This window comes from Magnolia sinica, chromosome 16 (genome assembly GCF_029962835.1).
Source record: "Magnolia sinica isolate HGM2019 chromosome 16, MsV1, whole genome shotgun sequence".
NCBI classification, from domain to species: domain Eukaryota; kingdom Viridiplantae; phylum Streptophyta; class Magnoliopsida; order Magnoliales; family Magnoliaceae; genus Magnolia; species Magnolia sinica.
Genome location: NC_080588.1, coordinates 15,589,888 through 15,734,066, shown reverse-complemented (window position 1 = coordinate 15,734,066; position 144,179 = coordinate 15,589,888). Strand labels below are relative to the sequence as shown.

Here is a 144,179-nt window from a genome sequence, read left to right as displayed (position 1 = left end):
TGCACGAAACGATCTGTCAGAATCTGAGTCACAGAAGGTGACACGATTTATAGATGGGTTGCGACCGACAATTCAGGACCGAGTTCATATGTACCCAGTCGGGACTGGATGAAGCAGTTCAATTGGTGGGCAGGGTAGAAACACAACTTGCAAGAACTCCTACTCGTCCATATCCTTCAACTCGACCCCCCATGAAGGGTCGCACAGGATCCAGTGCTGCCACGAGAAAAAGACCCAGTATCTCAACTTCTTATAACCGCAAACCGTGATACGAGGAGCGGCTCATCCAGACCTCAACGTGTAGCACCCACAACATCGGGTCCGAGTAGGATTCCAAATCCTTATGCTTGGCCAAGGTCGAACAATTGTTACCGCTATGGCCAACCAGGCCACTTATCAAACACTTGTCTTCAACGTCCCGCGGCACACTTGACTATAAACGAAGGGGGCACTGAAGATGAGGCCGTAGAAGAAGACCATCGCTTTGATGAACATGAACAAATTACTGAAGAAATAGCAGGTGGCGATGAAATGACGGGCGAAGATCGTGGTAAATTTCTAGTTATGAGGCGATTACTATATGTCCCACGAAAAGAATTACATCCATAACGATACAATATATTTCGTACTCGCTGCACTGTTAACGGAAAGGTCTGTGATGTGATCATAAACAATGGTAGTAGCGAGAATATCGTCTCGAGAGTGATGGTGGACAAGTTGCGGCTACCAACGATGAAACATCCTTCCTCGTACTCTCTCGGCTGGATAAAAAAGGTGAATGAGACCAAGGTAACTGAACAATGCACTATCTTGTTTTCAATTGACAAAAATTATAAGGATCAAATACTTTGTGACGTGGTCGATATGGAAGCTTGTCATATGTTACTCGTCGACCCTGGCAGTCGGACCGTGATGCGACGCATAGGGGACGAGATAATGTTTACATATACGTCAAGGATAGTCGAAAAATAATCATTGCCCCTATGGCACCAGAGAACTACCCTGAAGCCTCTAAAGTGGAGAGGAGTTCCCTCTTGACCATTCGGGATTTTATGGAGGAATCCAAGGAAACCGACGAGGTATACGCTGTCATGGTGAAGGGCGAGGAAGAGGAATCTTCAAACATCCCTCCAAGTTTAAGACTGTTGCTAAACGAATTCAAAGAAGTCTGGCCTGAGGATTTACCTGATGGATTGCCCCCCATAAGGGACATCCAACATCACATAGACCTCATCCCTAGGGCTAACCTGCCCAACCGCCCTCATTATCGGATGAGTCCGAAGGAGTGTGAGATACTTCAGGGGCAAGTAGAGGAATTGATTCGTAAAGGTCTCTTGAAAGAGAGCATGAGCCCATGTGCCGTACCAGCATTATTAACGTCAAAAAAGATGGAAGCTAGCGCATGTGTGTCGACAGTCGGGCAATCAACAAAATTACCATCAAATATCAGTTCCCAAACTACGGTTGGACGACATGCTCAATATGTTAGAAGGGGCTAAGGTATTCTCTAAACTAGATCTAAGGAGTGGGTACCATCAGATTCGTATTCAACCCGGTGATGAGTGGAAAACGGCATTCAAGACCAAGGAAGGGTTGTATGAGTGGTTGGTCATGCCCTTCGGCCTATCGAACGCACCAAGTACTTTTATGCGTTTGATGAATCAAGTTCTAAAACCGTTCACTGGCCGATTTGTGGTAGTATATTTTGATGACATATTGATATATAGCCAGGATGAGGCGGAGCACAGGAAACATCTCAGGCAGGTGCTGCAGGTCCTACAAATTAACAAGTTGTACCTCAACTTGAAGAAGTGTAGTTTTTTAACTGACAGCTTGTTATTTCTAGGATTTGTTGTGACGTTCACAAGCATTCGTGTGGACGATGAAAAGGTGCGAGCTATTAGGGAATGGCCGATCCCGACAAATATTCATGAGGTGAGGAGTTTTCACGGGTTGGCGACTTTCTATCGTGGATTTGTGTGAGATTTTAGCACCATAGTCGCGCTTATAACAGATTGCATGAAAAAAGGACCGTTCCAGTGGACCGATAAAGCTGACAAGAGCTTTCATTAGATCAAGCATCGTTTGTCTACAACACCGGTTTTAGTGCTTCATAATTTTGACAAATTGTTTGAGGTTGAGTATGACGCTTCGTACGTCAGAATTGGAAGAGTATTATCACAGGAAGACAGGCCAGTAGCCTTCTACAGCGAAAAGCTCAGCGAAGCTTGAAAGAAGTGGTCGACTTATGAGCTTGAGTTGTACGCAGTTGTTCAGGCGCTGCGACATTGGCGGCATTATCTGATTCAAAGAGAGTTTGTTTTGTACACTCACCATCCAACATTAAAGTTTATTAATAGTCAGACTAACGTGAATCGTGTGCATGGTAGATGGGTTGCATTTTTACAGGAATTCACGTTCGTTCTGAAGCACAAGTCAGGGCAGCAGAACAAGGTGGCTGATGCACTTAGCCGTCGTGCATCACTACTTGTTACGATGAGCAACGAGGTGGTCGGCTTCGACTGTCTCAAAGAGCTATATGCCGAGGATGATGACTTCAAAGATTCTTGGATGAAGTGCCAAGAAGGTCACCCCAGTGACCTTCATATACAGGCAATTTTCTCTTTAAAGGGAATCGATTGTGCATCCCCCAAAGTTCTCTAAGGGAGCAGATTATTCAGGAGCTACATGGAGGTGGCCTCGGTGGACACCTGGGGTGAGACAAGACGCGAGCTCTTGTGGAAGAGCGGTATTACTGGCCGCAATTAGTACGCGATGTGGGAAAAGCCGTACAACGTTGCCATGTTTGTCAGACCTCCAAGGGGCAATCTCAGGATACGGGCCTCTACACCCCGTTACCTGTACCTAACGGTCCTTGGGAGGATTTATCAATGGACTTCGTGCTTGGTCTCCCACGAACACAATGCGGCATGGATTCGGTATTCGTGGTAGTAGATCGTTTCTCCAAGATGGCGCACTTTATCCCATGCAAGAAGACCCTCGATGCAACACACGTGGCGAATTTATTTTTCAGGGAGGTCGTACGGCTACACGAGGTCCCCAAGACCATTACTTCCAATCGTGACACGAAGTTCATTAGCCACTTTTAGTGGACTTTATAAAATCGATTCGATATATGACTTCAATTCAGCAGTGCTTACCACCCACAGACTGATGGGCAGACCGAAGTTGTGAATCGCACGTTGGGAAACCTCCTTCGCTGTATTTCAGGAGAAAAACCGAAGCAGTGGGATTTGGCCTAGTCTCAAGCAGAGTTTGCATTCAACAACATGGTGAACCGCTCGACAGGGAAATCACCGTTCCAGATTATCTACGGACGAGTGCCTCGCCACACACTTGACTTGGTCGCTCTGCCCAAGCACCCAGGCACGAGCATTGCAGCAGAACATATGGCAGACAAGATCATGGACATCCATGCAGAAGTGCAGACCAAGCTACATGCCTCGAACGAGAAGTACAAGGAACAAGCGGACAAGCATCGGCGACAAAAAGTGTTTGAGGTGGGCGACCGTGTTATGGTCCATCTGCGTAAAGAGAGATTTCCAACCAGGACGTACAACAAGTTAAAAAATAAGAAGATTAGACCGGTACCAATCATCCGAAAGATCAATGACAACGCTTATGTTGTTGATCTTCCAGATGACATGGCAATCTCACAAACTTTCAATGTCACGGACCTAACCGAGTATCATGAACCAGAGCATGACGAGAACTCGAGGACGAGTTCTTTTGAAGTGGAGGAGACTGATGTAGAGCGGGTCGCGGAAAGTTACATGGCCAAGATGGATCAAAAAAGGCCCGGTCGACGACAGAAGTGATCCAGACCATCGAACCTTAAATCGAGCGTATCTTGCAATCCGGAATGAGTTATCTGACGTAAAATATATGATTTTGGGGTAGAACGAGCTATTGAAGCCAACCAACCCTGCTATGCTGGGTTGCGTAGCTCGGAATTGAGAAAAACCCCTGGATCAACGGTCGTTTTCCTGTTTTAATTTCGTTTCTACTATAAATAATAAGTTTTAGTTTGATTATAACTCTTCATCCGTCGGGCTTTAGGAGTTGCGCCCAACGTGAAAAGAGCTTAGAATAATTAGGAGAACAGTTTGGTGAAGCCAAATAGGACACTTACTATTTTTTGCCAAAAACCTTGCGCACTAGTAGACATCACGACCGTCTATAAATAGTAAGTTTACTATTTATAGTAAGTCACGGATTCTAGGAGTTTGAGTTGTAGTTTGATTCTAATTTCTTTCCCATTGCTTGGTACCCCTATTTAAAGGGTTGTGAACTTGTTTTTATTCATCAATTAATCAATTTCGAATTTCTTAGAATTTATTTCTATTTTTTGCTTTCTTTCCTCGTGGATTCGAGAAGTCTCTGTGAGGAGTCCAGAGAAGCTCAGTGGATTCGGAGTAGTTATCCTCATCACGTTCATCCCTGCGTCACATCTTCAATCCCTTGACATTGTATTGGTAATGATACTAAATCAAGTACATGATGTGGACTTTTCTATTCATGGTCTGAGGTAGGGATTTTTTTTCTTCGTGGTACAATTAATTGAGTTGTGGGAAAACTCTGGCTTGAGTGAAGCCAAGTCTCGTTGAGATAGGTTGTTGCCCGCGATCCTCCTGAAGAGGTTCCTATTGACTATCTTATTTGAAGATGATATAACACTGAAGAATTGAAGCTTGGTATCCAACTGCCTCAGAGTGGCAGAAGCCTTTGATAAGCTTCAAAACATAGAAGTTAGTCTTCGGTGCCTTGTGAAGTGTTACAAACTATGTGAAGAATTTGCTGGTGATATATGTAGTGTCTATGGTCTTTTTACATGAAGTGGGCCATTTTTGACAACGAAAAAACACAACTGCTCCCCTAGGGGGCTGTTTGGCAACCTTGTATTTGGGTGTATTTGATACTTGATACTTGGATTTAAGGGTATTTGGAATCGCGAGGTTTTGGTGCTATTTGAGATAATTGACTCCCCAACTGGGTAAGGAAAGCAACGGTTGGTCTATGGGGTACAAAAGGGGATTACCACGCCCCTTGGTTTCTCTCAACGGCTTGCAACAGTTTATTTGTATTTTCTTTTTCTTTTTCTTTCTCTTTTTTAATGGTGGTGGTGCTGCTGCTGCTGCTGGTGCTGGTGGCAGCGGCATTGCCTAAATTTGGAATCAGGACCGGAGTGGCCCAAGGCTCAACCCCAACTTGGAATCAGGACCGGAGTGGCCTAAGGCCCAACCCCAACTTGTACATGCAGTGTGTTGTATATGTTGTGGGGCCCACTTTTTGTGTTGTATGTGACCATGGGGCCCACTGTGGTTTGGATTTCCGTGAGGCCATGACCGTGGGGCTCACCATGATGTGTGTTGTATGTGACCTTCAAGCCCACTGTGATGTATGTGACCATGGGGCTCTCTGTGATGTAGTTCTGTCAGGCCGACACTGTGGGGCCCATTGTGATTTGTGTTGTATATCTAGGCTGTGAAGGTGGGGCCCACAGATGTAGGAGTTCTGACGGTTGGCCTGAATCTTTCCAATAATTTTAAGACTGTTTGGATGTACTATGAAATTGAATTGTAAGAAACCTTAGTATGCAAATCAATAGGTCAGGCTCTATTAAATTGCAGTTGCATTACTTTGAAGATGGATTTTTGTCTGCATAGTGCCCAGATGACATCCTTACAGTTCATCCATTTCCTCTTTTGAATGAACAGACTTTTGGCATTCAGTTTGTGCATCCCACAGCACCCATGCTTTGGAGTTCTTTCTTCCACACCTTAATATCATACCATATCTCACGTTCAAAAAAATATATATAATAAATAAATAAATAAAATGCCCTGAAAATGTTTACCATTTGCACTAGAATTCAGATAGTTATGAAAAATCTATTATTTTTGGCCATTTCAATCCTTCTAAAAACATGGTTCAATGAATAACTTGAAATGACTTTAATTTCATGCCCGTCTTATAAATCTTTTTAAGACAGTATTTTCACAGCCGGCTTAGATATGGTGGGTGGGGCCCATCATATAGAGCCATGGGCCATACGAATTTTAATGCCCAAGATCAAATAATAGCTATTCTTTGGCTGGAAATTGATGATTTTAAAATAATAATAATAATAATTACACCCTCCCAACCCATGACATCAGTGTTGAAACGTACTGTCTACCATTGAGCCATGGGTTGGCATCCAAAAGGAAACTGGTGATTTTAAGACAACTTGGGTGTGACTTATGGCCCATCAGTTCACTAGTCTGGATCATTTAACAATGGGCCCCACCTCCACAAACAGAATATCACCAACACCGATAACCACTCCAAGCCTCTTTGCTAATTGGATCATGTTTCTGGTCGGTTACTAGTGCTTTAACTGGAACATGTTTCTGCTAGGTCACTAGTGCTTCATGGATGACCTAGCACCGCTGGATAAAAACCAGCTATATGCCTACCTCCATAATTCGTTTTGAGTATCTCAACGGATCTGAGAGAGACTATACATCACTAGCAACTTTACTCATACCTCTTTCTAATTGGTTTAGAAAGGAACATTCAAAAATAGGGTACAACAATCCTATCCATGTGACTTTTGCATGCAAGGACATAAAATATGTCCTGCACTTAATGGACAGTTCAGACTTCAGATTGATTGATCGACTTCCAAGCAAACCGATGCAATTAGGAAACTTTTTAACTCAAGTGTTCCGAGAACACTGAAGCATTTCTCATATTATCCAGTGCTCACAGAGTAGCATTAGTTATGGTGCTCCTAGTTGCAACAGGGCAGTTACAGAGTCCAATTGACCTATCCGAACCGTAGATTAGCTCCAGCACATATTTTTCGGGTTACCATTTAAAAATCAAATCAATTCAAGTGGCCCCATCCGTCTATAAGATGGCCTTTTGGTGTCCATCCGTTTTCCATGCCATGGATGGGACGGTTTCTGAAAAAAGTGATTCTTTAGAACCATAAATCGGCCTGCCAAAGAGAAGGCACACATTGTTGATTGGAATTTTTTTAATTATCTTCATCATCCAACTGATATTCCATTTTTGATCAGATGGCTAGAATCATCCGATCTGGTGCAATTTTCACAGTGGACCACGAAAAGTGTGCTTTAAAAGATAGACAGTCCAGATCACTCAACTGGACTGTCGAGGAGCTTTCGATAATTTCTCATCAACATATAATCATGAAAACCAGGGATTCTCGGACCAGTTTTAATGAACAACGTTTCTTTGTTTCAAGAGTATCAGTGGTGACACATCAATAACTGTAAAATCCTCATCAATGCCTTTCGTTAGGGTGCGGCTCACATCCCAAGAACATGTGACGATTGACGTAGAGCTTTTTTTCACAACTCGCTTATGAGCCGCACCTTACTAAGCCGTCCTGTACAACTCGCTTATGAGCCACGCACGTTACTAAGCCCTCCTTAACCTCCGAGAATACTCCCCTGCTATGCGGATGACTTTTCACGGTTCGAAAGTGCCCCTCCTCTTTGCACACGTAACTTCGAAAGCTGTAGGCCACGTGTCTTTGAAAAATTTTGTGATTCTTCTTTTCTACTCCTGATTTTTCACCCTAGTAGAAAAACCTCATTTTCTGATTACTTCTCCCCCCCTTTGTGACTGTCCACTCTAACAATAAAATCCTCATTTTATTGCTTTTTTCTCTCCCCTTTTGTGATTGTCCACCCTATCAGTAAAACTCTCATTTTCAGTATACTTTTATTTGATCGAGAATACACTCGCTACGTATATCATTTTCGACTTTTGTCAACCCAAGACTGGACAAAAATAATCCTCTTATCAAAGAAGCTTCGAATAGCAGGTATATTTAAGATCCCTGCTTTCATTTCGTGGACCCCACCATATTTTATATGATATATCTGCACGGTCCATAATCAACTTAAAAAAAAAAAAAACATTGTATGATATGGCATGCCCCGATAAATGAGCAAATTCAATACTCAAATGGCCCACATTGAGGGTTTTTGAAACAAAGAACGAAGACCGATGTGAAACTGAATGAAGACCGAGTGAAATAGACCGATGACCCACTAAGTTAATAGATTGAGGACCCACTGAGTTAAATTGACCGCGAACTAAGTTTTAATGACGGTGAACTGAGTTAAATCTACAGTGAAGTGAATGGAATTGATCGTTCACTGAGTTAAAATGACCGCGAACTGAGTTAAATCTACTACGAAGTGAATGGAATTGACCGAAGAGTAAGTGAAATTTGACTCACAACTGCAAGAAACTGACATCTTGACCGAGAACTATGTGAAATTGACCGATAACTGCTTGTCACTTACTTATCGGTCAACTTAACTTAGCTCGCGGTCATTTTAACTCAGTTCGCGGTCAATTTCTCTAACTTAAGCTAGTTTGCGGTCAATTTCACGATGTTCGCGATCAATTTCGCGATGTCTGTGGTCAATTTAACTCAGTTCTTGGTCAATTTCACAATGTTCGCGGTCAATTTAACTCAGTTCAAAATGTTAATTTGAAGTGGTGATCGGTCAATTTCACTTAGTCCCCGATCAATTTCACTTAGTCCGCAGTCAAACACAATCAGTTCGTGGTCAATTTAACTCAATAGCCAGTGAATTTTAGTCACTTCGTGGTCAAATTCAATCAGTTCATGGTCAATTTAACTTAGTTCATGGTCAATTTCAGTTAATTCAAGGTCAATTGAAGTGATTTCGCGGTGAATTTCAGTCAGTTCATGGTCAACTTCACTCACTTCGCGGTCAATTTCATGACGTTCTCGAGCCAAAATGCAACATCTAACTCAGAAAATTGACCAATAACTGAGTGAAATTGGCCGCAAACTAGTTGAATTTCATCTATGAGCCGGCCACTTTGACTTGGAATTCGTTAAAATGACCGATAATTGCTTGAAATTGACATCTTTTTTACCAAGAACTTACGAAAATTTACCAACAACTTCATGAAATTGACTAGTAAATGAGTGAAACAGGCCGAAACTTATTGAAATTCACTTATAAGTTGGGCACTTTCACTTAGAATTCACTAAAAATGACCGCCGACTTGGCAAACTAACACTATACTTTATAATTTTTCACCACAACAAATCAACTTTCACATTATGCTTCATTAAATATTGAATGTTATTATTGATATAATTTCTAATTCATCCTTGCAGATGACAAACCATCACGTAAGGGACTTGATGCTACAGTCTCAAACCTGTCACGTAGATGTTCATTGACATGGTGGTTTGATATCGTGAAGAGTGGTTTGAAGAAAAATGACAGTAGATTAAATATATTTAGGCAGTCCTCATTCTTTTCTTTTTTTTTTACTGCACATTACATCATTTAGGTTTATAGGAGCTTTGTTTCACTTACTTATTGAGAGATATAGAGGTAATCTTGTATTCGAGATACAGGGGAACCATTTAAAATTTTCGGAGATAGACTTCACCCTAATAACAGGGCTGAAGACTGGTAACCTCTCCATACCCAATATTCGTCATTCCAAGAAGTCAATAAGAGAGAAATATTTCAAGGAATATCCTATCCTAAATAAACACGTACAAGAGGTGTTCAATAAGATAGTTGATAGCAATAAGCACGAAGATGTCTTGAAGGTAGCCCTAATATTATGCATAGAGTGGTTTGTTAGGGGAACCGACACAAATATTATGTGTTATACAGAGTATATCGACCTTGTGGACTCGTTGGAAGACTTTAATATTTACCCTTGGGGTAGTTTGGCCTTTTAAACGATGACTGAAGGGATCGAGAGTGCCTTGATGGTATCACATGGGTATCACATGAGTTTCACTACAATGTCAACGACTGCATATTTCCCCTACAAGTAAGGATTCTTTCCTTATCTATTTTAATTTATAGTTTATACGAAACTATATTTGTTTAAGACTATCTTGCTATTTCATTATAACAGATATAGGCCCTTGAGAGAGTATCAGCTCTCCAAGAATGTATCATTTCATATGTTTCCTCCCAAATTACAAGATTCATACAATATCGAGAATGGAAGGGTTGGAGGTATAAGAAAATTCATCAAATACTTGAGAGTGAAGATGTAAATCAATTTTTTTGAAGCTAAGTGGTCACTTATCGAAATATATATGTTTCTGTACATGAATATGATGGATGTTCTCTTTCAAACTGAGATAATTCTTACCTTGGAACCCACCATTGAAGAGCTGAAGACGGATGCCGTTCGTTTGGTCCGTGATAGATCTCACGTAAGATGTCATAAAAGTCTTCTTTTATGTTAAGATTTTATATTTACTTTGACATGTTATATATTTGATATATACATTGCTTCATTTTGTAGGACATTAAATATGATCATGATAATGAAGATATCGAAGAGGGAGAGGGACAAGGAGAGGGAGAGGCCGAGGGAGAGGATGAGGGAGAGGGAGAGGGAGAGAAAGGGGGAGGGGAAGAGAGTGGTGATGAGGGAGAGGGAGAGGGAGCGGGATTGCAATTGACAGGAGAGTTGAGGGAGGATAGGGAGGAGCTGAAGGCAGAGAGGCTTTTGTTGGAGAGATAGGGAAGAGTTAAATCAAAAGAAAAAACATATCGATGAGAGAGAATGTGTACTAAAAGAGAGAGAATAATCGATGGAGAGGGAGAGAGAACTAGCACTCAATGAGAGGGAACTAGTGCTAAAAGAGAAAGAAGCCTTGAGGTTAGAGAAGGAAGAGTTGAATGAGATGACGGTTTTGAAGATGGAGAGGGAAACGTTATTGAGGGAGAAGGAAGAAATGAGGATCAAGAATGAGTTATTGAAGAAGGAGAAGGAAGAGTTAAAGGAGGGTAAGGTGGAGTTGAAGAAGTAGATGGATGCGTTTCTTAGGAGAATGAGTTAGAGAAGGAAAAGAAAGAGTTTGAGAAGGAGGACGAGGAATTGGAAGATAGGGAATAGGGGAATGAAGAGGTGGAGGTTCAACACTCGAATGTGTTAGACGTTAATGTATGTGAGAAATCATTATTATCCATCCAGTCTATAAGAGGAGAACTAAGAGGGTAATGAAGCCGTTTGTCTATAAGCGTTCTCCATTCACATCCATCTCTACCATTTAAATAACTCCAAGCAACACCGCTGACTCTGAGAAACCGAATGAATTTTGTACTTCTCCAATACCCTTCTAGGCCAAGATTGATCCATTTAGGGTTATATCGAAGGAGGAACTACATGAATTGGATAGTTGGGCTAACGCAAACAAAGATGCGGCGGATTTTATTTGGTTAAGGACCATATGGGAGAAAGATGCATGGGTTAATAGTATGGTAAGTAATTCACATACATACATCCATGTGTATTCAACTCTTATATTAGACTAAAGCTTAATCCGCCATCTTTATTGATTAGGCTATTGACAAGTATGTTAATTTCTTGGAGAGAAGGCATACTTCATTTCTAAATTTATATACTCAGGACTGCAAGTTCTTCCTCACATTTTTTCTGGTAACCATATGAATTGGATTATGCTTAGTATGTTATTTGTTTATATGATATATGTTCTAATTTGGTATTTTGTCTATAATAGCCATGTCTTGACCTAGACATTGAGAATGTATTAGGACATTTGCAGCAACGAAGAGCGTACAACATTACAAGTAGAGAAACTCACTGTGAACGGCATTGCTAAACCTCGAGAAGGGCACAAGCCCATGTGGTAGTATGAACAGATAATGATATCGTTACAAGTTATCAACGCTGGGTGTACCCATTTTTATAATTTCTCTAATGATATCTTATCTTATCAAACATGGACAGGCATACGTACCAATCAACTATGCCAACAGTCATTGGTACCTCATGGTCATCCACCCTCAAGACCAAGAGATCATTATTCTCGACAGTTTATATTTGAGGGCAGTCATTTGATACAGGGAACATATCGAGCTGATGAAGGAGGGTTTACCTATAATATTCCATGTCGTAGGAGATATGTCTGCGTTGGATGGGAAGACTTGGAGGGTCAGAGAAGATACTTATATACCAAAGTAGATGAACGGATATGAGTGTGACATATTTGTCATGAAATATATTGATGTTTTGTGTAGCGATCAAATTTTGTCAGGGACAAACTTGCAGAAATTCACTCCCATCTTTAGGAACTCAATAGCCTATGATTACCTATGTAAGGCCCGTATCCTAGACCATACCGTTTCGTAGACTCCCACGATCCTCCCTGTCAAATTCTGACAACCCGCGATCTGTAATCAGCATTTACGCGCGACCCTAAGTCGCATTCCATAGATCTGAGTCGACTCGACCCGAGACTTATACTAGTGCGGCTGCGCCGTTGCCGCGGTTCCAATGCCGCGTCTTGCGCACCGATGCAATACCCAGGCCAGGAGTTGTGGGCCCGTGTTTATTTTGAGAAAAATACCGCACGTTATGAACCCCAAGAGAATCTCTACCATCTATCACATCAATCAATCAATCACTAGTCAAGTACACAACCCATCACTCCACCCATCATACCCATCCCTCTCTTACACAAGCCATCCTCAAAGTTAACTCTTCCTGACAACAACCCATCTCTTCCTTACAATAACTCATCCCTCTCTCCTTACATCTCATCTCTCTCTCATTTTCTCCACCATTTTCCAAGCAACCAAGAGAGTGACCGTCCGTCCAAGCTCTTCCAAGAGAGAGCTAAGTGTGGCCCACTTCCTACCCCCTCATCTCTCATCCCAACCCTTTAATCTTCATCATCCCCCATCTAAGTTGAAACCAAGGAGCTAAGGAAGCCATAGAACTACGAAGATTAGCAATCGGTGGGTGTTTTGTAGGATTAGATGGTAATTTTAGTGATGGACCAAGTGGGGCCTTCCTATTGATGGTATGGATCCTACTTTGGACCCTAGGTGTGGCCGATGGCCTACCATAATTCATATGTTCATCCCATGATGGGGCCATTCTCCATGGACCCCATCATGATGTTTATTTTTCTAGTGTGAAAAGGTCATCTAGACGTTACATCTTTGGTGGAAAAGGGATCTCCACCGTTGATTTTGATTGTTGGGCCCACATGTAATGGGACCCACTTGATGTATGTTTTGTAATGCATGGAAGGGAGGGCTCATAGTGGCGGAGCCCTCCATCTCTCTCTCTCTCTCTCTCTCTCTCTCTCTCTCTCTCTCTCTCCCCTTTTCCCTGTCGTGGACCCCACTGGATGTATGGGTTTTATCTCCACCATCCATATGGTGGGGTCACCCTAGCCATGGGCCCAAGGACCGACCAACGGACAGGCTGCTGTCCAACAGGCCTGGACTGTGGGCCTAGACGCTGACAACCTCTATATATGTGTGTGTGTGTGTGTGTGTATTTGGTGGCCCCACCTCTGTAGAAGAGGATTGGTTGGTGTACGCTTACACCAGCTATATAGCTGCTGTATTGACGTCAGCAAGTTTGTGGACCTGATAATGAGGTATGTTTTATATCCCAACCCTCCATCTATATGGACGTCAACAAGTCTGTGGACCTGATCATGAGGTATGTGTTATATCCCAACCGTCCATCTGATGGGGCGTGGACCCCACCCACATGTGACCCACCGTGATATATGTATTTTATTCGGGGACCACAATGATGTATTTGTTATATCTGCACTGTTCATCCATTTGCTGGATGGTGGGACCCCCTCTGCACGTGTGGACCTCCACCGTCCAGTTGGGACGTGGACGCCCCACCTTTGATGTATGTGTTTCTCCACACCGTCCATTCCTGGATGTTCCATGTGGAGCCAACCGTGATGTATGGGTCTTATCCACACCGTCCAACGCTCTGGACGGTGGAACCCACAATAATGTATGTGCTATATATTCACTTTGTCCGCCCATTTTCTGGACATGGGCCCACCCTACACATGCTGCACATGTGGAGGGTGGGGCCCACCTAAGGTATGTGTGGTATATCTGCACCGTCCAGATGGGCAGGACGATGCGACCCACCATGATGTATGTGTTTTATCAGCGTTGTCTAGCCGGTGGACCCCACAATGATGTATGCGTTGTATATCCAACTGGTGGGGCACATTTTGTATTGCAGCAGGCTCACCTTGATGTATGTATTGTAAGCTCCCTGTCCATTTATTTTTCTGGACTATATGGGCTGCCTCATCAGGCCCACTATGATGTATGTGATGCACTCACTGCCCATGGGCCCTTGTGTGAGGCCTAATATGATGTATTTGTGGCCCTTGTGTGAGGCCCAACACGATATATATGAGGCCCAGTGTGATGTATGTGAGGCCCAGATGGTGAGGGCCATTGTGATGTATTTGAGGCCCAGATGGTGAGGCCCATTATGATGTATATGAGGCCCATGAGTGAGGCCCAATGTGATGTATATGAGGCCCATGAGTGAGGCCCAATGTGATGTATATGAAACCCATGAGTGAGGCCCAATATGATGCATATGAGGCCCTTATATGAGGCCCAATGTGATGTATGTGAGGCCTTTGTGTGAGGCCCAATGTGATGTATATGAGGCCCATTGTGATGTGTGATTCCACCATGATGTATGTAATGATGTTTATGATGCTCATTCATCTTCCTAGTTGGTTCTAAATGGACTATGCCTTAAGAGCAATGATGGTTTAATGTCCATATTTTTAAAAGTAATGATGGTTAAATGTCTACATTGTAACCCTCCTAAGGCCTATTGTTAGGCCCATTCTCATCTCCCCTTAATGGGCTAACCCAAACCATTGGGCCCCCATAATTGTTATGCCCATTCTTGATATGAGTAGGCCGTCTAGGCCCATCCTTGATATGAGGAGAGTACATCATCATTGTAGAGCATGCTTAGTATAGCTGCATGATTCATGCCCATACGCATCATATGTATGCTTGACATAAGGAGTGATTGATCATAGCATATGCCATTAGGCGAATTATTATTATGGGACTCCTGGATAGGCGGAGTTACCCCGCATGAGCGCGTGGTACGCGCGGGATTGCTACATGACTAGATAGCGTGATTCATGTATCAGGTATTTATGTGACATGATTATTATATGCCCTGGCGATATCAGGGTCGTAGCCTCCACAGGCATATCGTGGATGGCTAGATGGGACACCGAAAATCTTTTTCTACATGAGGTACTATAGATGTCCCTAGGTGAAATTTCGTAAACCCTCTTGGTACCAGAGGATGCTCCAACGTTTAGACTGAGTAGATACATGAGCGTCGAGTGCCGAATACCAGTAGGTTGCGTCTCCCACTATGTCGTGGTCTGTTGTAATAGGGGTATGGCCTTACTCGCCTGAAGGAGAAGGCAATGACTAGGCCGAATCTGACCCAGCTTGAGGAATGAGTCCACTATCGGCGAGTCGGGCCAATATCGGCAAGCGGATAATGAGGTCTCTTCCACTTACCTATTTATGCGCTTGATGGGGCAGCAAGCTAGCGTGGAGTATACTAGACCCTGGTGATGATCCCAAAGATGTACGATACAGATATGTGAACTTACTGAGCAGGAGTTGCGTACTCAGTATTTGATTGATTCATTCATTCATTCACTATCCACTCGGGCTGGTGGTGCGCAACTAATTTGTTATGTGTACCTACGCAATGGTCAGGATTTCGATTGGGGTGCGCAACCAACCTGAGATCAGGAGTTTACCATATTGAGCCTGACTATCCAAATTTAGGTATGAGACTAGTTTGGATAGAAGTCCTTTGTGATGAACCGCACAACTTGTGATACCACGTGCTATCATTCTAACTCACACTTCAACGTTGCCATCTCCTTTGCATTGCATACTGCATCTCATCCTCTGCATATGACATTAGTTTACTATGTTTCTGCATTGCTGGCTTAGATACGGCTAACAGTATTCATGGACTTATCAGGATTTGCATATTGCATTGCTTCCTCAGTATATAACATTGCCTTAGTATGTCTTTGCATTGCATAGTCTGGATAAGTCTGATGGTATTTATGGACCTACTAGTATTTTCATTTACTGTGATATTTATATGCTAGGCACATGCATTGCACACATGTACACCACCCTCTAAGCTTCTTGTAAGCTTATGCACGACCGTTGCGTGCAGGTGTCGTTAGGTTGCAGTGGCATTGAGGTAGGAGCGTGGAGGCTGAGTTTTGTGGAGATTTTATTATATTTCCTTTCAGAATTAGAATCAACGATTTATATTAGTGGATATGTGATGATGATGTTACTCTTGTGATTTGGGTACACTTGTGGTTATGCTCCTTTACAAAAAAAATTTACATTGAAAATCCTCCTTATAGGATCCCGGATCAGAAATTTGGCGTATGGGCGCTGAGAGCCGAGAATGGAGTACTACAGAGGCTGTCGGCGCCAGATTCGACGATCAAAAATTTTGTGAGCCCGGTTTCCGAGTTTGGGGCGTGATAGCCTGAGTGTCCACAAAAGACGATATATTTGTCTTAGGCATAAGAGGAATGGGGAAATTTTGTGAAATGTTGTAATTTGTTGTAAATGATGTTTTATAAAACATTCAGGGTGAAATGATGTAATTTGTTATAAATGATGTCTTATATATTTTATCGTAAATTTGTAGTAAATGATGTCTTGTTAATACTGATTTCATTATGAATGGCGATTTGTTTGTGTATTAGTTAATTTCATCTACTTCGCGGTAATTCCGTTCACTTCGCGGTCAATTCCATTCATTTCATGGTCAATTCCATTCACTTCACGGTCAATTCCATTTACTTCATTTACTTCGCAGTCAAATTCCATTCACTTCGTGGTCAAGTCCATGCATTTCGCGGTCAATTCCATTCACTTCGCGGTGAATTCCATTCACTTTGCGGTCAATTCCATTCATTTCGTTGTCAATTCCATTCATTTCGCGGTCAATTTCCTTCACTTCGCGGTCAATTCCGTTCACTTCATTCACTTTACGATCAATTCCCTTCACTTCGCGGTGAATTCCATTCATTTCGTGGTGAATTCCCTTCATTTCGCGGTCAATTTCATTCATTTCGTGTTCAATTCCATTCACGAAGCAGTCAAATCCATTCATTTCACGGTCAATTCCCTTCACTTCATTCATTCCGCGATCAATTCCAATCACTTCGTGGTGAATTTTCTTAACTTCGCGGTCAATTCCCTTCACTTCATTCATTTCGTAGTCAATTCCAATCACTTCACAGTGAGTTCCCTTCACTTCGCGGTCAATTCCATTCATTTCGCGGTCAATTCCATTCACTTCGCAGTCAATTCCATTCACTTTATTCACTTCGTAGTAAATTCTATTCACTTCGCGGTGAATTCCATTCACTTCACGATCAATTTCCTTTACTTCGCAGTCAATTTCCTTTACTTCGTGGTGAATTTTCTTCACTTCACGGTGATTTTCCTTCACTTCATGGTCAATTCTATTCACTTCACAATCAATTCCATTCATTTCGCGGTAAATTTCATTCACTTTGCTGTGAATTCCCTTCACTTCGCAGTGAATTCCATTCACTTCGTGATGAAATCCATTCAATTCATCTACTTCGCAGTGAATTTCCTTCACTTCACGGTGAATTTCCTTTACCTCGTGGTGAAATCTAATCAATTTATCTACTTCGCGATGAATTTCCTTCACTTCGCGGTGAAATCCATTCAATTCATCTACTTCGTGATGAATTTCCTTTACTTCGCGGTGAATTCCATTCAATTCATCTACTTCACGGTGAATTCCATTCACTTCGAGGAATCATTTGAACAAGCTTACAAATAGTCAATCGTACGAATGATATAAATCAACTTAGAAAATCAACCGGGCTACACCATTGAAAACAACCTCAATCAATGAGGAAATTTGATAAACTGAAAATGCCCCTAATCATATTAAGGATTTGGATCACTACGAGCCAACCACATGAATGGATTGGATGAATTGAAATGATCCATGCATATTAAAAGTTTAGGACAATGAAAATTGGCCATATCATATGAATGTTTAGATCACCCAACACACTACCATATTAACGATTTGTATCATCAAATAGAAGCCCATCACATGAATAGTTTGAATTATTGAAAATTAGAACAGATATGCCAAGATTTAGCCGTTTCGTGAATGTTGAGTCTGCCTTAAAGGAGAGTTCAAGACGAAGGACTCAACAAAGGATGAATTGAAATGATCAAGCTTAAACTTGTCAATCATAGCCTCATCATCCCACAACAAATCTAGTAAGTATATGACCCCATATAATCCGAACATACCCTATAAAATTAACTAAAAACATTTCTGGTAGAAGTTTGTAAATGATAGATTTAGAGTATAAAAAGAAGAAGGAATCACAAAACTAAAAATTTTCAAGGGCTCCTCGATGACATTGAACACTACTCGACGTTATCGAGGGTTAGTTATCGATAACATCCAAGCATTTTTTATATCAGTTTCTTCGATACATTGAAGGATATTTGACATACTCGAAAAGGTGATAAAACTGTCTAGTGACCATGTGTTCGTGTAAAAGGAATTCTCGATGGTATCTAATGTCCCTCGATGAATCGAATGGCTCATCGATGTCATAGAAGTATACTCGATTACATGGACTGTGAATTTCTTCTAAACGAAAGCGAAAATTTTCAAGGGCTCTTCGATGACATCGAACACTACTCGATGTTATCGACGGTAAGTTATTGATAACATCGAAGCCTATTCAATATAATCGTAACTTAACCAGTTTTGTCCAACAACTTCTTCAAGGAAATTCACTGAATTTCACGATCAATCGAAGCCTATTCAATATCACTTTCTTTGATACGTCGAAGAATCTTCGATATACTCGAAAAGGTGACAAAACTGTCCAGCGACCTTGTGTTCATTTAAAAGGAATTCTCGATGGTATCGATTGTCCCTCGATGAATCGAAGGGCACATCGACGTCATCGAAGTATACTCGATTACATGGACCTTGAATTTCTTCTAAATGAAAGCAAAAATTTTCAAGGTGTCCACGATGACATCGATCACTACTCGATGTTATTGAGGGTAAGTTATCGATAACATCGAAGCCTATTCGATATAATCATAACTTGACCAGTTTTGTCCAGCAACTTCTTCAAGGAAATTCACTGAATTTCACGATCAATTGAAGCCTATTCGATATCACTTTCTTCGATTCATCAAAGAATATTCGATATACTCGAAAAGGTGACAAAACTGTCCAGCAACCTTGTGTTCATTTAAAAGGAAATCTCGATGGTATCGAGTGTCCCTCGATGAATCGAAGGGCACATCGATGTCATCGAAGTGTACTCGATTGAAAAACAATTAAAATTTATTTTACCGACCCCTGGACTCCCTTCGATATTATCGAACATACTTCGATACTATCGAAGAGTCGCGTCTATATATAACACAGGCGCAAACACTTCACTTCATTCACTCCACTTCCTTCTTTCTCTACGACTCGTTGACTCCCAGAGGCTAGTGGACGTGCATTTGAGCCATTTTCCTAATCATTTAAGGTTGGTAAATCAGTTTTTGTTGTTCAATCAAAACCCTACCTTTTGAAATTTCCTTGTCTATCTTTTTTTGGTGTCCTTGTCTCCAATCCCTAGATTTTCCTTTTATTTCTTTAAGAATATCATCTAAGTTTTCCTCTAAATGGGAAAAGACAAGAGTAAATCTGTTCATCAGGGAGAATCTTCCAATCCCAAGGCAAAACAGTCCAAAACAATTGCTAGAAGAAAACCAACTCAACCACCAACCCAAAAGACTCTCCATCATGAAGAAACGATCTGGCCTCCGAAGTTCAAATCCCTATTATGCCACCACCTCCTGAGGCTTTATATAAAAAGTTTAAAGCAAGGAAGATGGTGTATGAAAGACAAATTGATAGGTCCTGTCTAGCTCCATATGGGATTGAACTAGTGCTTGAGGCCATTCAGTGGTCACGTATGCTTAGCTTTGGTGGAGTGACACAAAATGAACAAATATATAGGTTTTTAGCCTACTGTCATTCACCAGTATCTGACCCCCCAACCATAGATGTCACCATTGGGCAAACCACTACTCACATCACTCCTGCCATTATCAGTCAATACATTGGAATTCCCACAAAATCCCAAGGCTTTGCAGAGTATGACTTCAACTCACTTGAAGTTCGTTCAAAAATTACTAAACATCTCTGCTATGGGAAAGACATTCCTTGGCATGAGGGTAATTCCTTACGTGGCACCCACATGTCTCCACAATTCCGCATTCTTCACGAAATTTTTGTTACAAACGTCTATCCTCAGGGCACCAACAAGTCTGATCTTACCCCATTCATGTTGGAAATTCTTTATGCTGTCAGTCAAGGAGTGGAACTATGTTTGCCTACTCTCATGTTGCATCAGTTGGCCGTAGCAATCCAAGGGACTAGAGATACCTACATTCCATTCCCTTATCTTATCTGTCTTTTGTCCCGACATGTGGGATTGTTTCCCACCACCGACCGTCCTCGATAGCCTCACAAATTTACCAAATTAAATATCAAAAGAATGGCTCCGCTGGACACACCAGCTTCCTCTTCCGCACGTCATCATGATGATACTATGAGTAAAACTGAAGCTGAAGGAGCTGAGATTGAAGCAATGGACATCGAGGCAGGAGAGACTGTAGATGAGAGGCAACAACCTATTGACGCTCTATTCTCGCCAATCCCACATACCCGTCATCATGCTTGCCACCAAGAGCGTCGCGCCTCGATTATACATCAACTTCGGTAGCAAGATGAATGGTTGTCGCAGATTAAGCAGATATAGGAGTGACCCAAAGAGGACTCGAGCGAGTGGAGAAAGCGTTGCAGGACCTGATATTGACTATCACATGCAGACGAGATGACACCGTGCCACACAGAGCCGGTCGTTCAGCCCAACCTAATTCCTAGATAGAGAGATAGGGACACTAGCTTGTGTATTAGTTATCTTTTTGGATAAGCAAGCAAATATGATCAACTTAACTCCTATTCACATCAGATTAAAGTGTTCCTTTGTTGAAAATTGTTGTTAAAGAAGTTTTTTGGGATATTGTATGCCCTTAAAGGGCTTCTTCTTCTTTTGTTGGATGATGATTATATTACCTAAACTTGGGGTAGTCATTTTGGTTAGACTTTGGTGAATGAATAATGATATCTAATCACCCTTCTTTCTGCTAATGATGGTACCTTGTCTGTCATATATGTTGATAACTCTAAACATTCATATGATGCGGCCAATTTTCATTGTCCCGAACTTTTAATATGCATGGATCATTTCAATTCATCCAATCCATTCATGTAATTGGCTCGTAGTGATCCAAATCCATATTATGATTCGGGCCATTTTCAGTTTATCAAATTTCCTCACTGTAGAACTCTTCATATGATTTAAGTTGTTTTTAGTGCTATGAAGTGAATGAAATTGACCGCGAAGTGAATGAAGTTCACCGTGAACTAGATGAATTGAATGGAATTCATCGCGAAGTGAAGGAAATTCATCGCGAAGTGAAGGAAATTGACGCAAAGTGAAGGAAATTGACACAAAGTGAAGGAAATTGACCGTGAAGTGAAGGAAATTCACCATGAAGTGAATGGAATTGACCATGAAGTGAAGGAAATTCACCGTGAAGTGAAGGAAATTGACCGCGAAGTAAAGGAAATTGACCGCGAAGTGAATGAAGTGAATGGAATTGACTGCAAAATGAATGGAATTCACCGCGAAGTGAAGGTAATTCACTGCAAAGTGAATGGAATTGACCGCGAAATGAATAGAATTCACCACGAAGTGAATAAAGTGAATGGAATTGACCGCGAAGTAAAGGAAATTCACTGCGAAGTAAAGAAAATTGACCACGAAGTGAATGAAATTCACCACGAAGTGAATGGAATTGACCGTGAAATGAATGGAATTCACCACGAAGTGAAGGGAATTCACCGCGAAGTGAATGGAATTGACCGCGAAATGAATGGAATTCACCGCGAAGTGAATAAAGTGAATGGAATTAACCGAGAAGTGAAGGAAATTCACCGCGAAGTGAAGGAAATTAACCGCGAAGTTAAGGAAATTCACCGTGAAGTAGATGAATTGAATGGATGTCACTGCGAAGTGAAGGAAATTCACTGTGAAGTAGATGAGGTGAACATAATTGACCACGCACAATAAAGGCGGTGTTTTATTGTGTGCAAAAGGAGGGAGCGCCCCCTCCCTCGAATGGAAGGGAGTTGTGATGGACATAGACTCGGGGCCTACTATTTGAATGATAGACTCTGCTATGTTTGCATGTATTAGCTTGGATGTAGTATTCTCTTTTGTAAGCAACTTGCACTTTTCATGTTTCTTTTCAACTTATGTATTGAATGTCTTATTGAATGAAATTGGTGCTAGTGAAGAACTTGAACTTGTGACATAAATCAGGTTATGTCGAGAAGGATATCAGAGAAGAATTTAAAATTTATTAGAACTAATTTCAATGCAATCCTACTCACACCACCTAAATCTAATTTTCAAAACTCGGATTACGAGCCTAATAATAACAGGTTCCTGAAACCCTCTAGGACATGGATTTTCAGAAAGTATCTTGTCAATCATTACTATTTATTCAAAGGCGGTGTTGTGTTGTGTGCAGAAGGAGGGAGCGCCCCCTCCCTCATCGGACTCGATGTCACAGCAGGGAGTTGTCGTAGATATGGACTCCCTCACTTCATATGTCTACATGTATTAGTTAGCATCCTCATGCATTTTCCATATTTCTTTGCAACTTATGTACTGAATGTCTTGTCGAATGAAATTCGCCTTATGGAAAAACTTTTTGGGTTACCTAAAATGCATGAGTCTTATATTTTGATGATGATGAATCGAGCTATGCCGAGAAAGATAGTTGAACTTGTGTCATGTTTGGAATGTATTTAACAGAATGTGGGTGCACAATATGGAGTGAAAATCACCGAGCTCATTGCCTGGATTGGTACCATTGCAGATCGGTCATGTCCTAGGACTTCCTCCAGCTGAAAAACCTTATCCAAATAGTTGATGGGTTTTTACTGTTGAATCTGGACCATTGGCTAGAACATCCATTTTCAGGACAATTCCATTCACTCCCTTGTTGAGATCTGTTTTGGCATAGCTTATCATTTTGTGGAGGATAAGCTATGCCAAAACATATTGATAAAGAACATGCAAAGTGACTGAATTGACCGCGAAGTGAATGGAATTCACCGCGAAGTGAAGGGAATTCATCGCGAGGTGAATGGAATTGAATGAAATTGACTGCAAAATGCATGGAATTGACCACAAAGTGAAGAGAATTGACCGCGAAGTGAATGGAATTGACCGCGAAGTGAATGGAATTGACCCCAAAATGCATGGAATTGACCATGAAGTGAATCGAATTGACCGCGAAGTGAAGGGAATTTACCGCGAAATGAATGGAATTCACCGCAAAGTGAATGAAGTGAATGGAATTGATTGTGAAATGAATGGAATTCACCGCGAAGTGAAGGGAATTCACCGCGAAGTGAATGGAATTGACTGCGAAATGAATGGAATTCACCATGAAGTGAAGGGAATTGACCGCGAAATGAATGGAATTAACCGCGAAGTGAAGGGAATTCACCATGAAGTGAATGTCTTATTGATTGAAAGTGGGCTTAGTGAAGAACTTGAACTTGTGACATAAGCGGGTTACGCCGAGAAGGATATCGGATAAGAATTTCAAATTTATTAGAACTGATTTCAATGCAATCCTACTCACACCACCCAAATCTATTTTTCAAAAATCGAATTATAAGCCTAATAGTAGTAGGTTCCTGAAATCCCTCTAGGACATGGATTTTCAGAAAGTATCTCGCCAATCATTACTAGAACTGATTTCAATGCAATCCTACTCACACCACCCAAATCTATTTTTCAAAAATCGAATTATAAGCCTAATAGTAGTAGGTTCCTGAAATCCCTCTAGGACATGGATTTTCAGAAAGTATCTCGCCAATCATTACTATTTATTCAAAGTCCAAATCATATTGGTAAAAAATTTGTAATTTCAAAGAAAGCAACAAATGTATTCAATTTATAACATTTACAGTCATATTACAAAAACTGCATTACAAATTACATTATTCCGGAGATATTGGAAATTTACAACTCCGGCGATTATGCCTTGTTTGTTTACAACGTTCGCACTTTACTGTTTTTCGTTCCTCTCTATGGGAAAGGATCCATGCCTTCTTCGGTCTTCCAGCTGACCTTCTCTATTGCGAGGGCTTGATACTCGCACAATACTCTTTGAATCCAGTAGAAATTTTCTATTGGCTCTTGTCCCGTACTGGGTACACGGAATCTTCATACGTGATTTGGTAATTCCTCGTCGTGTACAACGGGGAGCAGTACGAATAATGAGGAAGATTATAATTTATACAGGCTAAAAGAACATGAAACCAAGGGAATCCCTTTACTTCAAACTCGCGACATGTATAGGAAAGCGCACTAAGCTTGACAGTATCATTGTAGTCTCCCACAACATAGTATTCATCCTGAGAAATTGCATGAGTATGAATATCTCATGCTTTCAGTATGAGATCCTTTAATTGTTTCTCGGCACACAGTGTCAACTATCCAATAAATGATGATGTTGATTCTCTTCTCTTATAGCACATCTCTTAAATTTTAATTCTAACCGTCTCTATCGGCATAGTCACGAGATATTCTCGTGTTTCTTTGAATAGAGCATTAACACACTCAGGTATGTTTGTAGTGATCGAATTGAATCTTTTTCCTGTAAAGTGTGAAGATGCCCACTTTTCATACCCTATTTCTCTCAGTCATGCATACACCGGGGGGTTAGCAAGTTCGATATTGTGCATTAACTTTTCAAACTCAGCCCTTCTACAAGTCTTTACAGCTTGCCAGTAGTAGATTTCTAACGACTTGTCTTTGAACATGTCCACCAAATTTCAGTATATATTGTAGGTGTAGTAGCCATGGATTGCTACTTGGAAGACCTGGGGAATTTCTTTCATTAAACCTTATGCCAGTCTAATATGATCACAAGACCAGGTAGATCCCCTAACGAACAGTTGAGGTAGGTAAGGAACCAGTTCCTGAAAAGGCCAAGCTATATGTCCTAGAGGGGAGGGATGAATAGGACTATGTCAAATAAAACTTTTAACAGTGGAAAATAAGAAATAAAATAAATCAATTCACAATTCTTAAAATGAAAAGTAGCATCATATAATCAAGTATTGAGAGATTGAAACAAATGCAGTTCTAAGAACAACCTTACACCATAAAAACTAAGGGTTTATGACAGGACAACCTTATTTCTAGAACGTTTTTTGTATCAAAAACTCAAACTAAAGATGAATAAATAAACAGCAAAGAATTAAAAATTTGTAAGAATTTAAATCTAAATTATTACAACATTCCCCATTGTGCTTGAAATATAAAAATTACAACATTCACATCCACACATACATTTCAAAACTTGAATGATAAAAGATAGGAAATTAAGCAAACATTCAAATCACAATACACAAGGAGTTATAGTGGTTCGCCTGTGTGTTCACCAACTGTTAAACAACAGCCACACAGAATGCTACTCCACTCCTAATATCCTCACACAGGGGATATTAGTGTTCACTATCAAAATAGGTTTCACAGGTTCACCTAAAACCTTCACAAGTGTGTCTTTTTAACTTGAGCTTACATAATCCAAAAACCCACACTTTCTGAGTTTTCTGGCTCTTCTCAGATAACCAAACACAATGAGATTTTTCTAGCTTAATCTCAAAAGAAACCAAAAACAGAATGTAAATTACAATAATGTAAAATACCTGGATTTCTCCTTTGTAGCAGCTCGGAAGAACCAAGTCGGAGTAGAGGTTCGAATGTCAAAGTTCAATGTCCAATACTCACTTTATAATGGTTCTAGGTTCTAATAGATTTTAAATTAAACCAAAATGGGCTAGCTTTAATTGATTTTGATTCCAGAAAAAGGAAAATAACACTTCCTCTTTTCAGATCAGATTGGAATACAAGAAACAAAATCAATTTAAAAAGCTAAAGAAAGAGAATATTAAATATGCACACTTAGCTTAAAATGGAGCACAGAATTATCTCTCAGAAGGCCGGATTAAAATTGCTTGACTAGTGATAAATATTTTGAGATTCATGCTCTATTTATAGGTAAGCAAATCACATCTTCGACTGGTCCATAAGTTGCTACGACTGGTCTTAGAACCAACGGATATTTGAAAATTTGAGCGCGATAAGATAAGGCAGTTTCACAACTGGTTATAAGTAGTCTACGATTGGTCAAAGGACACCTTCGACTGGTCTTAGGTTGCTCACGACTAGTCGAAGCCAAGCAAAATACATCGCTGTAGTTTGAGTCATAGGTTCATGACTGGTTGAAGGAATAGTCGACATTATTCATACGACTGGTCGAACAGACCCCAGGACTAGTCGAAGCTTAACAAAAAATTCTAAATTTTTACAACAAACTTACGACTGGTCCAGGAAATTCTTAGACAGGTCAAACTAGTGCTAGGACTAGTTGAGCAAGGTCCAGGACTAGTCTTAGAACAAACCAGATTTCCAAATACAAAAAATTTGCATTATGTATCCGAAATGACCTACTCTAAAGGTCAACCTAAGGTCAAACATACCTTAATAGTAAAGTAAGGACATTGAACCCTTAAGATATGTAACCTTTAAAGAAAGTAAGACTTGAAATCTTGATGTAGCTTGTCCTTAAAAGCTTCAATTATGCAATCTTGAATCTTGACTTGTAACTTGTAAATTCAGTTGAACATTCTCGAGTCTTGACTTGTAAATATGTTTTGTCTTTCGAAGTCGATCTTGCAAGACAATGACGTGGCTTGACATATCTTGAGTTGAGCATTGTGCTTAACTAATGTAGTCAACATCCATACACTGAGACTCGCTTCATCCATACATGCTTCATCTATACTGTGTCTCGAACATTTACATTTATGCAATTTCACAAAGTACAAGCAGTGTTTTTGGCACCACAAATTTGACAACATAAAGGGGCTTTCAACCATAGCACTTAGAGTTCCAACTGTTGTTGTTATCTGATTCTCCGATGCCAAAAGCAACGGAAAATATATGATTGTCACCATCCAAGGCCGTAGCAATGAACAGAACACCCTTGTACTTACCTTTTACGTCCCGTCAATGGCCAAGACCCTTCATAGAGATGTTTGAAAACTTCTAACACACTGTTCGAGTGCAACAAAATATCTCTCGAACGACATCGTCTGTGGATTCACAAGCAGGGCAGTCACTGTCCCCGAGTTCGCCCACCTCAACTCATGCAAGTACATCAGGAGTTCTTTGTAGGAGTCTTCATAAGACCCCATTACGTGATTGATTACAATCTCTTTACCACGCCGTGCCTTCTTATAGCTAATAAGAATATTGTACTTCTCTTGCATTGTGAATATAATGTCCTTCGGCCTTAATCTCAGGCGTTGCTCAATGCGATTGACAACTAGTTCACTGGCTAGCTTACTGCTTGCTTGCCGATGATCACTCTTCATCCATGACATTCCACATGTATATATGGACATGTAAGTCTTAATCTTGAATATCCTCGCATCATTCACCCTAGATGTGTGTACCCTCCATTCACACTTATCTTCCATACATGCCACGGTGAATTTCTTGGATGTGGAATATAGGACCCTGTATTGAAAGTTGTTGTGAATTGCAAATTGGCTCAAAACATACTTACACAGGCTCTTGTCCTTAAAGTTTGGCCAACGACTATATCAGTCAAGTCATCAAGTGGACATGAATACAATGACAGGTCTGCATTGGTGAAACCAACATCCTTAAAAGGCACAATGGCATGACCAATGATGAAGTCCAATGTTCGAGAATACTCAGGCAATGAAACGTTGCTTCCACTTACATTTCTGGTGTTGGATGTTGAGGGCAAATCTACTATTGTACATGAAGGTAATACCGTATATTCACTTCTGAGCTTGAAGTCAACTGACGCGCTCACTTGACTTGTCATGAAGTTTGATGTATGAGCCGGCTCGAGTACCGGAGTATTGCTTAGAGGAACCTGTGAAGGTGATGCCATATATTCATATTTCAAGCCATGTTCCTCACCCAAACTTTCAACTGCTGGGGCATCATGTTCGAAACCACTGTAAGCCACTGGGTCTTCAAGTTTGCCTCATTAACGTACTGCATTGTCTCGATGAATAAAGGGATGTAGTGATCCAGATGCTTCAACTGTGCTGCCAAAAACATTCTCACATCTTCGTCGTCTTCAATTACAATCGGAAGGACTGATTCGTTTGAGTAAGGTTACAATGCTTTCAACTTAGTATCATAATCCTCAGGTGTTCTCTTCGCAATCCTATACATTTTAAATAGAAGCTCATCATATAGAGTCTCGATGCTCACAGCAGTAATTTTCGAGTTTCCACCCTTGTACGCGTATCAATTGTTTTCGCTTACTAACTCTCCATCATATGAGCATAGGATGATTATCGAAGCCATTTTCTTAAAACAAATACAATGATATAACTCGTTTAGTATTCACATGTATAAGGTGGATTTGACCAAGTAGTAGGAAATCCACCATTGTACTAGGTCAAATATGACCAACTTACCAGTCAAATTTTTGAAGTTCTCAATTGCAAGGATGTATTCCACTCAGTTCACGATGATTTTCACTCACTTCGCGTTCATTTTCTCTCACTTCTAGGGCAGGTTCCCCACTTCGCGATGAATTTCACTCACTTCTCAGTCTTGAAGTAATTGAAATTGACCGCGAAGTGAGTAAAATTGAGCACAAACTGATTGAAAATGACCGCGAAGTGAGTGTAATTGACCTCGAAGTGAGTGAAATTGACCGCGAAGTGATTGAACTTGAGCGCCAACTGATTGAAAATGACCGCGAAGTGAGTGAACTTGAGTGCAAACTAATTAAAATTGATCGCAAAGTGAGTGAAATTGATCGCGAATTGAGTGAAATGACCGATAAGTCGGTCATATTTGAGTGAAAATGATAGATAAATGTGTGAATTTTACTAAGAAGTACATGAAATTAACCGAGAAATTCATTACATTTACCGCGAAACATCATCAAATTGACCGTTCACTTCTTGAAGTTGACGATAAAATGCGTGAAATTGACCGAGTGGTGCATGAAATTGACTGATAAATTCAGTAAATTGACTAGGAACTTTGTGAAATTTACCACGAAAATTCGTCAAATTGACCGCGAACTTCTTGAATTTCATTGGATAACCGCGTGAAATTGACTTAGAAGTGTATGAAATTAACCGCGAACTTCTAAGTAAATTCTTCAGATTTTAAACATCCTTACCTCCCACAGCCGCCGTATTAGTGAAATCCGTTTTCGAGAAGAAGAATAAGAGTGTGTTGATGTGAAACACGTTCTTCAGAGAAAAGCCTTTAAGATTTCACGTTTATCAATGCATCCACGTCCTCTCAGAAAAAAAATGCAAGCAGCCTTGAGTAGAATATAACATGGAAGATGTAATGTGATAGTAGGATGGAGATTCTATGGAGATTTAATGAAGAAAATGGGTGAAAAGAAGGAATAGGGATGATAGAGATGAGTTGGGACGTGTATTTGGGTGTAAGGGAGAGAATGGAGTGAAATTGATAAAGAAGAGGCATTTTGGACCTGTGAAAAGTCATCCGTACAGCAGGGGAGTATTCTTGGAAGTTAATTATGGGAGGACTTAGTAAGGTGCGTGGCTCATAAGTGATTCGTACAGTAGGAAAAATCTCATTGACATATTTCCCCACTAAAATTTTCAAGATTGGGTCGCTGTGCAGTATATTATAGTTTAGAATACCTTCAGGTACCTCAACTTTTATCAACCGGTGAGATGCTCTACCCAAATCGATAGAGAACCAAAAAGAGCCCTCTTGTAATTCAAGACATAGTTCTCAAACTCGATTACTATACTCGAAACTCAACCGAGTCAACTCGACTTACACCCTGATCCATAGCTCAAGTAGTAGACTGAGTGAAGATACCCTTGTTTCAACAATAAAGTCTAGGCATCGATTCCCTGGTGGGGGTGGCCAACAGTGGAGTGTGTACTGACAGTGAAATGTGTACTAACAAGCTAACTCAAAAAAGACAAACTCAACTTGACAAGATTTCAAGCTAAGTCACACGGACTCCGCTTCCAGGCGAGACTCAATTCTTACTCGCGTTCGTGTGTGTGTCAGGTACGAGTGTGTAAAATAAAAATAATAAATAATAAAATAATAAAATAATAAAAACACTCATCGAGTCAACTGACTGACCCAACCCTGAAAATTCAAGCTTGACCTGACCTGTAGACCCTACTTGTAGACCTTACTTGAAAAGTCAATGTTTGAGTTGACCCATTTTGCATATGGGTTAGGTTCACATTGTGTTTTGTTAATCTGGAAGTAAACAAGCTGGGTTTATGATTGTAGGCCGGAGCAGTTGTGATGAATATGGTCCACCCTTTGCCTCCTCATAAATGTTAATTACATGTATTATAAATATATATAATATGTTTACAAACCCTAAACTTTATTATGATAGTTGTGATTTAGTTACAGTAAGGGCCTGTTTGATTTTTCAAACCGTGTGTAAATACCCTGCGCAAATGAATTACCCTTTCACCCGTCTGAAAATTTATCCGAATTTCTGCATGGGAAACCGGCTCAAAAGAGCTAGTTTAATTTTTTTTGGACCCAACAGTGAGGTACATGATATATCCATTCCGTCCATCTATTTTACCACAATATTTTGAAGCATGAGACAAAAAATGACACAGATCCAACACTCAAGTGACCCACACCAAAAGAAACATTGGCCCCAAGAGATTTTTAACGGTAAGTATTCAATTCCCTTTTTTGTATGGTGCGGTCCACTTGAGTTTTGGATATGCCTCATTTTTTAGCTCATGCTATAAATTCAGCTGGCATAATGGATGAACGGTGTGGATAAGCGAAATGCATCACAATGGGACCCACATATATTTTGCACTCTCCTCGGTTTCAGTGTCCAAAAAGTAGGTAGTCAAATCAAGTACCGGTGAAAATGTTGTAAATGCATAAAGAAATAATTATTACCCCTTTGCAGGGTATTTACCAATGTACTTAGAAAATCAAGCAAGCCCTAAGGGGTTTGATTTTGTACTTAAACTAAAAGTTCTAAATATGTAATTGATATTTACATATTTTATTTTTACAAAATGACAAATTTTAGGTTATTTTTTATTATTTTAATTACATGAGTCAAGTAGATTACTTTTAGGCTGACTTCTTTATAGATGGGTTTGATTAGGGTTGAGATTTCATCCAGTTTAATAAATAGGATTGGCTTAGGTTGGAACCATCCTCGTTGTGACAAGAACCTAACCAAACACAACTAGCCTTTCGTCAATTAGATACTACTCAACATCACTTGATGATGTTGGACAAAGTCCAGAACAATCACATATACGGCTAGGATCAAACGAAATCTTTCTGGAAAGTTCGATCAACTAACACATATTATACCTTCCAGTGGTCATAACTTTGTGATCAGTTATCTGTTACATACATACAATATGTTGTTGAAAAGTTATTAACAAACTCTATATGCTGGCTAATGTCAAAGGCTATTAGCCCCTAAATGATTTTTTAAAATAAGGCTATTTTAGGGATTAGTTTTGAGTTTGAAATTAAATTTTATTATTTTTAGTAAGATATAAATTTTGTTATTGTTAGGGTATTTTAGGGTTTATAGAGTCATGAAGTAGCTTAAAGTCGTTGTTGAGTCATGGGAAAGAGTGTAAGCCATTTTAAAAGTATTTTACTATTTTAGGAAAGTTCATTATTTTGAAAAATTACAAATTTTAGATTTAGGGCTTATACAAGTCATACGAAAGGTATTTTATACATATTTTATACAAGCTTTTCATCAATAATATCAAGTTTATCTCTCATTTTTAGATATTTCTCTTTCATTATGGATTCAAGGGCTATTCTTGAAAAGAAAACGTTGATATCTCCTATTTATCTACATTTATCTACAAAATTTAAAAGTATTTTACTATTTTAGGAAAGTTCATTATTTTGAAAAAATACAAATTTTAGATTTAGGGCTTATACAAGTCATACGAAAGGCATTTTATACATATTTTATACAAGCTTTCCATCAATAATATAAAGTTTATCTCTCATTTTTAGATATTTCTCTTTCATTATGGATTCAAGGGCTATTCTCGAAAAGAAAACGGTGGCATCTCCTATTTATCTACACAGTTGTTATGTTATTTGGTATCAAAGCCACGAGGTTACTTGGCATCGAAGCAAGGTCTTCTTTTGGCTGATGGCTTTTACTAGTGGATGGAGCCGTAACAATCCTTTAGGCAGTGCTCCAAGAAATACTCGCTTGACCGAGATGAAGTTTGAATCCTTTCATTGGGAATTCCAACATTCAATGCTGAAAATGCAAGCGAGGATAGATAATTGAGACCATGGACCACAAACATATTCATGGCAACAAACAACTCACGACTGTCAAAGGTGCTTGAGTTCAGCTAGTTTGTTGTCAGATGCTTTTTGCCCAATTAGATGTTAAAGACAAATAGTGGACTTACGCAAAATAAAGAGTGCCTCTTGAGGACGAAGAAAAAGAGTAAACCTATACAGACGAAGTACTTCTTAATAAACCCACTTTCAAATTACTTAATGGATCCATGGGAAGATGATCTGATTGATGTATAAATGAATTGGAAATTTTTTCAATCAAATTAGAAAATCTGTTAATGAGTGGCCCAATGAAACAATCGATGGATCAGCAGATATGAATGAATTGATGGTTGAAAAAACGTTGTCCTACTACCTTTTCCAAAACAACTAAAGTGCATGGATTGAACGCTGGTAGTGACAGCAGCAACTACGTGGTTAGTCAACATTAATTGAGAGCGATCAATCACAAAGGACACGAAGTATTGCAAAGAATGGAAGGTGGGATTTTGTTGTCTGAAGTTTAATCATAAGTATAAAATTCCAATCCAGCAGGCCTTCGCCATTAATTGTTACTAGAGCCAAAGAAGACACTAAAAAGGCAGATTATTATGATGTGCTATAATCATTTTAAACTCAAGTACGAGTTTAATTTTCAAATGGAGGAGTGTGATGTAAGACAAAGTCAAGGACAATCACATGGATAGCTAAGATTGAAAGAAATTGGCTTAGAAAGTTCAATCCAAAGGTCTAGCATGCATTATAACTTCCAATAGCCATAACTTTACAATTGGTTGTCTGTTTTGCACTATAATATTGTCATTTGAAAGTTATCAATGATCTCTGCATGTTGTCCAATGCCAAAGGCTATTGGCCCCTGATTGATTTTCCAAAATAAGGTCAATTTAAGAGTTTTTAAGTTTGAATTAAAATTTTACTATTTTTTTAACTTTTGATTTTTTTCTATTTTAGGATATTTTAGAGTTTGAAGGGTCCTAGAGTAGCTTGAAGTCCTTGTTTGACTCATGAAAAAAGGTTTGAGTTAGTTGAGAAATAGTTTTTTATTTTTAATAAATTTACTCTTTGGAGAAAGTTACAAATTTGGAGTTCAGGCTTATAAAGGTTCAAGAAAGGGCTTTGTAAATATACTTTACATAGACCTTTCATCAATAATATCAATTTTATCTTTTGATTTTAGAGATTTCAGTCTCCTAATGGATTCAAGGGTTATTCTTGAAAAAAAAAAAAAAAGGTGATCCCTTCTCTTTATCTGCACAACTGCTACATGAAGATGTTTGAATGGCTCTACTGATAATAAATGAATGCATGGAAGGAGTTTCAAACATGCACATGAATGGAAGCATCATTACCAACTCACCATGCACCTCATCTAGTAATTCACTGTTTTTTTAATACTAATCCATATTTCAAATATCAATTATTAATTTAAACACTTAATTATCAAATATTGAGTCAACTCGAGCCAGATCTTTGAGTCAACCCAACTCTTGGATATCAAGCCAAGTTTTTACATTTTTGAACTATGATTTGATTAGAAAAAGCAGGACATAGAACCTACCCTAGGACCTACCCTAGGAAGTTTCCATTTTTCTGCTGCTCCAAGTGTACACAGATGAAAGGGCTTTGTTTGAGTCATGAGAAAAGGTTCGAGTCAGTTGAGAAGTTTTTTATTTTTATTAAATTTACTGCTTAGAGAAAGCTACAAATTTGGAGTTCATGCTTATAAAAGTCATCTGAAAGGGCTTTGTAAACATACTTTACATAGACTTTTTTTTTTTATCAATAATATCAATTTCATCTCTTGATTTTAGAGATTTCACTCTCCTTGTAGATTCAAGGGTCATTCTTGGGGGAAAAAAAAAAAGAAGAAGAAGAAGAAGAAGAGCCTGCGTTGATTTCATTGGCTGCCAAGGTATTCCATAATGGCAACAGTAGCCATAACAACTTCCACAGTTACTTTTACGATATGGGTCGTAACAGCTGTTACGGTCTCTTTTTTTATGGAAGAAAAAACCCGAAAAATCTATATCTGCCCTGTAATATTGAAAAAATAATAATCCAAAAAACCTATATTTGCCCCATAACTAACCATTACAAGGCTGCTACAGCCTTTACAGGGGGCGTGATGGGCCATTAATGGCGGTTAAAGGTTATTTTTTCCATAATGGTTGTTACGAGTGTTACAGATGTACCGGTTGCCACCGTTACCTTTATGGCCCCGTAACAGCCTTTACAGCACACCATGTTGGCCACCAATCTGGCAGTTAGAATCATCCAATGATAAGATATATTGATTGATGGGCTGTCCACCTGATGGATGATCTCACAACTTCTAAAGAAGTGAAATGAAAATTGAACACAATCTTACATAAAAACACAATGCTTGGAAGATATCCCTCACTTATTTTTGTAGGAAGAGATCATCTTTGCAATCTTGTGCAATAGCTTCGACGCATTTTTATCATCCCTCGCCGAGAACGGCATGGTCCACTCCTGAAAATTGTTGAGGCTTCCGGTGAAATCTGTGAAAAGGCCATCTACTCCAATGGTGTTTATCCAATAGTCATATTCTTTATATGGGTCCTGACAGAAATTCCAGTGCAAGAACTTGTATTCATTCCTGTATGTGTATGGGTGCACCTGAATCAATAGACATGGGAGAATAATAAGAACTCTGTTTAAACTCTTAGATATAAGCACCATGGATTTTGAAAGAACAGAACTATAAACAAAAACAAATAACTCAATGTGAGAATGACAGATAGGAAGCCAAGTCCAAAGGCATTGGACATGTGATTTGATGCATGAGTGTATGGAGGCTTTTCAAAGAGAGGAGTTACAAGCACTGAAACAAATATCACCGAGATTTTGAAAATCTCGCGATAATATCGCAAAAAATAGTAAATCATTTACAGGAATTTGTTATATAAATATATGTTTATTTTAAATTTATTTAACAATTTATAAAGCATATCTAAAAGAGAAATGCTCCACTGCTCTCAGAGCACTACTATAAGTTATAGTGCTCCTAGTTGCACTGGAACACTTGGACTATATAATACATTGATCTAGACTGTTCGCTAGGTCCAACGCACATTTAATGGGCATCCATGCAAGCATCATACCAATTTGACGAATGTTAACCATTCAATCAGTGCTCTTTAATCTACGGGGTCGTTTGGCACCGTGGATTTGAGGGGGTTTGAGGGGATTTGAGGGGGTTTCAAATCCCCTGGTTGTTTGGCAGCATAAAGTAACTGGGGGTTTCAAATCCAGGGGGTTTCAAATCCCCTCTTTGAGGGGATTTGAAATCCACGGTGAGAGCATGGATTACACCTAAAACCATTTCAATAGTTGCAGGTGTAACATGTGTCACTATACTATCATTCTATTGGGCACATGGCCCACTAATGATGATCAGCACCGTCCAAACATTGTCCATGTAAATCAGCACCGTCCAAACATTGTCCACGTAAATCAACAATTAAAAATCGTTGGTTAGTCACTCAGACATGACCTTGTGCTTGTGGCCCATCCGAGACTTGAAATTTCATCATTTTTGGGCAAAGCATATATTTCAGCGGGCTTATCATAACCATTGTCTCAAAAATTACATATCTCACTAATTAGAGATATTAAAGTTGATTTAGTAATTAAATTCAAACCCCTATAAATATATCATGCATAGCAACTTTTGGATTAAAGTTGATTCACACTCCAGAGTGCCAAACACACTGGGAGGATTTCAAATCCTGGGGGTTCCGAATCCAGGGGTTCCAAATCCACGCTCCCAAACAGGCCCTAAGATTATTTACACAAAAATAGGATTAATCAACAGTTTTATCCATCCGTTTGTTAGAGAGCATCATGGATTGCTTTCCATTGTAAAGAATCACTTTTGTTTGGCAATCGTAGCCATCCTATCTATGTCTTAGAAGGATGGGCCAAATCAAGGATGGACTGAATCATTTGATCAGTGTCTTTTTTGCATGAGCCTTAGAAATGTGTTTGGATTTAATAGACAGTGCAGATCAATTGATTAAACCGTCTAACTGAACAGAAGCAACTAGGAGCACTATAACTTACAGTGCTCTGAGACCACCGGAGCATTTCTATATTTAAAAATATATCTATTTTTGGATAGATTATCCTGATAATATCCTGATAAAAATCTCAAAATCGGAAAATCTCCTGAGAAATTTCCAGGCTGAGAAATTGCCAAGAATGAGTTTTTTCAAGATATGAATAGTATCCTCAGCCCTTTTTGAGTTCATAGAAGTGAGCCCACATTAGGTAATCCAGATTGTTGATATCATGGGCCACACTTTTAGAACATAAGGCTGGCAATGGGTACCCAGAACTGCGTTATCCAGCAGACCTGATCCGCATTGAAACACATCCGGGTCTATTTTGAGACCCAGTTTTAGGAATTGGGTGGGGTTGGGTCTACAATATCAGACCTGTTTAAAAATCGGTCAGGTTGGGTCTGTACCATATCAGTGTGGTATTTTTAATTCTATGTATTATTTATGTTGTTGACTATAGAGAGTTTTGCTAATCAGTCGATCATGTACATGGGACCACATCTAAACACTGTTTATACACCAAATTGGCACATGTACAAATTCAATACATCCCTCAGATGGGTCCTACCATGCACATTCATTTAACCAAAAATCGAAGCTGTCCACTGATCAGGTCGTTGCTTCATGGTCTGGTATATCCAAGGTATTTCAATAATGCTAATGGAGGCTGTAACGGCCGTTGCAGCCCTACAGCGGTAAATAAATAAATAAAGGAAGGAAGAAAATATATCGGCCCTGTATCAGACCGTTACACCCCCGTAGCAGTCCCATATCACTCATGAAGGACCATTTTTATATTTTTTTTTTATTTTTCAGAAACGGATGTTACAACCCTCTATCGCATAATGGCTCCCACTGTTACAATTACCAGTGTTCGAAGTATCAGTATCGCTACAAGTTTCGTTGGCCAGGGATACGGAAACAATATTGATATCGCCGATAATATTGCTGATAACCGGAAATTCGGGGAAACATGGGAAAAACAGTGAAATTTTCAGAGAAACTTCAGGAGATGTTAAAATGTACATATTTGCATATTTAGAAATAAAAAAATTGCAAAAATAATGCATACATAACAAGTTTCCATTTAATGGGGCTTTAAAAGCATGTGTTGTTGTAAGAAATCAGTCCAACCATCCCATCTGACCTATTTAACTATCCAACCTTCCATCCAAACATCCATCGATATTGCAAAATATCAACAACACATGATATTTCACCAAGAAATCATCAACGATTGGAAAGGAAACGAAAGATTGTGGTCTCTAAATCGCACATGTTGCGATATCAATAATATCCAGATATTATCAATGACAAATTGAACACTACATACAACCATGTGGCCATGAAAAAAATTTTGAAATAAATTTTTTTCTAATAAACAAAATTTTGATGATATCAATACATTGGCAATATTATTGAAATATGGTTGATACACTTATGATACAAGCATTACCTAGAATTTACATAGTCCAAAATATTGGCGATATTGATGCATTGGCAATACAAGCGACACTTACAATTTACATAGTTGAAAATATTGGCGACTACATTAGCGATATTGATACGTTGGCGATACTTAGAAATTCATTGCTAATACTTGGAATTTCTGATACTACCAGCGTTATCGGTATCGCTAAGCTGGAGATAAAGATAATATCGGAGATAATTCGAACATTGATAGTTACATAGCGACTGTTATGCAACTGTTTTTGAACACCATGACTATATTTTTCTCCCTCTCATTCAATACTCTTTATGTGTGTGGATTTTGAGGAACTAGATGCGGCACTTATTATGTCTTTGTAGGATATAGACGCCCTCTTTTTTTCATAATTCACTACCTTCTTCTTTTTTTGTTTTTGTAGAATGTCATATTTTGAAAAGTGGGTACGTGAATGGGAATCCACCCCGTCCCAATTGTGGGCCTGATTGTGGATGGGGTATAGGCCTGAAATTTACAGTGATCAGAAGATCTTAAGCATTCACCATATGGTTTTACTTCTTAAATTTGGACTGCTGGCTTTTTTCTCATCTTTTTTGTTTTTTTTGTTCCATTCCATCATCCATTTGACGGCCACCAATCGGATATCTAAGATCATTCGATTTGTTTGATTATAGACGGTAGGCCATCAAAGTAGGACGCTAGGACCCATTGTGTGGTCCATTCCAATCCTCTATGCCTAATGCCACGTACGAGGTCGGTGGAGACCTCTTTGTCATATCATTTGCCTGCTTTCCATTTGTGATGGGGACATCACGCGCACACGTGCACGCACGCTGCCCCTTACGCACGTACGCTAGAAGGAGGACCCCACCGTTGTTCTGGATCGATGACGACGTCTAGGGAGGGCCTCCTAGTTAGGAGACGAAGTTTTGATTTAAAAAAGTGGGCCCGACAGCCAAGAAAAGCCCACCATAAGATCTCATGATCGTAGCCCACAAGTCGGATTGATATCATACTTTAGGTCTTGCTTATTGATATGATTTAGAACATCATGAACGATTTAGATTTCTTTGTTTGGTTTTTATTTTAGTTTACTTCATCGCCAAGTAATAGGTTGCGCACATGGTGCGAGTTTTGGGGTATAGGGTTTTCCTATAAATAGACACCCTTTGTAGCTCCTTTAATTTGATTGAAGATTAATAAAAATTTTGCGTTTTCCTACTCTCTGAGTTGTGAAGCCTAATTGGGTGTGAAGCCCTCCCTTCATCGAAGGGTTAACTACTGTGGTGCGAAGCCACATCTATCACGATTCGCCCCATCCATCGCCATCTCTACTACACATCTTCTACCATCCATTCTTCTCATCTCACTCCATCATCTACACTTCGAATCAATCATCTATTGCAGTAATTCTCCTCCCCACAGCAGAATTTCAGAATCTGGCCCTACAGGAGGGTTGAAACTTCGGCGAAGCACCACGCACAAACCGTACATTGGATCGAGCTAAGATTTGGGGGTTTTGGAGTCCATCCCTGGCCGACCAAGGCCAAGGTGGCCTTTTTCTAAATAGTGGGCCCCACAAATGTGTGGCCGAGATCACACGCACGTGCATCTGGGCCATTATTGTTGTCCACGAGTGCGGTACTTCTCTGGTTCGTCTCTCTCCTCTCTTTAACTCCGCTTTCACCCAAAATCCCTAAACCTAACCCTAAATTACTCAAATCTCCAATTTTATGCCTCTTTTCTTACCCTAGGGTTCCCCGAATTGAAATTTCTGAATCCCTTGGATTATGGACTAATTACCATGCACGTGTGGATGATTATTTCTTATATTTGAGTATCGTTTGGTTCATAATTTTTATTGATCCAGCCCTATCATGTGTAGGCCTGGACCCGCATAGATTCCCCTTAATTGAATGTTTGGACTTTCATGTGGGATATTGAATTTGTGTAATTGTTTCTGAACTAACATGATCTTAAGCCTGAAATCTCGCATAGCATATTTAATTTCCATGTCCTGCATCAAATTTGGTATCAAAGCCTAGGGTTCTTGTAGGGGAATTCATTACATGTTTAGGGTTTGGTTGTTTATGTCCATTACGCATCAATTATCATCATATATGGTTGTTTAGGGGTCCATAAACCCTGACATAAGCTGCTGAAATTTTCTGTTATCCCCTTATTTGAATTATTTTAGAAATTAACTTGGTTTTCTATTTCTAGGTTTAGAAACTTTCCTTTTCCATTTTTTAGAAACTTTCTTAATCTGTTTTTAGAAACTAATTTCCTTTCCTGTTTCTTTTTTATAAACTAGTTTACTTTCCTTTTTCTTTTTTAGAAACTAACTTACTTTTTATTTTTAGAAACTTTCCTTTTTCTTTTTCTTTAGAAACTAGGTTGTTTTTTTTAGAAACTTTTCTAATTTGTTTTGTTTAGAAGCTTTCCTAATTTGTTTCTTTAGAAACTTTCCTAATTTGTTTTTAGAAACTTTCTTTTTTCGTTTTTAGAAACTAAGTTGTTTCTTTTTTTAAAAAAATCTTATATTTTTGACAACTATATTGCTGAATTTTGGCTTGCACCGTACACTAAACATGGAGCAACTGCTAAAGTCATTAAACAAACCGTCCCAGTAGATCGAGACTTTGGGTAAGCGCTAGGAACAACATATAGACCAACGCTTTGATCAATTTGAAGTGCGCATTACCCAACTAAAGGCTTCCGCCGGGACAAACCTCACCATTGGGATGGATGTCCAATCTCAAGAAGGTGGCCAGGAGGATAGACCAATGAATGGAGTTGGCCAAGGAATCAGTTATGGGCATGCACCCGTGCACCCACCCCATGAGGGACATCAAAACCACTATTTTGAGGGGTACAACATGTGTGGACTTGTGGCTAGAGAGATTGCACCAGAGGCCAGTGTAGAGTTACCCACTGAGGCCATTCCGGTAATGGATGAGTTACGTGATGTTTTTCCTGATGATCTACCAGATGAGTCTCCTCCTAGGAGGGATATAGAGCACACCAGAACATGAGACACCGTAATACCTACAGCCGAATTTGCGTTTAATAGTTCTTTCGATAGGTCCACAGGTCTCGGTCCTTATTAAGTCGTTACTAGTTATAAACCTAGGAAATCTATTGATCTTGTCCCTATGTCACTGTTCCATATGCCGTCAGAGCCTGCGGAGTCTTTTACACATTACATTCATTCATGGCATCAAGAAATCAGGCAGAAGATCACTACTAGTAATGAACATTATAAATTTTATGTAGACCAGCATAAATGTTTCAAAGAATTCAATATTGAGGACTCTGTGATAGTCCGCATCAGGCCCAAGCAGTATCCTCTAGGGGCCGTTCGTAAGTTACATGCACGTAGCGCTGGACCCTTCAAAATTATAAAACGAAACGGTCTCAATGTGTATGAGGTAGATCTTCTATCTTCTATGAGAATTAGTTCCACATTCAATGTGGAGGATCTAGTTACTTTTCAGGGGACCACTGATACTTTGTCTGACCCTTCGCCCACCCATCCTGATTCTCCAGATTTATCCCTTGATCCATTGCCCCCTCCCGACCCATCTTCCCAGCCCCTACGTCCCGTACCTACCCCTCCCAACCCATCTTCCCAGTCTCTACGTCCCATACATATTTGTCCCGACTCATTTTCTCAGCCTCTACCTCTCATATCTACTCTTCCTGACCTTTCTTCCCAACCTATGCCTCCCATACCTAACCTTCACATACCCAGAGAGGAAATAGAGGATATTCTGAACCATCAGATAGTTTTAACATCAGACGGCAGGTTTCAGAAGTACCTGGTTAAATGAAAGTCACGTCCAGCTTCAGACGGCACATGGCTTACTGAGGAGGAGCTTCAGAGACTTGGTCCTGACATCCCAGAGTGGTTCAGGAGTTTTATTTCGCCAATGGCAAAATCTTCGCAGCAGGGGAGAATTGATGGGGACATCATGCGCACACGCGCACACATGCCGCCCCTTACGCATGTACGCCAGAAGGAAGACACCACCGTCAATCTGGATCGATGACGACATCCAGGGAGGGCCTCCTAGTTAGGAGACGATGTTTTGATTCAAAAGAGTGGGCCCGACAGTCAAAAAAAGCCCACCATGAGATCTTATGATCGTGGCCCACTAGTCGGATTAATCTCATACTTTAAGTCTTGCTTATTGATATGATTTAGAACATCATGAACGCTTTAGATTTCTTTATTTGATTTTTATTTTAATTTACTTCATCGCCAAGTAATAGGTTGCGCACATGGTGCGAGTTTTAGGGTATAGGGTTTTCCTATAAATAGGCACCCCTTGTAGCTCTTTTGATTTGATTGAAGATTAATAAAAATTCTACGTTTTCCTACTCTCTGAGTTGTGAAGCCTAATTGGGTGCGAAGCCCTCTCTTCATCGAAGGGTTAACTACCGTGGTGCGAAGCCACATCTATCCTGATTCGCTCCATCCATCGCCATCTCTACTACCCATCTTCTACCATCCATTCTTCTCATCTCACTCCATCTACACTTCAAATCAATCATCTAGCAATTCTCCTCCCCACAGCAGAATTTCAGAATCTAGCCCTACAAGAGGGCTGAAACTTCGGTGGAGCACCACGCACAAACCGTACATCGGATCGAGCAGAGAGTTGGAGGTTTTAGAGTCCATCCCTGGCCGACCAGGGCCAAGGTGGCCTTTTGGCCTTTTTCTGAATAGTGGGCCCCACACACGTGCGGCCGAGATCACACGCACGTGCATCTGGGCCATTATTGTTGTCCACGCATGCGGTACTTCTCTGGTTCGTATCTCTCCTCTCTTTAACTCCGCTTTCACCCAAAATCCCTAAACCTAACTCTAAATTACTCAAATCTCTAATTTTATGCCTCTTTTCTTACCCTAGGGTTCCCCGAATTGAAATTTCTGAATCCCTTGGATTATGGACTAATTACTATGCACGTGTGGATGATTATTTCTTATATTTGAGTATCGTTTGGTTCATAATTTTTATTGATCCAGCCCTATCATGTGTAGGCCTGGACCCGCATAGATTCCCCTTAATTGAATGTTTGGACTTTCATGTGGGATATAGAATTTGTGTAATTGTTTCTGAACTAACTTGATCTTAATCCTGAAATCTCGCATATCATATTTAATTTCCATGTCCTGCATCAAATTTGGTATCAAAGCCTAGGGTTCTTGTAGGGGAATTCATTACATGTTTAGGGTTTGGTTGCTTATGTCCATTACGCATCAATTCTCATCATATATGATTGTTTAGAGGTCCATAAACCCTGACATAAGTTGCTGAAATTTTCTGTCATCCCCTTATTTGAATTATTTTAGAAATTAACTTAGTTTTCTATTTCTAGGTTTAAAAACTTTCCTTTTCTGTTTTTTAGAAACTTTCTTAATCTGTTTTTAGAAACTAATTTCCTTTCCTTTTTCTTTTTTAGAAACTAGTTTACTTTCCTTTTTCTTTTTTAGAAACTAACTTACTTTTTATTTTTAAAAACTTTCCTTTTTCTTTTTCTTTAGAAACTAGGTTGTTTTTTTTTAGAAACTTTTCTAATTTGTTTTTTTTTTTAGAAGCTTTCCTAATTTGTTTCTTTAGAAACTTTCCTAATTTGTTTTTAAAAACTTTCCTTTTTCGTTTTTAGAAACTAGGTTGTTTCTTTTTTTTAAAAAAAAAAAATCTTATATTTTTGACAACTATATTGCTGAATTTTGGCTTGCACCCTGCACTAAACATGGAGCAACTACTAGAGTCATTAAACAAACTGTCCCAGTAGATCGAGACTTTGGGTAAGCGCTGGGAACAACATATATACCAACGCTTTAATCAATTTGAAATGCGCATTACCCAACTAAAGGCCTCCGCCGGGACAAACCCCACCATTGGGATGGATGTCCAATCTCAAGCAAGTGGCCAGGAGGATAGACCAATGAATGGAGTTGGCCAAGGAATCAGTTATGGGCGTGCACCCGTGCACCCACCCCATGAGGGACATCAAGACCACTATTTTGAGGGGTACAACATGTGCGGTCTTATGGCTGGAGAGAATGCACCAGAGGCCAGTGTAGAGTTACCCACTAAGGCCATTCTGGTAGTAGATGAGTTACGTGATGTTTTTCCTGATGATCTACCGGATGAGTCTCCTCCTAGGAGGGGATATAGAGCACACCAGAACATGAGACACCGTAATACCTATAGCCGAGTTTGCGTTTAATAGTTCTTTCGATAGGTCCACAGGTCTCAATCCATATTAAGTCGTTACTGGTTATAAACCTGGGAAATCTATTGATCTTGTCCCTATGTCACTGTTCCATAGGCTGTCAGAGCCTGCAGAGTCTTTTGCGCATCACATTCACTCATGGCATCAAGAAATCAGGCAGAAGATCACTACTAGTAATGAACATTATAAATTTTCTGCAGACCAGCATAAATGTTTCAAAGAATTCAATATTGAGGACTCTATGATAGTTCGCATCAAGCCAAAGCAGTATCCTCCGGAGGCCGTTCGTAAGTTACACGCACGTAGCGCTGGACCCTTCAAAATTATAAAACGAAACGATCTCAATGTGTATGAGGTAAATCTTCCACCTTCTATGAGAATTAGTTCCGCATTCAATGTGGAGGATCTAGTTACTTTTCATGGGACCACTGATACTTTGTCCGACCCTTCGCCCACTCATCCTGATTCCCCAGATTTATCCCTTGATCCATGGCCCCCTCCCAACCCATCTTCACAGCCCCTACGTCCCGTACCTACCCCTCCCGACCCATCTTCCTAGCCTCTACGTCCCATACCTATCCATCCCGACTCATTTTTTCAGCCTCTACCTCCCATATCTACTCTTCCTAACCTTTCTTCACAGCCTCTGCCTCCCATGCCTAACCTTCACACACCCAGAGAGGAAATAGAGGATATCTTGGACCATCAGATAGTTTCAACGTCGGACAGCGGGTTTCAGAAGTACCTGGTTAAATGGAAGTCACGCCCAGCTTCAGACGGCACGTGGCTTACTGAGGAGCTTCAGAGACTTAGTCCTGACATCCTAAAGCAGTTCAGGAGTTTTATTTCGCCAATGGCGAAATCTTCGCAGCCGGGGAGAATTGATGGGGACATCATGTGCACACGCGCACGCGCGTCCCTCCTTACGCACATACGCCAGGAGGACCCCACCGTCGATCTAGATTGATGACGACGTCCAGGGAGAGCCTCCTAGTTAGGAGACGAAGTTTTGATTCAAAAGAGTGGGCCCGACAGTCAAGAAAAGCCCACCATGAGATCTCATGATCGTGGCCCACTAGTCGGATTGATCTCATACTTTAGGTCTTACTTATTGATATGATTTAGAACATCATGAATGCTTTAGATTTCTTTGTTTGGTTTTTATTTTAGTTTACTTCATCGCCAAGTAATAGGTTGCGCACATGGTGTGAGTTTTGGGGTATAGGGTTTTCCTATAAATAGGCACCCTTTTTAGCTCTTTTAATTTGATTGAAGATTAACAAAAATTCTACGTTGTCCTACTCTCTGAGTTGTGAAGCCTAATTGGGTGCGAAGCCCTCCCTTCATCGAAGGGTTAACTACCGTGGTGCGAAGCCACATCTATCCCGATACGCTCCATCCATCGCCATCTCTACTACCTATCTTCTACCATCCATTCTTCTTATCTTACTCCATCATCTACACTTCGAATCAATCATCTATTGCAGCAATTCTCCTTCCCACAACAGAATTTCAGAATCTGGCCCTACAGGAGGGCTAAAACTTCGGCGGAGCACCACGCACAAACTGTCATCTGATCGAGCTGAGATTTGGGGATTTTGGAGTCCATCCCTGGCCGACCAGGGCCAAGGTGGCCTTTTTCTGAATAGTGGGCCCCATACACGTGCAGTCGAGATCACACGCACGTGCATCTGGGACATTATTATTGTCCACGCGTGCGGTACTTCTCTGGTTCGTCTCTCTCCTCTCTTTAACTCCGCTTTCACCCAAAATCCCTAAACCTAACCATAAATTACTCAAATCTCCAATTTTATGCCTCTTTTCTTACCTTAGGGTTCCCCGAATTGGAATTTCTGAATCCCTTGGATTATGGACTAATTACTATACACGTGTAGATGATTATTTCTTATATTTGAGTATCGTTTGGTTCATAATTTTTATTGATCCAACCCTATCATGTGTAGGCCTGGACCCGCATAGATTTCCCTTAATTGAATGTTTGGACTTTCATGTGGGATTTGGAATTTGTGTAATTGTTTCTGAACTAACGTGATCTTAAGCCTGAAATCTCGCATATCATATTTAATTTCCATGTCCTGCATCAATTTGCCACTAAACACCACAGAAACACCCCAATGAATGGCTCCGGGTATTGGTGGGACACCCAATAGAGATCGATCACAATTTTTATGAATAATGGTGTTACCACCCTTAACTCTCTCATTCTTTTAAGGCTGTCAATGGTTAAGATCGTTAAAATTATGATTTTCAACATTTTGTGTTGTCCAAAACCCAAACCTAAACTAGACCCGGCCTACACCCGAGTCCCAGCAAGAAACCCTACTAGCTCTGGATCTAGAATCTCAAATAGAGTACCTGGATCTAGTGGGACCTGACCCCACAGGACCCAGGGCCGAAACTGGGTGGGAATGGGCACACTTTGACCTGAACTGAACCTAACCTGTTGACAGCCCTATTAGAACATGCCCCAAAATCTGAGGGACATTGGCCAATGACCTGAGCTAGAGAACCATATTATGCCTCATAAAAAGATTGGAACTAGGATTCTTGATGTATATTTATTTCCAATGAGCATCAGCTTCTTTATATGAACTGTTATATGTTAATGGTCCAGCGGCCCCTTGGGCTTTTTGGGCTTTCAATATGGATGTTTGGATTCTGTTTTAGGCCCATAGTTAAATCCCTCTTTAAGTCACTTAAGAAAGAGGAGTATTGTTGCAATCTCCAGCAATTTCCACCTCCTCTCTCTTCTCTCTTTCTTCTTCTTATTTTCATCTCTATTTTCTCTTCAATTCGTTTTTATGAATCTAAATGGTATTAAAGCACATTTGGGTGTGATTCGGACTCCAAATCTTCTCCATTCAACTCTCTAAACTCTACATCAAGTATTGGGAACCCCCAAAACCCTAGTGTGTTGATTACACCTCAAGACAATAGGTATTTCTCATTTTTTTTCATTTTCTACATTCTTCATCAACTAAATGGAACCACTCACAAAGGGAGCGTAGGAGCCCGGTTTGAAAGGTGAAGGCTTGCTGATTTTTCCATAAAGATGACGTTAAAGTGGTTTTTCTCCATTATTGTTTGTTGCAAGGTTTTTTATACTCCATGCTATCCATGACATAGTTTTAACATGCAAGCTAATGGTTGCATGAGTACTAGATAATGGAGGGTTGGAAACTCATATTTGTTATTGCCGTGGAGTGTAGTTGTGTGTAAATCTGATCATAGATCAGTGTTTTTCTGTATAAGTTGGAGAAAATTATTTCCAAGGTGGTTGCGGACCCAAAAAGTGTGCTAATTGATCTCTCATCACTGGGAAGAATTCCTAGTTCTTTGTTTGATGCCTCAATAACATCCATAAAACTAAACGGAAAAATTACTTACTCTGGGCTAAGTCCATTGAGGTATTTCTTTTAGCCTGAGAGAATGATCAATTCCTCACAGGACACAAGCCAGAGGAACTTAGTTGTGGAATAACATGGAACCTGAAGTTAGTTCCAACTTGTTCTTAAATACCTCGAAAAATGTGTGGATACCGTGGAAAAGATGTACTCTTCTTAACAGAACATATCTCTCAAGTGAATTAGTAATATGAGGAGATTTTCTCTTTCCAGAAGAGAGATAAATCTATTGGTTGCCAAATTGACCGGTATGTAGGAAGAACTCTCCCATCTATCATCCCATTACTTCAAATGTAACTCGTATGAAGAAGCAGATGGAAGACATGAAAGCTCTGAATCTCTTGTCCATCCTTCTAAAAGAATATCAGTCTACTAACGATCAAATTTTGAGTGGTACATCAATCCCTTCAGTTGCAGAGGCCTACGCAAAACTTCAAAGAGTCTTTATTGGAAATGAATTTGACAATGCTCGTGATACTAATTCTGATAAGTTTGTATTGGCTACTTCCTCTGGATACACTAGTATATGTGGAAGTTGTGGTGGATGGACCGGTTGTGGTGTTTTTTTTTTTTTTGGTAGAGGTGGTAGGATGCCCGGGGGAGGTAGAGGTGGCCACGGTGATTGAGGAGATCATGTATGTACTCATTGTGGCCTAATGTATCACTCTGTGAACTTTTTTTGGGATATCCATGGGAGGCCTCCAAAGGCCAATCAAGATTTTGTAGTTGATGATGTTTTTGTTGATGGTAGACCCACTACTTTTACTTCACCGAATGTTGGTGGTCATCAAATTAATGTCACATTATCACGAAAACAATATGCGCGGTAACTTCCTCTTCTACAACCACTTTAGCCCATTCAAGTAAATCGCGTCTCTTGTCATATCATCCCTCTGCCCGAATAATCGATTATGCGGTATCTGATCACATTTCTGGTACTTATAATCCGTTTTCCTCCATTGATCATGTTTTGTCTAATATATCTGTTATGCTAGCTGATGATACCTCATCCAACGTTGTTGGACTTGGTACTGCTTAGCCAAATGCGTATGTGTCCTTATCATTTGTCTTGTATGCTCCCAAATTTCCTTTTAATCTTTTATTTGTAAGTAAACTAATAAAATCTCTAAATTGTTTTGTTAGCTTCTTTCCTTCTCATTGTATTTTTCAGGACCTCGACACGAGCAAGATGATTGATGGAAGTCGTAAAAGAAATAGTCTGCACTATTTGGAGAGAGAATCAGTAGGTGTTGCCGTTCTTCTTAAGGGTCTTGCAATTTAATGGTATCATGTTTGGGCTTCCCTCTCTCCAGAAGCTACTGACTCCCATTCCATTTCTTCCAAATGTTTTAAGTTTGCAATGAGAATGTGCGAAATGAGTAAACATCATCGAGTCCATTTTCCTTCTAGTGTTGAAGATAGGAGTTGTTATGGGAAAAATCAAACTAACCAGCCATATAAGACACGTGGCGAAGAACCAGCAGAGCAACCTACCCCAGCCACCGATGTGTTTACCACCGAAGAAGCCGAGCTGGGCTCCGATAAAGGACCCGCCTGCCGAGTTGAGAACCTGTCAAGCTCGGAGCTCGGCAATAAGGCTCAACTGACCTGATCATCTTGACAAAGCTATCGTACCAATCTCGACCTCAATTACTGACCCCAACCTCGGAACAGAAATGTCCGGAGAAAATCTCGTGTCTTACGAAGATAGGATTGACCCAACAGATCTTAATCTAAAAATCACGACAATCAAGGCAAAATCAGAGATATTCCTGAAAGCAAATTCTTACCCCCAATACGGGCCCTTCAGCGTATCTGACAGATCCACTACGATACGTGGATTGCCTAGAGTACCTATAAATATACCCTCCATATTGGGTAAAAGGAACGCACAAAAATCCTGGCTCTAACCACATCTACTCTAAGTATTTTACTTAGGCATCGGAGGGTCCCCGGCCACAACTGGAGCCCCCATTGTTGATTGTTCTTTAATGGTGCAGGTACTCGAGAGCCTACGAGTAGAGCCGTGGGTTCAACCAAAGTTGAGCTATAACAGGAGTGATGCCCCTTTTAGATTAGTTCATTGTAAGTGTGGGGATCAGCTCAAGTTCTCGATTTGTTTGGTTTTAAGTATTATGTTGTTTTTTTATTGATGGTTATTCTGGAATGACTTGATTATATCTTATGAAATGGGGGTCAGAAGTCTTTCCTATATTTTAGAACTTTCATAGTAACATAAGAACATAGTTTAGTATAAATTTGTGTTTAGATCAGATAATGCTTTAGAATTCATGTCTTATGATTTTCGATCTTATTTGGTCAGGATATTATTCATCGAACCTCTTGTACTCATACACCCTAACAAAATGGGGTGGTAAAGCGCATGAATAGGCATCGGATTGAACTTACTTGTGCTTACTGTTGGAAATGAATGTTCTAGTCTTTTTGGGATGATGCAGTCTTTATCGCATGTCACTTGATAAATAGAATGTCATTTTCTGTGTTAGATAGAAAAACAACTTTCTCCTTGTTATTTCCTGACTGACCAATATTTATTGTGCCTCCCAAAGTATTTGGTTGTACCTACTTTGTTTACCTATGTGTCCAATCATGATAAACTAGCATCACGTTCCATTAAATGCATTTTTTAGGTTACACACTAAAAAAGGTTATCAATGTTATTATCCTCTACTTGAAAAACATTTTGTGACAACTAAAGTCACCTTCTTTGAGAATGTTCCTTTCTATGATAGATTTGAACGTGTAGCAAAAGTCAATTCCATGGAAGTTCCTCTACCAAATGTGTTTCAATTAGAGTTTGTTAGTGAATCACTACCTCTGAAGGGATTTCACGTAGACATTTTATAGGAAAATGAGAAAAGACCAAGTAGTACAGACTGCTTCCCCTCCTTCTCCACCATCAACTACTGCACTAGTTAAGGTTATGGATTCTTCTGTCTACTAAAGTTGTCAATTATCTACCCATTGCTATTTGTAGAGGTAAATGTTCCTGTGTTTAATATCATATTTCCAACTTTGTTACCTTTAACCACTTATCCACCAATATTAGAAGTTTGCTCTTGTTTATCTACTATTTCTATTCCTAAGACAGTTCATAGTGCATTGTTGGATGAAAGTTGAAAAAGGGCTATAGATGAGGAGATGAGCGTCGTATTTGCAATGGTACATGGGAGTTAACTAATCTTCCATCTGGTAAGACTCCAATTAAATGCAGATGGGTTTACAAAGTTAAGTTCCAGCAAGATGGATTAACCAATCGTTACAAGGCCAGGTTGGTAGCCAAGGGCTACACTCAAATTTATGGAGTTGATTATCTGGATACCTTTTCCCCGTGGCCAAGCTCAATTTGATACGGGTTATCTCTGTAGCTGCCGATCCTGACTGGTTTCTGTTTCAGGTAGACTTAAAGAATGCTTTTTACATGGAGAATTACAAAAAGTCTATATAAGGAGCAACCTCCTACGCATGTTGCTCAGGGGGAGTCCTCTAAGGTGTGCAAATTAAATACGACCATCTATGGGCTAAAATAGTCACCAAGAGCCTCGTTTGAAAATTTCAGTAGTGTGATGATATCATATGGAATGAAGTGTGAAGTAGATCATTCAGTTCTTTTAGCGGCATACTTCATCTGGTTATATTGTGCTTGTGCTATATGTGGATGACATAGTAGTTACAAGTGATGACTTGGATGGAATTGAGAAACTGAAGTCATATCTTTCACTCGCATTTTCAAATTAAAGATCTTGGTTTCCTTTGGCATTTTGTGGGCATCGAAGCAGCGAGATCTAAAGTCGTGATAAATTTGTGCCAAAGGAAATGTGTTTGTGTTATGTTAAAAGAGACAAATATGCTAGATGTCAAACCAGAAGATACACCAATGGACCTTTACCCCAAGCTTGAGCCTGACGAAGGAGAGTTGTTAACAAAACCAGCTATGTACAAAAGACTCGTTAGCAAATTTATCTAACCATCACCAAGCTTGATATTACCTTCTCTATTAGTGTGGTATGCAAGCTCTTAGAGCTATACATTTAGGTGCAGTTATGAGGATTATTAGATACATGGTGTACTCCTAGGAAAGGTATCCACTATAGATCTCATGGACATCTCAAAGTAGTTGGTTATTCAAATGCGGATTATGCAGGTTCAAAACATGATAGGCGGTCAAGTACAGGCTATTGCACTTTTCTTGGTGGCAATGTAGCTACCTGGAAGAGCAAGAAGTAGAATGTTGTTGCGTGGTCCAATGCTGAAGTGGAATATAGATCCATGGCGCACGCAACTTGTGAACTTGTTTGGTTGAAATCATTTTTAGAAGAATTGGGATTTGCAGTTCATCTTTAAGTAATAGGTGCGCACATGGCGCGAATTTTGGGGCATAGGGTTTTCTTATAAATAGGCACCCCTTGTAGGTTTTTTTCTCATTGAAGATTAATAAAAAAAAATTCGTTTTTCTGCTCCTCTAAATTTCTGGGTTGTGGAGATTCAATTGGGTGTGAAACCCTCCCTTCCTCGAAGGACTGACTACCGTGGTGCAAAGCCACACCTATCCCAATTCGCCCCCACCTTCTACCATTCATATTTCTCTTCTCCTACAATCATCTACGCTTTAAATCCGTCCTCTATTGTAGCCATTTTTCTCTCTACAGCAGATTTTCAGAATCTGGCCCTGCAGGAGGGCTGAAACTTCGGCGGAGCAACACGCACAAACCGTGCATCGGATTAGGCTGAAATTTGGAGGTTTTGTGGCCCACCCCTGGCCGACCAGGGCCAAGTTAGCCATTTTCTGATTTGTGGACCTCACACACGTGCGGGACACCTCCAACGCACGTACGGCTGGGCCTTCGGCGCTGTCCACACGTGTGACACTTCTTTGGTTCGTTTCTCTCCTCTCTTTCACCCCTTTTTCACCCCAAATTTCTAACCCTAACCCTAAATTACTCAAATCCCCAATTTTATGCCCTTTCTTCAACCTTAGGGTTCCTCGAATTGAAATCTGTGAACCCCTTGGATTGGGGAATTATTTCTGTGCATGTGGATGAATTGACCCACATTTAATTATTGTTTGGTCTATAATTTTGATTGATCCAACCCTATCTTGTGTAGGCTTGGGCCTGCATAGATTCCCCTTGATTGAATGCTTGAACTTTTGTGTGGGATATGGAATTTTGTGTAATTGTTTTTGAACTAACGTGATCTAAAGCCTGAATATCTTGCACATCATATTTGAATTTCATGTCCTGCATCAGTTAAATGTAAATGGTCCAGCGTTTGTGCCCCTTGGGCTTTCAATATGGATGTTTGGATTGGGTTTTAGGCCCACAGGTATATCCCTCTTTAAGTCACTTAAGAGGGGTGCTTTTGTAATTTCCAACACATTAGTGAAACCGTAATAAAATTAAGTTGTGGGGATGTGTGGAGGATTCTCTCTTTGAGCTATTCGACCTCCTCTCTCTATGTGTGGAGGATTCTCTCTTTGAGCTATTCGACCTCCTCTCTCTCTCTCTCTCTCTCTCTCTCTCTCTCTCTCTCTCTCCTTTTCTTCTCTATTTCCTCCTTTTCTATTTGTTATATGAATCTATATGAACCACTTCCAAATCACAATAACTAAACTTTGAATTTATCAAAGAAAGAAAACACAGGATGAAACAAGAAACAACCAAAAGATAAGGGAAAGATTATGAGAAATCATCCATCCTGATATAAGGAACACTCCTCCCTTTGAAGGGTCGGATGGGCAAGCCCGATCAACAAAAGGCAATATCCAACAATATCCACATGATCTGAGATTGGGTGGACCTTATCAAAGCCGAAGATGGACGGTCATTTTCTAGCAACTGCCAAGACACTAGAAGAGCAAGATGGAATAATTCCACCCCTCTAATCTATAATTAGGATGGCCCACCAGATATGATAGGTGGATTTGATCATATGATTGGAGCCTCTTAGATAAGCGTGGATCTTCTCCACTTTTCTCTCAATTTGTATGTTTTCTTCATTTCTTTCCAAGGGAATTCCTTTTTTCAATTTGTATCAGAGAGGATTGAAGGACTTGGTTAGGATGGGGATAAGATCTTATCCCTATCTCCACTAATCAACCACTCCCTATTTAAAGTCAAGAGGATAAGAAGGAGAGAATATGAAGAGTGGTTGCCCAAAGTATGCCCCACGGATCCAAGTCCAACATCTCTCACTCAATCACATTGAGGGTCAAAATGTTAATTATCCATATAGCTCATCCCATAATAACCAAATCTGATGAACAAAGATCAAAAGTATCAAAGGCGTGGGACTAGTTGGAACATTATTATCTACTTAAAAGTGTTTTGAGTATTGAGTGACCGCCTAACTTATGCTCAATAACCCAAGCTTTGTTTTGCCTATCAGTTCGCATAACCATCTGGATGGAGGTGACTCCCGATATATAATATTCGGCCGACATACGCAGTTATCCAACTTACCAAGTCTATCCAAAAAAAGCATGTTTTCACAAACATCACTTTAAACCCTTTTTATGTATTATCATAATACATATACTTTTAGAAAGAATATTGCTTACACATAACAAAAAAACTCAACATTGACGATGGCCTGCCATCGGTTGTGTCGCCAACAACCGTTAGATGGAGACAGATAAAAGAAAATAGGAAAGAGGGAAGGGATGTCGATTCTACAATAGCTAGAGTCTAGTGGTGGCCACGACTATTGTTGTTGCCGCTGCAACCAATGGTGGTTACGACTATTGTAGTGGCTACAACCACCGCTGTTGTTGTAGTCGATTGCGGTGGTCATCACCATTTTCATGGATGTAGCTGCCAAGCTAGCTACTGCCTGTTTTAAGGAGTGGTGGTGGTAGCGAGTAGCAACTATAGCTGCCACCATTGATCTCAATGGATTGGGGGTGCACGTTTATAGTGTGAGTTGTGAGTGTCCCTCCACCCTTGCCCAGTATGTTCTCGTGCGAAGTTCCACCACGCACATACAGGGAAGTGTTAAAGGCCTTCAATATACATTGATACGCCATCCTCTGATGGCTCAAGCTTTTAGAGAAAGTAGTTGTTTGAAAATTATCAATACTTTGTTTCAAAATAAAAACATTAAATAAACAAATTAAGATGTAAGTAGGTCACTTACCTCCATGCAGTAGTTGGTGTCCATCCTAATAGATTAGAGATACATTTTATATGACTTTGATACCATTTCAAAGGCCAAGATGGTGAGGCCTGATGAACAAAAGGCAAGATCCAACTGTATCTACATGCAGAGTTGTACACGAACTGAGTTAGCTAGGTCAACTCGCTCGACTTGACTCGGCTAGAAACTGCGTTCGAGCCGAGTCCAAGCTAGACCGAGCTCAACTCGACTCGACTCGGGACTCGACTCGGTTTGAATTGATTCGACTCGAATCGGGTTCACATAATATAAATATTTTGTAAATGTTTATATATTTAAATAATTTATATATTATATTATATATATTATATATTATATTTATTAAAAATCCTAAAACCTAAACTCGAACTCTACTCGAGCTGCTGACTGAGCCAAGCCGAGTTAGCCAGTTAGGCTTGAGGACCGAGTCGAGCTGAGTTCGAGCTGGGGTAGCCTATTGACTAAGTTGAGCTGAGCTAGGCCAAGCTCGACTCAGTTTGGCTCATGTACAGATCTATCTACATGATCTAAGATTGGTGGACCTTATCAAAGCCGAAGATGGATGACCTTCTTCCAATGGTTTGCTAAGACATTATAGGAGCAAGATGGAACTATTCCACCCCTTTAAGCCATAGTTAGGATGGCCCATTGGATCTGATAGGTGGCTCCAATCATATGATTAGAGCCTTATGGATAAGTGTGGTTCACCATCTCTTTTCTTCTCTACTTTTCTGTCAATTCATATGTTTTCTTCATTTCACTTTGAGGGAACTCCTCTCTTTAGAATCAAAGAGGAGTTGGTTAGGATTGGGATAAGATCTTATCCCCATCTCATGTAATCCATCTCTCCTTGTTAGAATTCAAAAGGATAGGAAACAAAGAATACACATTCAAAGTTAAGCAAGAGGAAATCGAGTGGGATCCGCTGACTAGTGCTTGCCTACAAGTGGGACCCAAGGGCCCAAGTCCAACACTTTTTATTTATTCATAGCTACAACCAGCAAAAGTTTAATATCCTAAAGCCCAAATACTAACCCTTCCACTTGTTTTTTGAGAACTTAACACCTTAAAATTTGCTTTATTGAGCATAGCGCAATGTGCCCCTTTCAAACTGAGCAAAGACTTGCAAATAAGGAGAGATGGCATACAATCTCTCTTGGCCTTAACACCCATGACATCCCTAAACAAATGACCCTATCAACCCAGACATTACCTAAGCAATCCAATAAAGGTTGAAAAACCTTCACTAGACTACTCTCGAGAAATAGCAATGAATAAACAAATGTTCCACCAACTCCATCTTGAAGATGAAATTGAGAAAGTTGTGAAACAATATTCCTACTTTTCAGATGATTTATGGTTAGCAACTCATCCTTCCCAACAAACAACAATCACATGAGGTGGACCCTGATATCGCAAACCAACCCCCTCCGGAGTGGTCGCAATCATCTACTTGGGACCTCCAAAAGCTATAAAAAATCCTTAAGTTCTTCGATGCAGGACATAAAAATTAAATATGATATGCGAGATTTCAAGCTTAAGATCACATTAGTTCAGAAACAATTACACAAATTCCATATGAAAGTCCAAACATTCAATTAAGGGGAATCTATGCGGGTCCAGGCCTACACATGATAGGGCTGGATCAATAAAAATTATGAATCAAACAATACTCAAAGATAAGAAATAATCATCCACACATGCATAGTAATCAGTCTCTAATCCAAGGGATTCAGAAATTCCAATTCGGGGAATCCTAGGGTAAGAAAAGGGGCATAAAATTAGAAATTTGAGTAATTTAGGGTTAGGTTTAAGGATTTTGGGTGAAAGCGGAGTGAAAGAGAGGACAGAGATGAACCAGAGAAGTACTGCACGGGTGGACAACAACCATGCCCAGACGCACATGCGTGTGATCCCAACCGCACATATGTAGGGCCCACTATTCAGAAAAAGGCTACCTTAGCCCTGGTCGGCCAGGGATGGACTCCAAAACTCTCAAATCTCAGCTCGATCCGATGTACGGTTTGTGCATGGTGCTCCGCCGAAGTTTCAGCCCTCCTGTAGGGCCAGATTCTGAAATTCTACTGTAGGGAGGAGAATTGCCGCAATAAATGATTGATTCGAAGTGTAGATGATGGGGTGAGATGAGAAGAAGGGATGGTAGAAGATGGGTAGTAGAGATGGCAATGGATGGGGGTGAATCGGGATAAATGTGGTTTCGCACCACGGTAGTTAACCCTTCGATGAAGGGGGGGCTTCGCACCCAATTAGGCTTCACAACTCAGAGAGTAGGAAAACGCACAATGTTTATTAATCTTCAATGAATCAAAAGAACTACAAGGGGTGCCTATTTATAGGGAAAACCCTATACCCAAAAACTCGCGCCATGTGCACAACCTATTACTTAGTGATGAAGTAAACTAAAATAAAAACCAATCAAAGAAATCTAAAGCGTTCACGATGTTCTAAATAACATAAATAAGCAAAACCTAAAATATGAAACCAATCCGACTAGTGGGCCACAATCATGAGATCCCATGATGGGCTTTTCTTGGCTATCAGGCCCACTCTCTTGAACCAAAACTCCGTCTTCTAACTAGGAGGCCCTCCCTAGACGTCTTCATCGATCCAGATCGACGGTGGGGCCCTCCTTCTAGTGTACATGTGTAGGGGGCAGCGTGAGTACGCGTATGCATGTGATGTCCCCATCAATTCTCCCCGACTGCGAAAATTTCGTCACTGGCGAAATAAAACTCCTGAACCGCTCCAGGATGTCAGGATCAAGTCTCTGAAGCTCCTTCTCAGTGAGCCACGTACTGTCTGAAGCTGGGCGTGACTTCCATTTAACCAGGTACTTCTGAAACCCGCCGTCCGACGTTGAAACTATCTGATGGTTCAGGATATCCTCTATTTCCTTTTTGGGTCTGTGAAGGTTAGGTATGGGAGGTAGATGGTGGGAAAATGGGTCGGGAAGGATAGGCATGGGAGGTAAAGGGTAAGAAGATAGGTAAGGACGGATAGGTATGGGAGGTAGAGGCTGGAAAAATGAGTCGGGACGGGTAGGTATGGGAGGTAGAGGCTGGAAAAATGGGTCGGGACGGGGCCATGATTCAAGGGATAAATATGGGGGAAACAGGATGGGTGGGCGAAGGGCCAGACAAAGTATCAGTGGTCCCCTGAAAAGTAACTAAATCCTCCACATCGGATGTAAAACTAATTCCCACAGAAGGTGGAAGATCTACCTCATACACATTGAGACCGTTTCGTTTTATAATTTTGAAGGGTCTAACGCTACTCGCGTGTAACTTACGAACGACCCTCAGAGGGTACCGCTCGGGGCTGATGCGGACCATCACGGAGTCCCCAATATTGAATCCTTTGAAACATTTATGCTGGTTTGCAGAAAATGTGCAATGTTTATTACTAGTCATGATCTTCTGCCTGATTTCTTGATGTCATGAATGAATGTGATGCGCAAAAAACTTTGCAGCCTCTGACAGCCTATGGGATAGTGACATAGGGACAAGATCAATAGGCTTCCTAGGTTTATAACCAGTAACGACTTCACGAGGACTTGGACCTGTGGACCTATCGACGGAACTATTCAACGTAAACTCGGCTGTAGGTATTACGGTGTCCCATGTTCTGGTGTGCTCTATATCCCTCCTAAGGGGAGACTCATCCGGTAGCATCACGAAACTCATCCACTACCGGAATGACCTTAGTAGGTAACTCTACACTAGCTTCTGGTGCACTCTCTCCAACCACAAGGACGCACATGTTGTACCCCTCAAAATGGTGGTCTTGATATCCCTCATGGGGTGGGTGCACGGGTGCACGCCCATAACTGATTCCTTGGCCAACTCCATTCATTGGTCTATCCTCCTAGCCACCTGCCTGAGATTGGACATCCACCCTAATGGTGAGGTTTGTCCCAGCGGAGGTCCCAAGTTGGGCAATGCGCAGATCAAGTTGTTCAAAGCATTGGTCCATATCCAAACGCTTAATCAAAGAGTCCAACTTCTGGGACAGCTTGTTTAGTGACTCTTGCAATTGTTCCATATTTAGTGCAGGGTGCCAACCAAAATTCAGCAATATAGTTGTCGAAATGTAAGAAAGTTAAGAAACAACCTAGTTTCTAAAAATGAAAAAGTAACGTTTTTAAAACAAGTTAGGAAAGTTTTTTTTTTTTAAAAAAAAAAAAACAAATTAGGAAAGTTTCTAAAAAAAAAATTAGGAAAGTTTCTAAAAAAACAAATTAGGAAAGTTTCTAAAAAAAAAATTAGGAAAGTTTCTAAAAAAGCAAATTAGGAAAGTTTCTAAAGAAAAGCAACCTGGTTTCTAAAAACGAAAAAGGAAAGTTTCTAAAAACAAATTAGGAAAGTTTCTAAAAAAATAAAAAAATAAAAAAACAACAAATTAGAAAAGTTAAAAAAAAAAAAAAAAAACAACCTAGTTTCTAAAAAAAGGAAAAAGGAAAGTTTTTAAAAATACAAAGTAAGTTAGTTTTTGAAAAAGAAAAAGGAAAGTAAACTAGTTTCTAAAAAAGAAAAAGGAAAGGAAATAAGTTTCTAAAAACAGATTAAGAAAGCTTCTAAAAACAGAAAAGGAAAGTTTCTAAACATAAAAATAGAAAGCTAAGTTAATTTCTAAAATAATTCAAATAAGGGGATAACAGAAAATTTCAGCAGCTTATATCAAGGTTTATGGACCTCTAAACAGCCATATATGATGGGAATTGATGCGTAATGGACATAAACAACTAAACCCTAAACATGTAATGCATTCCCCTATAAGAACCCTAAGCTTTGATACCAAATTTGATGCAGGACATGAAAATTAAATATGATATGCGAGATTTTAGTCTTAAGATCACATTAGTTCAGAAACAATTACACAAATTCCATATGAAAGTCCAAACATTCAATTAAGAGGAATCTATGTGGGTCCAGGCCTACACATGACAGGGCTGGATCAATAAAAATTATGAACCTAACAATACTCAAAGATAAGAAATAATCATCCACACATGCATAGTAATCAGTCTCTAATCCAAGGGATTCAAAAATTCCAATTCAGGGAACCCTAGGGTAAGAAAAGGGGCTTAAAATTAGAGATTTGAGTAATTTAGATTAGGTTTAGGGATTTTGGGTGAAAGCGGAGTGAAAGAGAGGAGAGAGACGATCCAGAGAAGTACCGCACTTGTGGACAACAACAATGGCCCGGACGCACGTGCGTGTGATCCCGGCCGCACATGTGTGGGGCCCATTATTCAGAAAAAATCCACCTTAGCCCCTGGTCGGCCAGGGATGAACTCCAAAACCCCCAAATCTCAGCTCGATCCGATGTAAGGTTTGTGCATGGTGCTCCGCCGAAGTTTCAGCCCTCCTCTAGGGCCAGATTCTGAAATTCTGTTGTGGGAGGAGAATTGCTACAATAGATGATTGATTCGAAGTGTAGATGATGGGGTGAGATGAGAAGAAGGGATGGTAGAAGATGGGTAGTAGAGATGGCGATAGATGGGGGCGAATCGGGATAAATGTGGCTTCGCACCACGGTAGTTAACCCTTCAATGAAGGGAGGGCTTCGCACCCAATTAGGCTTCACAACTCAGAGAGTAGGAAAACACAGAATTTTTATTAATCTTCAATGAATTAAAAGAACTACAAGGGGTGCCTATTTATAGGGAAAACCCTATACCCTAAAACTCGTGCCATGTGTGCAACCTATTACTTGGCGATGAAGTAAACTAAAATAAAAACCAATCAAAGAAATCTAAAGCGTTCACGATGTTCTAAATAACATAAATAAGCAAAACCTAAAATATGAAATTAATCCGACTAGTGGGCCACGATCATGAGATCCCATGATGGGTTTTTCTTGGCTATCGAGCCCACTCTCTTGAATCAAAACTCCGTCTTCCAACTAGGAGGCCCTCTCTGGATGTCGTCATCAATCCAGATCAACGGTGGGGCCCTCCTTCTGGGGTACGTGCGTAGGGGGGGCGACGTGAGTGCGCGTGATGTCCCCATCATTCTTCTTGGTTAAGATTTGAATCTCATCAAGCACACCTGGTTCCCAATAATGGAGGATGCCTGGGAAACCACTGCTCCTTTCTGAGGCCACCCTGAAAATCCTCCGAATCACCTAGCACATTGCTCTTTCTTCCCACACATACTCCAAAATCAAACTCACGGCTAGATTTTTGGAGTTTATCGTGTAAAACACTTTTGACACTTGGAAACCATGCCATGTGGTTTGTGAGACCCGACCCGAGTTTCTGCATGTGTATGTGTGTATGTGAGTATGCATTTCATTTCTTGTGGTCCTGCGGTCCTACCGGTCGAATCCCGGCGACCAGCGACCCTCGGATTGTATTTGCGGTCATTCTTAAGTTCGGTCACGTAGACCGGACTCGGATTGACCCGAGACCTATGCCACATCGTCGTTGCGGTTCCAACGACGTGTCTTGTGCGTCCATCCGATATACAAATCAAAAGTTATGAACATTACATTGCATGGCCCTTCATCATGTGGCCCACTTTAGTGGAATGCATGTGGACCACCTCTCTTGGCACAAGTCCCTATGCACACTACGCACTACACAAATTCTATGGAAAACACCACCCACCTCAACACACACTACACAAGCCTAACCTAAAGCCGAAGCATTGTAATCTCCTCCCCTAGGCAATGATAGCCTTTCTTACAAACTCATCATGACCTCTCTCTCTCTCTCTCTCTCTCTCTCTCTCTCTCTCTCTCTCTCATTTCCCTCCATTTGCTAGCAACCCTTCCCTCTCCAACGTCCATTTCTCCCTCTTTTCTCCAGCCCTCTAATCCCCAACATACTTCCAATCCCACCATTAAAAATAGATCTCCACCATTAAAACCTCTCCATAGGCCCAAGAGCTTCATGCTGTAGAAGTTTGGGAGTTGGATTGCAAGTGGGTGACTATTATCTTACTGATTTAATTTCTACCTTTTAATCTTCTTATTTTTTCTTGTGTGGATCATATGAGACCCACCAATCCATGGTGGGGATCCCATTTGACCCCATAGATGTGGCCCTTTGGCCCATCCTACATGCATGTCATGATCCATGATGGGGCCATTCTCCATGAACCCCATCATGATGTATCTTATGATCTACTCCATTTCAAGGTCATCTAGACCTTAAATACCATGTTGGGATGACATCCCAACCATCCATTTTAGTTATGGATCATGCATGCATTGGTTTATTGTTGCATGTACAATCTACATAGTTGTATGGATGAAATTGAATCAGTGTTTTAAATAGCGGTAGCGTGATGCGTAGCGCTCAGCCCTCTATAGCGTGTAGCGTAAATACGTAGCGTGTAGCGTAAGCTACACGATATTTCTATTTTTTAATTTAAAAATAGGACAAATATAATAAATAGTGAAAAAAAAGGAAAAAAACATAAAAATGCCTAAAAGATGATTCATTTTATCAATTATAAGCATGTTCAAAAAAGTTATTAGTTATCATTTATCAAAAGTCAATCCACATATATAAGCCAAATCAAATAATTATCACATCAACAACTTCCTAAGCAAACCACTTTAATTAATAATGTCTAATTGAAACCACAAGTTACAATTATGAAAAGAAATAAAAATCCCATAGGTTAAAAGTATCAAGTACAATACAAGTGTCACATTCCTCAACATTAGAAACAAAGAAAATGTGAAAAAAAAAAAAAAAAAAAAACTAAAATAGTAAAAAAAAATACATTGTAGCTTACGTTACGAACGCTACGTGCTACGTAGCTGTAGCGTACGCTACAACCCCTGTAGCGTGCGCTACAGGGGATTTACGCTATTTGGGACGCTATGGCCACGCTACGCTACGGGCGCTATTTGAAACATTGGAATGAATCTTGGGAGGGCCCATTAGTGGCGGGGCCCTACCCCCATGGCTGATCCTTTATTTTTCTGATGTTAGCATTCTGATCATGCATGTGTGGCCCACCTTGTGGACCAACAAAATCCAGACCATCCATGGAGGTTGGATGTCCATGGTGGTCCATCCTTAGATATGTGGCCCCAAATCCACCTAAATGGGGCACATGCAAGGGGTTTTTTATGGTGGGGAAGGTCTGGATATTTGTGGGGTCCACTGGGGTGGTCCACAATATGATTTTTGGGGGTTAAATCCCTTCTTAAATGATGTCTATATTTAATTTCTTTCAAGTACATGTTGCTGTCCAAATCTGTTTGAACAGATTTTAGGTCAACTTGAGGCCAAGATTTAGGGCTTTTGGTGGGGAATTTTATACCAAGTGAAATATGATTTTTGAAGATGTATATCCCACCTAAAAGCATGCCAAATTCCAGCCCCAATTGACCTCATTTGGGTCCCCAAAAGGGTGGGCCAATATGTGTACTTGCTGAGTTTTCTGCTGTAATTCCAGCAAGGTTGCAATTTGAAAATGTAAAATGATAAAATAGTTTCTGATCAGGTGGGCCACTTTGGTGGATCCCACCTTGTACTACACATATGAGGGAAGGTTTAAATTCAATTTTCCTAATTTTTGGACATCCAGGGCCCACCCCATTAGGTGCTCAATCATGGTCTATCCAGAATTCTGCACTTAGCAGAATTTTTAGACAGATTGTATTCCTAAATTCAATTAAAATACTTCTGATCGTCCAAAAATCATGAAATTTTGTAGAGGTGTGGCCCACCCATGGAAGGACCACCTTGCAAATTTTCAGGGCCAACGGGCCCCTGTACCATCCGTGGTGCGGCCTGAAGTGGCCCACCAAGCTGCGACGCCCAGGTTGGGGCGTCCAGCCTTGGCTGTCCGTCCAGGCCACCTTGATGTGTTTTGTGTCCCACCGTTCATCCAAGTGGGGTCCATGGGGGGCATGATCATGTCCCCCCTTAGTGGCATCCGTTTTGGGTCCCATTTGGATGAGTTTTGGACCAATTACCCAAGCCCATAGGACTGTCTACCCTTAGGACGTCCAGGCCTATTGGACCACTACTGGACTTTAGTCCAGCAGCATAGTCCACCTATTTTGTGAGTTTAATTCAGTCCCTTCATCTAGTGGGACCCATAGAGACATGTGGGCCACCAGGGTACTCATACTTACCCCTTTATGATTTCGTTGGGCCCCAACAGGCCCAGATTGTGGGTGGGCTGAAATTTCAACAAAAGGCCCAAACTGGCCGCCCCTAATGGTTTGTTTTGGGGCAGCATGACCCACCAGATTAAGGGTGAATTATGCACATTAGATTGCCCCTTTTTGAGGTATCTTTGGGCTTCATGTATGTATGCTTGGAGGCCCACTTCCATTGGGTTTTATTTTTGGAATTGTACTCATAGTTTGATTGGCCTTGGTAGGCCCATTCACCTTGGATCTTCTAAGTTAGGCCCCTTCACCATTGGGCCTGTATTTCACCACCTATTGTGATGGGTTGTGGGCCATAAGTGTAAGTAGTCGGGCCCTTGGTTGCCCACCAAAATGACCTTGTATACGGGCCAAGTTGTGAGGCCCAACTCACTTGGATCAAGTTATGATATTGCACACATGGTTGGATTACCGGGCTGCCCATTAGGCCCACCACAATATGTGGGTTTATGGTCTTCATGGTTGGGCCCAAACCTTGGCTATGGGCCCACCATATTGCTTATGAGTTGGGCTTTGTATGTTTGCCCACTAGGCCCATGATTGGTTTAGGCCTTGGGCTTTGATTTGTATTTGGCTAGAGATGGGCTACCTCTTGGGAACCAGTCAAGGTTGGATGTCCTCCTGGGTGATCCTAAGGTAGGCCCATGAGTTTCTCTATGGATGGTTAAAGGCCTACCATAGACCCTAGGCCATTTATTTGAGGCTCAATATGAATGTATGTAGAGCCTACCTTAACATATGTTTAGTCCAGGCCGTCCAAGCCTTGGATCGCCCGATCTTGGAGGCACTCTTTGCCTTGGGTTGCTACTGGACTCCCAGTCCAATAGCAGGCCCACTTGATCTTTTCATGATGTATACACACCCTCCATCTGGTGAGCCCCTCCCCACCCCCCGTGAATATTGTTGGCCTTCATGAGATTGTTTCCACATAGTTGATTAATTTTTGGACTTTAGTAGGTCTAGGAAGTCAAACGGGCCAAAAGTCTATCAAAGGGACTTCAATGTACATTTTTATGGTTAAAACTTTATTTGGCTATGGGGCCCACCATATTGAGAACTTGTGTATGTGTTCCATGCTTATGTTTTCTTATAGTCTTTGGGCTTAATCAGTGCATTCTTTTGGGTCACCTTTAGTGATCACATGAGGACCCCATCTTAGATCAGATTTTTAGGGCATCCCGTGGGCCTAGAGTGGGTTGGGATGTCCCAGCTTGGCCCAGAAATATATTGGGCCAACTTCCACCATTTTGATAGACTTGTGGGCTGAAATAAGGATGGTATTGGGCCCTTAGTTGCCCGCTTAAATTGTTGGTTATTGGGCTGATGTAGTGGGGCCCATTTCATCCAACTTAAACTTGTTTTTGGGCCGAACATTGTGTATGCGGGCTGTCCACCAAGTCCAACTTAATGCATGGATTTTATGGCCCTTAAAAAAAATTGAGCCTTGGGCCTTAATTTCCCTCTTGGGGCCCATGTTGTTAAAGGTGGTATTATATCCTTTTCTTATGGCCTATTATGAGGGATATATGTATGTGGTTACCTGTGTCTTTATCTTGAATGTAGGCCTTGGGCCTAGTATCCATATAGTTCGTGGTTGAGATGCCTCTTGGGGAATGGTGGTTAAATGTCCCCATTATGGACCCATCTAGGCCCAGTTATATCTAAATGTGATTGGATGCTCATCTCAGACTCTTGCTAGACTCACTTTTGTATTACTTAGACACGTAGAGTATATGCTTAGTCTCGTGGGCTACCCCAGGTATGTGGGCCCCCACTAAAGGTTGGATTCCTTATGGATATTGTGTAAATACCTAGTCTTGGTCCCTTCTTGGATAGGAGTGCACTACTTTGTATATCGCCGCATAGTGCATCTAAATCCATCTTCATGGCCCATGTGCATCATTGTATGCTTGGATGACACTGTGTGTGTGTGGTTATGCTTGTGACATGGGGCATTGCATGATACCTTTCCGAGGAACGTGGTATCCCCTCTTAAGCACGTTGGATGCTTGGAATTTATGCATGGTTGATTGTGTGATTCATGCATCTGGCATTGCATAACATATGGACATTATTGCCCTTGCTTAATCAGGGTTGTAGCCTCCACAGATACATCGTGGATGGCCATGATTAGACAACGGAAACGTTACCTGAGCATATAGGGTGCATAGTATGCCCATGGGTGAAATTCTCAAAACTTCTATGGTACTAAGGATCTGCCCCAACGCCGTGACCGAGTGGAAACTATGAGCGCACGAGGGCCTTATACCGTTGGGCCGCGACTCCCACTATCGTGTAGTCGGTTGGATAGAGGTGTGGCCTTACCCGCCTGAGAGAAAGAGGGCAATTGCTAGGCTGAGTCTGACTAGTTCGTAAATGGGTCCGCTACCATCGAGCCTTGTTGGTGATTGGCTGTCCACAGGCGGGTAGTGAGGTCTTTTACGGTCGTTTGGTTGTGCGGGTCTGTAAAGCGGCAGTCATCCAGCAGTGTACTGGACCCCGGTGATTTCCTTATGATGAAAATGTACTTGATATGTGGATTGGATATGAGCACTGGCATTACTTCGCGTTGCATTTGCATCGGCTGTATAAGCCTCATATTGCATCGCCTTGACATGGCGCCCAGTACTTATTGCATTACAGTACTCATTGCATTGATATGGCTTCCTTCATTATTGTACTGCCTTGGTATAGCTTCTTACGTTCATGACAGCCTTGGTAAGGCTAGTGGTATTGGTATTGATCATGACTCCCTTCTGCATTCTCTATCTTCTTCTGAGCACCATTGTCACACACTTTCACCACCCTCTAAGCTTCCTATAAGCTTATGCACGATTGATGCGTGTAGGAGCTCCTAGGTTGGCATCGTCGCAACGGAACTTGGATAGGAGTTGAGCCGAGGACCCAGTGTTGGAGATCTTTCCTTCTTTCTTCTGTTACCTTATGTATTTCCTTTCAGCCTTGTACTTGAAAGGTTCAAATTCATAGTGGATTTTGCAATGTGTGCCTTTGTTATTTCTGAGATGTACTTGTTGTGATGTTAGGTATACTCGTATTGGAAATGGTTATATGTTTATAGAAATCCTCCTTGCAGGATCCCAGGATCGGAACCTGCCTCGGGAGCCGAGAAGGGGTTACTACGGAGGCTGTTGCGGTCAAAACCAGCTATCGAATTCCTTGTGAGTCCAGTTACCGAGTCTGGGGCGTGACATGGTTCATCTCTACTTCTCTTTTCCTTGCTTTTACTAGTTTGTAAGCAGTCCTGCACAAATCGACTTATGCTTTCTCCACTTCCTTTTTTGTCATTGTTAAATAGTTTTGAAGGTTTCACCTTTCTAATTCTCTTCCACTCCTATACTTGACCACTTTTTGGTTATCTTTTTCTTTTTGTTTTGAAGAAAGAAGAAGAAAAAAATAGCCACAGCAACCAGCTTTTGCTTTTAGCAATAGAATAGAGTTTTTGGTCAATAAAAATCAGTGATTCTATTGTCGTTTTTGTTGTATAGAATCATATCTAGGTAAAAATGGCGCATGTCTATGTGGTTGCGGCCATGCATGTGAGTGAATGTGCGTTTGTAATGTATTATGATATTCAACACCAAGAAGGCATATATAGGAAAGTGCTTGTATGAAGACGTACCTGCAAATCATAAGCATGCGCCCTAGCAACCAGATCCGTTGGTGTTGTCAAATTATTGCTATTTGGTGGCACTATTGTATCTTTCCACGGTCCAATGCCAACCACATATTTCTTTATATACTTGAGATAACTGTCTGAAGTAATTTCCCAATATGACTGCACATCATGGTGATTCAATTAGACCAAATAAACTATGTACTGGAGTACATGAGTGTTCATCACCATTATCTAAACGATGATGACTCATCCATCATATGCGTGGCATACATTTCTAGCAATCCAGGCCATCCAAGTCAGGGGTACCATTGGGGATGATCCAGGCCTCACAACTGCATTGATCTGACAATCTCAACCTTCTGATTTTGCCTGGTAAGACCCAGAATCATTTTAGTATCAACTGTTCATGTGATTGCTGCCAATTTGACAATTGGGACAAGTAATCAGTGTAAATTTCGGGCTATGGTCCAAACAAAACAGGCCACATGATCTGGAAGGTCTGGATTGACGTGCATGTTACTTTGTGCATGGTGGATGCATCACTGCCATTAAAAAGTGATGGTGAATGCAATCCACAGTCTTGTCTATAAATTACCGATAATTGAAACATAAGAGAAAACATGAATAGAACATATTCTTGTCCCAACAATTGCTGAACTTTATCATAATTTTGTCTACAAAGAATATGGAGACAAGTACAAAACACTTGTACTCTCAAATGTGAATATTCTTTTATTGCCATATGGCATGTACACAATATTCTCTTATTGTATACAAAGTAATATGGGGCAAGTACACTATCTTCTTTAAGAGAAACTTCCAATGTTTTGGAGTTTTTGGAGGCATTTTGGGAAGTTCGATTTAACTCCATGGTTCTCATTTTTTGGAAGTACCATCTCCTAGGAAATATTCATGGTTCTTGTTGATGGACCATGATGATCTCATGTGTGGTTTCTTATTATTATTTGGTTGAGATGTGTTAGAATATGTTTAGGCTGATGCGGAGGGGTATTACGTTTGCTTTTATTATGAAAGCCCTAATAATAAATAGAGAGGCATGTTATTCTAGCCTCGCTCTCTCTCTCTCTCTCTGAACCACATATTAGTGCATATGTTATCTTTTCCAAAACAACAAAAGAAGCATGGGAAATTTTGAAAGAAATGTATTCGAGTAAGAAGAATCTATATGAGTTGCTACAGAATATTTTTGTGTTCAGCAAGGAGATAAGAGTGTAGGTGAATATTTTCGGCGTTGTGGGGTATGTGAGAAGAACTAAATGTATATCAACCCCTGTCGATTGATTGTGAGGCCATGAGACGGCAGATGAAGGAATTTCATGTTGTCAAATTCCTTTTGATCTTCCATTCTTCCTCCTAAAGAGTTCAGTTGTATGTGTTTCACAAATCAATTTGATCTTATTCATGAACTGAAGGCCATCGAGTGTATCTTTCTTGGATACTCACATATCCAATAAGGATACAAATGCTATAATCTAGTCTTCTCGTAAATATTGTGTATCAGCCGATATCACATTCTTTGAGCATACTCCTTATTTCTCTGAACATGGGAAGTCCTTACAATTTGGAGAGATTTTTGCAACTCTTCCCATCGTGCATGACAAGGAACTTTCGGTGGGTGAGATACCTGTATAATGTTTAGTTTTTCCTTTGCAAGTATACCCCAAACGTTCTAGTGTGGGAATGAAGCTCATACAACCGTGCCTCCCACCAATCCTCAAGCTTCATTAGAAGATCATCATCTGCTGGAATCTTCATATTTATTGTCTAATGAAGGCGATTTACTCATCACTCTTCGCAAGGGTATACATTCTTGCATACAACACCCTATTTCTCAATTTGTTTCCTTTTCTAGTTTATCTCATTCCTTGTAAAAAATTGTTTCATCCTCGTTGTCTATGTCTATTCCTCATTCTTTCCAGGAAGCTCTTAGTCATGATAGATGGAGATGAATTATGAAAGAAGAGATGATTGCACTCTATCAGAATCAGATTTGAACTCTAGTTGAATTACCTACAGGAAAATGTGCAATTGGATGTTGATGTGTGTCTACAGTGAAGTACAACCTTGATGGTTTAATTGATCGGTTAAAAGCTCGATTAGTTGTTAAAAGGTACTCTTAGACCCTAAGAGTCAATTATTCAGGGACATTTTCTCCTGTAGCAAAGCTTAACACGATGTGTTAAGGTTAAGATGGCTTCGTCGCGTGATTGTTCGGGCGAGGTATAAAGTCGAAACCTATTGGAGTTCCCCGCCATCACCTCGCCTAGAGCCTGGCTGCATAGGTAGAGGCTTAAGTAGTATCATAGACGGGAGCAAAGGCATACCTAGGGGCTTCAAAGGCATAGGCATCTGAGGTAGGACTATGGTCAACGACACTACTAACTATACCATGTCTCTCAGCAAGGAGGATCCTCTCTTAGAAGAGAGGTGGCCAGAACCACACGTGCAAGTTTCCCTGCATGTGGCTCGTCCATGCTTTCGGAGGCACTGCAGTGGACCCGGAAGGAAAAGCAGCAGCTTTCACACCCATAACATACAAGGCAGAGTCAAAAGAACATTAATTTCTTCATGCTCGTTCCAAGTTCTAAGTACCATTTGTACAAATAAGAATCCCCTTCCTTGCATGAATTCTTCTTCATATAGATAGATATAGGATCTATGGGGCAAGTTATTGTTTCCATTGTCGCAGGTTTAGATTGCCCTTTTACCAGCTTGATGTGAAGAATGAGTTTCTTCATAGAGATCTTACTGAATAAACCTACATGGAGCAACCACCCGGCTTTGTTGCTTAGGGGGATTTAAACAAAGCAAGCATCTTAAGAAGCCAATATGGCTTAAAACAATCGTCAAGAGCTTGGTTTAACAATTTAGTAAAGTGGAACTTGAGTATGGGATGAGATACAGTTAGGCTGACCACTCTTATCCTTGTAAGGCGAAGTGCTGCACGTGTCATTGTGTTGGTCACGTATATGGATGATATCATTGTCAGTGACAGTGACAGTACAGGTATTGACAAGTTGAAAAGATTTTTACAGCAACACTTCCATAAAAAGGACTTGGGCCATCTTCGATACTTTTTGGGTATTAAGGGAGCAAATTCTAAAGTGAGCATAAATTTGTCACAACAAAAATATGTGATGGATTTATTAGCCGAAACATATCTTTTGGGATCCAACCAGTGAAAACTCCTATGGATCCAAATCAAAAGCTTAACATGGATCAAGGGGAATTGATTAATGATCCAAGAAGATAGCATCGACTTGTTGGAAAGCTAATCTACTTAATAATCACTCGCCCTAATATCACTTTTCCTGTGTGGTTAATCAATTTATGCAGGCTCCCCGTGTTCCTCATGTGGAAGTCGTGCTTTGTATACTCAGGTACAGAAAGGAAGCTCCTTGTCATGGTATTCTCTATACGCACAATTACCATCTTTTCAAGTAGAAGGGTATTCATACGAAGACTAGGTTGGTTCTCTATCTGACAGGCGATCTACTACAAGTTATTGCACCTCGTAGGAGGTAACCTGGTTACATGGAGAAATAAGAAGCAAAGTGTGGTGGCACATTAAGTGCTAAAGTAGAATACATGACAATGGCTCATGCTATATATGTACTTGTTTGGATTAAGACTTTGATGTGTAAGCTAGGGTGAATGATTGATATTCCCATGAGGTTATCTTATAATAATCAAGCTACCTCTCATGTAGCCAACAATCCCATTAATCACGAGAGAACCAAATACTTGAAGTTGATTGTCACTTCATCAGAGAGAGTCTTCGAGTAAGGAAATTTGCATGTTGTTCATCAAGTCTCGAGATTATTGGCGGATGTGTTTACAAAGGCCATATAGTCAACTATCCCATTAATCACTAGAGAACCAAATACATCGAAGTTGATTGTCACTTCATCAAAGGCAGTCTTCGAGTAAGGAAATTTACATGTTGTTCATCAAGTCTCAAATTAATTGGCGGATGTGTTTACAAAGGCTCTTGGTCACACTCATTTGGATCATCTCTTCGTCAAGATGTGTATTCATGATATATATGTTCCAGCTTAAGGGGGTGTGTTGATGAACCGTGTTGATCTCATGGGGTAGACCGTTATGATCTCAAGTGTGGTTCTCATTATTATTGGGCTGAGATGTGTTGGAATAGACTTTAGGCCCATGAGCTTTGCTTATGTAATAACTTAAGTATTGAGAGGTATTTTTGTACTTTTGCTTTTATTATGAAAGCCCTAATAATAAAATAGAGACGCTAGGGGCATGAGATGTTATTCTAGCCCTTCTCTCTCTTCTCTTGCTTTTGGTCATATTTTCTTTCTTTCTCCCTCTCAATCCTACTCAAGAACAATTCTCATTAACTCCATGCATAAAAACTGAACATAGAGGTGAGTCCTACATCACACGACACATAGGGTATCTCATTGTTTCTCCTTTCTCCCTCTTAGGCTCTTCTTTCCCTTCCTTGACAAAAGGGTTCCTATGACCCTTTGCCTTAACAAGAGTGTCATCCAAGGCTCCTAGCACTACGGGCAAATGCATCTAGTACATTTTAAGGCTCTTAACCACTTTAGTCTGTGCCTAATCCCATACTTAAATGGTGTGCAGACTGCAAATCATTGCCCCCATTCATCCAGGAAGGCCATGTTTGGAAACCTTGAATTACATAGCAGAAAAGGAAAAGGGTTTTCCTTTGATGTAACATATGCGTTGTTTGGATAGCAAAAGCAAAGGGTGAATTCCACCAAGAAATCACTATACTTTTCCATAATTTGGATTTTTGCCACAAGAAAGTAGGTGAGTATTGTGAGAGGAATACGAGATTTCCACTGGTTACCCGAACAAGAACTCCAAATTAGAATCCATGTTTCAATAGCTCTCAAGTAAATCATCATTCAATAATTAGTATTTTTTTTTTTCCTTTCTTGTGCCTTGGATTCCAAGTATCCAAACATGCCCTAAGGAGATTGCAAGAGCCATTTTGGTGCAATGATTGGGGCATATCCCTCTTCCACAAGCCATCTCTTATTTGGTAACAACCCTAAACTATAACAGAATGCAAATAATCACACACTCTTGGGCTCAAGCCTAGGTCATTCAAGGGTGCAACAAGGCATCCTCGAGTCCTTAAACATTGTTGTGTTCTTATTTGATTTCCATCATTGGACTTGACCGACAAGAGCATCAATTCTGACATTCCCATTCTTAAGTAACCTATACTCTTGTTTGGGTTCAAATCAAACTATGCCAAAATGCAAATCACACATTCTTATTCTCTCACTTGGATTCGACTCCATGACAACCATCAAGTGTTTGTCATAGTGCAAACATGTGCTTCCTTAACATGTGATATTCATGCACCCTCATCTATGGGGTTAATCAAAGAACTATAAGTGTTCTGGTTTCAGTTCAGTCCATAGTTTGTGATGCAGGACTTATGCATGAACTACGTAACATGTGAGATCAGATAGCCAAATTAAGATATTTACCAAAAAACACAAACGTCACTATATTCATTACAAATATCATGAAAATCAAAAGAAAATCATGCGTAATCCTGACCTAAGCTACGAACATCATAACATTAGATCATTAAATAAAACGAAACAAGGATCTAATGGATGTAAGGACATCCAATTAGCATAGGGTATAGTCTATTTAAAATAGGAAACCTAATACATCCTAGGGTGAAAATTAGGGTTTGAGTAATTTGGGGAAAGTTAGGGATTTTAGGTTTAGGGTTAGGGTTTCGGGAATGGAGGAATGGGGTTTTGATATAATGACGGTGGAAAGCCAAAAGGGGCAGGTGGGATTCACACGTGTGGCTGTACGGTCACACGTGTGGCATAGGAGGATTAGTTTAGGTCGGTTAGGGTTTGCATTGTAGATGGGTATAGAAAAGTTGGGTTTGGAAGAAGATGAAGATTTAAGATGGGAGAATTAAGAATCAGAAGAAAATACATGGATGAAGAAAAAAAGAGAAGATAGTGTGGAGATAAATGGAGACCTTGCACCTCCATTGATGAAGATTAGCCTCGCACCAATCTTTCTTCCTAATCGCATAGAAGTATCTTCAAATTGCATAAAGATGGGAAAAGAAAGCAAGGGCTTTTCTCTTTTATTTTTAAATCACGAAATTCAATGAGGGAGAGGTCACACGCCCTCCTCTTTTTATAGATCCAAGAAGTTTCAAAAATTACAAAAATCTCCCTATCTTGTGAGCTTTAACGAAAATATCCTTAGTCTAAATAAAATCAACTAAAACACCCATAATGTGTCCAAATATAAAATAATCAAAAACTAAATCCTAAAATATGATAAAGTCTAAAACTAATGTGGACGATCAACGATCAATGGCCCGATCATGTAATCCATGCGATCCAATGGCCCGATTGTCACGTCCCTCCAATCCAACAGTCTGGATCATTCCATAAAGCAGCCCATGTGCATCTTCCTAATGTGGGGTCTTCCAGATGCTCGCACATGCACATGGGGTCTTCAGCACGATCACGGGTACTAGCCTAGCCACAGGGAAAGTGGTGCGGCCCGCCTCCTCCTCTGATATGTACGTAAGGGTGTACGTGACGTGATTTCCTCATCACTTTGTAGGTTGTAACATAGAGTTAATGTACACTCAAACCCCGAGCATCTTTGTGCTCTTGTTTCTACCCCAGGCATGACTAAGGAAGAGTTAGTAGTACACTCAAACCTTAAGCATCTATGTGTTGTTGTTTCCACCCCAAGCATGACTAAGAGTGTTAACCCTGACGATCTCACCCTTGAGAACTCCTGTGTATCTCTTTTGAGTCCTACATCTTGACTTTGCTGCTAGAATGGAAAGTGAGCACTCTACACTCGAGCATCCCTTTGTGTAGTCCAACCAAAGTGCACCCAAACATCTTGTTAGTCCCTCCCATGACACTAGAAGAGTGTTGGCCTAACTCTCTCACCTTCACCCCTTAACAGTGCAACTGTTCACAGGGATGCATTTCAATGTGGTCTGGTTACACAACAATTCAATCAGATAGTCTTCTGATCAACTGCAAACTCTCTCATGCATGAGCATGAAGACTTCACCTGCTGATACGGACATCACACCACCACTCCGTCCATATTAGAGATGTAGGTGTCGACAAGCTACATCGGCACTTTCACTTTGGCTAGGTGATTGATGGTGATCACCAATGGTTATCGGCGAGTATTAAAAAAGCATGGAGGGCATGGATCATATTTGGAGACCATCCCACTATTGATCATGGTCTACATGATCATTCATCCATTGGATGTCCCATCATGGGGCCATCCGATGGTTGGAGTATGTTGGACCATTTTGTTAGTTAGTTCTTTTATGTTATTTGATGATTTAGACATTTCACTTAGTGACTGGATAGTAGACATCTATTTGTTACATTTTTTTTCTTTTGGGATGGTAGATTAAACTTTTTTACCTTTTAGGACATAATGGGTATTTTGCTTTTGTTACTAAAGGGGGCAAAATTGTCATTTCAACAATTTTTTGGAATAATATAAAGCAAGCGGAGTGAGGACATCCAACCCTAATGTGAGTTTGTAAAAAATCTTGAGGAGGCTTTGTGGGAGTTCCTTTCTTATTCCTTCATTTTTGTGAAGGCTAGATCTTTTGATAAAAATCTTGATGTGAAGACAGTATACCCTTCGCCCCTAAGATCCTTCCTCTTCCACTTCATGCTTGATGAATTGTGGGTGGTAGGTCTCTTTGAATCTTCAATCCTAAGGTAAGATCTTTTCATTGTTTTCACTTACATTTGATTTTACTTGATCATACGAGCCACCTAAACCCATCTTCCATTATTAACAAACCCAACCCATGCGTGGACCACACGATCAACCCACACATGTGAGCTTACAGCCACCCATGTGACTGCCACACGCACGTGTGGGGCCCACTTGATCTGATTTTGAGTCAATTGTGTTCCTTTGTCCACAATAGGCAACTCGGTTTCGGCCGTTTGCATTTAATATTCCTAGATCTCAAGATTTTTGCATTGGAACTACCTTGATCCGCCCGGGAAACATTAAATTTTCACATATTGAACCCGGATTACTCCTATGCTATTCGGAAGATCATTATCTTCCTTGGCACAATTTTCTGAGTGTTTTGTTTGGTCAAAGGGCTGATAACTGTGATTTGGCCTCGAATCATACCCGTCATCTCTTGGGCTTCATGTTGTTTGCATGTGCATCACACTTTAGTTTGATGATTTTATTTATTGCTTTGATTTTAAGTTAAATCTTGGTCACATAGCTGGTTTTGCATCATCCCACATCACCTGCTGACATGGTATGCCAAAATGGTTACATAACAGTAACGGTTGTAACCATTACGCATTACAGGGCCGAAATGGCCATGATGCCCATTACAAGGCAAAAATGGCCTATAATGGTCCCATAATGGTTCAAAACAGTTTTTTTTTTTTCAAAAAAAAAAAAAGAAAAAAAAGAAGACTTTAGCAGCCATTACAGCCCGTAACGTAACAGTAACGGCGGTGGCCATTACAGCCACCATTACCGTTATGGCATACCTTGCCTGCTGAACTTTCTCCCTGGCCTGGACCTACTAGTGGATCACCTGATCAGCCAACAGTTACCCAATTGTCGGCCATTACAAACTGGATCACACATGATCCCCAATACGCTGTACACATGCTGTACACCTCACATAGGATACACTTTGGCTTTCCTTTTTCTTTCATTTGATCAGCTACTTTGGTTTTCCATTTAATCAAGGGTTTCTCCATGAGATGTGCTTAACAGCTTGTGGTATGTCATTCAGCCATTATAAACTGGATCACAGATGATCCCCAATACACTGTACACATGCTGTACACCTCCTCACATAGGATACACTTTGGCATTCCTTTTTCTTTCATTTGATCAGCTACTATGGTTTTCCATTTAATCAAGGGTTTCTCCATGAGATGTGCTTAACAGCTGGTGGTATGTCATTGATGGGAATATAAAGTCCCCACAAATTAATGAAATTCCTCGGAGGAAATTTGTGTACATCCGAGTGTCATTTCTTTTATTGCAATTCCATGGGAGGCATTAGGCCTCACTAATAAAATGCCCCATGCCACAACTCTAGTGGGCTCTCAAATCATGACCAAACCCATCATGGGCTTTAAATTTAAACCAAGCCTGTCCAAACATGGGGCAGGGTTTAAAGTTAACTAAGCCAGTCCAAACATGGGTTGAGCCTGAAAAGGGCAATGGGCTACCCATCCCATCAATGGCCTTATATAATATACAAAGAATCCATTCCATATTAGGCACATTCAAATTTAAATAAAAACATAAGAATGTCAGCTACATAGGCTCAAAACAGTAAAAAATTCCTTTCTATTTAATACTGTCTATTTGGCATGGATGAATAACCAATCAGAAATCAAAACATGTAAGAAGAGATACCTGATTTGTGTCTTGAGTTGGTACAGTCACATCATCAATTAAGAAGATTTGGGGCGAATTTGTAAGGTTTGACATATATATAAGTGAACTCGGAGCAAAGGACTGAAGAAAGACAGGTTGTTGTAGCCAACGCTTTGACATGTACTCGCCCTTATATCCATATTTCCTAAGTGTTTCTACAAACTTGTCTTCGAACTTCTTTCCATCACTCCATTTGACCTGTAAAAGTAACATGTTAAATATCAAGCTTGAAGAGGAGATATAATGGTAAGTAATTAACAACTACACTAAAGATACCAAGCTGGGTGGAAGAAATGGAGATGTTGCCCATACAATTTAAGCTCGGTGGAAGAAATAGAGGCCTCAGGAGTTTTATGAGATCGCCATGTACCACTCAAACTGAAAGGGAAATTTTATAGGATAAATATAAGACCAGCCATGCTTTGAGGACAGAATGTTAGGCAGTTAAGGAACAATATGTTCATAGGACAAGTTTAGCTGAAATGAGGATGTTGAGATGGATGAGTGGAAAGACAAGGATAGAATCGTGGAACTAGAAATGAATGCATTAGGGAACTTGGGGGTAGCATCAATAGGTAATAAGATGAGGGAAAGTAGGCTGGTTTGGTCATGTGCAACGAAGACCAAGAACCGCACCAGTTAGGAGTGGGTACAGGTTGAAGGCTCTAAAAGGGCAAGGGGAAGGTCCAAAAGGACATGGATTGAGGTAGTCAAAAAAGACTCGACGATCTATAGCCAAACTAAAGGTCTGGTCCTTGATCGAGTGGAATGGTGGAACAAGGCATAGATGACGACGACAACAATGATGATGACTAAAGATATCAAAATTTATACAAGTTAAATTGCACAAATGATGATAATACAAGTCACAATCCAATGGGCATCTAATTTTGTTGTCATGATCAACCATCTTTTCATTTACAGCTAAAAGCTGCATCAGATCAAAATCTTTCAAACTATAAATAGGATAGTTGATCAATCCAATTTATCCATGGTAGAAGTAGCAGACTTGAAAGATGATCACGTATCTCATAACATTTTAAAGCCTTGCATAAGAGCACCGAAAATGGAAGCATCCATTCTAAATTTTGATGAATTCTAATTGCCCACAAGTTCCCACAGGCACATGGCAGATGCGTACAAGATACTTGGCACTCATTTGTTGGGACCGCACAATGTGTGGGCCACAGTCCAAAAGTTAAGCTGATCATCTAACTACTTGGTTGGAATAGGGAAATGGGATGGGGTCATTCTTTCCCTCGAATGAAGGGTTTATGATTGTCCAACCATCCTTCGGGCCATGGCTGATATATGGCGAGGCCCTCTTGTTAGAGATTTCTAAAAGACCACGGAAGCATAAACTTTTAAAAATTCCATATTCTAATTTAATTAAGGATTCCCATCTTGATGTAATAAATTCCAAAAGCACAAAATCTTACTTCTAGAATTTATCTAAAATAATCTATGTGATTGAACTTTATGAACCAATGCTGAAACTCCAAAGGTCTCTCCCAAATCTATCCCAAACGAGAGAAGGGGCAAGATGCTCTTGCATACAGCCCCACAAATGGAGCCAGGGGTGTGCACATAAGAGAGTTGTCCACAGGGTCCACCATCCACCCACACATGTGAAAGGGTGAAGAAAGAGAAGTGATACTCTCTCTCTCTCTCTCTCTCTCTCTCTCTCTCTCTCTCTCTCTCTCTCTCACACACACACACACACACATCCACATGGTATTGATTGTGAAAAAAGAACCTTGAAGTAGGAGCTCATGCTAGATATATAGTGCAACCCAGTTATCGAATTGATTAGATATGGACACCGAATCGAAAAGAAGTGTACAAGAATTACACTCACAAGAATATTTGAGTAGAGAAAGCATTGTAAGAAAATAACTCTCCTCTGGTAGACTCTAAATGATTCTCTAATGAGAATCCCCCAACTAAGAAATTGATTTCAAATCAATTATAGTGGACTTCAAACCAATCTAATCGACCTAAGATAGTAAAAGCCAAACAATAGTAAAAGCAAATATAGAAAATCCTAATTACATTTCTAAATCAGCACCATATCTTCAATTATATCAATCACATCCACTTCATATCTTCAATCACATCTTTAAATCAACCCCCATATCTCCCAAAAATTATAACTTGCAATCCTTGATTTAAGCCCTTAAATTTATAAATAAAGTCCAAAAATCAGAACATGTTGGGCCCTACAATAGGTTGTAGGCCTACGTCATTGCCAAGCCCTATAGTGGGCCTAAGTGGGCCTGCATCAATATATGTAAGATGCAAGGATTAAACCAAATTAAAAAATTGGGTTCAAAGTGTGTTATTTGCTCAAGCAAGAAGAAGGATGTACTCATCCAGTTGTCAATTCTTGCCAGCAAGAATTGATCTATGTGTAAGAAGGGAATCAAGGTTTGAGAGGAGACACCTGTATGGTGCTCCTCTTCCCTATAGACTTTAGTATGCCCTACCACATCTAAAGTCTGTAATCCTAACTGTCCATGTACCCGAATTAACCAAACCCCTCCACTTCTTGTGGACACCATCTTGGCCAGATATCCCATGCAGGTCCAAGAGACGGATCGAAAGATCTTAACCATCAGATGTACACCATCTTGGGACCGTTACGGGGCCATTACGGTCTATTACAAGGCCGTTACGAGTCCGTTGCAGGGCCTTTACTGCCTGTTTTTTTTTCTGTAACAACCGTTTCAACCCTACCATTACAAAATCTGATCGTATTCCTAGTCATATACAATACTCCACAAGTGTACATATATTTGTGTACACTGCACGTGTACACTAAGTTGTTGTCTATACCATAGGTGTACACTAGTCTGTGTACACCAACAAAGTTGTAAGGTCCAGGCCTGATAATATGATCTCCCAAAGGATACATTGATCTCCATGATGGTGGGCTCCTTGGTACACCAGCATACTAACACTCCCATTGAGCAAAATCATTGCCAACATAAGGTCCGTTTTTGATGTTTTTTCGAAACTTCTTGCTTCCAAACTCCTTCTCACTCCTTCTATGCTAATTTCGACCAACCTTGGCTGGATATTTGAGGAAAAAACACATTATATTGGCGGATTTTGTTGAATCAAAGCTTGGTGGGCCATTTTTCATAAATTTATCAAAAATAGGTATTTATACTTTTTTAATATGTTTTGCTGTTTTAATTATCTCATATGATGTGTTAATCATAGTAGAACATGTTAATATCCATTTTACAGATTTGGGGTGCCATTTAATATTTTTTTAATATTTTTTCTATTTACGCATGAATTTTGCCCCTTTTTTTAAAATTCAAAAAATCAATTTTTAATGATTGTTTTGCTGTTTTAATCACTCCATATGATGTGTTAATCATAGTAGAACATGTTAATGTGCATTTTACAGATTTGGGGACCCATTTTATATTTTTAAATATTTTTCTATTTACGCATGAATTTTGCCCCTTTTTTTAAAATTCAAAAAATCAATTTTTAATGATTGTTTTGCTGTTTTAATCACTCCATATGATGTGTTAATCATAGTAGAACATGTTAATGTGCATTTTACAGATTTGGGGTCCCATTTTATATTTTTTAAATATTTTTTCTATTTACGCATGAATTTTGCCCCTTTTTTAAAAATTCGAAAAATCAATTTTTAATGATTGTTTTGCTGTTTTAATCACTCCATATGATGTGTTAATCATAGTAGACCCTGTTAATGTGCATTTTAAAGATTTGGGGTCGCATTTTATATTTTTTAAATATTTTTTTCTATTTACGCATGAATTATGACGCTTTTTTTAAAAATTCGAAAAATCAATTTTTTATGATTGTATTGCTGTTTTAATCACTCCATATGATGTGTTAATCGTAGTAGAACATGTTAATGTACATTTTACAGATTTGGGGACCCATTTTATATTTTTAAATATTTTTTTCTATTTACGCATGAATTTTGCCCCTTTTTTTAAAATTCGGAAAAATCAATTTTTAATAGTTGTATTGCTGTTTTAATCATGCCATATGATGTGTTAATCATAGTAGAACATGTTAATGTGCATTTTACATATTTGGTGTGTCATTTTATAATTTTTTTCTATTTTCGAATTAGTGACTTTATGATTTTATTTGCTTATATTGGACAGGGTTTTGCCTTGGAGCTTCTTAGGGTTTAGTTAGAATATAAAATCATCTTTATTAACATAGGTCATACACGATACACTCATACTCAAATCTAATTATCTAGTGTCTACCTAAGCCTAAAGAAATGTCTGGATCTGGCCAACAACAAGTAAGTGATGATATTGGATGGCAACATTGTGAGAGGGTTGGTGGTACTAGGCACCAAATGATTTGTTAGTATTGTGATAGACTAGTGACTGGTGGAATTAGCCGTCTCAAACAACATTTGGCACATCGAAAGGGTCAAGTTGCGCCATGTAGTAGAGTACCGAAAGAGATAATGCTTTTAATGCAAGCTAGTCTGGATGAGTCGAAGGGTAAACATGCTGCTATACAAAAGAAGAAAGATGATATTTTGGATGCAGCTCGACAGGAAGTGTTTGGTCCTGAATATACGGGCATTCGTGATGAAGATATTATTGATTCTGATGAAGATTCAGATCGAGAATTTACTATAGCTAGGAGATAGAGCTTGCATCTAGCTCGTGAAGAGGAAGAACGTCGCCGCATGTTTGGCACGCATGGGTCAGTGTGTGATACAGGGGGGGCAGTGGGAGTGGGAGTGCAACTGGAAGTGCAACTGCTTCTGCAGGTGCGGGTGGGGGGTAGGTTTGGTGGGTTATGACGTATGTTTGGGAGCCGACGACAGACATCTTCACATGATGCCCCTATACGTTTGGATGAAGAAGTAAATGAGCCTAGGAGACCCTATATTGATCCAATCCTATTTAGGAAAGAATCAACTAAACAAAAGAAGATAAAACAAATGTGGAGTAGAACTTCCGTTGAGAAATTAGGTAGAGCAGCAGCAAAGTTATTTATACATGCCAACATACCTCCTAACGCAGCCAATTCTCCATATTGGCAGGTGGTAATTGATGCAGCAGCAGAAGCAGGTGAAGGAATAAAAGCTCCCACGGCTAAGGAGATTAGGGGGAAATGGACAGATGCAGAGTATGCGGATGTGAAAGCATACGTGGCTACCTTTAAACCTGTATGGCAAGCCAGAGGATGCACAATCATGTGTGATGGTTGGACTGGCCCAACCAGACGCAGCATGATCAACTTCATGGTATACTGCCACTTAGGAACTATATACCACAAGTCAATTGATGCCTCAGAGGCAACAAAAAATGCTACTTATATTAATGGACTAATGGATAAAGTTGTGGACGAGATTGGAGAGGAGAATATAGTGCAGATTGTGACAGATAATGAAGCAACATATAAGCTTGCAGGACATATGTTGATGGATAAGAGAAAACATCTTTTTTGGTCACCATGTGCTGCCCATTGTATTGATCTTATATTGGAAGATATTGGGAAGAAGAAGAATGTTAAGGAAATGGTCAAAAGGGCAAGGGAAGTGACGACGTTTATTTACAACCATAATCAAGTAGTTGCAATAATGAGAAAGTTCACGAAAGGACGAGAGTTGTTGAGGCCTGTGGTGACTAGATTCGCAACAAACTTTATAGCATTAGAGAGTTTATTCCAGCATAGGGAAGAGTTGAGTGAGATGTTCGCTTCCCGAGAATGGCTCAACACAAAACATGGGAAGAAGACATTAGGGACACTGGTCGAAGTTGCGAACACCATACGGGACAACAAATATTGGAAAAAGGTCAAGGCGATCCTAAAGGTGATGGAGCCACTAATGAGGGTACTCCGTCTTGTTGAATCCGATGAAGCACCTACCATGGGCTTCCTATATGATGCCATGGATAAGGTAAAGCTTGCAATTCAACGTGATTGTAGAAGTTGGCAGACTTATTGGAAGATGATCGACAAGAGATGGACAAAACAACTCCATCACGATCTTCATGCAGCAGGTTACTACCTAAATCCTAGGTATAGATATGCCCAATCATTTGTTGCGGATGATGAAGTTCGTGTCGGGCTAAAAAATGTGATAAAGAGATTAGAGCCTGACTTAGATCTGCAAATAAAGGCATTAAATGAATTAGATACATTTGGAAATCGCCTTGGTAGCTTTGGAGATGCTCTTGCACAGACATGCAATATCTAGATTGCAACCGGCCGTATTGTGGATTAATTTAGGAGAGAGTACGTAGGCTCTCCAAAAATTGCAGTAGAAATTTTTGAGCCAGACAACATCTTCCTCTAATTGCGAAAGGAATTGGAGTTGTTTTGCGCTCATTCATTCAAAGAATAGGAATAGATTGCAGACTAGAACATTAGATAGACTTGTCTTCATGCACTACAATATAAAACTAAGAATGCGACGACATCATAGGAGCATTACAGCTACTGATGACGGAGACTACTGTCCAATAAACTTGGATAATATTTATGATGAGGATGACCCACTTCTACCTTGGTTGGAAACAAGGGAAAAACAAATTGAAGAGGATAGTGAAGAATTGGAAATTGATGACCCGGAAATACGCAGAGCGCAACAAGAGAGTCGTGCGGATGTGTTGGACCCAGTAAGAGGGGCGGCGTTTATGCCACGTACGAATACGGCTCAAGATCAACAAAAGAGTACGAGCGGTGGTAGCGTGACTGTGTCGGATGAAGACGATGACCCCCCCCGGTGCCGCACTTCGTGTTGCTCGGTGCCTATACTGCCGTCTACGAGATCATGATGTCGATGAAACATCGACGAGGTGGTACACACGGTCGGACTTATGAGTGTACCGAGTCACGATACAGCCAGCAGAAGGTGGGTACATCTAGTGGTGCACCGGGTCCGGGAGGTCCGGAACATCAGCAGGCTCATGGTCTTGGTTATTATAATGGATATTCTTATAGTCAATTGGATTATGATGGTTATAGTAAGCCTGGTCCATCACATTCATGGTAGAGTAGCCCTCCCGATCAATATTCATATGATTATAGATATCCAGATCCAAATCCAAGTTACTCATCACAGCAGACGCACTCTCAATCTCAAGATTCTCAACAGCCTGAGTATGGGCACCAGGATGGCTATTCGACGGGCACTGGTGGATATCCTTACTCCGGGTCAGAGTCGTTGCCTAGTCAGGATCAGTCATCCTCTAGTTTCGTTGATCTAGTATTTCCTTCTGGCACTGGATATTATGGATATGTAGCACCTACACCTATTGGACAGCCTCAGCCTGATGGTGACGATGACGATGATGTGGAGGTCGAGCAACCACAAAAAAGCAGATTTTCATTTTGGTGGTGACTTGTGAGTATATATTTGTATTAAGGTAAGTATTTGCAGCAGACAGCTCACAACAGATTATTGCAAGAAGCCATGCACACACTTGACACTGCCGAACTTGTATTTAAAATAGCTCCCCTGACAACCAATCAAGTAATCCTTAATCAAGTTGCAGGGGAGTATATCAGACACTACTAATTATTTTTTTTAATATTCTTAACTTGAGGATGGATGACAGGTCATAGACATGAATTACACTATCACAGTCACGTGCATGGTGCACCACACTGCACAGGACCACAGGTATGTTCGAGAAATTCCTCAAAAATAATTGCAAACACCTAAATGTAAGATATTTTCATATTACATTCATTCTAACATATCTATCATTGATAGTAGATAGTTAGAAAATTAAATATATGAATTTTGTAGTCAAATGGTTCATAAATTCATCAGACAATCCGATACAACTTCTCACCAAAGAGTGGACCGTTACACCACCATAAACATGTTCCAAATTATAAATGAATGCATATTTGGAATGCTTAGAATATTCGGATTTAATCCATATTTTTCATATTTTTTTGGCAAAAAAAAAATTTTGCGCCGTTACGCCCCCGTATCACCGTTACGCCCCCGTATCCGTATCGGTTTTGGAGGACACCATTACGCCAACCGATACCGATACGGGATACCTTGTATACCATAGGTGTACACTAGTCTGTGTACACCAACAAAGTTGTAAGGTCCAGGCCTGATAATATGATCTCCCAAAGGATACATTGATCTCCATGATGGTGGGCTCCTTGGTACACCAGCATACTAACACTCCCATTGAGCAAAATCATTGCCAACAGGCTACAGCTTGATAGTGGTGAACTTTGACTGATGTCGGCTTGTACTGATAACATAATTGGAGCAAAATATCGCCTACAGCTTAATCAACAATTAGTCGGCAAACTCATCTTACTTGTATTGATATTGCCTATGCAATTAGCATGTGAACCGGTCACTTAGATGCCATTTATCACATCCTCCTCAAAGGCTTATCTGGTCAGGGGATTCTCTATTCTAACCATCATCATCTTCATGTCAAGGCCCATACAAATGCAGACTAGGCCGGCTCTCTTCATGATAACTGCTCCACTTCTGGTTATTGCACTAGTAGGTGGGAGTCTAGTCACACGGAAAAGCAAAAAAAAAAAAAAAAAAAAACAACAATTGTTGTAGATCACTCTAGTGTTGAAGCTAAATACAAGGCTATGGCTCATGGTGTATGTAAACTTCTTTGGTTGAAGACCTTGTTAATTGAGTTGGGACTTCCTGTTTCTTCATCTATGATGCTTCATTGCAATAACCTCGTCACAATTCACATACTCCGCTAATCGAGTTTATCATGAACACACCAAGCATATCAAGGCACGCAACATATTTGCACATCATATTAGAAGTCTGATGATCAACTTGCTTCTTTTTTTAGTCAAGGGGACCGGTCATTATCATCTGTTGAGCATGTGTGCCAAGCTAAGCATGATTGATATCCATGCTCCAATAGCTTGAGGAGTATAAAGATGTGTGTGCTCGAGCAATTGTAATCCTGTGCAGTACCATATGTTTTGTTCCTCATAATATAAGTAATGTTAGTCATTTTCTACCGGTTTCAGTGTACGACTTTCCATAGGATTGAAACCAACATGACTCTTTTTTTTTTAAACCAACATGACTCTTTTTGACTCAATTGGAATCATTCCAACTTGGTGAGACATGCATGTCTTGGAGGGTGGCTCACTACATTCTCCATCTTTAAACAAGTCAACTTGGTTTTGATCGATATCTGAAACCGTTCTCCAGATAAGTGGTCCAGATCCTGTAAACATCAGCTACATGTCCCCATCTGAACTCTTGAGCCAAAATTCATGGACAATTAAGCATTCATCTTTCAAGAAGATACCAAATTCCTATTATTAAATGAATTGAAGCATTAGATGTCCTTCTTAACTACTTATTACAAATAATGTAAGAAAGTAACTCACATGCTGGTTGATAAAAACTGGATTTTTAAGCTCCGGATAGATCCCAACAACTCTAGGGGCATTTAGTGCAATTGAAATGTACTCTTCAAAGGTAATAATTGAGAACTGCCCTGCAAGACAGTGGAATAGGAGTAAGATAAATTACTTCTCCAATCACTCCAAATGAAACAAATATGCAAGAAATATAATTAGGGTCTACACAGACGATGGCTAGGGATACTAGGCAAAAGGAACTAAGATGACTTCGCAATCTGAAGTATAAAAACAAATTACCATGAAATGAATGTGGGAAGCTGCACAATTTGATATTTAGAAAGGACAAACTACATCATCTTGGTTGTCTTAGGATCACAATTTTTAAGCTAAGGCATACCAAGCATCCCACTATGGCATCCTAGTTTCACAGCTGCCATGTCCTTACATATTACATAATGTCAATCATCTTTATATAGCATAGTTAAAGGCACTAGGCACAATCAAGCATGGTGTAATAGAGGAATAAGAGTAAGATAAACTACTTGTCCAATCCCTGCAAATGAAAGAGATGAAAGAAATAAAATTAGGGTTTACATAGACAAAATCCAGGGCTTCCTGACAAAAGGAACTAAGATGAAATGGCAATCTAGTATAAGAAACAAAGTGCCCATGCGATGACTGTAGGAACCCACAAGATTTAATATTGAGAGAGCACTTCTAACTACATCATCTTACTCCTCTTAGGATCACAATTTTTTAAGTCAAGGCATATCAAGTACCGCACTCTTGCATCCTAGTTTCACAAATTCTATGTACTCAAATCATTACATAATGTGTATCATCTTTATGCAGTGTAATTACACGCGCTAGGTATAATAGAGCACAAAGGCCCCTGAACAACCGAGGCAGTGGGTAACGCTCGGAAACTCTTAGCAGAATTTCTTTAGAATTCTTTTTTAAAATATTATACACAAATATATGTTGTTTTCCTAATTTCTTTTATAAATTTTTGAAAATAATCATCATCATCTAAGCCTTATCCCAACTATTAATGGTCAGCTATAGGAATCATTTCCACCATTCCACTCTAAAATATTTTAGTACTATGAAATGCATTTAAATGAGCTTAAAGATGGTTACATATAGGCACCGATACCTAAAACTTGCATCCACTCAACCACAGTTTCATATATCGAATGAATCATGCAAGACCATATGAAACATAATAAATTGATTGCTCAAATTAATCAAATCATAATTCGTAACCTAGAAAGACCCTATGAAAGCTAATATTGATACCATGGGGAGCATAGCCTTAAGATTATGAGTATTTTACCAAGGGAGAGTAGATCTTCCAAAGGCCCAAGATAAAGCCATACCCCACTATAAAAGCCTGCTCAACAGATCAGCAAAGATCTCCCAGTCTTGATAGCCAACAACTCCACCCTGCCATGAGAATGAAAATACAATTGAACGATGCTTATAGCATGACCCCCTATTCTGGAAGGCCCTAGGTTGCTGAAAGAACTTCCAACAACCTTGTGGAGGAGCCATCTAACTAATGGGACTAGAGGACGACATCCAGACCTCACCAAGCACCATTGTCCACTCATGCATGAGATCAGATTCAGAATTCAAGTTTTTCCAGAGTAAATCCTCCAATCGATACAACTTCATTTTGGCCACGATTTGTGAGAGGCTTGAGGTGGGGTCTTCAAAGATCCTATCATTTCTATTTCTCAAAATCTCTCACATAATGACAAGCGAGACCACCCTCGAAGAATATCCCTTCGGGCTTTAGTTAGAATGAAACTAAACCGACCTTCCACATGGTTGGCAATAAAGTTCAACAGGACCCAAAATATCAAAATGTCTAAAAAAGAAAGACCAACCTGTGTATGCTGCGTTGCAATGGGAAAAAGAAAAAAGACAGCCAACCAATCTACTTCTTTCCAAGAGATTATTGCGGGGGGGGGGGGGGGGGTTTTTAAAAGAGGTCATTCAAGAGACCAAGGAGATTAGCAATCTCATAGACCCATAAAGTTTTGCTGAAACAAAGCACCCACACTATCTTTCCCTCCACAAACTCATACGAGTCTTTGACAAGAATGTTGTGAGCCAACATTATACTCTAAGGAAACCAGGAGCAAGTGGGAGCCAGAAATCTTCCCAAAAATGAATTCTCCCTACAGCAATTGAATGAAAAGACACACTTTGGAGACGATGCCCACATCAATCTCCTTAAACAAGGCACTCATTAAGGAGGTTGAGTAGCTGGGCCAAAATAGCAATCGCATAGTACCATAAATTTTGGCTGAAACAAAGTGCCTGCACTATCTTCCTTCCGCGAACTCATAAGAGCTTTGACGAGTGTTACGAGATGAAAATATTGCAAAGGAAAACCATGAGCAAGGGAGACTTTGTCACACTAGATATCTTCCCAAAATTGAATTTTTCCCTACAGTCCCACACCCCACTTTAAATCAAGAACACATGCTGAGAGTTTGCCCCATGCCTTCATAATAATTGTCAGTCTGATGGCTTTTCAAATAAAAGATTCACAGCCCCTCACTGTCAATCCCAGGGAACATCTCCCCCAACAACCATGTTTAGATGTGATCACCTTCCTCCAAAAAGCCACTTGTTCTTTGCAAATCACTACCACCACTTAGCCAAGAGCTCCTGTATTTAGAGCTGTTAACGGGTAACTGAACAGCTGGACCCACGGGTACCCAATGGACCCATCGCGACTACAATGGATCTCCGTCCCATCTTTTGGACCCTTTAAGAATTCAGGTTGGCTGTGGGTCTCACCTTTTGGACCTGATTAAAAATCGGGTCTGCCTGGGTTCGGGACAGGTCTATCACATGAACCCGATTAAAGTTAGATCAGGTCGGGTTTAGTCAAGTCCGAGTCAAGGCGGTTGGGTTTTATAGTACAATTATATGTGTTTCATATAAATTGATGATTTTAGCAATAAAATGAGGTTTCCTAAGCCACACATGTGCTTAAGACCCATATACACACATGTGTTGAGTGGCACATGTATGCACGATCCAATCCATCCATTTGGTGGGCCCAACCATGTAAATACTCTTGTTTTTCCCAAACCCAATTTGAAACCTAGATCAAAAGATCCGATGGGTACTCGACGAGTACCCGATCCCAAAAAATCAGGGTCCAAGTATTCGAGTAGTAGACCCAAACCCGAAGAAACCTAAACCCAGGAAGACTTGAATCCGGTTAACTCGCCATCGGTACTATCGGACCCGACGTAAACCTGGCCTATTGACGGCCCAACCTGAATTCTTTAAACAAATCTACCACCAAGAGAGCCTCCTTTTGATTTTTAGACTTCTTCCGAAATCACAAGATGGTATTTATGACCCTCACTTCGACTGTCCCATAAGAAGTCTTTTTGAATTTTCTCAAGCTTTTAGCCACTTTCAATGGGATTTAGAAGGGATAGATGGTTCCTGGGAGATTGGAAAGAAAGGACTCAATGAGATTAATGCGATCTCTCAACAAGAGGTTAGATCTCTTCCATCGAGCTGACTTCACGAAACTATTAGTCACCAAATCACCCATTGCTAGTGATCAAGAGTCTACACCAAAGGGAAGGGCCAAGATAGGTCACTAAAAACGAGGACAATCTACATCCCAAAATATTAGCAAGCTATTTACTTACTCTTGATATTGGGGGCATGTGTACATGAGCCTTTGGCTCTCTGGTAGTAGTTTTTAACTATTGCAAGTATTCTTGTAATTTCACATTTTTTAAGTGAAAGCCCTAGTATAATAAAACAAGTGGTAGAGCATGTGGGACTGCTCTCTCTCTCTCTCTCTCTCTCTCTCTCTCTCTCTCTCTCTCTCTCTCACGTTTTTCTCCTTCTTTTCTACTCTTTTTCTTTCTTCTTTTTCTACAAAATCAACATGGTATCAGAGCTACGTTGATTTATTTTTCTACTCTCTCACGTTTTTCTCCTTCTTTTCTACTCTTGTCTTTCTTCTTTTTCTACAAAATCAACATGGTATCAGAGCTATGTTGATTTATTTTTCTTCTTGATCTCTCACTTCTTCATCCTACTTTTTATTTTTCATTCTCTCTGGTAGGAAACCCTAACATACTTGGTTCTGACCTAACCCAATTTCTTCCAGTTGTTGTACCCCCACATGATGGGTGGTGAAATCGTGTTTAACGAACGTGTGTAAGGCCTACTTTTGCATTCTACTCACATGATGGGACAATGGGCCATCTTTCATCAGTTTTGAAGTATGGAATCTGATTTGAAGGCTGAAAATTCAGAAGTTTCATGAAGCCCTCATTTATTGTGTTGATCAAGACAAGTTGAAGCTTGGAAGTGGGTATTGATTTAGTAGGTCAGTTTGTTGAAGAATTTTTGTTCAAGAAAAATTATTTATTATTATTCAGATGGACTCCAAAAATGATCCCAAGAGCAGTATTTTATCCTCATCGAATTTGGTGCCTCTCCAAATAACATCAACGAAATTGAATGGCACGAATTATCTACAATGGGCTACATCTGTAGAATTTTTTCTGACTGGAAAGAGAAAAGTTAAATATTTAACATCGCCTAAACCTAATATCACTATGACAAACTATGATGATTGGGTGGCAGAGTATGCCTAAATTAGGGCATTGTTGTGGAATAGCATGGAACCACATATTAGTGACAATGTAATTTTCCTCAAGGCCGCCAAAAATGTTTGAAACAGCTTGAAGGAGATGTATTCAGGTGAGAAAAACTTAATCCGTATTTATGAATTTCTACATAATATATTCGCATTCCAGTAGGAAGATGGAAGTGTGGGAGAATATTATTCATCCCTACGTCGCATGTGGGAAGAGGTTTTTTTTTTTATTTACACACACCCACACACTCACAACACAGTGGGATTTCACCACAACAGCAAGGTATTCCATATCGGTTACGGTAGCCATAACGGTCACCACCATTACCAATATGGGAGCGTAATAACCATTACATCCCCCATAACGGTTGAAAATTTTCTTTTGCCCGAAAAATTCTAAAAAATCCAGAATAATGTAAATATTCCAAATATGTATTCATTTTTTGTTTTGGATATGTTTTTGGTAGTGTAAAGGTCCACTATTTGGTGAGAGTGTCGTATCGAAATGTCTAGTGAATTTGTGAACAAGATTATATGTCTCCAATGTTTACACATGACAATCAAGCATTAGAACTAGAAATCATTAAAAAAAAAAAAAAAATGCATAAATACTACGTTTTCAATTTTTTGAAAAAAAAAAAAGGCCCTCGGAACTTCTATTCACTCAAATCACTTCAATTTACGATTTTAATCTAAAAAACTATAGTAAGAGAGGTTGAAAACTATTATAAAATGATCTTAATAGAGTTTTTGGAATGAGAAAAGTGAAAATATATATATATATATTGAAAAAATTGATTTAAATAGAAACAAAAAAGTGGTTATTTTTTGACCATTACAGAGGTAATAGTCGTTATGCCCCATAACAGCCTTTACGGCTACTGTAACTAGCGGCCAATATGGTCCCAAAAAGCCAATTGTCCCGTTTAACCCCCATATCACGTAATGGTCATGGTTGGTACCTATACATATCGGCCTATACGGGTGTATCATAACAGATACGAAACACCTTGCACAACAGGTACTCGAACCCATGACCTCGTGTTAAAACTCTTGTAAGTCTACCACTGAGGCATGTGAGAAGAGTTGAATGTATACAAAACATTGTCAACAGATTTTGAAGTTATGCTTAGGCAAAGGGAGGAATTCTATATTGTCAAATTCCTCTCTAGCCTTCGACCTAAGTTCGAGCCTGTGAAGCCCCATATTCTCAGAGGTAATGAAATTCAGTGATAGAAGCATTCGTCAAAGTTCAGAGGACAACTGGCATGTCTACTCAGAATTCCACCTCATCACATCACTCGGCGTTTATCTTTAAATCGAGCAAAGGTGATGGGGAAATTAGAGGTGGTTGAGGTCGAGGCGGTAGTTTTGGAGGTGGTCGTGGTCGTGGTCATGGTCACGGTTGCGGTAATCATCACTGCACTCATTGTGGTCTCAACAATCATAATGTTGATTCATGCTGGGATTTACATGGGAAGCCCACCTAGGCTAATTAAGTCAACTCACTGGATGATAGTTCAGAAGGTTATGTATCTAAGCCTGCCAATCCTACTGAGCCAAGTACTTCAGGTGACACAATCACTATGTCCAAGGAAGAATATGCCAAGCTTCTAAAAAATCATTCCACTCATGCCTCTTCCTCCACTACTACCATTGCTCGATTAGGTACATCTTGTTATATATTTTCTGACAGTACTCCATGGATTATTGATTCTGGTGCTTCCGATCATATGACCGGTAAGTGTAATTTGTTGTCAAAGTTAGTCCAGTCTTCATCTATTTCATCTCTCTTCGCTTGCTAAAGGTACTTCAACCAATATATCTGGTGAAGGCACTATGTGCCCTACATCAGATCTCTCATTGTCTTCGATTTTGTATATTCCCAAGTTCCCGTTGAGCCTATTATCTATAAGTAAATTAACCAAATCCATAAATTGCTTAGTCAAATTTTTTCCTTCTTATTGTGAGTTTCAAGATCTAAAGACAGGGGAAGATGATTAGTTGAGGGCATGAATATAATTGACTCTACTATCTCAAGGAACGACCGGAGCTAGAGTCGCATTGCAAACTAACATCTATCTTCATCAATGGCATTCCAAGCTTGGGCACCTCATCTTTATCTAATTTGAAGAGTCATGTCCCGTCTTTGTCCTATGTGTCTAAGTTAGAATGTGAAGATTGTGAGTTAAGCAAGCATCATAAAGTGTCTTTTCTATCCCGTGAAAATAAAGTTAGTAATAAACTGTTTTATTTGATACATTCAGATGTTTGGGGACCCATTCATATTTCTAGTTTATCTGATTTTAAATATTTTATCATCTTTATAGACGATTGCTCTATAATGACATGGTTATATTTCATGAAAGATCATTCTAGGGGGTTTACGTGTTTTAAAGAATTTCATGTACAAATCCAAACTCAATTTGATACTAAAGTGTGTATTCTACTATTCTAAGATCATATAATGCAAAGGAGTACACATTAAATCTTTTTCACTCCTATCTCTTATCTCAAGGCATCGTTCATCAAATGTCATGTGCATACACACCGCAACAAAATGGAATTGCGGAGCATAAAAACCGTCATTTGCTTGAAGTGGCTAGGGCATTATTATTGGACATGAAGGTTCCAAAGAGGTTTTGGGTGATGTTATTTTAGTTGCATATTATCTTATAAATCGGATGCCCTTGTCAATATTAGGAGGTAAAACTCCTTTTTCTGTCACTTGACGAGGTTTGGGTGAGCAGTTGGGTTTGCTCCCTTCGGGTGTGGGTTTGACTCCCCTCCTCGGCATTACCTAATACATGTGGTTGCGGGTGATTGGGGGAGGGGGGGGGACACCTTGTGTCTCATATTGTGAATCTATATCGTGATAACCTAGTTGTGTCACATATTGGCAATAATCCAGTTTATCATGAGAGGACCAAGCATATTGAAGTGGACTGTCACTTCATCAGAGAAAGGGTCGCAAACAAGGAAATATCAACTCCATTTATTAAATATGAAGATCAAGTTGTCAGCATGTTCACAAAGGCTTTAAGTCGAGTTTATCTAGACAGATTTTTTGACAAGTTGGGCATTTATGATATATCTATCTATCTATACACACACACACACACACACACACACACAAAGGCTTTAAGTCGAGTTTATCTAGACAGTTTTTTTTGACAAGTTGAGCATTTATGATATATATATATATATATATAGATGCTCCAGCTTCGGGGGGGAGTGTTAGAATGATCATAAGTGTGAACACATGTGACGTTATCACCTGTGGTCATCTTGTTTGAGTTCGGTCTTTATGTGTTGGAGGCATGTGTACATGAGTCTTTGTCTCTTTGGTAGTGGTTTTTAACCATTGCGGGTATTCTTCTAATTTCACATTTTTAGTGGAAGGCCTAATATAAGTGGTGGGATGTGTGGGGCTGCCAGAGCATCCCATTCTCTCTCTCACATTTTTCTCCTTCTTTTCTGCTCTTTTATTTCTTTCTTTCTTTTTCTCCAAAATCAACTTAAGGGGGAGGACTAGAATACACTATCTTCATTATACATGCATTGTAATATATTTGAGCGTGAGAGTACACACATAATCCGTTGTCATGTTGCACCATATCCTTGGAGATGATGATCTATTTTTTTATTTTTTTTCATTTGAATTTATTTTGAACTAACAATTGTAAAAAAATGGTTCATGGATAAGATTTAGTAGAATGAGAGAAATGTGTAGAAAATATCCTCTTCCTTCTCTCTTCTTTCCCCCTCCACATATTCCACAATGTAGTCTCTTGAGTTTAACACGGTATCAGAGTGGGGTGGGGATAACTTCATTATGCCATCATCCCAATCATCATGCTGCCATCACCATCTTCATCACCGCAACATCAACATGCCATCATCTCAATGGCACCATCATCACAATTTCATGATCTCCAATGCCAACACTACAATCCAAGCATCATCTAAATGTATTCTTCATCCAAACATTGTCTAAACCATGCCATCCACTTAGGGTTCCATGTCGCGGCAGCGGCACATGTTGTAGACGATCCATCCCATGATGATTGGAAAAGTGATGATCTAATATGTCACCTGTTGTATATTAGGGGAAGTCATGATCTGAAAGTGATGTTGCAACATAAGTTGTAGATGAAACATCCCATGTTGACATAGAAAGAGATAGTCTAATAGTGATATTGTGGTGCCTGTTGTAGATTATGAGTCCCATGATGATTGGAGAAGCAATAGTCTAATAGTGATAACTAATATAGATGATCCATAATATGATGATTGTGAAAGTGATAATCTACCGGTAATGATGTACATCACATGATGATTGGAAAAACAATAATCGCTAGGGTCGTGATGTATGCTTGTGTTCATGACAATTAGGTAAGCTCAACATGTGGAATAAATATGCTCTAGCTTGAAGGGGAGTGTTGAGAATGTAGTGCATTATAACTTACAAGTTCTAAGTCATGTTTTGGTATCTTCCCGTGAAGAACCATAATGGGAGGATTCTATTCTCATTTATTGTGTTCTTACCTCTTATTCTCATTCATTGAATTGACATGATTAAGGATATGTATGAGAAAAGGTAACAAATGTGAGGACCACTAGCGGAGAGACAAGTGAGTTTCCAATTACAGTGGGTTTGCACTAGGGATCAGCATTAAGCCCATACCTTTTAACATCAGTTATGGACGAGTTAATGAGGCATTTGCAAGAAGAGATTCCACAGTGCATGTTGTTTACAAATAACATAGCTTTGATTGACAAGATGGTGGACAGCATAAAGAAAAAACAAAATTTATGGAGTGCTTTAGAATCTAAAAGATTTAAAATTAGTCGGACTAAAACAAAGCATATGGAGTGCAACTTTAGTAACAATAAGAGTAAAAACACGAACTTAGTAAAGGTTGGTGGCCAAGATTCCCAAAATGACCACTTTCGATACCTTGGGTCCATATTCATGAGTGGAAAGATTAAGAAGGAAAGCCCGTAGACTTGCAAGATGGGTGGAAGAAAAGGATATGTACCTCTGGAGTTTTATGTGATCACCATGTATCACTCAAACTAAAAGGGAAATTTTATAGGATAACTTAACTATAAGACCTGTTGTGCTTTATGGGACAGAATGTTGGGCAGTTAAGGAACAACATGTTCACAGGATGTGTAGCTGAAATGAGGATGTTGAGATGGAAGTGGCAAGATGAGGAAGGATAGAATTAGAAATGAAGGCATTTGAGGGAACTTAGGAGTTAGGAGTAGCACCAATATGTAATAAGATAAAAGAAAGTAGACCTAGATGATTTGTCATGTGCAATGGAGAGCAGGAACCGCGCCGATTAGGAGTGAGTTGGTGCAAGTTGAAGGCTTTAAAAGGGCGAGGGGAAGGCCCAAAAGGACATGGATGGAGGTAGTAAGAAAAGAATTGTTGATGTGTGGTCTAACTGAAGGCATGGCCTTTGATGGTGGAATGGCAAAAGAGGACTCATGTAGCCGACCTCAATGAATTGGTATAAAAGCTTAAATGATGGTGATTATCTCTTGCAACCACCTATTATGAATAATAATAATAATAAGCCATTGTGAAGGGATAATGGATCCTCTCATTCTCCATCATTCAATCTCTTTCATTTCATTAGAATCATCATCTAAGCCTTATCCCAACTAACTAGGATTGACTATATGAATCATTTTCCACCATTCCACTGTCAATTCAATCTCTTTCATTTCTCTCTTTTATTTTTCTAATATCATGTGTTAACAGTCTTCATTCAGTTTATTACCCACTCAAAAGTTAAAAATAGAATTTCTCATCGTTCAGGAATTTGCAAACTGATGCAAAAAACATTATTTCTTGTCTCCTCTCCTGAGGCAAGTGGCTCTAGATTTTTGCCCCCCAGAGATTTCTTCCATTTTTAGAATATTATCAGATTCCATCTAAAAATTCTCTTTACAATCTCACGTGACTCACCTAGCAATCTTGGTGTTCACTCCAAATTAATATCCACAACTTGTTGCAGAAAAGACTCCTTTCTGAACATGTTTTAGTGACAGTCCAACTGGACCATTGCCTAATTTGCATTTAGGTAGCATTGGGGCCCACTATGGACCCCATTTGGAGGATTGGATGATCCTGCATTATTCAGTTATCAAGACTATTGATCTAATGGACTCCACCCTGTATGGAACACACCCCAAAAGTCTCCTAAATCAGAAGATCCAAGCCATCCATTCTCTGGCCACCACTCATTTCCTTCCCAACCATCTATTTGCAGGTCACATATTAATGGGTTAGGATTGTTCCATTGAGGAGATAATGGCATATGGTAATCCACGGTTGGCCCATCACACAAATGATCTGGAACATCAGACCATAGACCCACATGTAGGAACTCAAGGCCCATGGAAGCTATGCATATCTTCAGACTCAAGATTATATCTTTCACATACCAGATCACCTACGCCCAGCGTTAAATGATTGGCCATGGGAATTCTTCATTTTTGTTTCAGAAACTATCTTTAAAGCATTAAAACCACATCTTAGAAAATAAAATCTCTGCCTGAGTTGCCCAAACCACTAGAAAATAAAAAGTATTTTAAAGCTAAAAGTATATTCATGTTCAAAGATCACCCTGAAAGGAAACTGACCATTGTATTGTTGATCGCGGAACTCATACCTCTGCTTCACTCGTAGTAATTTCAATTCTTCCAGTGTGAAGTCAACTGCAAGCAATCACAATAATCTTCAGTTCGTTCATTTGATTACCTTAACCTTTGTTGAAGAATCCTTCTTTCTAAAAGCATAGCATAACATGTGTTAAAGAACTTCATGTTTTATGTCGTCTAACATGTATTTGAGTAGCACAAGAACCAAATCTACTGAAATTGAGATGGGGGGCTGGTGGTGTGTTTGGGGTGTCCTTCAACGTAAGTTATCAAACATGCATACTTGCAGAGTATAAAGTTACATTAAAAAAGGGTAAATAGGTTTTTACAATTTTTATCACAATTAACTTCCAAGTTATTAGGAAAAAAAAAAACACAAAATATCATGAAAATTACACATGCATTAATCATGGCCTCTATATTATTCAAGAATAATCATAAGTCCATTAACATTGGACTGTTTTTCTTTTTTCGTTTTCTTTTTTTTCTTTTTTGAGGGATTCAATTGGATTTATTTTTGTAGATATTTCTGGACAGTGGGCCCTCTCTCTAGACTGTGGGCCTTCTCTGTAGACCATAGGCCTTCACTTATTCTCCTCTTATTTCTCTCATTATTTTCCTTTCTTTCTTTTTTCCTCTTTTACCCTTGGTTCTAAGGGTATTTTATATAGTTTGGGACATCACTTAATATAAATGAGGGGGCTAAACATCCAGCCCTAGTTAGAGGTTTTCTTCTCCCAAAGGTTTTTTTTTCTCTCTGACATGGTATCAAAGTAAAATCGCTCATAGAGGTCTTCTCCTTATCCTCCCTTCTTGATCTCCCTTTCTCCTTTCTCTCTTTTTACTTCTTTTCTTCCTTTTTCTCAGATTTTTCTCTCGGTTTGATAGTCATTGTCGGCTAATCCACAATTGAAAGTAATTAACAAGGAGGGATTTTACGGCAGTTTCTGATTTGCTATGAAAGGTTGCAAGACATTTAGTTTTGATGAGGTTTTTTGGGCGTTTTTCTTCCAGGTTTTTTATAAACTAGTTTATGGCAAGCAACTAAGATTTGTTGGATATTTTCGTTTGGACTTCCTTTTTTTTTGTTCTTTTCATCTAGATTTACAGCGATTCTTTTGTGGCCAACAATCAAGTATTTAAAATCTGTTTTTCTTTTCTAAGATTATCAATATTTGTTGATATCTGGTGAAGTTAGTTGTAAGATCCCATTCTCCTCTTTGGTTGCTTGATTTGGATCTATGATTGATGCCTTTTTTTTAATTTGTTTGGTCTTTTTTCATACTACTGCAAGACATAGTTGGTTGTAGCAGTTTTTTATATTGATTGGTGTAAAGTCTTGATATTTAGTACTCTTTTAATTGTTTGGGATTAAATATGGCTTCCTCATCAACATCTGAGACAGTTAATCCCATCAATTCCAAGATGAAGAGGTTGATTGCTCATCCCCAGAATCCTGCATTGCAAAATAAAACTCATAAACTTAAGTTCAGCAATTATCTTTAATGGCCAAAAGCTGTTGACATGTTTGTTGGAGGAAAATAAAAGTTAGTATATATAAATGGCAATATATCGGAACCTTCTATAACTAATATTTCTTATGGAGAGTGGAAATCTAATAATTTGTTAGTTATGTCTCAACTCCTGAATTCTATGGAAGTAGAGTTCAATGAAGGACTTCTTATGTTGTCTCCTACACATGAGATTTGGTTGACTACGTATGAATTATATGTTAATCATAACAATATAACTGAACTTACAATATTTATCAAGAGACTAGTCATTTGAGACAGTGGAAGAAATCAATGTTTGATTATTATGTTGGGATCTGTGGTTTGTGGCAGGAACTTTCTTTCCTGAATGATCTTCAATTTGTTTATTCTACAAATGCATATGCATATAAAACAAATGTTGAGAAGAAATAATATTTGAATTATTGGTAGGTCTTAATTCTAAGTTTGAGGCTCTTCGAGCATAAATTCTTGGTTCTCCTACTTTTTCTTCACTTAACGGTGCATATATTTTGCTTTCTTACAAGATGAGAAGTAGTGTACAACTATTAGATCAACTATGGTTGAGAAATCTGCCCTAATGATAGGATTTAGAAAATTTGATAAGGATTTAGAAATTTCAATAATGTTGATGTTGGCCGGGGTAAAGGTGCGGAGGTCGTTATGGTGGCTGAAGTTATGGTCGTGGTATAGATTGTCTGTGCACTCACTATAGTAGATATAGATATATTGTTGATTATTATTGGGTCCTTTATGGTAGACCTCAAGGCTGAGCCACTAATTCTGCAATTACTGATGGTAAGGATTCTTAGTATACAGTTGGAGACGCTATACCATTAGCAAATTCACCTGTGGTCCCATCAACTAGTGACGTGTTTCATCTCTTGAAAAGTGAGTATGATGCCTTCCTAATGGATGTCGCTCAGAATAAAGTCTCTTCATCTACATCATTGACTAAGGTAGTTAATATTTTTACAGCCTTTCACATTACTATGCGTCAAGTCTTTCGGTAATTGATTCAGAGGCTATTGATCATACAACAGGTACATCTATTTTGTTTCTTCATTTGCCCCCAGTCCTAATTTAGGTTGTGTGAAATCAGCAAACGGTACCATAAACACCTATTAGGGAAAGGGATATTATTTCTATTTCACCACCATTCTCCTTATCCTCCATTTTATTAGTTCCTAACATTACTTATAATTTATTATCCATTAGTCTAACTATAAAGGACCTAAATTGTAGTGTGACATTTTTTCATGATCATTGAGTCTTTCAGGATCAAAAAACGAAAAAGCTACTTGGCAAAGGACATGAAAAAGATGGATTTAACATTCTCATTCAAAAATTTTAAGTCAGATTACTGAGTGTCTTAGTGTCAAAAGGAAGAACTTACAAGATACTGTACTTTTTTCAAAGACAAACTCATTGCCTAGATTAAAAAGTAGATAGTTGTTGCAAAATCCAATGATGAGGTTGAACACCATACTATAGCGAATGGCGCAATTGAAATTTTGTGGTTAAAAGGTTTTGTTGTTGAATTAGGACTTCTGGTGAAGATTTATGTGTCTATCATTGAATTAGGATTTCTAGTGAAGATTTATGTGCCTATGTATTGTGATAATCAAACTGCAATTCATATATAGCCTATGTATTGTGCCAATCAAGATGTAATTCATTATAGCTTGTAATCCTATTTTTCACAAGCGGACAAAACACATTGAAGTTGATTGTCGCTTCGTTCATGAGAAGGTTACAGTTGGCATTATTTCTACTCTTTCTTCCATTTGCTGCTCAACTTATAGATATCTTCACTAAAGCTCTTACCATTAACGTTGGACGACGTATTCTCGGCAAGTTAGACATGATACATATATATGCCTCGGCTTGAGGGGGAGTGTAGATATTTCTAGACCGTGGGCTTTTTATCTCTAGACTATGGACCGTCTCTTATTCTCCTCTTATTTCTCTTATTATTTCTCTTTCTTTTATTTTTCCTCTTTTGCCCTTAGATCCATGGGTATTTTATGTAATTTAGGACATCACTTGATATAAATCAGGGGACTAGACATCCAGCGCTAGTTAGAGTTTTTTTTTTTCTCACCCAAAGGCTTTTTCTCTCTAATAGTTTCATTAAAAGCCTTCCTTATAGAAGTGACTAGCAGAGTTTCTTGCTTAAGAACAATTTTTCTAGGGTATCAACAACCTAGTAACAAGGACATGGCTTTATTTGGAAACTGTGACATGCCAGACACGTGTTCATGTCTAATTACCCTTTATTTTTTAATTCTTTTTTACATGCAACATTGGAATATTTGTAAGTTCATTACTACCATTGGTTTTTGCAAATCAGATTTTGCACATACAAGTACAACATACTATTGCAATGTAACTAGTTTATTACTTAAATATTCATTGCAGATTTGTTAATAATTGAACTTTTAAAAGCCATTGAGTCTGATAAGTGATACCCTGAATCCATGACCAAATGTGTGTAAGGGGGCTTTTATGGATGTTTTGGGTAGTATCGGCCAGCAAATACGGGCCAATACAAACCATTTCCTTGGGACAGGCCAAAATGGACCCTTGTCACATATCGTATCAAACCTATATGGATCAGAAGGCCGTATTGGTTTATAGTTGATACAATACCAACTTTAAGATCCATGGTCATGGGGTCCAGATGACTATGAACAGTGTTTTGACACAACAAGTCTAGACAACAGGATGATGAACGATTCATCTCATTGTGCCTTGAGGATAGGGGATCCCTATAAACCTTGAATTTAAACTTGTATCAACAAGGGTAATCTATTGATCCTATCCGTCCATTCTTTGGTCTTTATTTCCATACCGTGGTTGTAACCTTTCCTTAACAGTCTATTTTTGGTGAGCATTTAAAGGGTTAGGATCACCCGATTTGGATTTTTTCATCCCTCGCCATAGTGGGGCCCATTGGATCCACAATGTAGATCATAGAACATGGGCCCATTTCTACCGAGCGCATCACGATACTATTCACATCCAATCCAAATGCATCAAGAACTCTAGAGTTTAAACCATAACCCAATACCAAATAGCAATAAACCATGTCTTATTTCTTAGTAAAGACCAAACCATAACCCCATACCAAATAGCAATAAACCATGTCTTATTTCTTCGTAAAGACCAAAAGCCCTCGGATACCATCCCAAGCACGGATAGAATGCAACTTCTACCAGCCACATAAAGGAAAAGAAAACTGAAATGTTTATTTGCAATACCACTAAACCATCCAGTGATGTTCACCCCTTGGACTTCATATGTTTTTCTACGACCAACAAACTCCTTGTGGTCCGCAACATCAGTTGTATCATCAAGGATTACATCATGAAAGCATATTAATGAACCATCTTTAGAAGCAAGGATATCGGTTTCTATGAAATCAGCACCCTCTTCAATAGCTCTCTGCAATAACCAACTGAAAACTTTAGAGATCCATTTTACCTTTGAGAAAGCAGATGAAAAGCAACATACAGATAAGGGATTGATGATAAACAAACTGAAGTTTAGGGATCCCAGTAAAAAAGGGGGGAAAGATACAGAGGGGTTTGCTGATTCCACACACATGTGGACAAGTGCACCTGCAGATTTCCATCTAGTTAGAAACAATGCCCAGATATTCTGCCTCACAAATCAGACCGTTTCATTCCTCAGGTTAAACCTGCAGTTAAAAGAATTTTTCTGGCCATCCATTTTTTTGTATACTGTGGCCCACGTGATGTGTGAAACTAGCCTGACATTAAACCAGGAGATCACCCACCTGATTGAAAGCTCAGATCTCACTCACACGGTCCATATTGGTACATGTGCCTGTGTGCAGATGGGAAGGGCTCCCACATAAGTGTGGAATTAGCAAACCTCCACATACAGAATATAGTTTGCATACTTCTATGTTAGAATATGTGACACTGATCTTAGAAAAGAAAGTGTTTACAACAACATTAGTATAGCTTTATGCCAAAGAGGCACATTTTCAAAGCATATCTTCTATCATACCAAAACACAGTTAAAAACAATATAAAGCTTTATTTTCGCTAATGATCAGCCTCAAATAAAATCACCAAAATTTTAGAAGAACAACAAACTATAAGTGATAAGATACTGATTTAATATTAGGAGAAATATAACATTTGGACCATATGCTCCTAAAAAAATAGTGCAAGTAGCAGAACAGTTGGTGGTCCTGACAGCTCATTTGATGGGCCCGCCATGGACCACACCTCAAAAATCACACCAACTGGATGATTTTAACTATTTGATCGGTGAGAGGTAAACAAAATATTGGCAAAGGGTCACACTCAACTGGAAAAAAATCACCAGTCAAATGCAAGGATTGTCCTATTAGTGGGATTGCGAAGTTTGGATCACCAAAATCATTGTGCCAATTGGTGCAGTGTACCTAACCTTTGACAAATAAAGTTGGTTTTCGCTATCATGAGACTACGTTGATTTTATCTTTTGCCACATCCTGATGACTTCTCAATCCATACATATAAAGATTAAATAAACAGAACTACCCCAAACAAAAGAGAAGGATACAGCTTCTTCAGATCTTTATCAAACCAGAAGCATACTCAACTTACCATGTATGCAGCAGAAGTTTCTTCAGGAAACTCTCCATTTGAACCTCGATGTGCAATATTGAATGGGCGATGCGTTTGTAGGGGCTGTCTATTGCCGTCAATTATTTTGCTTGGAAGTGGATAGAACGGCCTTCCAACACATCCTCCTATCAGCGATGCAAAGAGAAAAGAGAACCCTGCCAAGATCAAAGAAACTTGTTGATTCTTTTATATATATATATATATATATATATATATATATATATATATATATATATATATATATATATATATATAACATACAAGACAAAAGAAAATACAGTAATTATCGAATGATAATTTCAATAAGAACTATTAAAAAAGGGATTCTAATTTTGAGTTTTTTTGTTTGAGTAGCATGTGGATATCTCATATTCCTCTCACAAAGCTCACCTAGTTGCTTGTGCCAAGAATCCAAATTATTGAAAAGTGTAATGATTGCTTGGTGGAATACACCATTTTCTATGCTATCCAAATAACACAAATCATCACATAAAAGGAAAATCCTTTTCCTTTTCTGCTGTTTGGCATGGAATCCATGATTTCCAAACATGACCTTCGGAGATTGATGATGTTTGCATGATGCCAAGTCCCACATACGACTGTTGTATGCCAGTTAATTTGACATCACAAAACAAAATTAAGAAATTATAGAGAAACCAGTTCTTTAAACAATACACCCCAACATGTTGCCACCCCTACAAGCAACATACACAATGTAAAGGCAAATAGTGGTGAGGTATATCAACTTCTCAACCAATCATGGGTTTAATCTTGGTTCCTCAAACAGTTCTCCTTCAATGCAATGAAGACAATGATTTAGCTCCATGCGTGTACCAATTGATTTTCCTCCAACTTTTAGTTGTTTCCTTCAGCAGATATGATATTTTTGCAGAGAAGTATTATTACACTTTTGTGATCAAAGTTTCAAACTACTTTAATTATCAAGAAGTACTTCAAAGGATCCAAGTCAGTCTTGCCCAATACTCTGCTCAAGTAAGTTTTCAATTCATCAAATTCCTTTGTTTACTATAACCATGCCCAATACTCTGCTAAAGTAAGTTTTCAATTCATCAAATTCCTTTGTTTACTATAACCATGCCCAATACTCTGCTCAAGTAAGTTTTCAATTCATCAAATTCCTTTGTTTACTATAACCATGCCCAATACTCTGCTCAAGTAAGTTTTCAATTCATCAAATTCCTTTTAGGATTGTTTACTATAAGTCTATAACCAGTATATCATCCACATACATAAGAGTACTAATTCTATTACTCTATCCAACGAGCAGAGAATGATCTACACTACTTCTAAACTGAATTTGAATGATGGGTTAACAGAATTTTTCGAAGTGGGGTCCTGACAACTGCTTTAGTCCTTAGCCTTCATTAGGTTACAAATCTTTCCTAGCTCCTCTTGAACTCCTTGGAGTTGCCATATAAACATCTTCAACCAGTTCATCATGAAGAAACACATTTCACACCAAGTTGATGCAAAGGCCACAAATTGTTGGCAGCAAGGGACAGAGTAACTGTAACTGAATTAAGCTTGGTAATTGGTGTGAATACTCATAATATTTCCGTTTCATACATCTAAGTAATGCTCTTCACAACAAGCCAAACTATAGTTGCACAACGTGAACTGAAGAGGCAACAGGTTCAGGGACAGCAGCAGGGAAGCGTCTGTTTCAAAATGTCAGCAAGTATAAACAACTACGAAGTGGTAGCAGGAGCATGAGTGGAAGTGCAATTTGAATCGGGAGTAGCACTTGCTTGGAAGCATTGTGCAACTATGAACCATAATTTATATATTTGCAGAGATCCATCAGTTTTTGTGCTTAACAACAAATACCCACTTGCATCACATCCTGTCAACTTTTCCCCTTCAAGTAACTTGGTGAGTTCCCATGTGTTGGCTTTTCAAGACTCATCTCTTCACATGTGGTTGATTTCTGTTGAGGTGAAGATAAGAGTAGAATATCGATAAAAGACAATGTGAAAGAAAGATGATAAGAAGGAACCAGTTACATAAGACAAACTTATTAACTGGACGTTGAGAATGACTATACAAGCATGTTTTCAGGAATTGAAATTCTTTCGTTGATCATCAAATCGTATTGTAAAACCAAGCTCACATCAATAGAATGTGGGGAACTTCCATATGGATGATGCAGCATAGATACTCAACTAATGCTTTCAACTAATGCTTTCGCAATGAGAGGTTCACCAATCATCACAAAGATACAGGGATGGAGGTGTTATTTAACCATGCAATACTATAAGGACTCAGTGCTTTTGTCGTCAACTTCATCTTATTAATCATGTCATGTGAAGCTACATTCATGTTGGTACCTCCATGACTACATCTACAATGACCTTAACATACTTGTCTCCAAAAATCACCTGTTTGTGGAAAATGTTGGTACCAACCAGTACTTGTTTCCTACCTTCTTAGTACCAATCAGGATTCAACATTCAATCGCCAAATTCCCTTTGACACCACCAACTGATAGCCATCCACATCTACAGGTCCATCATTCTCCTCATCCTCTGCCGCATCTTCATTCTTCCCACTTCCTACCCTTCATAGAACTGCAGATTCCATGTAGAACAGGATGGTGCAAAGTGGCCTCATGTCTCACATGTGAAGCATATGTTGTTTGATCTTCCCAAAATTTGTGCAACAGTTTTAACTTCTTAGTAGTCGAAGCATGGGCCAGTGATTCTGCTATTTTTTCATAATACTAACTCGACGAGTGGAGATGTGTAGTAGAGGTACATGGGGTAGAACTGCTCAGGGTCTATCATGATGGTAGGTATCCCTGCCTTGGGGGTTGTTACACAACCATTTTATTCTACTTTTGGCTATTTGTGGTTGAGGAATGCTAACATCGCATTCACCCAAAATTTGTGTTTCGCCACATCCAGTGGTTTTTACCATTTCCCAATTAAAGATTATTAATAAAAAAACAAAAAAAACAAAAGACCTAAACCCCAGGCTCTTAACCATGTTTCACCAAATCCTCTCAGTTTTTCCCTTTCCCAACAAAAACCCAAAAAAGACACCCCGATTTTTAACAGTTTCACAAAATCCCTGGGTTTTTCCTATTGCCCAACTAAAACTCCAAAGGCATGAGACACTCATCATCATCATCATTGGGGTCGGCTACATGAATCATGTTCCGCTATTCCTCTCTATCAACGTCCAGTCCAATCTATAATGTGGACCAACATGTCTTGTTCCACCATTCCACTCTATCAAGATCCATTCCAAGCTATCAACGTGGACCCTACATGACATCATCATCATCACTGGGGTTGGCTACACAAATCATGTTCCGCTATTCCTCTTTATCAACGTCCATTCCAATCTATAATGTGGACCAACATGTCTTGTTCCACCATTCCACTCTGTCGAGATCCATTCCAAGCTATCAACGTGGACCCTACATGACATCTTCATCATCATTGGGGTCGGCTACACAAATCTTGTTCCGCCATTCACTCTATCAAGGTGCATAATATGCCCTAGCATGAGTTTGGAATGTGATATTGTCAACATTCATGATGAAAGTTATGGCAAAAGTTTCACACCGGCTGCCAACCTGACGCAGCCCTCCTTTATCTAGTCTTGGGACTGGGCAATGAGAGCACAAAACTATCATGTGCACTATGTAGTAGTCTATTACATATGTTGACTAAAATCAACGAGTTGGACCCCACATGTTATAAGGTCCAAATATATGACCCTTTCTAGTACAAACAATACAAATCATCCATTTTTTAAGTAATTGCTTGAGTGTCAGCATCGTTTGATCCAGCAATTTTCAAGAGGGATGATCAATGAAAAGGCACAGCCCACATGATAGACAGTGATAGACCTTTTCCCTATATAATAAATATGGATCATACATTTCCTAAGAATTGATTGAATGGTTAGGATGATATTATCAAAGTGATTTCAGGGACAATGGACAAGCAAAGGTCAAACTCACATGATGGACAGTCCAGATCACCAGCGGACCTTTTTGGTATACTAAATATGGACCATCCATTTCCTAGCCGTTCATTGGATGGTTAGTATCACCAAATCAGTTTGATTTAGTTTTTCAGCAGAGATACGGAATCAAAGGTGGGCCCCTTGTGAAGGACAGTCCTCATCAAGATACGTTTTTTCTAGTATAGTATACCGTACATTTTTCAGACAGGGGTGGGTGGGTCCCACATCATAGACTGTTCAAATCAATGATCAGACCTCTAACTATAATCAATACAGATCGTCAATTTCTCTAGCCATTGTTCAGAGGTTAGAATCATAAAATCAGAGTGGTTTTTGAGAAAGATGAGGAACCAAAGGTGGGATGCATGATGAGCAGTCTAGATCAATGGTTAAAAAACAAGTTCCATTTGGGATGGACCATTTTTTGGCCATTGATCAACAGTTGCAATTCTCCAGTGACAGTGATTATTGACAGTCATGGTAGATCAAAGTGGGCTGACACGTGGAGATATTGTGACCATTGACCAACCAAACTACATGCTTCCCCAGGAAAAACCAGTGTGAAGCAGACAGAATTTAGACTTTCCCCAGGAATTCATATGAAAACCCAGAGTGTCAACCAATGAAAATTTAAGCTTCTAACTAAACAAATACGAAGTTACCATACAAATTTTTTTTTTTTTTTTTAAAAAAAAACAGCGAATTCATTCCCCAGCAACCAAACGGCACCTTGGGGAAATATGGTGAGCCCCATCTACTATGAGGTCTAACTGTTATCGTTTTACTTTGAATCTCTTCTGGCAACCCAACATAGCAACATGCAACATCTGGTCGTTCATTCTCCAGCACTTAACTGTCAGATTGTAAAACCTCTCATGTGTACTCTCCTAAAAAAATGACAGCCTGTTTAAGTGAGGCGAGGTCTCTAAACATGACCTCCAAATAGTCCTGAGGTAGATACCTCTCCTACTGCTCTTCATTTCCTCCCAAGTGGCCATTTAAGAGGATGCCTACGACCTCACCTTAACTTTGCCTCAATGTGGTGCCACCAATTCTGAACTGAACCTTTCAGCTTCATATTAGAAAACCATTACTTCCAATTCATCAATCATGGTGGTACCATCTTAATTAATCTTCCAACAATGGCAGCCAATCACAGACGAGGTTTTAAAAGTCATTTCTGGATGCCATATTGGCTTGACCAGAACAATACAATATGGAGCATATCAAACCACATATGCGTGAATTTCTCTTGGTGAGAATAATGCCAAAAATAGTATAAGGGGAGGGGCAGGAGTGGGGGGATGGAGGGGTAAGGAATACAAGGATGAACACTTATGTGTTTTTTTTTTTTTTACATGTATGTGAGCCAAAGCTGCTGGAAGCTGAATTTTTTAGCCTTTGACCTCTAAATTTGGTGTTAAAGCTTTCAGGAATTTGAAATTCTTTGGTTTATCATCAATTTTCACCAGGAAGGGCTTTCTTATGTATTATAACCAAATATCATAGGAATCACCAAAAATGCATATGGAATAAACATATACGTAATTACAATCATAGATATCATGACTGCAATATCGTGGACAACATGCCAAAGTAACTATACTTATAATCTCAACTTAATCTAAGACCCTGATCAGGTAAGGGCTAAAAATCGTAAACTTATCTGTTTAATAATATGCATGATTATGATTGACATATTGTCTTCATGAACATGACTATCAAATGACTTCGTCTTTGCTTCATACCATCAAAACACGCTAAAAAGTAAAAACTTGCATTTTGATCTCCAAAATAGGTCTAAATCAAGTAAAAATTGAGTTCCTAGCTTCCGCTTTATTCTTGAAAAAAAATAATAATAATATTGTTAGGAAAAAGCGAAGGATGGAATTCCAAGAGATACAACCCTACATCCTTAAGAAAAAATGTTGTTCCCTCACCAAGTCTTGAAAACATGCAAAGGGAAAAAAACACCACAACTGTAATGAAGGGCTCCTATAGGATTACTAGCTGGGTGTAGGTAACTAGAAACATTACAAACTTACAAGGCAGAGAACAAATACGAAGGAGTTGCTACTATCTCTCCATCAGCTTTAACATGAAAAAAAAAAAAAAAAGAACCAACAGGAATTTTTATTGTCTCAATTTGGAAAGTAGAAACTTGAGAAGCAATGAAACAATAACTGACATTTGCTGACCAAAATATACGATCTGGAGATAATGAAAAGGTATGCGGCATGGTATGTAGTTATAGACACACCTAACTGAGCGAAGCAAGACCTTGCCAAACTAGATGGCTCCTCTTAGGAAGAAACACATGTTAGATGAAGGTGTCAATGGAGAATGTTCATGAGGTACTAGTATCAGCGGTAGAGGATGACCATCCAGCACATTCCATCCATGTCTCTCTTTTCACAATGTGTACTCTTCAATGTCTCTTCCTCCTCTAGGGTGGGAAGCGATACAAAAATGGTTCAGTAGCAGAAATGGCATTGGACATTAGCTGATATGGGGGTTCATAACAGCCCATGTCAAAATTTTCAGATTGTAGCATGCCCGTTACAGTCCATTATGACCTCACACAACGGCCCAGGGCCATTGCCACTTACAAGTTACAAGTACCGTTGCCACTTACAAGTATATAAGTCCTCTTTTGGGGACTGCTTTCAAATTTTCCCAATTTTTCCTTTACTTTTTGACATTTTTGCTTTTTAAGACTATTTTATAATCCATTTTCAACTAGATTTATGCATTGTTTGAAGATTAAAACACATGATTTAAGCCATTTTCAAATAATCAAATATTTGGGACCGAATTTGGAGACAATCAAAACAATAGGTAAGAATTCATTTTTTATTGCCACAAATTTATTGATTCAATATTATATTATAAAATCAACAAAATCTTACTAGATTTGTCTTCGATTTGCCCATGTTTGTATAACTGGTCATACCAGCAAATTTAAAATTTAAAAAAAAAAAAAAAAAAAAAAAAAACATTTTTGAAATTATGTGGAGTGTAGATTGTTCCAATACATGTATGAAGTCCTAATCTACGCATGTTTTGTTTTTCATCTCCTTTTCTTCTTCTTTTTTAGTATTTTTGGTAATTTTATATCATTTTGGGATCAATAGTGATAATTTGTTTCCTTAAATTTCTTGAGAGGAATGATATCCAATGCTTAGGGATAAGTATTGGTGGATGAATTCCATAGATGCATGAATTTTGCCCCATTTTGGGGGCATTTTGAGTGGGTCCCAAATCGGCCTGAAACTATTCATCCGAATTTAATTTTAATTTTTTTCTAGGAATGGTGTCAATTAGTTATGCATTAATGGAATGAGTTGTACAGATTACATGAATTTTGAGCCATCTTTGGAGCATTCAACTAGTCCCAAACCAGCCCGACACTATTCATTATAATTTAATTTTTACTTTTTCCTCAAATTTCTTGAGGGAAATAATGCCAAATGCTTAGGGATGTGTATTAGTGGGATGAATCCCATGGATTGCATGAATTGCCCCTCATGGAGATTCTCAATGCCCAAGGCAAGCAAACAGGTAACCAGGTCAATTGGGTCACTATACTTTAATTGTTTAGCCACTTTATTATGCCATGGACATTTAGTATTAGGATGAGCATGATGCCCGTAGATTTGTCCAATGCCCTGGACTGGGACGGGTTGTTAGACCTAAGTGACCATCACTATGAATTAACTTGTACTTAAGACCCTAATTAGTGTACAATTAATGACCTTGTTTGGAGTCAATTTAATGAAAAGATAATAACATGATTGTATGAGGCCATTTATAATCGCACGCCAAATCTAATATAATTAGCTAGTTCATAGTCTTCATAACCCAAACTATACATGTCATATTAGAGCCCGAAATTGGACACTCAATGACAAGCAGAGCAGTTAAATACATGGGCCAATGTAATCTGATATTTGGGCAATTTTAAAAAGTCGTAACGGGATTAATGCATGCACTAAATTGTGGGCCAATTCTTTGGATCATAGTTTTGAATCAAATTGTGTGACGCCCCGCCACTGTTGCACATGTGGGTGGGCGCATGTGGGCGTACGCTAATGTGAGCAGGGCCTAATGGCCTGGGCGAGCTACCAGTGGTTGGCAGGCTACTGTGCTGGTAGGCTATTGTGTACACAGTAAGGGTGGAACGTTGTCCCACATCGGAAGCACTGTCCTAAGTTGTGGTGGCTATAAGTTGGGATTCCTTAAGGATACAATGCGTTTTGGGGGCAACCCCGAGAACAAAGCCGTGAGTCCTGTGGGCAAAGCGGACAATATTGTGTCCTTGGTTCGGGGCCTTACAAATGGTATCAGAGCCAAGAACGGTTGTGCCCTCGGTGGGGGATAGTGTGACGCCCCGTCACTGTTGCATATGCTAGCAGGCTACTGTGTACACAGTAAGGGTGGAATGTTGTCCCACATCGAAAGCGCTGTCCGAAGTTGTGGTGGTTATATGTGGAGTTAGCACCTTCATAGTATGAGGCCTTTTGGGGGAGAACCCTGATAACAAAACCGTGCGGGCGCGTGTGCGTGCCCAGAGCGGACAATATCATACAGTGTGGGCGTGGGCTGTTACAAATTGTGACCTGAGAATTCCCCAAACCAAGCCCAAATGGATGGACCAGATTTGATCTCGAATATAGTCCAAAATCCAATTGTCACATGTTGAACACATGAATACAACATCAACATTGAACTTACTTTCCCTTTAATTGTAGATCTATAGAAGTCAATGATGAAATTTTTTAAGGTTTCCATTGTGTAACATAACCAGGCCCAAAGATATTTTAACCATAAAAATGTACTAAGGCCCACTAAACAAGCCCTATAACTGTCATGCCAATCGGTTAAATAGCCCACAGTCTAGATGCTTCATATATAAACCAAACTAGATCACATCAAGCACAATCAGAGAGGCAGAATTAAAGCATGGTTTATGCATGCTTCATTAGCTCAATGGGCCCAGTTCACTCAACTAGAGGATCCATTTGTATGGATCTAGGGCCTAAAGACATTTATGTCCACCTAAAGAGAACAAAATTCTATTGGACATTACTTACCGATCTAACGGGCCTACCATGGATCAATGATGACCACAAAGATAACCTACATGGAACAATCCAAGCCCTTCAATTAGTCACTGGCAAATAAATGGTTTAAAAAAAGCATACACCAATGAGCCTCATTCAACAAAGAAAGAACCACGGATTGGATGTCTTAAGATTTCCTATTTGGGTATAATTTAGGTTTTGAACCATTGACAACGATGTGGATCACTAAACCATGGGCCGAAGTTGCACAATTGAAGTCCATCCATTTCATGGCCAAAAGTCATAGGGTTCCAAAAAATTTATCTTTAGTTTATGAGCCTAACAGGCCCATGATATGGATGGCCTGGATTGTTGTACATCCATGCTATGTACTGTGGATGAGTTGCCACTATGTAGTGAATCATCACAAATGCATATTGTAACCATGCCCAAGAGCAAAGTCATCTTGCCTAATCGACGAACCCACCCCACGATGAAGGCTTCGTTTGCCAAAATCGAGAGATTAACTATGCCTGACGCACAACCATGGCTTCCTGCGGTTGCAATAATGGGCGTCGATGCCTCTATTGCCAGCAATGGCTCCTGCAAATGGGTTGTTATGAATGAATCCAAGAGAGAGGAGAGAGGATTTTGTGATGAGGGTTGATTCCATCATGATAGATGCAAATATGAATCCACCATGGATGACGCTTCATGCACAATCCATCTTTCATTGATTCCATCAGCATCAGCAGCTACAATTGTTGCCATCATCAAGAGCACTGAATCCATCACGATTGATGATGTGGGCGCTCTAATACCACATGTAAGATTATTTGTACCTCCCAATTCGTTGCACTTCAATCATAGGGGTAGCTTCCATATGTAAGGGAGCTTACCTACGTTGGCCATGGTAATTATCCATTAAGCATTCCGAAGGAGATGATGTCATGCCCGATCTTCAACTCCTCACCCCCAAGAGATGAGATTTTCGATGTCTTAGTTAGGGATTGTTTGGATGGCTCTAAAATCCTTAAAGGAATTACAAGTAATCAGATTGCAGGGATTATTTGGATACCTACATTTGCCTATGAAGGCTTTACTAGCTGTAAACACATCACAGCTTTTAGTTGTTATCTAAAACCTGGCAAAAGACCTTGTTTCAAATTACAAGTCTTTACAGCTAAAAAGACATTATGCATAATAGAACACAATGGTTTATACACACTTGTGATATGTGGGGTCCACTGTAATGTGTACGGTATATCCAATATGTCCCCCCCCCCCCCCCCCCCCCCCCACCGAAAAAAAAAAGGTTAATTGAATATCAAATGAACCACACAAGGGGGAACAATGGGATGTCCACCATTAAAAACTTCCAGATTGCATTTGGGGCCCACTATAATGGGTGGAGGACATCCAATCCGTCCAGTGCGTACATGCTTTGATGCTCTCCTAGGCCCCAAGAAAAATCAAGGCTTTTTATGTGATTTGCCGATTTTGGCAGGATTTTCCACCCCAAGCTCTATATGATGTGAATACATACTTTTTACATGGTAAACACTTTACAAGTTAGCCAAACACATAATCTGTTTACTTGTAAAGAGAATACAACATAAAAGCCAAAAAGAATAGCATGTAAATAGCTTACACCTAAAACTCTTTCAGATGTAAAGTGTTTACAACTTAAAACTTTACAGGCATCCAAATGACCCCTTAGAGTGAGGAGAGTGGAGACCCATCACCAGATTGTTGTTGGTGTCTTAAATCTATAAACAGCAGGGTCTGTCAATGCCATCGGAAAAATCTGGAAAATCCATGCCATCAAGCAGACGTCAATGCCGTCGACGGATGCTCAATGCCATTGGAAAAATCTGGAAAATCCATGTTTTATCGCTAGAACGTTTGGTGTTTTACTTGATGTCATCGAAGGTGTTCAATACCATTGACAGATCGTCAATGCCATCAAAGTCCCATCGAAGGTGCCATCGAGCGTGCACACAGAATTGCGTAACTGCAAGATTTGTTTCCTATTCCAATTGCGATACTATGTTATGCTATATATAACGGGTGTAATTGGAATTTGGGATATAGAAGAGGAGTTCTAGGCTTTCTAATTCGTTCCTAATGGTTTCAAGGGCATAGCTTAGGCTTGTAATGGAGATTCAAGGCTTGTTTGAATTGGTAATCTCTATCTTTTGTAATTTCTAATTTCATAGTAAATTATCGTCGCTTTGTGCCCTGGTTTTTTCTCGAAAGGGTTTTTCCACGTAAAATTCGGTTTGTTTGTGTTTGAACTTAGTTGTGCGATTGGAGTACTTTGCTTGATTCATCTCCATGTGCTTCCACGGTTCCCAATAAGTGGTATCAAAGCTAACATTGGGAAGCAAATCAAATCTGAAAACAAGGTATCAATGGCATCTAACATGAAATTCGATGTAGATAAATACTTTAGAAAAAATAATTTTGAACTATGGAAGGTCAAGATGACTGGTGTCTTGTTCAACGAGGATTGAGAAACAACCGGAATCTATGATTGAAGATGAATGGAATAAAATGGATAAGAAAGCAATAACCTCTATCTAATTATGCTTAACGAATGATGTCCTTTATAACGTCATGAGAGAGAAAACTACAACAAGTAAATGGGAGAAATTAGAGAATATCCATGCGAAGAAATCTCTTGAAAATCGCTTGTACTTGAAGCTTCAATTGTTCAATCTGAAGATGGCCAAGGGGGCTGATGTTAAGGCCCACATTAGTAACTTCAATAGGTTGATTTGCAAGTTGTTGGATGTGGAGGAAAAGATGAAAGATGAGGATAAGGCATGCATTTTGTTGAATTCTCTCCCGGCTTGGTAGATCAACCATTAGTATCGAGACCGTTATCTCAGCTGTTCAATCAAAGGTGATGAGAAAGAAAAGCGGTGACGTGGGTGCCTCTACAAATGCACTGGTTACAAAGGGGCGAAATTTTGAGCAGGGCAATGGATCTTCTCAATCGAATACCAAATCCAAGGGCAAGGGCAAGTTGAAGTGCTGCAATTGTGAAATGATCGGGCACATGAAGAAAGATTGTCATAATCCTAAGGCAAGAAAAGAGAATTCATAGGGTTCTTCCAGGGAAGCCAACACGGCGAAATCCAGTGAAGAGATGAACGGTAATGACATACTGACCGCATCAAAATCCGGGTACTTCGAAGAACAATGGCTTTTGGATATGGGGGCTCCGTACCACATGACCCCTCATCGAAGTTGGTTCACCGGCTACAGTGAGTGCGATGGAGGCCAGGTGTTTATGGGCAATGATAATGCATGTAAAGTAATTGGTGCTGAATCAGTGTGCACCAAGATGCTTGATGGCATGGAGCGTATCTTGACCGAGGTGAGACATGCTCCTAATTTGAGGAAGAGTCTAATATATCTTGGAGCACTCGAGGCGCTTGGGTGTAAATTCACCGGGTTTGATCGTGTCCTTAAAGTTTCAAAGGGAACACGCATAGTCATGAAGGCACAGAAGAACAGTAATCTTTCTAGGTTGATCGGGAGTACTTCATTGGGTGGATTTGTGGCGTCTGTAACGGATTCCACGCTTGCACGTATGTGGCATGCACGTCTGGGCCACATGAGCAAGCGGGGCATGAAGGTACTTTCTAACCATTTTTTAATTCCAATTTTAAAAAGTTTTGATTTTATTATATGAGAACATTGTATATATGGTAAACAATCTAGGTTGTCTTTTAAATCTGGAAAACATGTATGTAAGGGTATTCTTGATTATGTGCATTCTAATGTATGAGGGCCCGCGCCCATGGTTTCTAATGAAGGGTCGTCATGGTTCATTACGTTTATTAACGACTATTTCAGGAAAGCATGGGTTTATTTCATGAAAAGTAAATTTGATGTTTTAATCAACTTCAAACCAGTGTTCGAAATATCGATACTATCGGCCGATAAATCAGCCGATATTATCGTTATTGCACCCCTGCGAGACGAAACCCTCGCAGTAACCCCCGGAAGATACCAAAAAACCCAAAATCCAGATATCGACTGATATATCGTCGATATGGCCACAACCGACCATAAAAAGCTGCGTATATGTGAAGAATAAAAAAATAAAAAGAAGAAGAAGAGAAATCGGAGAGTACCTGTATGCTGCAGCGAAGATCGGTGATCGAAGGTGGGCCATTCGACAGCAATTTCCCTCTTTCTTCGCTAATTGGAGAGCGCCTGTGGGAATTTTTCCGAGATTCCAGCGAGAAATCAGGCCGGACTGAGGAAACCTCGCCGCGAATGTCGCTCCGTTCGTGAAGGAGAGGGAATGTGAAGGAGAGGGGTGCGGATGGGCTTAATGGAAATCGGGACGTGTATTGAGTTACTCAGTACACTCTCATCGTACTGAGTAAACTCTGTTGGGCCCACTGTGAATTCATGTGGTTTATCCACACCGTCCATACGTTTTTCCAGATCATTTTAGGGGTTGAGCCCAAAACTGAAGTATATCAAAAGCTCAAGTAGACCATACCAAAGGAAACAGTGGAAGCATTGATTTCCACCGTTGAAAGATTTCTAAGGCCCCCGATGATGTTTATTTGTCATCCAAACTGTTCATAAGATCACGCAGACATGGATGAATGGAAAACACAAATATCATCTTGATCTAAAACTTCTGTGGGCCCCGAGAACTTTTCAACGGTAGACTTTAATTCACACTATTTCAGGTGGTGTGGTACACTTAAAATTTGGATATGATTAAATTTTGGTTTAAAGCGCCAAGATTATATTATAAAGCTGATGTACGGAGTTGATACAGTTCATGAATGACAGTGGGCCCCACAGAGTTTACTCAGTACGCTAAGTTACTCCGTATGCAATCCGCTTCGTGATAATCCGATCGGTGTGTGGTGCGTTACTCAGTATGCTCTTATGGTACTCATTAAACTCACTTGGGCCCACCTTTAATGTATGTGGTTTATCCACGCCGTCCATCCATTTTTACTGATCATTTTAGGTGTTGAGCCCAAAATTAAATCATATCCACAACTCAAGTGGACCACATTACAGGAAACAGTGTTAAAGGAGCGTTGACCATTAAAAACATTTTGGGAGCCATAAAAGCTTTGGATCAACCTGATATTTATTTCTTCCCTTCATCTGGGTCTTTAGGACTCAATCAACAGATGATGTCAAACAAACAGTACAGTGGGCCTTAGGAGGATTTTAATGGTGGATATCCAATCATTATTGTTTTCCTGTGGTGTGGTTCACCTACGATTTACATCCCTATAATTTTTTGTATCAATACCTAAAATGATCCGTAAAAATGGATGAACGGAATGGATGAAACAAATACATTATGGTGGGGCCCACAGAGCACCGACCACCAGCATTAAAGCAACTGACATTTAATGCTTTGTGCATTTTAATGCAACCAAGCTTATTATTTGGTGTGGTCCACTTGAGCGTTGGATCTGCCTCATTTTTGTGCTCATGCCTTAAAATGATCTGAGAAAAGGGATTGACGGCTTGGATGTACAGATACATCACAGTGGGCCCGCCCACAGAATTGCCCATTTGGAGCTAGGGACGGGCGGGGGTAGTACGCAATCCGCGTCCGGACGCGGAAGACACTGACAGGTTTCGTAGCCATACTAGCTACTGAAGGGACACACGAAGTTCTGTGGGGCCCACCATGATGTATGTGTTATATCTACACCGTCCATACATTTGGCTATATCATTTTAAGGCATGATGCAAAGAATTAGTCAGATCCAAATCTGGAGTGGACACCACCACAGAAAACAATGGGGAGAGGGACGCCCACTATTGAAACCTTCCTAAGGTCCACTATGATGTTTATCTGAGATCCAACCTATTTATAAGTTAAGACAGACATGAAAGAAGGGAAAAAACAAATTTCAACTTGATTGAAAACTTTTGTGGCCCTTAGAAATTTTTAATGGTGGTCGTCCTTCTCTCAACTGTTTTCTGTGGTGGGGTCCACTCGAGCTTTGGATCTGACTCATTCTTTTTCTCATGGCCTAAAATGATATCTCCAAATAGATGGACGGTGTGGATACAACACACATCATGGTGGGCCGTATAGAACTTGGTGACGTCACTTCAAGGTCCACCATGTCATTTATTTTCCATCTGACATACTGTAAATGTAAAATCCACCGTTCATCCGGTGATCCGTAGATACAAAAGCTGCCTGATTAAAAAACTATGGTAGGCCACACCAATGGGAGGAATGTAAAACTGCTTCCAAATTGAGATGGAGATGATGATTAAGAGGCACCACGCAACTCTATGTGGGTCTAGACCACAACTAGTTCCCATCATTGATATGTATATTTTTCAAATTTTACTTCTTCAGTTCTTCTTTTGCTTTTCAATGAATTGGTTGCGTTTTCATACATGACTATGATATATTTATAAATATCATGCATCCAATTTAAATATAATTGCATTAGTTCAGTTAAACATCGCATAGCTTAGGACCCTATACAAAGGAAACTTATTATGTGCATATTTTTTTTTGAGATGTTATGATTTAAAAGTGTGTATTAAGGGCTTTTTTAACAATCCTCAGAGTTTCATTAAAAATTTCAACCATTTCCTCAATGTTTCCCCATGTTTCCCAAAAGTGCGATAAATTATGCGATACAAACGATGTATCCCATGCAACAACCGATACGTATCTGTATCCCAAGGGTGCGATACATAGTGTGATACCGATATTTCAAACACTGCTTCAAACAATGGAAGGCAATGGTGGAAAAATAGACAGGGCAAAAGGTGAAGGTACTGAGGACAAACAACAGTGGGGAATTCACTTCATGGGAATTCAATCGGTATTATAAGGATAAAGGGATCGTGAGGCATAACATAATGCGCCACACACCAGAGCAGAATGGTGTGGATGAGAGAATGAATCAGGCTCTCTTGGAGAGGGCCTAATGCATGATTAGTAATGGTGGGTTGGGCAAGGAATTGTGGACTGAGGCCGATAACACGGCTTGTTACCTGGTAAATCGGTCCCCTTTTACCGCCATTGAATGTAAAATTCTAAAGGAATTGTGGAGTGGTCAGCAAGTAGACCAGTCGGGACCACGTGTATTTGGTTGCGATGCTTACTCTCATGTACTGTCAGTTGAGAGAGATAAGTTGGACCAAAAAGCAAAGAAGTACATATTTCTCAGCTATGGTGGTGGTGTGAAGGGGTACAGGTTGTATGACCAAGTCACACAGAAAATCATCCTTAGTGTTAATGTCAAATTCAACGAGGGATCATTGTTCCATAAGGATGAGCACAAGGAAGTCGAGAAGTTGGTTGTGGATGTTCAGATACACGGAGATGAGACGCGGGCTGATACAGAGACATAAACAGAGGTACAAGAGTAAGTGGAGCAGCCACCTGTGAGAAGGAATCCGCCAAGGGATCACAGGTTACCGACGAGATACAGGGATGACTCAAATGTCGCATTTGCCCTCGTTATAGATGAGGGGGATCCATCTATTTTTCAGGAGGCTCTTGACAATGCAGACACCTAAAAGTGGAAAGCAACTATAAATGATGAGATGGACTCCTTATATATGAATGAGACATGAGAGCTAGTGGAGCTTCCCGTCAGCTGTAAAGTGATAGGGTGCAACTGGATCTTCAAAACGAAACAGGATAGATACAAGAAAAGGTTGGTAGTGAAGGGATATGCTCAGAGAGAAGGTGTCGACTTCACTGAGATATTCGCACCTGTGGTGAAGCAAGTATCTATCAAATTCGTATTGGCGACGGTTGCCCAATACTATCTCGAGCTGGAGAAGATGCACGTAAAGACTACCTTTCTACATGGGCAATTAGAAGAGCATATCTACATGAAGCGACCAGAAGGTTACGAAATACAACAGGCGGAGAATAAGATTTGCAGGTTGGAGAGGTCGTTGTAGGGCCTAAAACAATCGCCTACGCAGTGGTATAAAAGTTTGATTCTTCTATGATGAGTTAGAGGTTTACTAGGAATGAATATGATCATTGTGTCTATTACAAGACACTGAATGATGGCAAATTCATTATCCTGGTTTTGTACGCCAATGACATGCTTATCGCCAGTCATGGCATGTCTGAGATTGACTTACTAAAGAAAGAGGATTGCGTACTAATTAACTCCGTACGCTAAGCATACTAAGAAAACTCTATGGGGTCCACCATGATTTACATATTTTATCCACTTTGTCCATCCATTTTAACAGATAATTTGAGGGCTTGAGAGACCAAAAATGAAATATATCCAAATCTCAAGTGGACCTCACCACGGGAAATAGTGTAAATTGAAATTCCACCATTGAAAATTTCTTAGGAGCCACAGAAGTTTTGGATCAAGTAGTTATTTGTGTTTTCCCTTCATACATGTCTATGTGATCTTATGAACATGTTGGATGACAAAAAAAACATCATTGTGGGCCCCATAAAGGTTTCAGCGGTTGAAGTCATTATTCCCATTGTTTCCTGTAGTATAGTCCACTTGAGCTTTGGGAATACTTCAATTTTTGGGCTTAACCACTAAAATGAGCTGTAAAAATGGATGGACGGTGTGGATAACCCACAAACATTCACGGTAGGCCTAATTGACAGTACACAGTACGATAAAAGTGTACTGAGTAACTCGGTACACAATCATATTTCTATACTGAAGACTCAATTATCAGGGACATTTGAGATGAAAGATACGGGGGCTGCAAAGAGGGTTCTCGGCATTGACATACACAAAGACAGGAGGGGCAGGCTTTGGTTATCTCAGGTGGAATACCTTAAGAAGGTATTGATGAAGTATGGGATTGATAAGACAAAGCCGTTCAACATTCCCCACGCGTCGCACTTCAAACTTTATTCTAAACAATGTCCTTTAAAAAAAAAAAAAAGATGAAGAAAAGCAGGTTATGTCTCGTGTGCCTTATTCGAGCGCGGTTGGCAACTTGATGTATGTCATGGTCTGTACGAGACTGGATATTTCACATGTGGTGGGTGTTGTTAGCAGATACATGTCTAACCCCGACAAGCAACACTGGGAGGTAATGAAATGGCGACTTCAACACATTCGAGGTACGCATGACTACATCTTATCTTTTGAGAAATTAGGGGCCAAGTTAGCAAGTTATGTGGATTCTGATTACGCAGGTGGTGTGGAGAATAGAATGTCGACATTCGGTTACTCATTTGTGCTAGTGGGTGGAGCAATCAGTTGGATGCCGAAGCTTCAGTCTATGGTGGCTCTTTCCACGACCAAGCTGAGTATATTGCAGTGACAAAGGCGTTCAAGGAATGTGTTTGGTTGAGGGGAATGATAAATTAGTTGGGGTTTCAGCAGGAGGTCGTGCCAATCAATTGTGACAATGAGAGCACGATCAATTTGCCTAAAAACTCTATTTATCACTCACGTACTAAACATATTGATATACGTCATTATTTTATCCGACTGGTACTTGAGGATGGAGGCGTGACTCTAAAGAAGATTCACACGAGCATGTATCCTGCCAACATACTCACTAAGGTGGTTCCCACAAAGAAGTTTAAGTTCTGTGCAACTTTTCTAGGCTTAGCGAAGACGTAAATGGAAGACGAAGTGTGCATGAGAAGCGATGGGGGAGCTATGATGCAAAGCAAAATTATAGATGAGGAAAATGAGCTATGAAGAATAAATATTAAAGACATGATGGAGATTGCTGTTGATGTCTTAAATCTGTAAATAGCAGGGTCTGTTAATGCCATCGACAGACAGCAATATGCCATCAAGTAGACATCAATGCCATCGATGGATGCTCGATGACATTGGAAAAATTCGAGAAATCCATGTTTTATCGCTGAAACGTTTTGGCGTTTTACTCGATGCCATCAAAGGTTTTCAATGTCATTGACAAATCATCGATGCCATCGAAGTCCCATCGAAGGTGCCATCAAGCGTGCGTGTAGAATTGCGTAAGTGGGGGATTTATTTCCTATTCCGATTGTGATACTATGTTATGCTATATATATTGGGTGTAATCAGGATTTGGGATATAGAAGAGGAGTTATAAGCTTTCTAATTCGTTCCTAAGTGTTTCAAGGTCATAGTCTGGGCTTGTAAGGGAGATTCGAGGCTTGTTCGAATCATTAATTTCTATCTCTTATAATTTCTACTTTCATAGTGCATTACTGTCACTTTGTGCCATGATTTTTTCCCGAAAGGGTTTTTCAACGTAAAATTCGGTTTGTTTGTGTTTGAACTTGGTTGTGCGATTGAAGTACTTTGCTTGATTCTTCTCTGTGCGCTTCCGCAGTTCCCACCAGATTCCTTCACGCCGTCGATGCCTCTATGCCTCCCTCCAATAGGGAGAATCCCATTCGAATGCAACCTCTTTGAGAGAGGAATTTCATAGGGAGAATCCCATTTGAATGCAACCTCTTTGAGAGAGGAATTTCACAGGGAGAATCTCATTTGAATGCAACCTCTTTGAGAGAGGAATTTCATATGGTACTCTAGGGGCGCATATATACACTATGTAGACAAAAGCCTTTGTAGGCCCCACCATGTGCCCTTTACACTAATCCAAATCATTCATTCCACTGCCCTGATGGCAAATGCCACGTGTGGTCCACTTATTCTAACACGAACCAGATTTTGAACTATTGCCGGAATTGTGGGCCGAGCCTATTCAAAATGATTTCCCTAGGCCCGGGCAATCTTACAGAAACCCAACTGTCGCCGCCCAGGGGACCCACATGCTGACATGGTCCAGTGATCTGAACCGTCCATTAGCAAGATACCACCACGGATAAGCTACAGTCCGATAATCACACTCCAGTTATGATTCAAACCTTTGATTTTTAGAGTTGAATGTGATCCATTGAAAATTATTTTTCTATAATTCTAAACTCTTCTACAGATAGTGATGATCTTTCTTATGGGAGTCCGCATGGTGTACGGGCAACAGCATGGACGGCCCTGATCATCAAACCACTCAGCATGTCGGCCCCAGCAGGCGTCGACGCAAACTGGACGTTAGGTCGCGACGGATGCAAAATGAAGTCATTTGATGAGAGATGAAAACGAAAGAGAGAAAACCGATCCCTGGAAAATACTCTACTCATAGCTTAAAATTACAAGTGAGACATTCAAAGAAATTCGAGCTTGAAAATGCAGAAAAATCAAATGCAGCTTCAAAAAAAAGAAAAAGAGGAGGAGAAAGTGGGTTTTGATTTGCTTACATAGCGGTGGCATTTTCCTCTTCTCTCTCTTGCATTTACACTCGTGAGTTCGCGCTTCGTACTTATAACGATAGGATTCTATTATCTGTCCTTGAGGAGCACAGAAACTCCATGCCTCCGTCACCCATATCGTCCACGTAGCAGCCCAGCACGAGATCCTGGCCGTTCAAAGTAGAAATACTCGTCTTTGGCTGTCAAGGGTGAAGCGGATTACCTGTGACCGCGGGCACAGGTGTGTGGGTTCAACAGAGACTTCCGTGACAAATCCACTCCGTCCAACTGTTTTTGAAAACTACATTAGGACAAACCAAAAAATCAGGGATATCCAAAACTCAGGTGGGACACACCAAATGAATCAGTGGGAACGGAAACTTCCACCGTTGAAACATTCCAGGAGTTGAACATAATGTTTATATGTCATCCAAACCGTTCATAGGGTTACTACCACTCAGATAAACTTTAGATACAAATATCGTCCTGACACAGAGCTTCCGTCACCCCCAGGCGTTCGATCCCCATTGTTTCGTGTGATATGGCCACTATGAATACTTTTGGATCTGCGTGATTTTTAGAATTCTACCTATTTTGTGGTCTTGCGAAACAGATGGACGGAGTGGATTCGTCACTGACATCCATGTGGACCCCACACAGCCGTGGCACAGGGTGCCCGGGGTCACAGGCACTCCGCTTCCGTTCTGGACCCGATTCAGAATATGTCTAGAGAAGGGAAAATCACCATGGTAGACGCCACCTTTTATCCAGCGTCTTTTAGAAGGCATCCGAAACTTAACTTCCCAACTTAGACCTTGTATGTACGGACAGCGAATTTGAGGATGAAAATACCCCTCCTTTTCAGTGTCATTCTCTTCCTTTCACTCCCTTTCCTCGCTCAAAAAACAAAAAAAAAAAAGAGAGAGAGAGAGAGAGAGACGAAAAATCCTTTTCCTGCACGAAAATCCGTTGCTTAGATCGCATCCTCTCACTGGATCCCTGAATTTTCTCGATTTTCTGAAAATGGTCCCTCCACGGAAGAAAGCACGCACCACAGGTACAATGTAGTGTATTTCCCTAAACGGTGTAAATTGTTTTTTATGGGCCATTGAATTGTTGGATGAAGCTCGCATTTTGGTTTTCGATTCATCCATGTAAAAATCATCTTATGAACATGATGGATTACAAATAAAACATCATTGTGGGGCATAGCAAGGTTTCTATGGTGGAACCACTGTTTCCTGTGGTATGATCCACTTGATATTTCGATATGCTACCATTTTGGGCTCAAACCCTTACTTTAGATGGAAAAATGGATGAACGTCGTTGATAGTCCACATACATTCAAGGTGGGCCCAAATCAGTTAACTCAGTATGATAAGAGCGTACTGAGCAAACTGTAAATCCAATTTGTGTGAGGTTTTGGTCCATTTGACCTACTTCTCGGCAATATGCTCGAGTCGTCACCGACATTCCCGGTTCATGATTGGTGAAATTCCCCAAGCAATTCATAAATTTGACAGAGATATCATAAAAATATGATGAGAAACTTCCACAAATTCATGTAATGTAACGAAAAATTTTATGAACCACTTGGTCAATTTCATTAACTGCTCGGTCAAATTCACCAAAGAGAAATTGAATTTCATGTAAAGTTCGGTCAATTTCATTAACTGCTCGGTCAAACTCACCAAAGAGCAAATTGTTAGGCTAGCTCAATTTCATTTACAGTTCATTCCAATTCATGTTAGCCTTGCTGAATTTCATGTTAGCCTCATTGAATTTCAAGTTAGCCACACTCAATTTCAAGCTTGCCTCGCTCAAATTCATGTTTCCCTTGCTCAATTTCTAGGTTGCCTCGCTCTATTTTCAGCTTGCCTCCCTCAATTTTTAGCTTGCCTTGCCCAATTTTCACCTTACATCGCTCAATTTCTTGTTTACCTCGATCAATTTCGAGTTTGCCTCACTCAATTGCTAGGTTGTCTCGCTGAATTTCTAGATCGTGTCACTCAATTTCTAAGTTGCCTCGCTCAATTTCTAGTTTGCCTCGCTCAATTGCTAGGTTGCCTCGCTGAATTTCTAGATCGCATCGCTCAATTTCTAAGTTGCCTCACTCAATTTCTAGGTTGCCTCGCTTAATATCTAGGTTCCCCGCTCAAATTCTAGATTGCCTTGCTCAATTTCTATGTTGCCTCGCTGAATTTCTAGGTTCCCTCACTCCATTTCTAAGTTCCCTCGCTCAATTTCTAGATTCCCTCATTGAATTTCTAGGTTGCCTCGCTCAATTTTTAGATTCCCTCGCTCAATTTATAGGTTGCCTCGCTCAATTTCTAGGTTGCCTCGCTCAATTTTTAGGTTGTCTCGCTTAATTTCTTGATCGCCTCGCTCAATTTCTACGTTGCCTCGCTTAATTTCTATGTTGCCTTGCTCAATTTCTAAGTTCTCTCACTCAATTTCTAAGTTCCCTTGCTCAATTTCTAGATTATTTCGCTCAATTTCTACATTGTCTAGCTGAATTTCTAGGTTGCCTCGCTCAATTTCTAAGTTCTCTCGCTCAATTTATAGGTTGTCTCACTCAATTTCTACGTTGCCTCACGCAATTTCTGGGTTGTCTTGCTCAATTTCTTGGTCGCCTCGCTCAAATTCTAGGTTTCCTCGCTCAATTTCACCTTGCCTCGCTCAATTTTTTAGGTTGCCTCGCTCAATTTCACCTTGCCTTGATGAATTTCATGTTTGCCTCGATGAATTTCATGTTTCCCTCACTCATTTCTACTTTGCCTCGCTCAATTTTTAGTTTGCCTCACTTAATTTCAAACTCTCCTTGCTCGATTTCATGTTTCCGTCGCTGGATTTTCGATTTGCCTCGCTCAATTTCATGTTTCCCTCGCACAATTTCTAGTTTGCCTCCCTTAATTACCAGCTTGCCTCGATGTACCTCTAATTTGCCTTGATTAAATTCATGCTTGCCTCTTTTAATTTCACTTGAGTCTTATTCGATTTATGTTGAAGCTCACTCAAATTCATCAAGATCTTCATTGATTGATTTCAACTATGTTTAATTTTTTGCGTTATGATTCATTAAGTATGTAGTGAACTTTATTTTTGATATATTTTCCATTACATGCTTGTAGGTGACAATTCTTGTTCTCATTTCCCAAACTCATCCTCTAAGTGTTCATTGAAATGGTGGTTTGACACGGTGAAGGGTGGATTAGAGAAGCATGATACTCGGCTAAGTCTATTTAAGCAATCCTCATTTTCCTTCTTATTCCACCTCTCATCCTTTCAATTTACAGGGGCTCTATTTCACCTTCTTCTTGTAAGATATAAAGGTGATCTTATATTTGAGATACGGGGGGACACGGTTGCAACACGGAGATGGACTTCGCCCTCATAATGGGGCTTAAGACTAGGGGGCTTACAATGCCAAAAAAAGTCCCATCAGGAGTACATTAATGGACAAATACTTCAAAGAATATCCAATTTTTAAGAAGCATTTATTAAATGTGTTTAAAAAATTAGTTGACACCAATAAGCACGAGGATGTTGTGAAGGTTGCCCTACTTATGTGTGTAGAGTGTTTTGTTAGGGAAACCGAATCAAAAACTATGTGTAACATAGATTATATGTACCTAGTAGACTCCATAGAGGATTTCTATAGCTATCCTTGGGGTAGTTTAGCCTACAATACAATGTCGCAAGGGGTCGCAACTGTTGTGATGACATCAGGTGCGGTTCGCTACAATGTATATGGTTGTGTCTTTCCTCTGCAGGTAAGAACTCTTTCTTTATTCTACATGATTATATTCAATTGTGGATTTTTAACCTCATGCAATCTCATTATAACAGATATAGGCTGTAGAGAGATTACCGGCCCTACGAGAGTGTGTTATTTCATATGTTCCCTTGCAATCACGCTTCATTCAATATCGAGGTTGGAATGGTTGGAGGTACAACAAAATACATGCAATTTTTTAGAGTAAAGCTGTAAGTATATATGTTTCTCCGCCGTTCACTTTGCTTAATTTGACACTTACACTCTGTATATTAATATCGGTATGGGTTCTTTTGCAAACTGTATTAATAAAGAAATTGGAACCCACCCTACGAGAATGGGAAACAGACATCGTTAGCTTGGTCCATGATAGTTTTTAGGTGAGATATTATGAACGTTTAATTAAATTTTTAGTTGTTTAATTCACCGTTCGATAAACCCAATGTCATGATAAAAGTATCCCGACTCTTATATCTCCATTGATACATTTTGTAGGTCATTGAAACCCAGGATGAGGGTAACGAGAATGATGACGAGGATGAGGAGGGATCAGTGGAAAGTGATGAAAAAGGCGTACAGGGAGAGGGATCGGGGGGGGGAATATCGTGAAGCCAGCTCTTTTGATGGATGAATTTTGGGTTGAGAGAGATGAGTTGAAGAAGGAGAGGAATGAGCTGAGGAAAGAGAAGGAAGAGTTGATAAAGAGAGAAGAGAGTCTCAATGAGACGGAGGTGTTGTTGAATGAGAAGGAAATGTTGAAGATGGAGAGAGAAGAGAACGAGAGAGCGCAGTTGAAGAAGGAGAAGGAATTGTTTTTTAAGGAAAAAGAGGAGTTGAATAGGCGGATGTGTGAGTTATTGAGAGAGACTAAAAATTTAGCGAAGGAGAGGGAGGACTTGAAGAAGAAGAAGTAAGATTTCTATACACAAAGGGGGCAATTTTTAAGGGAGGAGGATGTGGAGTTGAAGAAAAAAGGGGATGTAGAGGATGTGGAAGAGAAAGAATAGGGAAATGGAGAGTTGGAGGTGCAATCATATAGTATGGCCGAGCGTAATCTATTGGATGAAGCACCCGTTTCTCCTCCCGTTTATGTATGGAGAACTAAAAGGGTAATGAAGCTGTCCTATTATATGGTTTCTCCATTCGTGTCCCTGTCTTCGATCGATACAACCCCTAACATGGTGAGCCAACCTGTGGAAGCTGTAAACTTTCCTACATCTCCGATATCATTTCATTTACAGATGGATCCATTTAGGATGCTATCAACGAATGAACTGAAAGAATTAGAGAACTACTATGAAGCAAATAAGGAGATGGCAGTGGTTTCATGGTTCAATTCTATATGGGTAGATGATGCATGGGTTGATAGTGTGGTAAGCATTTATAATCGAGTGTCTATATACATTGACTTTCATATATTAATATCTTATATTCGATTATTGCTGAATCATATTATTCTGTGGATTAGGCTATCGACAAATATGTTGAATTCCTAAAGAAAAGGCAGTCTGACCTTTCAATTGCATATCCCTAAGATTGCAAGTTTTGTCACACGTATTTTACAGTAAATGTTTACTTCGGATTATCACTAATATGTTTTTTATATTAATTCGTGTTTTTGCTACTTGCATTGATCTTTGATTACGTTTATAATAGCTATGCCTTCAAGCAAGTATGTTGAATCTAAAGGCGTATTGGGACTCCAAGTTTGCTTCGGAACGTGCGAAGTTGGTAGGCGAGATGAGCAATGTCGTCGCAATTGCCAAGCAGCGGGATAAATCACATACCAAGGCGATTTGGTGTTGTGAACGAGTAATGCATTCATCACATAACATCAAGTATGGTTGTAATGTATTCTATGATCATGTTTTTACTAATTACTCAATTTCTTAAACAAGGACAAGTTTATGTACCCGTGAACCATGATAACTCTCATTGGCTCTTAATGGTCGTATATCCAAGACAACGGGAGATCATTATTATTGATAGCTTAATGTCAAATGCTCTCCTAAAGTATAAGAAGAAGATCAAATTGATGACGTAGGCGCTCCCCATTCTCTTCCATGCCATCGGAGATGTCACCGCGCTTAAAGGGAAGACATGGACCACCAAAGAAGAGAAATTTGTGCCAAAGTAAAGCAATGGTTTTGACTGCGGCATATTTATAATGAAATTCATCGATATACTGTGCAGCGGTCGCACCTTGGAGGGAACAAACATGCAATAATTTATTGTCATTTGGAGGAAGTCGATAGCGTATGATTGTTTGTCTGTAACCTGTAAATGATACTTGACGTAGGCATGGAATAAAGAGGGAAATTTTGTGGAATGTTGTATTATATATAGTGTTGTATATACTTTGTGCAATTTGTACTTTAGGAAATTTTATAATGAATGAAAATTCATAACTTGTAAATGTTTTCTCGCTCAACTTTCATGTTTGCTTTGTTGAACTTCTAGTTTGCCTCGCCTAATTTCAAGTTTCCCTCACTCACCTCTTACTTTCCCTCGCTTAATTCTAGTTGCCTCACTCAATTTCTATGTTGTCTCGCTCAATTTATAGGTTCCTTCACTCAACTTCTAGGTTCCCTCGCTCAATTTTTAGGTTCCCTTACTCAATTTCTAGGTTGCCTCGTTCAATTCTAGGTTCCCTCACTCAATTTCTAGGTACCCTCGCTCAATTTCTAGGTTGCCTCGCTCAATTTCTAAGTTATCTCGCTCAATTTTTTGGTTCCCTTGCTCAATTTCTAGGTTATCTCGCTCAATTTCTAGGTTCCCTAGCTGAATTTCTAGGCTGTCTCACTCAATTTCTAGGTTTCCTCACTAAATTTCTAGGTTGCCTTAAACACTTCTTCCCTTAAACCCACCTTACTCTCACACTCCTTTCTTCTAAAAACCATTACCTATCAAGGAAGGAAGATGACCATCCTTGCAACCCTCTCTTCCGTTTTCTCCGTTTCCTTGGTACTTTCCCTCATGGGAAAGAAAAGAGCGGCCCCTGATCAAGCGGGGCCAAGCCATGGGAGAAGATCGAAGAGAAAACAAAGCAAACAAGCGAGGCCAAGCCATGATAGAAGGTCGACAAGAAATGATGATGATCAAGTGGGACCGATCCTTGAAAAGAGGTCGAAGAGAGATTTCGACCTTTTAGCTTCACCCGCACGAGTGGTGCTGCCAGGCATTGAATACAGGAGATTTAGGAATCAAAAGGTCATGTTCGAGGCAAATGTGGACAAGAACTTGTTCGGCATGTATGATTTGCTCGACCGCCTCCTAGACAATGGTTGGGGACCAATGTTTGAAGGAAACTACAGCGCTAATGAGAACCTAGTGTGAGCATTCTACGCACGAATTCAAGATGCTAAGCTCAAACCTCTTGGATTCGAAGTTGGCCTTGGCAGACAAACAACCCACATTAGTTAGGATTCGAAGTTAGCCTTGGCGATACTATGTTGTGTCTAAAAGAAGGGAGCACCCCCTCCTCCCTACTGGGAGGAGCAGTAATTAGTACCGATGACAGTTACTAACTTGATATTCAAGTAGTTAGGATTTGCCTTCCATTTTGGCATGTAATGACTAGTTTCTTCTCTGATTAGGTTGTAGTTTTTGCATGGGTAAGTGACTAGTAACCCTAGTATTTCCTGTGCAAGTATTGTACCAGCCCATGTTTCAATTTCTATTTTGACTAATGACAATGCACATTTCTGCAAATCACATTTTTGCAGCTTCCTCCAGGAATGTTTCCAGTCAAGGTTTGTGACCTAACTATATAACGCTTGAAAGATATTGTATGGTAATTTTAGTATATGATGTGCACTTCAATTGAGTTGAATTGCAAAATTTAAGTTTAAATCAATCATGAAATTTCATCCTCAAATTGCTGCTACATTTATTTCAAGACCAACTAGTTAGTAATGCAATTGCAATTTGGAATGTTGACCCTCAATACGAATGCTGAGGAAGTTACAATTTAGTTATTCCCACCTAATTAGAATAATAATTGCAATTCATTTTGGTTATGCTTCCAAACACACCCTAAATAAGATCTCATTTCATGGACTTCACCAGGTTACACCAAATGCACGTTTCTAGGAAGTGCATGAACACTTGAGTTGCTTGCTAAATCATCCCCGAATGGTGAAGATGATTGGAATCATGCGTGACGAATGTGAATTGTGTTTCATAAGGTTCCTACTTGCAAATGCCACTGTGCTTGAGACGATGAGCACTGGTAAGATCGAAAAAAAATCAAGGTTTCTTAAAGATATGCTACAACTCCGAAGAGCTTCCACGCATGCCATTATCGTACGTGATTAGGAAAGTATTTGAGGGTGTGTTTGGCTTGGGCAACAAGAAATATAATTTGCAATTTGTGGGATATCTACTATTAATAGAATTCCTGAGAATCATGGTATGGTAGTTATATCAAGCAAATCAAATAGGTTATATTCAGCACTGCATGCAATGATATGAATTTCACGTCTCATTTTTAGATATTTTCTCTTTTGTGTGTATTTCTTCTCCTTCGCCAGATGCATCTTGAACCATACATTTAGTGGGGACTGTCATGAGCTACCTATAGTTACAAAGAATTACTCTGATATGATAATGCTAACCATACCAACAATGGCTCAGTGGATGGATTGCTACAAAAGAGAAGGCCACAATGACACATGTTTGATGCTATAAGGATTTGAGATTAAGCATTGGTAAGTAGTAGAAATTGAGCGAGGCAAACTACAAATTGAGTGAGGCAACATAGAAATTGAGCGAGGCAAGCTAAAAATTGAGCGAGGCAAGCTAAAAATTAAGCGAGGCAACGTAGAAATTGAGCGAGGAAACATAGAAATTAAGCGAGGTAAAATTGAGTGAGGCAAACTAGAAATTCAGCAAGGCAATTTTGAAATTCGGTGAGGCAAGCTTGATATTGAGCGAGGTAACCTTGAAATTCAACGAGGCAATTTTCAGTTTGCCCTGCTCAATTTCTAGTTTGCCCCACTGAATTTTTAGTTTGCCCTGCTCAATTTTCAGTGTGCGCCGCTGAATTTTCAGTTTGCCCCGCTCAATTTGATGAACAAAAATTAGATGAACTCACTTTTAGGCATCTACCAAATAAGACCTAAGGGTGCACATGGGATAGACTAACAAAAAGATCAGGACTGACTGACTAACCTAGCAAAGACTGTTGGATGCACAACTGAATTGAACTACAATACTTCAATCGAAGGAAGATGAAGTGACCAGATTGCAATTACTTCCCCAAGTATACATTGCTAGACTTGGTGCCAAATAGTGATTACATTCCTTTCAAGTGGACCCAAAAGGGACTACAATTCGAGGCTACTTCCTAATTTAGTCTTTTCCTCCTTATTGAATTGAATTTTCACAATTTGGTTCTATTTAGCATCCAAACACAATCTAATCGGGGGGACAAAAATGCAACATTCACTACCAAGGATCTTCACTCCAAATTGCAATTCCATTACTTCCAAGCTGGACTTGAAAGAAACATAGCAACATTTCAAGCTCTACTTCTTGATTATGATATAAGGAAACATCATTAAAATGAGGTCGGATCCAACAAAAAGATATATATGGTACAAAAGTGCTTTTAAGCACGTTTAAGTGCGTTGTTCCAGGCCTGCATTATAGTGGTGTTCGACAAAATAGAAATTCAGTAATGATAATGGTGTTCGCATTATAGTACAATTCGACAAACTTGAAATTCAAACTCATCAAGACCACAAGCAAAATGTAATTTATGTAACTCTATATATTCTTTTTAGTCAAACTGGAAATTCTAACATAGGTTGTTACAGTACTTGGAGAGGGAATTTTAGGGTTACTAGTTGCTTAGTCATACGAAAACTATAACCTAATCAAAGCATAAACTAGTCATTACATGCCAAAAAGGAAAGCAAATCCTAACTACTTGAACATCAAGTGAGTAACTGTCATCAGTACTAACTACTAGTCCTCTGAGGCGGGCGAAGGAGGGGGCGTTCCCTCCTTCTGGACACAACACGGTATCGCCTTCATGGTGCGATACACTTTCTTAATCCTCTTTTCCAGGTTCCTCTGGTTTTCTTCTATCCTGTCCATCCTAGTGTTGAGTACGTCCAGGCCCTCGCGCACACCTGCAGTGGCAAATGGCTCTTCGCCGATAGCTTGGATTTCTTCCTCGGCTCCTTGTTCATTCGGTTCTTCCTCGTCTTCTTCTTCTTCATCATCTTCCTCTTCTTCTTCATTCCCAGACTCTTTAATGTGATCCCTTTGCTGTTTAAAGCCTATCAACATACGATTTAAGGTGTCCTCATTAATCACCTGAATCGGGTATGAGACCGCATCCGGCTGGCTGAATATGTATTGACGTGCCAACTTACAAATCAGACGGCGAAAAGGAAGCGCTAATTTTTCACGTGTTGCCAGCGTGGCCTTCACAATCTGGCTCAGCACAAGAGTGGGGAGACACACCTTCTCTCCTTGGCCCACCTGGTAGAGGAATTCTACCATAAACCCAAAACACTCAGAACAGTTGTTGGCTCTCGGGTACACGTTGTGCATACATAGATAGTAGTCAGGTGTCAGATTTTTTACTTTAACGCTGCTACCTCTTCTCCATTCGACAAGTTTGCCGCACAAGTGGCAGGTGCGTTCATCCCTTGCCCCCTTCTCCTTTACGTTACTTAACGTGCACATTTTCAAGCTCCGCACCTAGTAGGGTAGCGATGGATTTCACATTAATGTGGGTTGTTTGTCTGCCAAGGCCAATCTCGAATCCAAGAGGTTTGAGCTTAGCATCTCGAATTCGTGTGTAGAATGCTTGAACTAGATTCTCATTAGCGCTATATTTTCATTCAAACATTAGTCCCCAACCATTGTCTAGGAGGTGGTCGAGCAAATCATATGTGTCGAACAAGTTCTTGTCCACATTTGCTTCAAACACGACCTTCCGATTCCTAAATCTCCTGTATTTATGTCAGGCGGCGCTACTCATGCAGAGGTAGCTAGAGGGTCGAAATTTCTCTTCGACCTCTTTTCGAGGCTCGGTCCTGCTTGATCATTGTCATTTCTCCCCGACCTTTTATCACGGCTTGGCCCCTCTTGCTTGTCTCGTTTTCCCTTCGATCTTCTCCCATGGCCTGGCCCCACTTCATCGGGGGCCACTCTTTTCTTTCGCATGAGGGAAACTACTAAGGAAATAGAGAAAAAAGAAGAGAGGGTTGCTAGGAGGGTCATCTTCCTTCCTTGCTAGGTAATGGTTTTTAGAAGAAAGGAGTGTGAGAATAGGATGGGTTTAAGGGAAGAAGGGTTTAGGGAGACATAGGAAAATGTTGATAAATAGGATGGATGTTGTGGTAATGGAGCCTATAGGTGGAAGGGTTTAAGGGAATGGGTTTAGTGGGGAGGATTTGCCTTGGGATGGGTTTGAAAGTATGGGTTTTGGGTGTGCAAGGGAGGGAAACTTGAGAAATTTCGTCTTTGGGAAAGAATGATAAGTTTTAGGGTTGAGAATCTCTTAAAAATGGTAAAAAATGGGGCCCCACACATGTTTGGGGCCCCACATACATTGGGTACCAGCGGGGTCGCGCCAAACTGGCGGGCACCCGCCAGTCTCTGCCTTGCCTGACGCCCCTCTTGTTGTGGTTGGCGCAGGCACGCCGAATTGGTGCCCCCCCCCCCCCAAATAAAAAATAAAAATAAAAAATAAAAAATAAAAATTGCTTTCCACCTCAACCATCTCTTCATTTCAAAGCAAAGGATTCACCATATTTTTGCTACTAAGATGATAAATGGCTAGGATTTTATCCAAAGATGCACTATCAAGTCCCCGATCTTGCAATACCTGAGTTACCCGACATTAAAGAGTACAACTACTTGCAGAATAATCCCAACTCCTGTCCAAGTTCAACCAACATGTATTACATCATCCATTCTCACATTGCGCAACATTTAAAACTCTTCTTGTGGTGCATAAATTCCTTTTCTCTATCTTGGAAATTCTTTGTAAATTTAGGCATCCATGCCATATGACTTAAGGCAATAAGAGAAATAGAGTAACATCTTCATACCATGCATCTTCTTAGAATCAAGTGAAGAGCCCAAATTAGATTTTCCATTAATTGGATTAGCTACATGAATCCTTTTCTACTATTCCACTATATCAAGTGCCATAACCACAGTTAGACCATAGGTCCTCCAGTCTTTTCTTACTGCCTCCACCCACATCCTTCTGGGCCTTCCCCTTGCCTCTTTAGAACCTTCAACTTCTACTAACTCACTCCTATTTTGGTCTCCATTACACATGGCCAAACCATCAAAGTCTATATTCCTCATCTTATTACTCTTCAGATTCATGTTTGAAGTTATGGCAAAAGTTTGACGCTGGCTATCAACCTAACACCACCACCATCCTTTATCCAGGCTGGGGACCAGTAATGAGAACATAAAACTCCCACAGGTGCAACTCGAGTCAGTATGTGCAAATTTTTGCTGAAGAGAATGGGATCTTTTGACTAGCAAAGTTTGATACTTTTCATAAATCCTGACAATCTTCTAACAAGAAACAAAAATACATGATTGTTGCCATCAAACATTTGCTGTAACCCTTTGACTATGCAACATTGGGCAATGGTTTTTGATGTCCGCATTAGAAGCTGAGAAAGAGAAGGTGAGAGTACAAGGGCTGGGCTGATTTACCTTTTCATGGCTGGTGGGTCCGCTTCTATGGCGGCCAAGTCGTTGAGCTCCTTCTCACTCTCTACTCTCCTCTCTCTCTCCTCGCAGAAATTTCGTATAGAGGTGAGGGAGAGAGTTTTTAGAGATTATATAGACTGAAGATTTGTCCAATTGGCCTTAGAGAGTCTTGTTCTAACATATATACCCCTAATGGGGCCAATTGTTTAAATTTCAGGATTTGGGCTTTAGAATCCGGAGAGTCGCGCAGTACAAGAGCTGCCTTGACGGTCCAAATTGCGCAGTTCGAGGCACAATTTGGGTCTACGCTCCACGATGGATCCCAAACCCAGTGAGGCCCATAATTTCTTATAATTTCGAACTTATTAGACTTTCCACGGGCGATACATGTGGAGATCGGTATCGACCATAGTGTATCGTTGGAGAGACCGCCAGGTCACGTTCTTTGTGGACTGATGCCTTCTATCTCAATCCTGGTGATGTCTTCCATTCGTGGCAACGACTGCGATATTTCTCAACCTTGGATATGCCTTCCTCACTGTATATGCTTTCCATCTCAAATGAGCAGGGTAAACTAGAAATTGAGCGAGGTAAACTGAAAATTGAACAGGGCAAACTGAAAATTGAGTGGGGCAAACTGAAAATTGAACGGGGCAAACTGAAAATTGGACGTGGCAAACTAGAAATTGAGCGGGTCAAACTGAAAATTGAGCGGGGCAAACTAGAAATTAAACGGGGCAAACTGAAAATTCAGCGGGTCAAACTAAAAATTGAGCGGGGCAAACTAAAAATTGAACGAGGCATTAGATATTTTCTCTTTTTGTGTATTTCTTCTCCTTCGTCAGATGCATTTTGAACCATACATTTAGTGGGGACCGTTATGGGCTACCTGTGGTTACAAAGAATTACACTGATATGATATTCCTAACCATACCTAACCATACCAACAATGGCTCAGTGGATGGATTGCTACTAATTAAAAGAGAAGGCCACAATGACACATGTTTGAGGTTATAAGGATTTGAGATCAAGCATTGGTAAGTAGTAGAAATTGAGCGAGGCAAACTACAAATTGAGCGAGGCAACATAGAAATTGAGCGAGGTAACCTAGAAATCCAGCGAGGTAACCTAGAAATTGAGCGAGGAAACCTACTCAATGAGCAAGGCAACGTACAAATTGAGCAAGGCAAGGTGAAATTGAGCAAGGCAACATGGAAATTGAGCGAGGTGACCTAGAAATTCAGCGAGGCAACCTACAAATTCAGTGAGGCAACCTAGATATTGAGCGAGGTGACCAAGAAATTGAGCAAGGTAACCTAGAAATTGGGCGAAGGAAGCTTGATATTGAGCGAGGCAACCTCGAAAATCAGTGAGACAAACCAACAATTGAGCGAGGCAAGCTAGAAATTGAGCGAGGCAAACTAGGAATTCAGCGAGGCAAACTATAAATTGAGCGAGGCAAACTGAAAATTCAGCGAGACAAACTGAAAATTGAGCAGTATAAGCTAGAAATTGAGTAAGGCAAACTATAAAAGAAGTGAGGCAAACTGAAAATTGAGCGAGACAATCTGAAAATTAAAGAGGCAAACTAAAAATGAGCTAGACAACCTAGAAATTGAGCGAGGCAACCAAAAGATTATTCCATGAGAGAAAATTGAGCAGGGACATCAATACATAAAATACATTATAAGCTGTATATCATACAAAACACTAAATAAATTATAAAGTATGTTATACATCAGGTATAGGAAACTTGCACTTCCGGCAATTATGTTATGTTTGTTTGCATTACCCGCACTTGACTGCTTTCCATTCTTCTCCACACGAGAGAATTCTTAGCTTTGTTGGTCTTCCAGATGACCTCTTCTATCCTGGGGGTTTAATCTTCCCACAATACTCCTTGAAGCCAACTGTAGGTTCTCATTCACTCTTGTCACGTACTGGGTACACCGATTCATTATAAGTGGTCAAGTAATTTTGCATTGTGTAGAACGGTGAGCAGTATGAGTAATGAGGAAGATTGTGGTTTATACATGCTGATAGGACATGCATATAAAGGGCACCCCTTCACATCCAACTCGCGACATGTACATGAAAGCACATTGAGCTTGACTGTATCATTATAATCTCCCACAACATAGTACTCAATCGAGAAATTACATGATAGCGAACATCTCGCACCTTCTGTACCAGATCCTTTAATTGTTCCTCCGCCCATGGTGTTAACAGATTTACAAATGATGTTACAGATTCTCTTCTCTTGTAAAATAATTCTTGTATCTTAAATCTTATCGCCTCTATCAATTTAGTTACGGGGTATTCGCGTGCTTCTTTGAAGAGGGAATTGACACACTCAAATATGTTTGTAGTGACCAGGTTGAGTCTTTTTCCTAAAAAGTGTGAAGATGCCTATCTTTCATACCCGATTTCTCTCAACCATGCATTCACTGAGGGGTTAGCCACTATGATATCATGCATTAACTTTTCGAATTCAGCCCTCCTGCACGTCTTCACAGCACGCCAGTAGTACGTCTCTAATGACTTGTCTTTAAAAGTATCCACCAAGTTTCTATAGATATGGTACGCGCAGTAGCCATGGATTGCATGTGGGAAGGAAGACTTGGGAAACCTCTTTCATTAAACCTTTATGTCGGTCGGATATAATCACAAGACCCGGAAGAGACCCTAACATATTGTTGAGGTAGTTAAGGAACCAATTCTAGCTGGTGTTGTTCTCTGATTCCCCGATGCCAAACGCAACTGGAAAAACATGATTGTCCCCATATAAGGTCATGACAATGAATAAAACACTCTTCTATTTGCCCTTTAAGTGTGTCCCGTCAATGGCTAATACCCTCCACATAGAATTCTGAAAACTTCGAACGCATTGTCCAAGCGCTACAAAACACCTTTCGAACCTGAAAGTCTCTTGGTTTACAACCACGGAAGTCATCATCCCTGGGTTGGTCATCCTTAACTCATGCAAATACAAGGGGAGTTGATTGTAAGAGTCTTTGTAAGACCCCATTACGTGATTATTTGCAAGCTCCTTAACTTTCCATGTCTTCTTGTAATTGATAAGAATATTATATTTCTCTTGCATAGTGAAGATAATATCACGTGGCCTCAACCCTAGGCGTTGCTCAATGCGGCTAACAACTAGATCACACGCTAACTTACTGCTTGCTTGCTGATGATCACTCTTCATCCATGACATGCCGCACGTGTAACACCCCGTACTTTACAATACTCGAGTGTTACCATATAGATTAATTTAATATAAATGTATAAATAATGCAACCTAAATATATAAACTATGAAGTGTATGTACTTGGTAAAGATTGAAAATTTCATGCTAAAATGATATGTACGTATTTAATATATATAAATATTATAAAAATAATATTATATTAAATAAACATAAGGAATAATAATTTCGCAACATTATTAAATACAAATATAATTTTAATTAAAACATGATATCGTATAATCTTCAATTCATTCATATGTATAATTTATAATGTAATATTATGAATTATATATTAATAAATATGTCATTAATAGCATGTATGTAGGAGCATGTTAATATTAGGAATTTTATTTATATACATGTATAAAGTAGTATATTAATATTAAAATTAAATTTATATGAGACTTTAAGCAATAGGCAATAGCAACAAAATTGGTTAGCAATGCATGATGTGAGCTTGTAAGTGGCTCATTTAGGTCTTTTAACCGTCGACGCTCAATTTCGGAGTGATCTGACCACTAGATTGATGAGAATCCACCATTAGGGCGTGAAACCTAAGAGTATGGCCCACTTGGACCTTAGGTCTGCCCCATCTTTGGTCCAAGGCCCTAAGTGAACCCCTAAAACCTAATGGATGGTGTGGATTTCATCAAATCCACTATTGGACCCCACATTTTCCTTACACTTGTACACAGTGCAGGAGCACTCGCAGTGTACTAGTTTGGGCAGCCCGGTCAAAGCGGATCTGACCCGCAATTTCCAAAAAGAGAGAGGCTCTCTCTCTCTCTCTTCTGTTTGAGATAGCGGACGGACGACGTCCCTGAGATTTTGATCGCTGGCCCACTAGATGAAGTCGGATCTCTAATCCAAACCGTCCATCATGTTCACAACTAAAGTCTGACCAAAACCTTGGTCATTTCACATGGATAGGTACATACGTGTGACCACAAATCCAGTCGTAAACGGACTATAGTAAACCAAGTTTTCAAAAATGGAAGTTTTGTTCCGTGCGCCAACAGGGTGATCCATGTGAGGGGTTTCTCCTCTCATCTCAGCGGTTCACTGAGAGAAAATCTCAGCCATACAGTGGCTCTCCACGTAGGAGAGCATTTGTCACGCCCCAAACCCAGAAATCAGATTCACAGGAATCACGATCGCCAAGTCCGGTGCTGACAGCCTCCGTAGTACCCCATTCTCGGCTTCTAACGTCCATACACCAGATTTCGATCTTGGGATCCTGCAAGGAGGATTTTTTTATTTTTTTTATTTTTTTTCATTTGACTCATAATAAGCATAACCATAAGATTACCCAATTCACAAAGGCAACATCATCATCACATATCCACTAATATAAACATTTGAGTACAATGCTGAAAGGGAAATACATAAATCGAAATCAAAGCTCCAGAAGACAACTACACGCTCCAAGCTTAACGTTGCTGCAACCTAATAACACCTGCACGCATCTATCGTGCATAAGCTTATAAAAAGCTTAGAGGGTGGTGAAAGTATGTGCACAAGGTAAGTGCCAAGTAAGCAATATCAGAGTAATCAGAGTAAGCGGAAATACTGAGAGTTAAACAATATCAGAATACGCATACAGATCAACTATACAAATAAGGAACAATATCAGAATGCGCGGTACAGATCAACTATACAAATGAGGAGTCATAAAGAGTTAAATATCAGATGCCGTATCTAAACCATATAAATACAGAAACATAGGTAACAAAAAAAAGGCCATATGCCGCGGATGTAATGCAATATGTGGTGCGAATGGAATAACCATGCTGGAGTATGAAGTCGGGATGATAGTACGTAGTATCGCAGGCTATGGGGTCCATCACAAGGGACTTCTATCCAAACTAGTCCCATACCTAAATTTGGATAATCAGACTCAATGTGGTAAACTCCTGATCTCAAGTTAGTTGCGCGCCCCAACCGAAATCCTGGCCATTGCGAAGGTACACATAACAAATAGTTGCGCACCATCAGCCCGAGTGGATAGTAAATGAATGAATAAATGAGTATGCAATTCCTGCTCAATAAGTCCACATATCAGTACGGTTCCTCTCTGGAGAAATCACCGGGGTCTATTACACTCCAAACCAGATTGCCGCCCCATCTCGCGCAACAAGGTGAGTGAAAGAGACCTCACTATCCGCCTGCCAATATCGGGCCCGGCTCGTCGATAGCGGACCCATTCCTCGAGCTGGTCAGACTCAGCCTAGTATTGCCCCCTCCTCTCAAGCAGGTAAGGCCGTACCCCCTTCCAACCGACCACGACACAGTGGGAGACGCGGCCTAACGGTATACGGCCCTCATGCGCTCATGCATCCACTCGGTCTAAACGTTGGAGTAAGCTCTAGAACCAAGAGGGTTTAGGGACTTTCACCCAGGGATATCTATAGCACCCCATGTAGAATAGATTTCCAGTACCCCATCTGGCCACCCACAATATGCCTGTGGAGGCTACAACCCTGATGTCGCTAGGGCACACAATGCAAGATGCATGAGTCATACAATCCAGTCATGCATCAACCCTGCGCATACCGTGCGCTCATGTGAGACAACCTCCTCCTATCAGGGAGTCTCATAACAATCTGCCTAATGAAATATGCAATGGTCAACCACATCTCATAACAAACATGCAGATGATGCGTATGGGCATGTATCATGATGCTATGCAGTCACATACTCATAATCGGTATCAATGACTGGCATCGACAATCGATCTCGACAATGTGGACATTTAACCAGCATTGCTCTCAAGGAATGACCCACATAAAGCCTAATATATAGTAGACTCATGACCTCACACAAGGACCTAATATACAACACCATGGGCTTTACTCAAGGGCCACATATACACAACAGGTGGGCCCTGCTCATGGGCTTCGAATACATGACATGTGGGCCCTACACATGGGTCACGAATACATCAAATGCATCATACATCATGGGCCTAATACATATCACAATGGTCTTGCCCATAGGCCACGAATACACCACATTGGGCCTTGCCCATGGGCCATGAATACATCACAGTAGGCCTCAACTACGGTTCGCATATACATCATATAGGTCTCGACGATCGGAATCGACACTCTGAATCGGCCTCAACAATCGAAGTCGGCCTATACAATCGACCTCGACAATTGGAATCGGCTTCAATACTCGGCCTCGACAATCGGGATCGATCGATAATCAGAATCGGTAAATCAGTCACGACAATCAAATCGATCGATAATCAAAATCGGCAAATCGGTCATGACAATCGGATCGATCGATAATCAGAATCGGCAAATAGATCACGATAATCAGGATCGATCGATAATTTAAGTTGGCAAATCGGTCACGACAATCGGATCGATCGATAATCAGAATCGACAAATCGGTCACAACAATCGGATCGATCGATAATCAAAATTGGCAAATCGGTCACGACAATCGGGTTGATTGATAATTAAAATCGGCAAATCGGTCACGACAATCGGGTCGATCGATAATCAAAATCGGCAAATAGATCACGACAATCAGGATCGATCGATAATCAAAGTCGGCAAATTGGTCACGACAATCGGATCGATCGATAATCAGAATCGGCAAATCGGTCACAACAATCGGATCGATCGATAGTCAAAATCGGCAAATCGGTCACGACAATCGGGTCAATTGATAATTAAAATCGGTAAATCGGTCACGACAATCGGGTCGATCGATAATCAAAATTGACAAATCGATCACGACAATTGGGATCAATTGATAATCAAAGTCGGTAAATTGGCCACGACAATCAAGATCGATCGATAATCAGAGTCGGCAAATCGGGATCGATCGATAATCAAAATCGGCAAATCGGTCACGACAATCGAGATCAATCGATAATCAAAATCGGTAAATCGCTCACGACAATCGGGTTAATCGATAATCAAAATCGACAAATCGGTCACGACAATCGGGATCGATCGATAATCAGAGTCGGCAAATTGGTCACGACAATCGGGTCGATCGATAATCAGAATCGGCAAATAGATCACGACAATCAGATCGATCAATAATTAAAATCGACAAATCGATCACGACAATCGGGATCGA

At 39.9% G+C, this 144,179-nt stretch overlaps 1 protein-coding gene across 1 annotated transcript; it reads right to left on the bottom strand.

Annotated features, from left to right (window-relative positions):
• Window positions 1–34,682: 34,682 nt before the first annotated feature.
• On the bottom strand, window positions 34,683–124,504 carry LOC131229776 (glycerophosphodiester phosphodiesterase GDPD6-like). The gene is made up of 8 exons (XM_058225789.1): window positions 124,369–124,504; window positions 104,044–104,219; window positions 102,682–102,865; window positions 97,890–97,964; window positions 86,600–86,709; window positions 77,195–77,413; window positions 67,727–67,882; window positions 34,683–35,185 (listed from the first exon to the last, which is right to left on the bottom strand). Exons 1-8 carry the CDS (start codon window positions 124,379–124,381, stop codon window positions 34,943–34,945), a joined length of 1,176 nt encoding a protein of 391 aa, XP_058081772.1. The 5' UTR covers window positions 124,382–124,504; the 3' UTR covers window positions 34,683–34,942.
• Between the last annotated feature and the right edge of the window lie 19,675 nt (window positions 124,505–144,179).

Excerpts from the sequence above, each read along its gene's own strand:
- LOC131229776 (XM_058225789.1), bottom strand. Across the intron at positions 97,965-102,681 it reads CATCACTGGATGGTTTAGTG|TTGACTTCACACTGGAAGAA; the intron begins GTATTGCAAATA and ends GATTGCTTGCAG. Across the intron at positions 86,710-97,889 it reads CCGCGATCAACAATACAATG|GGCAGTTCTCAATTATTACC; the intron begins GTCAGTTTCCTT and ends ACTGTCTTGCAG.